The 136,354-nt window shown below is 49.5% G+C and overlaps 10 protein-coding genes across 16 annotated transcripts in view; 1 reads left to right on the top strand and 9 right to left on the bottom strand.

Annotated features, from left to right (window-relative positions):
• LOC116235228 (keratin, type II cytoskeletal cochleal) overlaps nt 1-20,210 on the top strand; it is a 36,186-nt gene extending 15,976 nt beyond the window's left edge. For 2 of the 3 annotated variants that reach the window (XM_031603244.2, XM_031603245.2), the window contains 11 exons: nt 1,465-1,632; nt 10,101-10,279; nt 10,479-10,915; nt 11,618-11,826; nt 14,215-14,275; nt 14,878-14,973; nt 15,686-15,850; nt 15,984-16,109; nt 17,312-17,532; nt 18,061-18,095; nt 18,930-20,210. In XM_031603244.2, coding sequence (XP_031459104.2) covers nt 10,532-10,915; nt 11,618-11,826; nt 14,215-14,275; nt 14,878-14,973; nt 15,686-15,850; nt 15,984-16,109; nt 17,312-17,532; nt 18,061-18,095; nt 18,930-19,102 — 1,470 coding nt within the window. In that variant the 5' untranslated portion in view covers nt 1,465-1,632; nt 10,101-10,279; nt 10,479-10,531 and the 3' untranslated portion in view covers nt 19,103-20,210. The other variant, XM_090128528.1, reaches the window with a different exon arrangement.
• Nucleotides 20,211-24,439: 4,229 nt separating this feature from the next.
• LOC116235230 (keratin, type II cytoskeletal cochleal-like) lies at nt 24,440-27,724 on the bottom strand. Its single transcript, XM_090128306.1, has 9 exons — nt 27,296-27,724; nt 26,758-26,966; nt 26,299-26,359; nt 25,921-26,016; nt 25,531-25,695; nt 25,280-25,405; nt 24,943-25,163; nt 24,669-24,703; nt 24,440-24,573 (listed from the first exon to the last, which is right to left on the bottom strand). Exons 1-9 carry the CDS (start codon nt 27,722-27,724, stop codon nt 24,440-24,442), a joined length of 1,476 nt encoding a protein of 491 aa, XP_089984432.1.
• Nucleotides 27,725-37,435: 9,711 nt separating this feature from the next.
• LOC116235254 (keratin, type II cytoskeletal 6A-like) lies at nt 37,436-41,280 on the bottom strand. Its single transcript, XM_031603277.2, has 9 exons — nt 40,798-41,280; nt 40,310-40,524; nt 39,946-40,006; nt 39,743-39,838; nt 39,311-39,475; nt 38,453-38,578; nt 38,052-38,272; nt 37,877-37,911; nt 37,436-37,772 (listed from the first exon to the last, which is right to left on the bottom strand). Exons 1-9 carry the CDS (start codon nt 41,278-41,280, stop codon nt 37,564-37,566), a joined length of 1,611 nt encoding a protein of 536 aa, XP_031459137.2. The 3' UTR covers nt 37,436-37,563.
• A 3,846-nt stretch (nt 41,281-45,126) lies between these two features.
• Nucleotides 45,127-50,009, bottom strand: LOC149913921 (keratin, type II cytoskeletal 75-like). Its single transcript, XM_090128327.1, has 9 exons — nt 49,465-50,009; nt 48,320-48,534; nt 47,694-47,754; nt 47,415-47,510; nt 47,071-47,235; nt 46,440-46,565; nt 45,991-46,211; nt 45,608-45,639; nt 45,127-45,511 (listed from the first exon to the last, which is right to left on the bottom strand). The coding sequence occupies exons 1-9, from the start codon at nt 49,924-49,926 to the stop codon at nt 45,324-45,326; spliced, it is 1,566 nt and encodes a 521-aa protein (XP_089984453.1). The 5' UTR covers nt 49,927-50,009; the 3' UTR covers nt 45,127-45,323.
• A 6,278-nt stretch (nt 50,010-56,287) lies between these two features.
• Nucleotides 56,288-62,463, bottom strand: LOC116235226 (keratin, type II cytoskeletal 6A-like). 3 transcript variants are annotated; one of them, XM_090128534.1, is made up of 10 exons: nt 61,891-62,463; nt 61,189-61,403; nt 59,519-59,579; nt 59,133-59,228; nt 58,550-58,714; nt 57,979-58,104; nt 57,391-57,611; nt 56,784-56,818; nt 56,614-56,685; nt 56,288-56,526 (listed from the first exon to the last, which is right to left on the bottom strand). In XM_090128534.1, exons 1-10 carry the CDS (start codon nt 62,461-62,463, stop codon nt 56,342-56,344), a joined length of 1,749 nt encoding a protein of 582 aa, XP_089984660.1. In that variant the 3' UTR covers nt 56,288-56,341. The 3 variants fall into 3 exon arrangements, with proteins under 3 accessions (XP_089984660.1, XP_089984659.1, XP_031459100.2); XM_090128533.1 differs by having other exon boundaries at nt 56,288-56,580; nt 56,644-56,685; XM_031603240.2 differs by having other exon boundaries at nt 56,288-56,685.
• A 4,659-nt stretch (nt 62,464-67,122) lies between these two features.
• Nucleotides 67,123-72,075, bottom strand: LOC116235253 (keratin, type II cytoskeletal cochleal-like). 3 transcript variants are annotated; one of them, XM_090128532.1, is made up of 11 exons: nt 71,344-72,075; nt 70,335-70,555; nt 69,795-69,855; nt 69,225-69,320; nt 68,946-69,110; nt 68,716-68,841; nt 67,988-68,208; nt 67,833-67,867; nt 67,443-67,604; nt 67,289-67,385; nt 67,123-67,255 (listed from the first exon to the last, which is right to left on the bottom strand). In XM_090128532.1, the coding sequence occupies exons 1-11, from the start codon at nt 72,073-72,075 to the stop codon at nt 67,123-67,125; spliced, it is 2,049 nt and encodes a 682-aa protein (XP_089984658.1). The 3 variants fall into 3 exon arrangements, with proteins under 3 accessions (XP_089984658.1, XP_089984657.1, XP_089984656.1); XM_090128531.1 differs by having other exon boundaries at nt 67,123-67,604; nt 71,344-71,618; nt 71,658-72,075; XM_090128530.1 differs by having other exon boundaries at nt 67,123-67,604.
• Nucleotides 72,076-76,399: 4,324 nt separating this feature from the next.
• On the bottom strand, nt 76,400-82,929 carry LOC116235223 (keratin, type II cytoskeletal 4-like). Its single transcript, XM_031603238.2, has 9 exons — nt 82,378-82,929; nt 80,774-80,988; nt 79,753-79,813; nt 79,422-79,517; nt 78,503-78,667; nt 78,004-78,129; nt 77,487-77,707; nt 76,903-76,931; nt 76,400-76,785 (listed from the first exon to the last, which is right to left on the bottom strand). Exons 1-9 carry the CDS (start codon nt 82,927-82,929, stop codon nt 76,400-76,402), a joined length of 1,851 nt encoding a protein of 616 aa, XP_031459098.2.
• Nucleotides 82,930-95,638: 12,709 nt separating this feature from the next.
• LOC116235224 (keratin, type II cytoskeletal 4-like) lies at nt 95,639-101,358 on the bottom strand. The gene is made up of 9 exons (XM_031603239.2): nt 100,900-101,358; nt 99,547-99,761; nt 99,197-99,257; nt 98,465-98,560; nt 97,724-97,888; nt 97,523-97,648; nt 96,956-97,176; nt 96,603-96,631; nt 95,639-96,117 (listed from the first exon to the last, which is right to left on the bottom strand). Exons 1-9 carry the CDS (start codon nt 101,356-101,358, stop codon nt 95,639-95,641), a joined length of 1,851 nt encoding a protein of 616 aa, XP_031459099.2.
• A 3,074-nt stretch (nt 101,359-104,432) lies between these two features.
• LOC149913920 (keratin, type II cytoskeletal 7-like) lies at nt 104,433-111,419 on the bottom strand. The gene is made up of 10 exons (XM_090128305.1): nt 111,024-111,419; nt 110,203-110,414; nt 109,963-110,023; nt 109,656-109,751; nt 109,213-109,377; nt 108,701-108,826; nt 107,820-108,040; nt 107,280-107,308; nt 106,898-107,088; nt 104,433-104,483 (listed from the first exon to the last, which is right to left on the bottom strand). The coding sequence occupies exons 1-10, from the start codon at nt 111,417-111,419 to the stop codon at nt 104,433-104,435; spliced, it is 1,548 nt and encodes a 515-aa protein (XP_089984431.1).
• Nucleotides 111,420-117,926: 6,507 nt separating this feature from the next.
• Nucleotides 117,927-132,038, bottom strand: LOC116235251 (uncharacterized). The gene is made up of 18 exons (XM_090128316.1): nt 131,466-132,038; nt 130,358-130,575; nt 130,022-130,082; nt 129,540-129,635; nt 129,050-129,214; nt 128,837-128,962; nt 128,312-128,532; nt 128,104-128,132; nt 127,018-127,642; nt 126,743-126,777; nt 126,218-126,538; nt 124,400-124,849; nt 122,978-124,363; nt 122,093-122,941; nt 120,509-121,912; nt 120,251-120,328; nt 118,658-120,208; nt 117,927-118,405 (listed from the first exon to the last, which is right to left on the bottom strand). The coding sequence occupies exons 1-18, from the start codon at nt 132,036-132,038 to the stop codon at nt 117,927-117,929; spliced, it is 8,667 nt and encodes a 2,888-aa protein (XP_089984442.1).
• Between the last annotated feature and the right edge of the window lie 4,316 nt (nt 132,039-136,354).

Here is a 136,354-nt window from a genome sequence, read left to right as displayed (position 1 = left end):
TGAGATTAGGCGCCAGCCTTCTTGTCTGCATGGCAAAACAAGCTGAAAAAGGATGGGAGAAGAGAGGAGAGTGGAGAAGGCTCTGGAGGATGTGATGAAAGTTTCAGCCACCTCCAGGCAAACTGCTGTGTCCTCCTGCTCCTATAGTGGTATTCCTCGTCCTGCTCATCTCCTGATCCATTGGCATGCAGGAGTTACCATCCAGAGATGCCGAGCAGTCTGAGGATCTCCCATTGTGGGAACATCCGGAGCAAGGCAATGAATTCCTGGAGTTTGTAGTGTGGTTGTTTGGTAGGTTGAGGTTTGGGGGTGGAATGGGGTGACTTAAACCACAGAAAAGTCACTTGGGGATGCTTAAACCTCTGTGCAGACAAACCTGGAGTTCCCTTGGTGGATGGAGATTTATCCCAGCTGTTTGAAAAAGCACCTTGTAGGGTTACTGGCTCAATAAGTATATGCACAGAAGAATAATTCATTTATCAAAGCTCCCTAAGTAATTGCTGTTCATTAAGCGTGGGTAATGTATGAAGATTAAGCAGCGAATCAGCGCTTGCCTTGAGGAATCAGAGTGATTAGGGTTAAGCAAGGCAGGGACAGGGCTTTGGGGCTCAGGAGGTAATGAGTGGGTCAGCAGGACGCGTTTGGGCCACGCCGGGCACGCGAGGAGCGTCTGCAGTGGGAGCTGTGTGTGTTCAGCCCAATGACACATTGCAGGGGAATGGCTGATACTGCGGCCATGGGGCAGAGCAGCTGCGGTTCCTGGTTGAGGAGCTGGGGTTGGTCCACCAAGATAGGAAAAAAAAAAAAGAAGGAAAAAGAGAAAGAAGAGAGACCCCAATTGCCTGTGTTACGTTTGGCTGCTGGGTCCCATCTGAGCTGCTTGGAGCCTGCAGAAGGCTCTGGACGTAGATTTGGGGCTGCAGGAGGCTCTGGAGGTAGATGTGGGGCTGCGGGAGGCTCTGGAGGTAGATGTGGGGCTGCGGGAGGCTCTCGGGGTACATATGGGGCTGCAGTAGGCTCTTGGGGTACATGTGGGGCTGCAGGAGGCTCTGGAGGTAGATGTGGGGCTGCAGCAGGCTCTGGGGTTAAATGTTGGGCTGCAGGAGGCTCTGGATGTGGGGCTGCAGGCCAACAGTGGAGCTGGGTTGGTGGTGGGGGGTTTTGATTCCCCTGGGAGATGGAGGTGAGGGGAAGTGCTGCAGCTGTGTCACACACACTGGGATGAGGCACTGAGTCTGGGGAGAGAATTACACCCCATAATGGGGCTTGGTAATGGCTGGGGCTGCTCTCCAGCCTTACCCAGCTCCTATCCTTCCCCCTCTATCCACCTGTCCAGTGTTACATTTCTATTCTCACCATCTCCTTTCACTCCTTTCTGTGCCTGCCCAGAGCTGTCCACATCCCCTTCCTCCTTCCAGCCCACTTCCCCCTTCATCTCCTCTCTGATTTCTGACTTTGTTGCAGGAGCAGAAGCTCTTGATGCCATCTAAATCGCTTCCCCCAGAAGAGACGTCACCTGCAAAGAATTTACAGAAGGGTTTGGAAGGCAGGATGGGACGTGCCCCAGTTTGCTTCGCGCTCAGGAAGATTTCCAGCCCATCTGCTGCTCACGTAGCTTCCAGGAAATTTCAGGTATTGAAAAAAAAAAAAAAAGGACTAATTAAGTGGTGGTGACATCATTCATTTCTGCTCCGGTGCAGCAGCCTCTTCCCTTCCCACAGTGGTTGGGTGAAACTGTCTGTGCCTGGGGCTCTCCCCCAAGCAGCTGCATCCTGTCATCTCCAGCATAAAGGGGTTTGGTTTAATCTTAGAAACCGCTGCTTTTGCTATCAGGTGAAGTCTGTGAACCTGCTTGTCTCCTTGGCTCTGCACCCCAGCTTGTCCCAGTGTCTTTCAGCCCACTCAGAAGCTGCACTGGGAGCTTGAAGGTTGCCTGGCTCTATGTAACCCCATCCTGTTATTTGCCAAATGTTTCTCTTTTCATTGTCCCTGCTTGTAAAAAGAACGTGAACGAGACACACAGTGCAAGGATTTACTGCTTAGTGTTTCTCAATCCACACTTGGGCAAGTGAGTTTGTTCCTTTTAAGCAGCACCCAGCATCCACCACTCTGATTACGATCTGGCTCTGTGCTCTTGTGTCACTTTTAATTAGGCATTTTGTTTTTGCATTGTGTGTCATTCTCACATGGTTTGCAGCATGAATGATGATGTATTGTGTTTCAGTTGGTACTGCGAGCCTTCAGCTGGTAATGAGGTCGTGAGGATATTTATGAGGCTGTGTACCTGTTCTGCAACATTTAGGTTCTGAGGCTAAAATACGCAGGAATCTTTATTGGGAGGCAGAAGGCACCTAAGGCATCAGGGTGATAGCTGGTTAGGTGGGCATCTGCATTGGGAATTGCAGAAACCTGCTGTTTTGCCCCAAAATGGGGATCAGTGGCTGTGATCAGAACAATCCCAGCCTGCTGCAGCTTCTCCCTTAAAATCAGCATTGCAGAAGTGAGCTCAGAAATTCAAAGCAAGCCAAAATACCCTGATGGCACTGAGGCAGGATGGCTTTGGGGACACCTTGTTTCTCTGCAGGGGCTGTGGCTCCTGCTCCTTGTGTTGTCAGGTGGGAGCCTCAAGCTGGGATCAGAGCATGGCAGAAGGAGGGGATGGTGTCATGGCTGTTAGCATAGTCTGGGGCCACTCAGCTGTCAGGTCCCCAAAAGATCAGAGTGGGAGCTCCTTATTTCCCTCCCCAGTGCCTCTTTGCCCCCTCACTTGCAGCTGCTTTGGCAGAGGCCCCATCAGGAAAAAGACCCCATTTTACTTTTTGCCAGCCAAACTTGGTCTCTCACTTCCCACCTCACGCCACCAACACCTTTCTGGAAGCAGTGCACAGCAGGTGTTCAGCCTCACCACAGCTTTCCTCGAGGCACTTTGTCCTGCTGCACACTCCCTGCATGATGCAACCCTGCACTGCACGAGAGCTGCACAGCACAGCATGCTCAGCTGCAGCTCAGCGCTGCATTGCTGCAAGGGGCAGTCGCTGCAAGGCATGGCTTTGGTGCTGGGTTACCCCTTGGGCTTTCCTCTTAGCACTTCAGCATGCTGTCAGGAGCTGCCCGCTATCCTCAAACTCAGCAGGTTTGTAGCATGTGTGCTGCACAGACCCAAGTGAGCATGGCCTCATCTTCAGGAAGACGCATTCTTTAGGATGCACGTGCAGCAGCCTCGTGTTTCTGCACGTGTTTGCATTTGTCAGGACTGGGCTGGTGCTAAGCCCAGGAGGAAGCCTGTAATCCTGGTGAAATCTGGTACCCGATCTGATTCACCCCAAGTTTAATTCCTGAGGTTAAATTCTACCTGGCTGATTCATGCCTGGTGAACGCAGGAAGCTGGGAGCCTGGCTCTGCCTTGCACGGCCCCTAAGGTGTCTTTATATTGGCTGAAATTCTGCTCAACCCCTTTGCTGCAGCCGAGGGACCATGCAGCCCATGTGTCTGCAGGAGCAAAGCATCTTCAGCATCACTCCTAGGACATGCAGAATAATTCTTCCTTTTGCCCCATTTCAGCTCAGCAGCTCTCCTCCCTCATGGCAATCGTGTGCTGATGGTTGGGGATGGTTTGGGGTTTGCCAGGGGGTGTAGAGAGGAGGCCAGGTGGGTTTGGGTCTGGAGGAGCTCATTCTGAGCAGCAGCTCTGGATCTGTACAGTGCTGCTGGTCCTGATCTTCCCTCCCCTCCTACAGACCTCGTGTGAGACAGCGTGGGCACACAGGAGGTAATTCTGATCCTAATTACTATTGTCACCGCTGAATGCATTGATTACGGCGGCGCTGCGCAACGCCCTGCCCCACCCTCTGCTGCCATCAGCACCAGGGCTGGGCTCTGTTGGGCCCAAGGCTGCTGGTCTTGCACTTTGCTCTTACTGGAAAACATCAGACCCGGCCACCAGCTGCAAAAGAACCAGAGGAAGGGAGGTTGGGGGGGTGCACCTTCCTTTTGGAGTTCATTGGGAAGCTGCCACGTGGGAGTGTTGGGTTAAAAGTGGAGGCTGGAGTGCCATTATGCAGGGGTTTTGATGTATGGGGGATAAACAGCAGGATAAATATATATAAATACCTCCCCAGCATGGCAGGTGGGAAGCACTGAGCCTAAATCCTAGGAATTTCTGTGCGTGCAATACTAGGAAAAAGCACTTAAAAGCACTCTGAGAGCTGAACTGGCTCCTCTGTAGGCAAAGGTTATCGTCTCATCTCCGCGATTACAGCCGTAATAAAACACTCATAACCAATTAATCATTTGAATGTTATTTACCTTTGTCTTTCAGCTTTGACTCATCCGTGGGGAGATCCTACCCCTCCCTTTCACCCAACTCCCTCCCCACCTTTGCCCACTGCTTTCTGCTTCTCTGCCTGCCTTTTACAAAACTGCTCTGATGTTCCAAAAATTGGGCTGCAAGCTCCTGCTATGCGCAGTGCTGCAGCTCCACATGGGAGATGTCCCCAGCACTCCTCCAGGAGCAGCTCCCTCCAGAAACCCGACTGCTGCAAACTGCCCTCTGTAGCAGCACGGTTGTCCCCGGATCTGATGGAGTTTTTGCAGTCTTGTGTCCCAGAGATTTAAGCAAGTGCTGATATGATAAGTGATGTGCTTAGGGAGCGGAGGGAGGTGGTGCAGCTCTGCCTCTCCCATGGACTTCCTGCCTGCAGGACGGCTTATCTGGAAAATACTGCACGCAGATTTGTGTTGCTCTTCGTTATTTTTCTTCCGTAGGAGAGTTCGTTAGGCAACAGGTCTGTTTGGACAGCTTTGATTTTTGCGAAAGGTTTCGGAATTCATAACTGGGGCCAGAGGCTGCCGAGCCGCTTTGTTCCCTGCAGCCACGGGGGTGCAGATGGTTGTTTGTCTTGCGGCAGCTATTAAGACACCCAGTCGTTGTTCTTAATTATGTTGTGCCAAGGGCTGTACAAACAAGGGTTCATGAGGATGGCTGTCATGTTGGGTGCTCCGTGCTTTGGGAGTCCTTAATCCTTCCTGAACCCGGAGGTGGAGGATCGGTTGGTGTCAGCTGGCGTTGTGCCACTGGCTCTGCCCAAGCTGTGTCTGAAGCAGAATTTTGATATGGGCATTTCTTCTTGATGACTGTGCGTGATCACTCCTCTCCATCCCCGCTCCATTCACTTGGCTCCAGTTATGATGGCATTATCCTTTAACCTAGACATGAATCAGGCCCACAATTCCCGTAGTAATGCAGAGTGCCATTGCACTGCATCGCCTGCTGTGAATGGCGTGCTTTGCTTTGCAATTGAGTCAATTCAAAGAGGAATACAGGGAGATCTCACACCACGTGCAATCTCATTGCCACAGGCTGTGGTGGCAGGAATGGATTGACCCGAGGAACGGACCAACAGTGGGGAGAGAGGTCATAAGCAGCAGATAAATGTGCTGGGCAAGATGCAATTTGGGAAGGGCTAAGTGCTGATAGCTATAGGAGTATGGCTGGGAGGATGGCTGTAATTGCCCTGGGTTTGTGTGCAGCCCAGCCTGCGTTACTGGCTGAGATAGATGGACTCTAGTCTGCCCCAGCCCCGCTCTGTGCTGTGGGTGTATGCACAGAGCTCAGCTCAGTTCTACCATTGGGAAATGGAACAGACCCAGAGATGCAATGGGCCAGGCTTGTAGCTCACATGTGATTTTCTGGGGACAAAATGTGGGTTTTCCATTCTCTCCTGAGGCATGCCACCTCCAGAAAGGCTGAGCCTGGCACTGCCAGGATGGAGAACTGCAGTGGTTTTGTTTGTTTGTTTTCCTTCAGGCTTCAGCTGCGTGAGAAGCTCTCAACTTTCATGTACAAAATTATCTGTGTAATTACGATTATACATAATTATAGCTATATTTATACTTATTCCTTCATGATTTCTTGTAATCATAAGATGTCATAATTTGGGGGAGAGGGGAAAAAAACAGCTTTAAGTGCATGTTAAGGAGGCTGGAGAGAGAAGAAAGTCCATAGCTCAAATGCTTGCATCATGTGTCAGGCACGGGGAGCTGGAGCTGCACTGCACTGTGTCCCCAGGACGGATCCCATGGGCTGGGTTTGCTTGTTTGTCCTGGAGCTCATGGCAACGCAGCTCCCATAGCAGCAGCTGCAGTGCTCCGGGTGCAATTGGGGCAGGAGGTAAATAGGGCTGCATCGTGTGGAGCTGTGTCACTATGCTGAATGGATGAGAAATATCTGGGGGGAGGACTGCAGGGGTAACAGCTGTTTATGGTGGTCTGAGGTGATCCTGGAGATGGCGGTGGTGGGTTTGTGCTGTTATCATGCTGAGACCCCAGCATGAGAAAGAAATAGAGCTGTTGGAGTGGGGCCAGAGGAGGACATGAGGGATGCTCAGAGGCTACGGTGCCTCTGCGATAGGGACAGGCTGAGAGCTGGGGGTGACCCAGCCCTTGGGCTGCTGAGGGCCATGGAGGAGACCCTGGATAGCTGATGGAGGAGTGGGACCAGCCCAGGGCAGGAGGGGGAGCTGGAAGATCTTTGACATTCCTCTTGCTCCAGCCATGCTGTGGTTCTGTGTTTCTGTGATCTTGAAGGACCCTTCCAACTCAACCATCCTTTGTTTCTGTGATCTTGAAGCACCCTTCCAACCCAACCATCCTCTGGTTCTCTGATCCTGAAGGACTCTTCCAACCCAACCATCCTGTGTTTCTATGATCTTGAAGGGCCCTTCCAACCCAACATCCTCTGATTCTCTGATCTTTACGGACCCTTCCAACCCAACCATCCTATGTTTCTGTGATCCTGAAGGAACCTTCCAACCCAACCATCCTCTGGTTCTCTGATCTTTATGGACTCTTCCAGCCCTACCATTCCATCAGTCTGTGATTCTGTGATCTAGAAGCCTCTGTCTTTGAGTCACTGTGTTTCAGATAAAAGGAGGAACAGGGAAGTGTAACTCCTGCAGTGAAGGCAACAGCTTTTGGAAGCTGTGCTGTTAATGTGACGTTGGCTCTGCTCTGTGGCAGCTGGCTGTCACTGTGGGCAAGCAGGTGATCTTTCTGTTCCTGCTGGTCTTAAGATGACCCTGTCAACACTAAGTCTGCTCAGCTTTGTTTCAAGAAGGAGAGGCATAGCTGGGAGATGCAGTGTAGCAGAGGTGAGCCCCATTGTAGCAGCTTCCATTGCTGATGGAGACATGAAGCTTTTAGAGCCACTGGCTGTAAGAATGGTGAGCAAAATTTCCATGTGTAAAAACTGCATGAGTTCGTACTGCATCTGCACCTCACCATGAGCATTGGAACAGAGAGGCCACAGCAGGAATTCAAGGTTTCCAAAAAAGCCTCTGGATTCTGAGAGGTGTGATGGTTCAGGTTATCAACAGGAGACCAAATGAGTGTGAGTAAACATAACAGGAAGATCGTATGAAGCTCAAGGGAACCGCTTCAGTTCTTCAGAAATGGGCAGTGGCAGAATATTAAAGACATGATTTCAGCAGCCTCAAGGTAGGCGTGGGGCCCTGAGTTACAGCAGAAGGGTGATGAGCTGTACAGAGGTACCAACCTCTGGAACGTTGAATCCTTTGAACCAGCAGCCTTCTGGAAAAGCTGCTTTCCTGTCATTGAGATTCTGTGCTGCTGAGCTGTGTCATTGCTTTGAGCTTTATTGCCCCAGTGACAAGGAAAGTACAACTCAATAATCCTTCATGTGAATTAACCACTTTGTCTTGACGTGGCTGGTGTCTGTGTGTTCATACATCACACTGTAGATGTTCTCTTACTGCCCCCAAACCACAGGTGCTGCACGGGTTTCCTTTGGAGGTCTCTCAGTATTCATAGCAATAGCTGAGGAGCTGCAAATGTTTATTGCAGGAGCTCATCTAGGAGCCAGATTTTGGGAGGAGAGTGAGCAGTGATCGCAGCATGGGGATATCACCACCAGCATGGCAGCTCTATGGCTGCAAGCACCAGCATTGGCATTGCATTTGGGCATTGGTATAATGAATAACAGCCTGACAGTGTCATTCTCTGATGGTCCCATGAGTGCTGTGTCGTGCTCTTGCACAACTGCCCCCGCTTATCAGACCACCAAAACACTGCTCGTCGTCCGGATGCAAGCTGACTTATAAATGACTCACTGCTGAAGCACTTTGGAGCAGTAATTGCAAACTAGGACTGTGCTGTGCAAACACAAAATCTAAGGGCACTCCCAGCTCCAGAAAGCTTTCAAAGCAAACATTGCAGTCTAAACACACAGCAAGAGATAGCCCACGGATACCAACTGAGCGCGAGGAAACAGCAGACCCACGTTCTTAAAGTGGTTTTTCTCATCTGCAAAGATTTCTTCCTCTTCCATCAGGATGTGGCCATATTTGATGGGGCTCTCCTGTGCTTTCAGGGCTGGAGTTGAAAACTCGGCATATTTGATGTAGGATTTGTGGAAGGGTTTATCACCTGTGGCTCTTGTTGGCTCTGTGAGCGTCAGTGATAGAGTTGGTTGAGGTGGGTAGGGTTGGCTTGTTGTGACCCTGAGCAGAATGGTCACAGTGTCCAAGCACTCAGTTCCCTAAAGGGTGCTTAACCACTCCATATGGTGTCTTCTGTATCACCAGACCCCAATCCCATGGGGGTCATTCGTGTGGGTCGGAAATGATACAGAACAGTGTGTGGGAACTTGGGAAAGCCAACTCAACAGACTCATCTTCACCTACAATCAGTCGTGTTGCATGGTGGTAATTAATTACAATTAGAAAAATGGCTTTTTGTGGGTCTGGCCCTCAGTAGTACAAAGCAGGTGAAGTTCAGTTTTCTGGCTGCCTACCAGTTGTTTCCTATGAGGTTGCTAGGAAGAAGTTTGCCTTTATGACAGTTTATCTGGCAGAGGAGTTGTATTTTACCTGTCTGGATTGCTTTCTGGTTTGCATGCTGCCTTGTGCAAAAATCCCATCTGCTGATGCAGGGCGGTTGAGGCTGGAAAGCAACCTGATAAAATGCACAGTTAGAGCTTGCTTTGTTGCAGGTTATTCCTGCCAAAGCAGGGCTCTTAAGTGGCACTTTCAGCTCCAATTCCCTTCCTCTTACAGCAGCCCAGAGGAGTTGCAGGAAAGCGGCCTCTCTGTGTGCTTGGAAGGACCTGAAGCCAAGTAACACAGCTGGAGACTTCTGCCTTGCAGGTGGCTGCATAGAGATGCAATGAACCCTGTCCTGTCTGCATCAGCCATCAGGTCAAGGCAGAGCTGGCTGTGTGGAACGTGGAAGTTTGCTTTGCACTCAGTGAATCTTATTTTTTGCTGCTGAAAGCTGAAGCAGATCTCATGGCACAGGGAGGGATCTCACCTCATCTGTCTCTGTCAGGCTCCGTTTCTCATTTTGAAAAGAGAATTTCCTTTTGGTAGCTGGGATATGCAGCCAGCTTGCATTCTTCCCATGAAGAAGGAAGCACATACTTGGAGAAGGCTGTGGCCAGAAATGGAGCCAGCACTATCTCAGTGCCCTGATGGGAGGAAGATCTGAGGGGTGACACATTCTGGCCCGACTGGAGGATTTATGACCTGGTAGTAAAGATGTGTATCCCTTTAAGGCGATTAAAAAAATGCAGAAAGCCCGTAAAACCATTTCTTGTGTCTCTGCCACTTCTGCGTGGGAGCCCTGGAGTTTAAGCAGGAATCTGTCCTGTTTCCTCCAGTCAGGCTGGACCAGGCTCTGAGCAGCCTGATGGAGCTGTAGGTTCCCTGTTCATTGCAGAGGAGTTGGAATAGATGACCTTTAAGGATCCCTTCCAAACGATCCTATGATTCCTTTTCAGTCTGCACTGACATGTTGAGTATATAAACCTGCAAGGTGCAACCTACCAAAAACACCTTTGTTTCAGAGCTAGCAGGGGAAGAATGGCAAAAATGCTGTGTCCAGGGACAGCTATGGCATCTCACATTCTTCTGCACAGAGCAGGTTGGCTGGGCAGTGTATGGTGTGAGCTGGCTTTGGTTCTTATCAAACTTGGCTGGACTGAAACTGAGTTGAGGCCCCTTATCTCCTCTCTGCTGCTGCACAGGGGGCTGCCTGCAATGCAGTGAGTTAGAAATCAATGCATATTCCCCCTCTTCTCATTTCAGCGTCCCCTCATGCAAGCAGGGAGGAACAGAGAAGCTTCGAGGAAATGGGGACCAGCCCTGTCCTTCTGCATCTCTGCTCTGCTCGGAGGAGCCCAGTGCTTCACATCCCTCAGCTGTGCTGGTGGCAGGGACACGGGGAGCTGAGGAACAAAAGCTGTGAGCACGGCACTGGGCGCCAGGTGTGTCCTGTCCCCCTTCCCCGGCCCTTCCCTTCAGGTTCAGCAGGTTGACGGAGGGTGGGAGGGCTGCCAGGCACACCCAGATCTGCAGGCAGTAAAACGATCCCTCTTTTGCCCTCGAGCCAAGCCCAGCTCTCCTAATGGATAAAAGGGGAAGCGAGGTAGGAGAGCTCACTTGCTCCCTGCCCTGGTTTCCCAGCACAGCTGCCCTCACGTTTAAGGACAGGAGATACCGCAGGACCCGCAGCAGCCATGTCCCGCTCCGTCAGCTTCAGCTCTCGCTCCGTGGCCGTCCCAGGGGTCAGCCAGGTGCGGGTCAGCTCCGTCTCCTCTGTCCGTGGAGGCAGTGGCCTTGGCAAGGCAGGGGGCTTTGGCAGCTCCAGCCTCTACAACCTGGGCTCTGCCAACAAGCGGATCTCCCTCGGAGGCAGCAGCTCCTACAGTGTTCGCTCTGGATACGGCATGGGGTTCGGTGGGGCCATCGCCCCCGGGGTGGGCATCCAGGAGGTCACTGTCAACCAGAGCCTCCTGACCCCCCTCAACCTGGAGATCGACCCCAACATCCAGCGGGTGCGCAAGGAGGAGAAGGAGCAGATCAAGACCCTCAACAACCGCTTTGCCTCCTTCATTGACAAGGTGAGGCTGGCTGCGCTGGGCTTGAATGCAGCCCTGACCTAAAGCTCACTTAATGGGGTGGGGGTCCGTGAATGGGAAAATCACCTACCTGATGTGATTTTCCTGCAGTCTAATAACTGTCATTAAATCTCTGCTGTCAGCAGAGGTTTTTGCTTTGCTTAGGACAGCTTTGCACCCCCTTTACTTAGCTAGCATTGCAGCCCCACACGCACCAGCAATTCAGGGGCAGGGGGCTCTTTGGAAAGGAGCTGACCCGGTAGAACAGACCTTTGATGTAAGTCAGGGCTTGCTGTGTTTGTTTGCACTACCCTGTACCTCTGCAGCTCTGTTATCTCCCACCAATGCACTGGGGACCCTGTGTTGTAAACCAGCTCCGGCATCCTCAAAATGTTAGGAATCCAGCTGTGGAGTTGGGTTTAATTGGCTGACACTGTGATCTCTGAATGGTTTCTCTTATGCGTCAGGCAAGCAGAATCTCCTTATCTTTAATTCAAACAAAGCCTCAATACTGCAAGGCAAACCCCAGAGCAGCCATGCTCCCTCTGGTCTTTATCACCCTTTAGAATGTAGGTGCTTTTCATCGACGCAGTGAATCCTTCAGATACCATCCACAGCCCACGCATCACCCAGCATCCAAGCTCTGCAGTGTCAGCTACCCCCCTTCCCCATCCTTTCACAAATGACCCTTTGGTTTCTCGGCAGGTCCGGTTCCTGGAGCAACAAAACAAAATGCTGGAGACCAAATGGAGTCTGCTCCAGGACCAGAAGACCACCCGGAGTAACATCGTCCCCATGTTTGAGGCATACATCACCAACCTGAGGAGGCAGCTGGATGGGTTGTTAAATGACAAAGGGCGTTTGGAGGGTGAACTGAGGAACATGCAGGATCTTGTTGAGGATTTCAAAGCCAAGTAATGTATAATCCAAGCATCTAACGGTATAGCTGAAGTTAGATTGGTAGAGGCGTACCCAGCTTTTCTGCTAGGGAGGGTGATTTGTTTTCTGCTAGGTGTCTGCCCCAGGAAGTTGCCTGGGTTACGTGGTGCTCCTGGCACCTTGCTCCCACATGCTCCATCCCCATGGCTTTGCTTTGCAGCCTCCCCAGGGATCGATTCCTACTTTGGGTTGGACTGGGTCTGGGTCTGTAGGAGCCCCATAGGAGCTCTGCAGGTTGCAGGCAGTGTGTGAACTGTCTCTTGTTCCATGGGGAGGCAATGGAACAGATGAGTTGCATTATCTTATAGCAGTTTTTCTATCCAAATCACGTTACTTGTGAGGAGTGCCATCAAAGTAGCCTTTGTGCGCAGTGCAGCCCTACAGGGAAATGCCTGAAAGGAAAGAAAAGAGGAAACTGGCAAACTGGATCAAGCAGGGACTGAAAGCAAACATCTGATAATCCCCAAGGTGTGTTTAGGGAAAGTCAATAGCCAGCACTTCCCAACGAGGAGCATGGGAGTGATGTTCTCCCAGCCCTGCTCAGTTACTCTGTGCTCATCCACAGTTGCACTTTGTTTCTCTGCACGGCAGCAGCAGGGAACTGGTTTGCACCCAGAGGAGCTGTAGCCCTAATTTTAGCTGCATATTATATGAATACAAGGTGCACAGGTGCTTATTTATTCCTCCCACTGAGGGGTCCATGCTGGGGAGCAAAACCCTATATGGGGGGAATTAGGAGCCTGAGATGCTGGCTTTGGTAACTGGAATTCAGAACCTGTTTCTCCCCTTTCGTATGAAGAAAATCTCATTTCCTGAGTCAAATACCTAGAACACGAGTAGCCCCTTATGTGCCTGTTGCCTCATTTTCATACACAGCCATTCCCCACCAATATCTCAGGTAGGGGAGGAGATTGATATGCACGAGGCTCCAGGAGATGCAATTCAGTCCCTTATTTGGTCACTGCCTTGACTCAGGGTGTGGTTCAAAATAAGCAAGGGTAGGAATGCTCTGGGTAGTGCTGCCCACGTGGCTCTGCGTGGGCTGTGCTGGGCTTTTCGTGAGAGTTATGGAGAGCACTGAATGATTTGTTGGTGCTGCACTGAGCAGCTCGGCAGAGCTTCCTCCTGCAAATAGAGCTCAACAAACCATTCTATAAAAAATGCAATCGGTGCTGGGTTTTATTTTGTTTGTACACCTCTCTGATTACCTCTGCTAGAGACCAGGCTCTGATTCCCTTTTATTATGCATATGGAGTACAGGTGCAGCATCCGTGTTGTGCAGAGCTCTGCAATAGCAACGGATGCAGTTCATTGACCTCCAGAAGGACAACACCTGCTTATATCAGCATGGATGGGCAAGCTTCCAGTAAAAAGCACTAGGCGTATTACGTGAAGGCTTAAAACTGAACTAGCTCAAACTTTGGAAGGCAGATTGCAGTGCTAGCTGTGCAAGGACAGTGTCAATAGAACAGAGCTCTAACTTTGCCAGCAGCCATTCCAAAGCAGCTGGTTAAAGTGGTTCCTGCTCTATTTTTTAGATAAGAATTACAGGATCCACACAGCAGTTTCTTGCTGTTTGGGATCAGCAGGTTGGCTGTACACAGCTTTGAAAAGCAGACTCTGAGAGCCAGGTTTGCAGGTGGTAGAAAATCTGTGAGGCCAACCCATAAAGCCAACGCAGCATGATTTATGTCTGCTGAGAATTGAAGTCATTGCACCTCAAGTCAGACACTTAAAGGAAGGATGTGACCAATTTTAGAAGTCTGTGGGGCTTTAGAGCAGAGCCACTGTGTGCAGAATAGTTGCACTCAGGTGTGATTGGCACCTGCACAGTGTGCTCGGATGCCTGGAGAAAGGAAGTGCAGAGTGAGCAGAGCTTTAACAGCCCCTTGATCAGTGCTGATGAATGTTTGCATCTCTTCTGCATTTTTATTTATTTGTTCTCTCAGTGGCTGAGGGAAGGAGCTGAGAGCCTCAGGACACAGAGCACAGCCCTGCAGGCCAGCACTGGGCTGTGCATGAATGGGGATAAGGAGCAGAAAACTCCCTAAGTGCAATGGGAAAAAAGTGGGTGAGAAGTGCTTCCCAGCTCGGTGGTGGTGGCAGTGTGGACCAGAGCAGCTTTCAGGCATCAGTTTGTCTAAACAATAGCTTTCAAACGTGGCACCTTCAATGCAAAAAATGCAGATTCCTCAGTGGTGCAGCAAACCTCTGCCTGTGACTGGCTTGCTTGGATAATCACAGGCTGGCAAAATGCTTCAGAAAGGGAGAAACGGGGAGAGAGAGGGCAGAATTGAGTAACTTTTCACTGAGACATTGCCTTCTTTTACCCAGGCTTTAACTGCTCCCTTCTCTCCTTGCAGATATGAAGATGAGATCAACAAGCGCACGACAGCAGAGAATGAGTTTGTGGTGCTCAAGAAGGTGCGAGCCTTGAATATTAGCTGGGTCTGATCAAACCTGGGTGCAGCTCTTCTCCCCCTTCTGCTCCTCCAATCCCTTTGCTGCTGTTCTGCTTGGATACCCAACTTCAGCTCTCATTTCTGCTTCTGTGTGAGCACCAGGATTGTTGTAGGAGCAAGAAAGGAGGAGCAGCCCCTGTGCATCTCAAACATTATGGCTGTATATTTCTTTAAGTTATCTTTTTTTGATTTTCCTGCCTTGACTCTTAAAACCTAAAAAGTCAGAGAGACCACAAGGCCCAGTTTCCATGGTTTGTGTGGTCCAAACTGTCATTGGCCGTGCAAACATAGGTGCAGGCACAGTCCTGGGATCACTGAGTTGAAATGGATGATCCTTATGGATCCCTTCCAATTCAAGGTATGCTATGAACCCTGCAGAACGTACAGGGACCAGCAGTTCAGTGCACCAGTGGATAACTTTTAGGGCTTGCTAGGGGGGGTTGAGGGTTTGAGCAGGTGATGTGGGGAACTTGCTGGGTGCACGGCTGCTTTTGAAGCCAGCAAAGTCTGGGTGGACTTGGTCACCAAAACTCCATCAACCTCACTGGATTGTTGCTCTTTTAGGATGTGGATGCTGCCTACATGAACAAAGTGGAGCTGGAGACCAAGGTGGATGCGCTGACGGATGAGATTAACTTCCTGAGATCTCTCTACGAAGCGGTAAGGCCCTTCTGCTTCCTGTGGGTGCTGCAGTGCAGTACCACTATTGGTGCCTGAGAGCATCGCTATGCTGTTGCCAGAGATAAGAAAGGTAGTGGAGAGATCAAGTAAGCAAAACTGAGCTGCAAGTGAAGTACAAGTTCTGTGAGCTCTCACAGTAGTTTTTCCCTGTCTGGGACATGAGTTTGTTTTGTTGCAAACACAGCTAGGGCATGCTTTAGTCATTTTAGTGTGAAAACAAGAAAAGCAATGCATTATACTCAGTGCTGAAGCACTGATGTGTTTTCGTGCTGTCTGAGAAAGAAAGAAAGGAAAGCTCCTTGCCCCAGAGTCATTTATCTTCAGCATCATTTACAAGATAAGAGACTGATGCAAGCATGCACATTGCACCCTTGTGTAAGATGGTGGAATTTGGCCCTTTGCTGAGGAGCTGATGCTCAAGCTTCTTAGACCAGCACTTCATGCCGAGGTCTTATCTCAGGAGAGGAGTCAGCTAACCTTGCTCTTAACCTGGGAGTGATAAGAAATGGCTCCCTTTCTGCTGCTGCACTTTGCATGATCGATGTGACTCAGTTGGTTTCCTTTTAATTACTGATGCTTTCAAGGAACTTTTATCTGCTTCCCTTTTCTTCTCAGATTCTCTCTGTAATTGGCTTCTAAAAGAGAGGCCGTTATCAATGACTAATAGTATTGTATTTAATGCAACTGGCAGGAGCTTCGTGAGCTGCAGGCCCAGATCTCTGACACCTCTGTGGTGCTGTCCATGGATAACAGCAGAAACCTGGACCTGGACAGCATCATTGCGGAGGTCAAAGCACAGTATGAGGATATTGCCAACAGGAGCCGGGCAGAGGCTGAGTCCTGGTACCAGAGCAAGGTGAGTTATGGGAGAGAGAAGGGCAGTAATAACAGCTTCTATTATTCCATCTCTCCTACATATGAGGAGTGTGGAGAGGTTTCAGCCTGTGGTGGGGGCTGCTGGTCTGACTCCATCCTTCCTTGTGTCGCAGTTCGAAGCGCTGCAGGTCACTGCTGGGAAGCACGGGGATGATCTGCGCAACACCAAGAATGAAATCACAGAGATAAACCGTGTGATCCAGCGGCTGCAGGGCGAGATTGAAAACGCAAAGGCCCAGGTGAGGAGCTGCCCTTGTTCTCTTGCTGCAGAGCGGTGGGTTTAGCAGCAGCAGGTGGACCAGGGGACAAAGCTTAAGGCAGCATCTGTTAGAAGCAGTTTGGGATAGCTGCAGCCATCATCCTGGAAGACATCAGTTGTGCAGGAGGAGAAAAAAAGCACAGGTATGAGCAACATGGTGCTGAAAAGGAGCTGAGCTATAGAGTCCTGGGAGTGCAGAAGTGAGGAGATGCAGAGCCCTTTCCAAAGAGCAGCGCTGAATGCGGCAGCCTGCTCAGCTGCACACTTCCTTGTGCCCTTTTGCTGCTGGGATCTTTGTCCACTCCCTTTTGTGCAGAAGGGAACACCGTGTTTGGGCACACAAAAGGATTTTTTAGCTGTACAGGAGTTCTGTTTGCTTTCTCCAGAGGCGGTTATCGCTTTATCAGTAGAGCTGGTGAGAGCCAGAACAGTGCATGGCTCAGACCATTTTGGGGCTGAAGGTTGGCTGTGAACAACCAGCAGTTCACAGGCTGGAGATAAGCCATTGTGATTCATCCATTCATGTTTATTTGGTTTCAGGGCAGGGATGTTTCCACATACATTTACGAGCAAAAAAGCTGACCCAGTGCAGCTCCCTGAATAATGAATGAGAGTATAAAACATATGTTCATTGTGAGACCTTCCTGCCAAAGATGAAGCTCTCTGGGTGTGCAAGGGACACTGGTGGGTGTGCATTAGGCTGCCAGCTTGATGTACCCCCATAGAGATGCTTTTTGGGGTATGTGTATGATTTGTTAACTGCAGGTCTGCTCCAGCCCATGCTTGCCTCACATCAAAGCTTGCTGGAGATCAACTGGCTGTGAATGAGCTCTGGGGCATAAAGAGAGAAACCCAGAGCTTGCATTAACCCTAAGTGTAGTGTTGTGTGCAGTGTGGGTGGGCTGAGAAACTGAGGGTCAACTGAAAGTCCTCTGAAAGTGTAATTGGTGCAGAGAAATAGGGTCTGATGAATTGCATTTCAGAATAACATGTCCTGGAATGAGGTGAGCTTCCTTTACAGGTGATCTCCTCTGGTGACCCAAAAAATGTGTAGGCATGAGTTTGTATGGCTTTGGAAGGAACTTTTTGAGCTCTGCAGAACCACAGATGGACTGGCCTGTAGATGCCAGAAGTCCATGGGTGGTGAGATGCCCTCTAACATGCTCTGCTTTGTCACTGCAGAATGCCAAGCTGGAAGCTGCCATTGCTGAAGCTGAGGAACGTGGTGAGCTGGCTATCAAAGATGCCAGGACAAAGCTGGAGGAGCTGGAGGCTGCTCTGCAAAAGGCAAAGCAGGACATGGCCCGGCAGCTGCGTGAGTACCAGGAGCTGATGAATGTCAAGCTGGCCCTGGACATTGAGATTGCAACCTACAGGAAGCTGCTGGAGGGCGAGGAGAGCAGGTGGGTGCTGCCTGGGGAGTTTATATGATGAAGGATCTAATCCTTTGTATCGTGGTGACATCATGAGGGCCCAGTTCCAATTTCTGGAAGGGAACATGGAAGAGAAAACTTTGCGTTTTAAACTGATTTTTGGTTCTGAATATGCTTTGGTCATAGAGCCAAACTGTCAAGCTCTGGGGAAGAGTGGATAGTTTGATGAAAACATACAAGGAGATAAGTGCTGGTTTCCGTTGTACATTTGAGGATGTGGAAGAAGATTTCCAAGTGACTTAAATCCTCATAGAATTAAGCCTCAGTTCCTTGTACTCTTTCAGCACCTCCCCTCCAGGTGATAACAGTGCTTGTAAATGTAGGGCCGGAACAAAGCGCTGGATGGCACACTTATCTTGTCTGAATTATTTACAGCAGCAGTAATAACTCTCTGCCATTGTCTTCATCCCCAGCACCGAGGCCCTGGGGGAACACTGAGTAATGCAGAGTCTAACCCATTCTCTTCCCTTTTGCCTTTGTGTTTTTCTGCTCCAACAGGTTGGCTGGCGATGGGGTTGGCAGCGTCAACATCTGTGAGTTGATTTTATTATTTATAATAGTTACTCTTATAGTTTCCATGGGAAATGCAGATGGGATCAACTGGGTCTGCATGCAGAAACCTTGTAGTGCCTTGCCTTAATTAACCCCTTCTTAAATGAGAGCCCCCCAGGACAAAAGTTGATAGTGCTGTTGGCTCCATGGCAGATTTCAATTCTAACTCATCTGTACAAATGGGGGAATGAATGAATGAATCTGTGTGAGTGTTAAAATGGGGGAATATTGACTCCGCTTTGCCCTGTCCCCTTCCTCCCATTTTTATATGGAGAAAAGTGCACTAAAAAGAAAAGTTGAGAGAAAGATAAGTGCCTGCATTAGAAGCCAGCTCAAAGGTGATGTTAGAGGGTGTCTTTCCACCTTGGGAAGCACTGGTCACTTGCCTTACCTGGGTGTTGGACATAAGCAGGTGTCTTGGAGACACTGCTCTTAACCAGTGACTCTGCTTTTCATCCATTCATCTACTTATCATTGCTGCTGATGGCTGTGGGCATGTCTGGTGCACCACGAGATGAGCAGAATGTATTTCTGATACTGTGTTTATGGTACTGGGTTCCCCATTCTGCAGGAGGCCCTGAGCCACATTGAGTGATGGATGGGGGGTGTGTGCAGCACACAGTACACATCTGGTACATGCTCTGTGCCAAACTGGAGCGAGATATTTGTGTCCTGGGTGTTGTGTTTAGCAGGTGGTCTTAGGAAGCTCTCACCTGCTTGCTGAGATTTAAAAATGCCCTTTCTGAGAAGGGTGCCAGGCTGGGTTTTGCTGTTCCCCAATGCTTACGGTTGTTTTCCTTCTCTCTGCGCCGCAGCCATGGTCACCTCCAGCGGTGGTGGATCCAGTGGATTCCTGGGAGGAGGGGTCCGTGGAGGCCTTGCCCTGGGAGCAGGGATGGGCAGCGGAGCACTTGGCTTCTCCTCGGGGGGCTCCAGCAAATCCTACACCGTCACCACGACCTCATCCACCAGAAGCTTCAGGAAGTAAAGGCAGGAACGGAACCCAGCGGTACCCACGACACGGGAGGAGGGAAAACACAGAAAGAGAAGTTTGGTTGCCTTTCGTAGGACAAATTGGCTGCAAAATTTCTGCAGTGATGAATGAATTGGAATAAGATATACCAGAGTATATACTTGACCCTGCTGCGTCACACCTAAGGCTTGATCCTGTACTGTTGAACTCAGTGGGAGCCATCCCACTGAGAGCAGGGTCAAGCCTGTAGGGTGAAATTCCTCCGGGGAAGCAGGCAGGTTAATGCTTTTGTTACTTGTATGCTTGGTACCCCTGCTCAGGGCTGGCTTTCACCCTTTGAAGGGCAAAGCAATCATTGTGGCAAGCTTTTCCACATTTCTGCTGTGGTTTTACAAAAGAGACCAGAAGATTATCTCCCTCTGAATATGATTTGGAAGACTTCATTCCCTTGGGCTGCTCAGAAAGTGCCAGCCCTGATTGAGATTTCAGTCAGGGGTTGTTTTCTTAAAATATACCAGGAAGAAAATGGTGAAACTGCTTTGGGTTTCTCCTTATGTTCTTTAGAAATTGGCTCAGAAATTGAATTGGACAATTCTGGTCTGATGGAAGCTAATTTCTTACCGAAGGCAATGCAGACAGATCTCCTTTATAGGCTCTGTATAACAAAATAACTCACAAATTCACCCATTCTGTCTTCTTAACAGAAGCCCAAAGCCTAAAGGGTATGGAAATTGCTTAAAATTACAAGCAGCACACTGAAATGGGAGATAACACTCCCCATCCTTGGGTGCCTCTGTTTACTACCCTATATTCTAGAGCATTACTAGTGATATCCAGGGTCTCTCCTACCATTGGGGAAAAAGCGTGTTTTGTTGATGCTTCATTACAATAACTCCTTGTTCCTGCCAAAATGAGTCTTCAACCTAAACACGTCGGGGAAATAGTTTGTTACTGCGGTAGGAAGAATTTTTAAATAAACAAGTCAAAGAAACTGCATGGAATTGTTGCATTGCATGCTCTGCCGTGTCCTAGCAGCGTATCTCTGGTTGATGTTTTATACCTTTGTGGTCTGGGAGTTTGCCATGAGGCCGTTAATAAAGTTGCCCTGCTGTGTGCTTCTTCAGTCCCAGCTGAGTTCCTCGTGTGTTGCTGCTCAGGAGCCTGGAGAATCATCCCAGTCCTCACCTCCCTCCAGGCTGTGTCCCTTGGAGCAGTGCCACGCTGTGGTCAGGATGAGGATTTGGGGTTTGCTGCCTGCAGTCTCACCTGTGGGTGAATTTATTCCCATGCTTTGCATTGGGTTTGGGTGATGAGACTGGTTTTGTTCCCTCAGCTTGGCTCAGCCCAGCCCTCAGCTCAACTGGAACCACTTGGGACTGACCCCTCTCTGAGCACCATATGCTGAGCAGAGAGGAGCCAAACTTTGGGAGAAACACTTCGCTTGCAAGCACCCAAAGCTCAGCAAAATGAATCTGCACAAGGACAGCTCCTTGCTGCTCCTTTTGGGGCAGCACAGGTGAGCAGTGTGTGCAGATGTAGGATGAGCCCCCAGTGCTAAAGGTGTCATTCCATGGGATGGAAATGGGGCCAGGCAGAAATTCCATAGTTAGTAAGAAAAGCTGTTTCCTGCAGCACCACGGTGGCTATGAGACCATTAAACCCTGGGAGATGCTGTGCCTGTGGCAAACCCCACCCTGTCATCCCAGCACCCTGCATGAGTGCAGTGCTCAGGCTGGGTGTGTGGTTTTACAGCACACGTGGCACTAATGCAGGGAGGGGAGCTCCACGTGTGCCCAGCAGAGCTGTGCTATCAGCCTGGCACACCCAGCTCATCTCTTTCATGTCACAGCGGAGGGAGTGAAATGCAAAAAGAAATCCCCTGGAGTGAATGGAAACAAAGGGCTCAAAGAAAGGCCTTGCCCAGATGGTTTTTGGGCAGGGGAGGCCGCTGCTTGCTGTCATTTGCATGGCTCTGTGATGCCTAATTGGGAATGGAGGCTCTGTCTCTGATGATGAATTGTGTGCAGTGATGATCTGGGAACAGGGATGTGGAAGGTGTGGCTGCAGCTCTCCCACACTGCAGAACAATGCTCACTGCTGGGGAGATGGGGATCTGCACCCTTCAGGTGCTTCGTGTCTCTGTGAAGCCGTGGGGATGGATGCATCTCGTTCCTTAGGTCTGGTCTGGGGCTGGTTGGAATTTAACCTCTACTTATTAAATTAGTGCAAAGCCAGGTGTGTCCTGAGCCTTCTGTTGCATTCAGGAGCTGTAATTCAGGAACAGCTTTGCAGTGGGTGAGGTGTTTGCATTTCCAGAAGGAGACAGGTGTGACCCAGCGCCCACCGCAGCACCAAGAAAGAATTTTTTTTGGCCTCTTGTTTTGCAGCAGTGATTAAGATGGATAATGAGCATCTGAAATGTGCATCAGTCCTGAGCTAAGGGTGTTCCTGGGAGCTGAGAGCTGGGAACATGCTTAGTGCAAGTGCTGGAGTGGCCCCAGCAGCTGCTATGGGTCCTGGAGGAGCTGTGAACTGGGACTCAGAGGACACAGAGCACTGCAGGCTGTTGAGTTCTGCAAACAGAGGAGTCAAGGGGAAGATGGAGCCCAACAGGGAGCAAAAGAATTGCAGAGGGAATCCCTCCTGGATGGGTGAGTCCTCTGATCCACGGAGGGGCACTTCTTTGTTCACCCCCTGGAGAAGGGTGATACCAAGTTTCCCCTCCCAGCCTGCTGTCCCTGCCATTGTGATTAGGGCAGGGATACAACACAGGAGCACATCCATCTCTGCACACACCTGTGTGATTAATTACAGCTTCCCACAGTACAGCTCAAAGTTCTTTGCTGCTCTTAAAATCAGACATCAATGCCTCTGCCCCCATGCCAGCACATTAATGGCTGGACAGGATGCTCCATGCAAATGCCTTGCACATCTTAAAGACTTCCAGCTGATTTCGTGGTCAGTAGGGTTTGCTTTTTCCCTACCAACTGGAATACAATAAAACCTGGCTGCCTTCTGAACATAAAAGCAGTGAAATGGTTTTTTTTTCCTTCTTCCAGCATTGCTGGTGTCTGTGTAAGTGTATATCCAGGAATTTGCTGCAGCTCAGAGCACTTCAGCCTCTTCTTCCTGCTTTCTGTGGGATAAAATGCATAACATTTATGTGTATTTATAATATTTAGGTATACTTTACAATGTAATTTATCTGATTCTCTAAGCCAGTGCTACTTTGAGTGTTTCTGCTGCTCTGCTTGCTCTCAGCCCTTCTGTTTCTCCCCTCCTCTGGTGCTCTCTCTCCAGCAGCAGACACCAGGATGTGGCTGTGGATGTGTGTTGCAACAACAGGACTGAGAGCTCTGGAGATGCATGCTGTCCACAGGCAGCAGAGGGTTTTACAAAGGAGGTAAGTTCTGTTATTCTCTATAGGGAAACTGAAGCAGAAGAGCAGTGAGGACTTGGAGACAACAACGACTGGGAGGAAAGCTTTGGATGCTGGGGCTTTCTGCAGATCCCCTGCATTCAAGTTGCATTTGTTTTGTGTTTTCCATCAGTTTTTCAGCAGCTACAAAGGCCAAAATCCTGCTCTGGGCTTGACTGAGGTTGTCACCTTGTGTTTATTATGGGTTGGGCTGGGTCTGAGCTCTACCAGGCACAGAAGAATGAGGTGGAAGCACATCTCTTGGGAAGATGGGGTGCACCAGGGGAGCCTAATTGGCTTGATGAGGTTTGAAAGCCAACGTTGCATCTTGTGAAGAGGAAAAGAGGTTCTCCAGACTCTACTGGGGGAAGATGATGCTCTGTGCTCTGGTGCTGGAGTATAGTGTGGACTGAGAGCTGGTACCGGAGCAAAGAGAGGACAAATTGGCCCCAAACCACCCAGCAGCTCCTGCCATCAGGATGCAAATAGATCCTGGGCAAGCTGGGGCAGTCAGTGCTGTTCTCAGGGGATTTAGGCATTGATGGTGGTAATGAGAAGTTTCAGTTAGCTTTATGCAAACTGCGAGAGCATCTTTGCTTAGTCAGTGCCCTCTAAATGGTGTTTTGTTTTGGTTTCTTTTTTTTCCTGGGAGGAAAATTATTTGGAGCTCCACCCTGCCTTAATAAAGATGTGTAACCCCATGAGTTGGCTCCTGCTCCATGCATGCAAGAAGAGAGCTGTGCCTTGGAGAGAGGTTTGGTGCTTTGGAGGGAGGCTTGTAAGCTCCTTGCACGCAGAATGTTGGTAGATTGAGGGATATGGGAGACCACTGATGGGAGGGCTTTGTCAGGGGATATGGGGCTTGGACCTGCCTGTCAGACCCCTCTAAGTGTTGACATTTGAGATCCTGGAGCAAAGACAAAACCAACCCTTCTTCTCCCCAAAAAGAAGCCACAGGGTAACTGAATTGCTATGTAGATTTATTGGAGATGCAAGACTATAACTGGGATAGAAGCCACTGACAAGCATTGCAGACAAAATATGAAGTCATTAGAAATAAATCACTGCATCCTCTCCCCTTCCCAGACCTCAAATAGTATAAATGCATTTACACCAGCAGCTCAGCTTAATAGGTACTGGCAAATTGAAAAGGTGATTGATGCCGATGCCAGGTGTTTAAGGCTGGGTCTGGATCCCTTGAACACGACAGCAGAGGAGTTTTGTGACCTGTGGCCAGGCTTATTGGTGGATCAGCCCCTGTCACTTTTGACAGTGGGCTTAGACCCCAAGATCCTTTATTTAAGATGGTATTTATGGCATCAGATGAGCCGGACCATTACAAACCCTGAAGAAAAAGGGAAAGTTGAGGATTGGTTTCCAAACATGTAATGCAAATAAAAAGCAAACTGCCTCCAAACAGCAACAGCCGTTGAAATCCACCCCTTGGGATGTGAAGTTGGTATGTGTAGGGAAAGTAGGCAATTTTGGGTGTATCTGTAAATCAGGACAGCTGATATAACTAGGTTATAGTAATAGGTAATATATGGGAGCTGCTAACACAAGAGGGCTGAATGAAGCCCTAATTAGAAGCTCATGGGTGACAGCTGTTCTGTCCTACACCTCATCCTGATTCTTCAGTCTGTAGGAGCAGAAAAAGCAAGGAATTACACCAAGGGCCTCTTATGTGAATTGCATATAAGAAGGGGATTGTGAAGGAGACTTGGGGTTTGCTCCTAGAATTCCCTAGCAGAAACAGCAAATCTCTTTGACAGAAATACCCCTCTTTGCCTTTTGTATCCCTTTGCGTGGAAAATAGGTGTGCAATGTAGGGGAGCTGGGTGCTTGTGCTCCTGCACAGCCAGGCTCTTGCTGTGTGTAGGCAGAAGGGTGTGCATTGTGCTTCGTTTCCAGCCTTGCCATTCATCTGCAGCTCTTTACACAGTTGACTTGCCCATGGACACAACCTTCGTGTGGGTGCTCCCACTCCTAATGCATGAGCTTCCGTTGGCCAACCCAGCAAAACTGGGTTCTGGGCTGTAGGTGAGACCTCCTTGGGAATGGCAGGCAGCTGTGGAAGGCAAAGCTGAGTTTCAGCTTAGGGAATTGCTGGGAGAAAAGGCAGGAGATGCCCAAGCTTGGAAGAAGTTTTATGCTCCAACTTACAGATGTTGACAGGGATGCTTCCTTCTGCACAGAGCCTGTAGAGGGAAGGTTGCACTTGGTTATGCGTGATCACATGCAGAGCCCTGTGAGCCTCAAAAGTTTGCAGGCAGCAGGACAGCCTTTGTTTGCACTAGTGGAGGTGTGGTGGGACTGATAGAAGAGCTGATCTCTGAGGTGGATTTACCACAGGGCAGCTCTGAAAAGCACCGCCCAGTTGGTTTTCCCATTCTGGCACATGGATCTGAATGGTCTTGTGTTGGTATCTGCCACCCACCTGCTCTCCTCACCCTCCAGCAGCTTTCTGTAGGTCGTGATCTCGATGTCCAGGGCCAGCTTGACGTTCATCAGCTCCTGGAACTCCCACAGCTGCCGGGCCAGGTCCTGCTTCCCCTTCTGCAGAGCCGCCTCCAGCTTGGTGAGTTTGCTCTTTGCATCCTTGATGGATGTTTCCTTGTGCTGCTCAGCATCAGCCATGGCCGTTTCCAGTTTGCAGCACTATAAAGATGTGGTCGGCCTTAAATATCTCTCGGTGTTTGTAAACATAACATGTTTGGAACAACAATTCAGCATCGCTCTGCCCTGATGGTTCCAGCAGACCTGGTGGTACTCACCTGCTCCTTGGCACTCCTGACTTCTCCACTCAGTTTCTTGACCACCCGTGTCAGCTCAGCCGCCTCTCTTTTCTTCTCTTGCAAACTATCAGCATTTCTGCCTGCAGTAACTCGCAGCTCCTCAAACTGCAAAAGCCCCAAAGACATGGGTTGTGCGTCCCCAAAAGCACGTGCTTTGAGTTGGATCAGAGCAACTCTGGGTTTTCAGAGGAAAGATGTACCCACACCCTCCTTCTGGCTGCTTTTCTCACCTTGCCTTTACACCAGGCTTCAGTTTCTGCCCTGCTCCTGCAGGCAGTGTCCTCGTAGTGAGCCTTGACGTTGGCAACAATGCCATCCAGATCAGGATCCCGGCTGTTGTCCATCTGCACAACCACTGCCGTGTCTGAGATGTGAACCTGCAGCTGGTGGCTCTCCTGGAGGTGACAATGAGATGCTGGCACTGCTGTGATCCCATCCAACACCACTCGTACACTTGCTCCCCCCTTTGCAGTGAACACACGGGGCTGGATTGTTGGTCCCCCCATTCACCATAAGGGTTTACCACTGCCCCACATTACCCGTTCTTCCCCTGTCCTTCAAGATAGACCTTCCAGATCTGCCTGAGAAATGCAGAGCTGAAGCAACAGGGAGCTGCTTACCTCCTCATAGAGCACCCTGAGGAAGTCAAACTCTCCTTCCATCCTTCCCACCTTGGCCCCCAGCTCTGCTTTGTTTAAGAAAAAGCAGTCCACGTCCTGAAGTGACAGGGGGGAGAGAAGGAGGAAGCTGATTAGTGGAAGCTGATTAGTGAGAGCAGACTCGGGGCTGCCCTTGGGGTGGGGGACTTTGGGTGCAGGTAGCATGGCTGCAAGCCAGCTCCCGCTTGCACAACTGCTGCTGGTCTGAGTTCAAGCACACCTGAGTACCAGCTCCTGCTGGTACTTGTTCTGTGCAATGCTTTGGGGGAAAGAAATCACTGCCTGCACGCACCCCAAAGTCCTGGACACAACAGGAAGGTTCAAATGGCCTTTGCTCACCTTCTTCAGGGCAATCAACTCCTTCTCAGTGCAGCTCCGTTGGCTGCATTCATCCTCATACCTGCATGGGAAAATGGGAGACTTCAAGCTCAGCACAATTATGTCTTTGTTTGGGATTCTGCAGGCTTACTTCAAGAAATGGAACCTCTCCTATTTTTCCCCCCCCCCCCCTTTTACCCAGATGATATTTAGGGATGTTTTGTTCTGTTTCATAGCCCATGGGAAAACACACTTGCTTTGAGAGAGGTTTTGGTGCTCTTACAAATTTGCAGCAGAACTGTTCTGATTTGACTTCTGCACCAGAGAACAGAGGAACACTGTTAATTCCTTGAGTTAGGAAAGAGTGAGAGAATCTAGAAGAGATGTGTCCTCTGTTTAGTCCACTTCCATAAACTGGGACATGGTTTTATGATCCTGTTCTCTGGGGACAATTTATTATATCAAAATGTTCTCACTTACATTTTCTTGTTGGTTTCCAAAGCCTCTTGGGCTGCTTTCAGGCGTGTTTCTAACTGGCCTCTGTTGCACCCCAGCGCTTCCAGCTGCTGCTTCAAGTTCCTGATACAAGCCTCCAACATGGGCACGATGGTGTTTCTGCAATGTTTCTGACCCTGCAGAAATCTCCATTTGGTCTCCAGCACCTCGTTCTGCTGCTCCAGTAGTCGCACCTGAATCCCAGAGAGCAAAATAGGAAATGAGATGAGGGTTAAGTGGTTGTGAGAGGTGATGTCCATGCAACAGCCATAAAATGCAGCTCTTGGTACGCCTGAATGAAATATTTCCTACTCCACTGTTCTTTTGTGCATATGGTTTTTGTGGGTAAGCCTTGTGGAAATGCATCAAACTCATAACACTTCTAGAAAAGAACACTTTGGTGCTCAACTGACCTTCTAAAGTTGTCCTCAGTGTCTAAAACAGAGCTGTATTACCCAGATTCCTTGCCCTTTCCATGCTAGACCTCCCTGAGACTGGAGCTGGGGAGGGTTTCTCTGCTCACCTTCTCAATGAAAGAAGCAAATTTGTTGTTGAGGGTCTTGATCTGTTCCTTCTCTTGGTACTTCACGGTCTGCACGTTGGGGTCAAGCTCCAGTTGAAGTGGTTGTAGCAGTTTCTCATTGACGGTGATGGGTACGATGGTGCACAGCCCGGGGGATGCACCAACCCTGTAACCAAAGCCAGCACCTCTGCAGCCAAATCCAGCACCAGCAGCACCAAAACCATATCCACATCTTGTAGGAGGGCACCTTCCTACAGCTATTCTGGGCCTGGAGGATGCTACACCGCTGAGGCTCCTGGTGCTGAAGGAACCCAACCCACGTTGGCAACACAAGACTCTACCAAAGCTTTGCCCATTCCTGGGAAGAGCAAGAGAGGATGAGCTGAAATTGCCAACGCGAACAACATTGGTGCCATAGGAGCAGGACATGGCTGCTGGTGAGGAGGGCTGGGTGCAGGTGGTGTGCTGGGCCCCAGTGCAGTTCCCTCTGCCTCCAGTGCAGCACCTTCTTCCTTTTATTTGCGTGGAAAACGGGGCGAGGCTGCATGAAACTTCCACAAGATGTTTACGATGCAGAGTAGGAGCTGCTTAGCATACATTGCTCTCACCAATGGAGAAAGCAGATTTGTCCCATAACGCAATTGAAGACTGCTGTTAAGTCAGTGGGGTCATACTGAAGTCTTGTGTAATCACAGTGAAAATCGTGGCTTGTGCTGGTGCTCCTTGTTTTCAGGAATGTAAAAGATCTTGCCTTGCTATAGGTTGGATGAAGATGTCAAGTTTTCACTCATTGAAGTGCTTCCCTAGCTGATTCCCTTTGCTGCTACCTCAGCTTGTGAGTAAGAGCTCTGAGGGAGAATGTGGCTGGATATTAGGAATTATTTCTTCTCTGGAAGAGTGGTGATACATTGGCACAGGCTGCCCGGGGAGATGATGGGGTCACCATCCCTGGAAGGGGTTCAAGAACCATGGAGATGTGGCACTTGGGGACACGGTCAGTGGGCATGGTGTATGGGTTGGAGTTGGGCTGGGAGATCTGGGAGGTCTTTTCCAACCTGAATGAGTCTGTGATACAACCAGATGTTCAATAAATAGCATCAGTAATGAAAGTGAATTCATTGAGAGTTAGCAAATAAAGCCTTGTGTGCAGGTTGGTGATAGATGACAGCTTTTTGTTGGCTTTGCCTATGGAAAGGCACCATCTTTTTGAATGCCTGGCAAACGTCATTGGGAACAGGTCTATTTGTCAAGGGTTTTTTTCTGTATATTACTGGCGAGAGTGTTTTCCATTATAACTTATTTTGTGGGATATTAGTTGAAACAGAGACCTACATTTGGACCATGGTGGCAGTTGTGGGTGTTCCAAATTGGCCAAATCCTCAGAAAAAAAATGATGTCTCCTTGTCCCTCAGCTCTAAGGCTCCTTCCTTGCCTGGGGCTCACTCCTTTGTCTCCCATGTTGGGTGAGTGCCATCACTGAGGCATCGGGGCTCCATTCCTCCCATCTTTGCTATTCACATGTGTGTGTGTCCTTGGCTTGGAGAGATGGGAACGGCGTTGGAGCCCGCGTCGCCGTGTGGGAGGGCAGCATGCTTTCTAGGGGCAGGGTGGAAGTTCCAAGCTAATGGCTGGGTTTTGTTTATTGCGTTTTCCCCCTTCCTTGTTCAGTGGTTGATTGCAAGCCCAAATTAGTAGCCTCACTGGACTCCTCGGCTCCAGGGCCCTCAAAGACTTTCCAGGGATGGTGCATAAGAGGATGGAGCAAATTTGGTGATTCCACAGTGTCCTTCATCCTCCTGTGCCAGGTCACCTTGCTCCAGTTTGAGCTCTGGCTGCATTTCATGGCTCTGTGAGTGCATCTCTTCCTTCCACATCCTCTAAATGCCATTTTTTCCCTTCATTTTGGGAAACACTTTCTCATGTTATTGAGGAAAGTAACACTGAATGCGACTGTACAGCACTTTTGGACAGAAATTTGAGGGGAAGGATTGTAAGAGGTGGGTGGCCATGCAGGGTGCCTGTCCCAAAAGGAGAGGGGTCCCTGAATGAAGCTTCAGGTCTTCTGGTTCAATGAGGCAAAGCAGCAGAGCATGATGTTGGACACCAAGAAAACCCACCAAGATCTTTTGAGCTAGCTCAGTTAATCCAAATAGTGCCAATTGGCTTGAGCAGGATTGGAGTAGTATGCTTGGGTGAGTGGTGAAAATGGAAGAAGTGCGTGTGGGGGGTCAGACATGCAATGGACCTCCCTCCTTTTTTTTTTTTTTTTTGGAGTATTTTGAGCTGCAGGAGGTTATAGAGGATGTACCTTTGATGTTGGAGTCCTTTCCTACTCACAGCACTGTGCAGTGGTACAAGCAGCATCTGGAGCAATGATGCTCTTGTCCCTCGGTGCCTCCTGTGGTTACACTTACAGAGGTGGTGGCTGTAAAAGGAGCTGATGGGCTTGGATACATTGCTGATTCCCCCATGTAAACCTCTTGCAGGCTGGACCAGCACCCACAGAGCATTTTGCTCTCTACTCTGGATTATCAGCAAGTGCAAGAGTCGAGCAGCTGATGTGTATTTCATCAGTCTGTGGATGTCCCTGTTCATTGCGGGGGAGTTGGGCTGGATGGCCTTTAAAGGTCCCTTCCAGCTCAAATGGTTCTATGATTCTATGATCAAAACGACCTTAATTGCTCCCTTTCTCTCATGGAGGAGTTGGAAATCCACAGCCTGGGAATTACCATTGGCACATTACTGTCCTTGAGTCATCCTTCCCTGGGCTTTGGTGTTTTCATGTTCTCCAGTTGTCTCTGAATCACCCAATTCAGCTCCCTAATTTTGGTTTTTTATGTTACGCAAGCTGTGTTTGCCAGCAGCTTCTCTCAGTTCCTCATACTCTGGAGAGAGAAAACGCAATGAAAATAAATACCAGATGTCAGTGATGAGAACTGCTGTGGGGTGCTGGGGTTGCAGCCCCCAGTCTCAAGCTATAAGGCTGAGATCTTTAACACTGGTGTCACAGCTGACTCATTTACACCATAGCAGCTACGTGTGTGAAGGTGTTAGCAGAGAATGTACCAAACAGCACGTGGCTGAGACAACACACCTTTAAAGAGCATCTTCAGCCTAACTTGGGAAATCTGAAGAAGCAAAAGTGGGGCATAAATCCCTCTGTGAATGTCCCTTCTTGTTGGAGGACTCTGTCAGCCCAGCAGCGTCCAGAAGCTTTGGACATCCAAAAGCTTTGGATGACAGCAGTGCTGCCACCCATGTCCAGGCTTTGGTTTCATACATTATTTGAAAAATCATACAGATTTGCCCACAGTGGGTGCCTGGATCCAAGTGATTCCCTGGGGGCAGCAGCAAGGTGAGCTATTGTCCATTTCTATGGCACTCTACCATCAAGTAGAAACAGATTCTTTAGGATCTTGCCCATGCAATGCAACAGTAGTGCCTTTGAAATGTGGAGGACTGGTCTGATGTATGCACAGAACATCAAAAATCTTCCTGACCTTAAGTGATGGGCTGTAAGAGCTGAACTCTGTGGGCCTCCCTGAGAGGCATGGGTTGGAGGAAAAGTAAAAGAAGTCATTATTCTGCTTATGGGCTCCTCTGGAGGCTGACTATGGGTGAGGGACTCCACCTTGGCTTCCAGCTCAGCTTTGCTCATGGAGACACTATCCATGTCCCCAAGCACATCAGAAGGGTTTATGCAATGAAGGAGCATTCTGCTTAATGCCACATGCAATGGGATTACAGCTCCCAGCGCTGCTCCTTTCAAGGACATGAGTTTTACTGTGTTATTAAATGGATTTCCTCTCTCATCCTCTTAGGCACAAGAGGAACGTTGCTGGGCAGAGCAGAGAAGGGTTTGACCAGCCTGGGTACACAAATGTCCCAAAGGGCCACATTGAGCTGCAACCGACTGACTGAAGGTGGGATTCAACTCCTTTAATTAAATCTTCCCTAAAGTTGGCCTGTAGGTCCCTCTAGAGTCTCTGGAGAGCGAGATGCATTCTCACCGCTGTCTCTCCAGCAATGTTCACTGTTGTTCCTACCAAGCACCAAAGAAGTGTTTGAGTAGGTCTGAAATGCCCTCAGCTCTTGGAGCAGAACACACTCTTTCCCTGCATGCCTTTCCTCTCCTTGCCTTTGAGGAGAAGAAAAAAACGTAATTTTGCTCCTCTTTATTCAACCTAGGCAAGAATTTGATCTCTTCCTCTTGCCTCGTCTCCAAATGCCCAATGCCAGCATGGACACAGCTGCCAACACAAATCGTACAGATGGACATCGCTGGTGGCGTTGCATCTTATGCAGCTCTGCCAATTTAAAATGAACCAGATCCATTCCAGCTCTAGCTTTGGAGCTTTTATTTTCAAACAAACTTCTTTTTTCTTGTATTTATCATGATACCTTGCATATTGCTCAGTTCTGTTGCCAGCTTGGCTCTTTCCTTTCCCAGAACATCCTGATGCCTCTTCCAGTTGGCAATAGAAGTTCCCAATGTTAGCTCAGCATTGCTGTTGTAACACTTCTGCTCCCACAGAAATCCCCATGTGGTCTCCAGCCCTTCCAGCAATTGGGCCTGAAATTCAAAGTGTAAAGATTTGTTACCAGTGATACAGAAGGGAACAGTTATAGCAAACTGAGAGATGAAATCAGTATTGTTCAGGGTAGTAGTGGGTGAATGGAGAAAGCAGACAGCCAAAATCTGTCAAGTGACATCTCCTCATGAGAAGGCTGTTCTGAAAAATGTCTCTGCTGTTATTATATGAAAAAGCCCTAAGTCACTCATTACTGAGATGGGATAAAGCAGGGGTAATTCTGCTTCAGTTTAGGATTCAAGGGATGTAAAAATGAGGCTTAAAGAACCAACTTGTCTGCAGCAAAACTGGTTCCATCTCCATCCTGAGCTTCTTGGGGCTTGATGGAGAGCTTGAGCTTGATGGGGATCTGGGCAATGGATATGCAGACCCCCTGGTGTCCATTGACCCCATAGCCAAAGCCAGTGCTTCCATAGCCCAACCCCATGCTGGAGGAGCCATGGCCATATCTCTGTATTGCCACCCATGCTCATGCTGCTGACAAACCCCAGCCCTGGGCACCCTCTGCCATGGCACAAGAATCAATGGTGGATCTCCTCCTGCTCTTAAGGATCCCAGCAGAGCAGGAGCTGAAACTCCTCCTGCTTCAGGTTGGCAAAGCCATCATGGCTGCCTTGAAGGGGAACGAAGGTGGAGGGAGGAGTAGGCAATGCATGTAAGATGGCCTTGTTGGAAACTCTGGAATGAGAAGCAGAGCTTTCACCCTTCTTTCTCCCAGAAAAAAAGGGCTTTTGCTACACAACCATCCCCAAATGATCATTTTAAACCACATCCATGAGCTTGGGGTATATGGTAATATCCCACTCATCTCCTTTCCTGAAGAGCAACTTGAGCTGCTTTTAAGCACGTATCTGACATTGGGTTCTGGGCTGTGTTTCTAATTTGAATGGGAGGGAATCCTTGGCCCCATAACAACTGCATTTGCAAACCTCCCTTTTTTATAGTGACCATGAAAGAGAGAAGCACAACCAATCATTTGATGTTTGCGGGGCACCGGGCTGTAGAAAGAAGCATTGTTTAATGTGTGCAAATAGAAGAATCCAAATTGAGCTCTTTTTTGCCTCTCTCCCTCTTCCATACAAAGGCTGGGGGGAGCTAAGAACAAAGGCACTGAACCAGGGATGATTTCCTTGTGTTTTTAACCCTGCTGATTTTACTGCCTCCAGTTTGACTGGTGGAGTTAGTTGTGCTTACAGCCAGGATTCACCCCCATCCATCTCCCTGGAAACAGAGGATTTGGGGCTTCCTGCTGAAGCTAATGGAGAAAGAGATGTATCCTGTCCTAAAATGTCTTCATCCATCCTGCTGCTGAAGGTGGCAGAGGTGTCAGACCATGAACTCCCTCCCCAGAAGGGCAGAGCAGAGGGTGCTGTGCCCTTCTTTTCAGTTGCTCCTCACTCTCCTCTCTTGTTTTTCTGGTTCCACACCAACGATTTAAGCTCCTTACTTACTCAAATCCATTACGCAGTGCATCCCCTGGGGGTATGGTAGCAGACTCTGAGGCTTGACAGAAGTTTTTCCAAAGTGCATAGAGTGGATGAGAAGGAGCAGCTCCTCCTAAAGAGTTAATGAGCTGAGCTGAAACCTTCAGAGAGTTTCCACGGGGTGGAAATTACCTTCTGGCTTCCAGCAGTGCTGGAACCCAACCATCAGGAGCAAGGGTTGCTATTATTTTAGAGAGAGAAAGGAGCACTTAAGATCGCACTTAAAATTAATCCTTGTTTTTTTGGCAAATTTTTTCTCCTGGAAAGGAACCCACATCAGTAAGAAGTGATCAATGTGCTCCTAGTTTAAAAAAAAAGCAGTAGAAATAATAATAATGATAATAATAATAAAATGAAAGGCAGATGTCATGCAGAGCGCTGCTATTTATACAGCAGCTGAAGAATGCCAGGCCAGGTTAGTCCTTGCTGAGGTCTCACAGTTCTGGGTTGCCTTGTGTCTTAACCTCTTCCAGAAAGAAGACAGAATGGAGAAAATACTGGATGGGGTTCTTTCCTTCTGTTGTGTGTTGTTGCTTACGTGATCTTGACGTGTTTGCCTTGTGCATGGTCTGCACCATCCCACGTGGCCCTCAGCGTCAGTGATGGCTCATTGGTAGGGAAGTTTGGATAGGAGGAGCAGTGTGCAGTTGCAAAGAAATCTGGAGAAATAGTGCGTTCCTTATCCAGCCCTACTTACTAAGCTCCTGAACTCTTTATCAGGGATTCGGAAGTGAATGTCTGACATGGAGAGCATGTCCTGGTCCTGCTCTGCAGATAATGACAACTATGCCAGGATGGATGAGTGAAATGAGCCTCACCTTGCTAATGAAGGAGGCAAATCTGCTAGTGAGGGCTTTGATCTGATCCTTCTTCTCCTAACACACTCACTGCACTGGGGCTGATCTGCAAGTTGATATTGACCAGGAGGTTTGGGTTGACCACGATCCCTTGAATACCACCGGGGCCACATCTTCTTCCAAACCCAAACCCTCCATCACTCACATCATGACTGCATCTTGACCTGTCAGAGCAGTGTCCTCTGCTCTTGGAAATCCTCTTGCTTGCTTCCCCTTGGGTGGGAAGGTTCCTGCTGCCAAATGCACTGCAGATGCATCCCACGCTTCCCCCATTGCTATGGGACATAGAGATGAAGCTGAAGATGCTTTGAGCAATGCTCACAGTGATGGAAACAGCATCAAACCCCTCAGTGGTCCTGACCTTTGGCTGGCCGACTTCAGTGTGGCTGCAGAGGGATGAGATGGCAGAGGGACAAAGATCTCCAGGTTTGGCTCTGGAGTCATCCCTGCCTTAAATCCTTCTGTGTTCTGGTCTTGTGCAAAGGACTGGGTGGTGAAATCATAGAATCATTAAGGCTGGAAAAGACCACTAAGATAATCAAGTCCAACCATCAAGCCATCACCACTATGCCCACTAACCCATGCAGCTCAGTGCCACATGAAGTGTATCAGCTCTCAGTGCTGCACCTGGCCACATTTCCAGCCCATTAATCACCCAACTCTCTGGTGTACCATGTTGGCAACCTCCAGGCTCATAAAACTACCCAAACTTTCCAGCCTGTATTTTTCAGGCTACTGATATCTGCTGGGAAAATATATATCTGTACCTCTGATCGTTCCCTTTAAGCTTGCTTTTAGCTTGGTGTCAGTGCCTGTTTAGTTCAAAGCAGATGGAACTGAAGCTGCCACAAAGGGGAGTGGTGAAGATGTTGAAAACACCGATTTGATGGCTTTGCTAAGGGAAACCTGGCGTTGCTCCCAGGAGTAACATGTGGACGAGGCAAGGGGCAGCTGGAGGAGCACACCATGGTGTGCTCCTGTACTTTGCAAGCATGACCTCTTGTGATAAAGGGGATAGTTTGGGAGGCACTTCTGCCTTTCTGCTTGCTACAGGAGAAGCCTGGCTACTTTGCTTGGCCATAATGCTGGATACTGAGGTATCTACATTTAAAAAGCATGCTGGCTGTAGAAATGCAGCTATCAGGTGCCTTTTTGCTGCTGGATCGTGTTTGCATGGCCTCCAGCAAGCCAAAATCTCTTCTGTGAGTGTCAGTGAAAATCATGTCCAGAGATGCGAAAGATGGAATGGCAGGCATTAGAGAATTAGCCATTTCCTTATGGTAAAGCACTGTTGTGCTCTGATCTGGAGGATTAATGAGAAACTGGGTTTTTATCACTTTCTCTAGGCCTGGAGTTGATCAGTGAGTCACGTTTGCCTCCAGCACTTTGCTTACCCAGCATAGCTGGGTCACGTTGGACATGGCTCTTCCCTAAAAGGATGTTTGGGGCTTTTGAGTTTTTGCAGTTTCTAATTATGGTGGTACCAATGACAGCATTTTATTAATCCCTGCAGCTATCGCATGTACAGAACACATGGGCTGAACTTCTTGGGAAAACTGAATTATGTCCCTGTGTGAATCATCACATAAAAACCTGAAAAATTACAGGGGCTTGGGGGTGATCAAGCTGGCATGACACTGCTGAGATGCCACAACAGAAATTAGGATAGAAGGATGACATAAATTGGGATAGAGGGATGTTTTCTCTGGTGTATGGAGGCAAGAGTTAGAAATTTCCCTTTCCCTTGGAGGCTGATGCCAAAAAATCTTGCTGCAAAAATGGGAATGGGGCATCCCCACTCCTTGTTCCTTTTGAATGTAAGTGATGGCCACGGAAGGAGAGGTCTCAAATGTTATGTGTGTGACTTGGTCATGCTTGACCAATCTGGTGGCCTTTTATGATGGAGTGACAGCATCGGTGGATAAGGGAAAGGCAACTGATGTCATTTACCTGCACTTGAGCCAGGCCTTTGACATGTTTCCCAACAGGTCCTTATCTCCAAGTTGGAGGGATGTGGATTTAATGGGTGGACCAGTCGCAGACAGAGGGTGGTCATCAATGGCTCTACGTCCAGGTGGAGGCTGGTAACGGGTGGCATCCCCCAGGGGTCAGTCTTGGGACTGGTGCTCTTTAACATCTTTCTCAGTGACATCGATGGTAGAATCGAGTGCACCCTCAGCAAGTTTGCTGACGACACCAAGCTGAGCAGTGCAGTCAACACGGTTGAAGGAAGAGATGCCATTCAGAGGGACCTCGAGAGGCTGGAAAGGTGGGCCTGGGTGAACCTGATGAGGTTCAACACGGCCAAGTGCAAGGTTTGGCACTGGGGCCGGAGGAGTGACAGGCATCCATACGGACTGGGAGCAGCGGGCCTTGAGAGCAGCCCTGCAGAAAAGGACCTGGGGGTCTTGATAGATGAAAAACTTCATATGAGCCAGCAGTGTGCCCTTGCGGCTTGGAAAGCAAATGGGATCCTGGGGTGGCCAGCAGGGACAGGGAGGTGATTGTCCCCCTCTGCTCTGCTCTCGTGAGGCCCCATCTGCAGCACTGCGTCCAGGGCTGGAGCCCCCAGGACAAGAAAGACAGGGAGCTGCTGGAGAGGGTCCAGAAGAGCCATGAAGATGAGCAGGGGGCTGTAGCACCTCCCTATGAAGACAGGCTGAGGGAGCTGGGCTTGTTCAGCCTGGAGAAAAGAAGGCTGCGAGGTGAATCACTGCAGCATTTCAATACCTAAAGGGAGCCTACAGAGGTGAAGGGAATCAACTCTTTGAAAGGGTAGATAACTACAGGATGAGGGGAGATGGTTTGAAGTTGAGGGAAGGGAGATTTAGGTTGAACATCAGGGGGAAATTCTTTACAGAGAGAGTGGTGATGTACTGGAACAGCTGCCCAGAGAGGTTGTGGATGCTCCGTCCCTGGAAGTGTTCAAGGCCAGATTGGATGGGGCCCTGGGCAGCCTGGTCTAGCATTAAATGAGGAGGTTGGTGGCCCTGCATGTGGCAGGGGGTTGGAGATTCATGATCCTTGAGGTCCCTTCCAACCCCGGCCATTCTGTGATTCTGTGACTTGTATTCCCCTTCTGCTAAAGAGATGATAGTGCCACCATGGCTGTGTAAAGTCATTGAAATTAAAAGGAGAATGCAACGGAATGAATTTCATATGCCTTTTATTAGACAAACACTGGGAGGTGAGGCTTTGGGAGCATCTAAGAACAAACAGGAGCAAGGCATTTGCATAAATAAGGGCAGACAGCTTGGAATTCCAAACTTTTTGCAAGTAACGGGGTGAGGACTGCACACAACATGAGGGACAGAGTGGCACGTGGCTGTTGGACCTCAGTAGCACCTCTTGGTCGAAGAGCTGCTGATGTACTGCATGCTGGAGCTGCTTCCACCGACCACACATGACCCAGCCATGCCTTGTCCGCTCCCAGAGCTGAAGCCCATTCCTCCAGCACAGAGCCCAGCTCCAGCCCCACTGCTGCCTCTGAAGCTCTGGCAGCTCCCACTTCCATATCCCGATCCTACACTGGTTCTGGTCACAGCTGCAAGAAAAGAACACACTCATCAGAGGCACCCACAAACAGATGGACAGAGTGGCTGGCAGACAGATGGAAAAGTCACAAAACTGTCTTTGGAAGGTACTTACAGATGTTCACTGCACCAGCACCTTCTCCAGAGAGCCTGGAATTGAGCAAAAGAAGACAGTAAGCATTTAAGGGGAGACCATGAACAAGCTGTGCGTGAAAAGCCAACAGAACACCAGTAAAATATTTCTGGGTGAAGATGCAGATCTTGCAGCTGCACTGCTTGGCTTCACTCACCTGCACTCCTCGCCCTCCAGCAGCTTCCTGTAGGTTGCAATCTCAATGTCCAGGGCCAGCTTGACGTTCATCAGCTCCTGGTACTCGCGCAGCTGCCGGGCCAGGTCTGCCTTTGCTTGCTGCAGGGCTGCCTCCAGCTCGGCCAGTTTGTCCCTGGCATCCTTCAGGGCCAGCTCCCCGCGCTGCTCAGCGTCTGCAATGGCTGTCTGCAAGCTGGCACACTGGGAAGGAAAAACAGAGGCTGAATTCCCCATCTAGAGCATAGAGCAGTTTGTTTCGCCCTACAGTCATGATGTGTGGCCATAGGTGCAGAAAGATTTGAATTAAAGAATTCACGATCCAGCAGAACATTGAGGTGCATTTATAGTTATTGGACTTGATTCTTTGCATTAGAATTGTACCTGTTTCTTCACGCTGTCAATCTCAGCCCGCAGCCGCTGGACGTGTCGGTTGAGCTCAGAAATCTCCTGCTTGGTGCTGCGGAGGTCATCCCCGTGCCTGCCTGCGGTAGCCTGCAGCTCTTCGTACTGCCAGGGAGAGGGACAGAGGTCAGGGCAGAATCCAGCATTGTAGAGTGAAGCAGCATGTGAGTATCATATCATGGAACCATGGGATGTTTGAGTTGGAAGGGACCTTCATGATTATGGAACCATAGGATGGTTGGATTGGACAGGATAGTCCTAAAAGATCATAGAACCATAGGATGGTCGGGTTGGAAGAGTACATCAAGGTCATCAAACCATAGGATGGTTGAGTTGGAGGGGTCCTAAAAGATCATAGAACCATTGAATGGTTGGGTTGGAAGGCTCCTTGAAGATCATACAGAACCATCATGTCTTGGGTTGGAAGGGTCCTTAGATCTCCCCAAACCCCACCCCTACCCTGGGCTGCTCCCTCCCCTCCATCAGACCAGCCCCATCCATGGACTTGAGCACCTCCAGTCATGGGGCACCCACACATCTCAGGGCAGCAGTGCTAGGGTCTCACCATCTTTTGAGCAAAGAATTTCCTCCCCACATCTCACCTCACTTTCCCTCTTTTATCTTATACCCAATTCCCCTTGTCCTATCACTATCAGATATAGTATTTCAGCTCGGAGGTGTGTGTCTCTTTTCAATCCCAAACCAGCACTTAGAGCTTTATGGGTTTATTAAATCTAAAGGCATCCTCTGCTGTAAAAGTACCAGTAGAACCTACCCTTGGGGAGCTGGGGAAGGGAACATGGTTTACCCTTTGCAGAACCCATCCTGGGCACTCACCCTGGACTGGTACCAGGACTCAGCTTCCTCCCGGCTGCGCTTGGCAATGTCCTCATACTGTGCCTTCACCTCAGCAATGATGCTGTCCATGTCCAGCCTGCGGTTGTTGTCCATGGTCAGGATGACGGAGGTGTCAGAGATCTGGCTCTGCAGCTGAGACAGCTCCTGCCAAAGCAGTGGGGGTTGGGTGAGTCACTACAGGGCACATCTCTTGTTCCAGGCCCCAATGGAGGACAGAGTTGTGTTTGCAAAGTGATTTTTTTTTCCATGAATTTTCCAGGAAGGGTTACTACAGCAGGTGAAATGGAATAAGTGTGGAGGTACGTAGTGCAACAGAGTGGAAAATAATCCATCCCGAGCTACTGAGGTGGCAAAAGGAAGCAAAGGTGTTAGAAAATGGGCAGGACATGAAGGTCCTGGGAAGGTGCTTACAGCTTCATAGAGGGCTCTGAGGAAGTCTATCTCCTCCAGGAGGGCATCTCGCCTGGCTTGCAGCTCTGTCTTGGTCATATGGGTAGAATCCACCTCCTAGGGGGAAGAAGCACAGCACAGAAATGGAGCTGTTTCCAGAGGAGAAGCTGCAGTGTTTCTTGCAGCAGCTGTGCAGCATTGGGTTGCAGCATGCATGCACCCACCTTCTTCAGAATCACAAACTCATTCTCAGCAGCTGTGCGCTTGTTGATCTCCTCTTCATATCTGTGGGATGGAAATGGAGGGTTGCTATTGGTTTATGCAGAAGTTTTGTAAGTGTTTGTAGGACCTGGCTCAACTTTCTTTAGAGAAACAGCTTGGTACTTTGGTCTCCTATAGCCCTATAGCTTTCTGCCTCTGAGTTTCAGCCATGGGGTTGTGTGTGTCACATATGCAAACCTAACCCTGGGCATTTCTATCAGAAAAATGAGAATAATTTAAAAAGGCCTTTCTTCCTTGTCGGACTGCACAGGTGCAATGGTGCACTGCCCAGCCTACTCACCAAGCAGACCCCAAACAAAGACTTACTTGTTCTTGAAGTCCTCAGCCAGACTCTGCACCTTATTCAGCTCCCCACCCAGGTTCTCCTTGTCAGCCAGCAAGTTGCTCAGCTGCCTCCTGAGGTTGTTGATGTAAGCCTCAAAGAGGGGCTCAATGTTGTTTCTGACTGTTTTGTGTCCCTGTTCTTGTAGAAGGGCCCACTTGGTCTCCAAGACTTTGTTTTCTTGCTCAAGGAACCGGACCTGGAAGGAGAAAGCAGCTATTTCAGAAGTAGTGACTTTAGGATGGTTTTCCATATCTCTGCTTCCCTACATCCCAAAGCACCATTTCCCCTCTGCTGTCCTCATCATGTGAGATGAAACCCTCAAACCAAACAACCCTCGGGTTTTATTCCCTGGCTGCTGCTGATAGAAATGGCTTTGCATCAAAAGCAGCACGGCTGGTACAGCTTGCCCTGATTTGTGCTTCTCCACTGAAGAATCAGCATGGCACAACCAAGAAATCTCATGGCTCACCTTGTCGATGAAGGAGGCAAATTTGTTGTTGAGGGTTTGGATCTGCTCCTTCTCCTCCTTGCGGATGCTCTGGATGCTGGGGTCGATCTCCAGGTTGAGGGGCTTCAGAAGGCTCTGGTTGACGGAGACCTCCTGGATGCCCCCAGTGGGGACAGCGGGGAATCCAGGGCCACCCATGCCCCCACCAAACCCAAAAGCACCACCAAACCCACAGGAGATCCCAGTGCCAGCACCAAACCCTGCAGGTCCATAGAATCCACTGCCCCTTCCAGCCATAGAGATCCTCTTGCATCCACCAACGCTGTAGAGGCTTCTGCTCCCAAAACCTCCTCCAAATCCTCCGTACCCCACAGCAGTGCCACAGCTTCCACCTTGAGCCATGGAGCGTGAGACGAACCCGGTGCTGCAGGCACTTGGGATGAAGGCAGATGCAGCACTGAAGCCAGTCCGGCCCTGGTTCCTCACGGTGCACTGCCGAGACATCGCAGCCAACGGGAGAGATTGGAGGAGCAAAGCAGTGAGGATGAGGAGGAGTGCAGCGAGATGAGGTTGTGCTCCCTGGGCTGGGGTTGGCCCTTTTATTCCCTTACGAGCTGGGGGTGGGTTTGGTGTGCTGCTCACCAGACTGATTAATCAGGCTCGACACGCCTCGCCGCGATGCCGATCACCAGCAAAGTTGCAGCTGTTGCATTTTTTGGGACAGTCATGGTCTGGCTGTTGAAATATCTGTGAAAACACCAAAGGCTGCTCACAGCCACCCCTTCCCCACTCCTTTCTGCAGTGCATTGTCCGTGTTGGGAAAGCGCTCGCTCATCTCTATTTCATGGGTGAATCAGTCCCTCCCTTGCGTCAAAGCGCATTTTTTCACTTTACAGCTCTCTGCAAAGGGTGGGAAATCCTTGATTGTGGATCTGTGTTTTCCTGCTGCTGAGGTTCTGAGTAAAGCCATCAGCATCAGCACCTCGGGCCTCAACTTGTTGGGTGTTCTGGGCTTTTCTTCTCATGCCCGAATGTGGCATTTAACGTGAGATGATAGGAAAAAGGAAGAAAGAGGTGGTGGACAAAGCAACGTGGCAGTGGGCACTGATGGAAGTCTTGGACCATCAGCTATGGAAAACCATTTGGGGAATGGCAGGACATGGAAGTTGCTTAGTGAACAATACCTTCAGACCTTTTCTTTCCATGAAATGAGTCTGCAAATCATCCTGATTCAGACTGACAACAAATGATGAAATATTACGGCGTGAGCTGGGAGGGAGCTCCTGCTGGCAGTGACGGCACAGCCTGAGCTGGCGATTCCGCACGGCTTCACCTCACAGATGTTGAGCCGTTCCCTAAATGATGGGTGACCCTGCCCTTACCCAGCCTGTTCCCAGACTCTCCTCCCCACATCTCTTCTCTTCCCCTTTCGATAAGTCTTAGTCACCAGGAAATTCAGTGCCGGGGATCTGCTTTTGTGGCATTGTTCTCAGCCAACTCCTTCCACTCCAATTCTTCAGAGTTCCCAGGAAATGCCAATAATGCACTTTTTCAACGCTGTCCTGACTAGCCCTCTGTGCCCTGCACTGTAGGACTGTGTGCGTGGAAACCTGTCCCGGAGGTGCTCCAAGGCCACTCCTGGTGTCTGCTCTCTGTGCCCAGCAATTTCCAGGGCCAGAAATAAGCCAAGTGCTTTTGGCCAGAATGTCCCCAGGGATGATTTGCAAATGCCCATTATCTCTGTTTTTCAGCCATACTCTTCCCTTCTGCTCTTCTTCTTCCCCCATTTCACCTTTTTCTCCCCTTTCCACTTCTTTTTTTCCCCTTTTCCTCTTATTTTTCCCCATTTTCTCTTTCTTTTTCTACCACTTCCCCTTCTTTCTTCTCTCTTTTACCTTTCTTCTTCCCTCTTCTCTCCTTCTTTCTCCCTTCCTTTCCCCATCTTTTTTCCTCTTTTTCCTCTTTTCTCTCCTTTTCCTCTTCTTTTCAACCTTTTCAACCTTCTTTCCCCTCTCTTCCCCTTCTTTTTCCTCCTTTTCATCTCGTTTCTCTTCTTTTCCCCTTCTTCCCCCCCCCCCCACTCCTTCTTTCCCCTGCTTTTTCCCTTCTCTTTTCCCCCTTCCTCTCCTCCCCTTTATCCCCCTCTGTTCTCTCCTTTCTCTCCTAGTATTTCCATCACACACCCTGCAAGAAAGATAAAATAACTGTCCTGGCAGTGTTTTGTCACCTGTGAGCTACAGCATGCAGCAGATTTCATGGCAGCTCATCACTCAAAGAAGAGCTTCAGTACCCAATCCTAAGGCACTGGTCTCGACTGTCTGCAGAACTCCATCACAGGCAACACTCGGTGATGGGTGTTTGGAGTCACAGTTTCCTCCACACATTGCAAATTCGAGTCTCTGGGCTGTGCCAGTGTTAATGATGTGCCAGTGTTAATCTCCTGTCTTGCAGGAGAGCATCCCCAGTTCATCTCTACACCCGTGTTTGTGCATGGAGAGCAGACCATGCTCTGCAGCAGGACAGCTGCACGTTGTGTGATGAGAAACTTTGCTTCATTCTTGCTATCTTTTTAAAAAGCAATGCCCGGGGAGAAGGAATTCTGACCTCAGCCTTTCCCATGCTCGTTGAAGAGCTTTGTAATCTCACTGCTATGATCCAGGTGTGATGCAACCGCTGCTGTGCCTGTGGCTACGTGCGCTGCTGCGTCCTGGTGGCTGGGGGTTGCAACCCACAGCACTGGCTGGGATGCTGGAAGGGGGATCTCAGGAGCCCTCAGCAGCGAGAGATGGGGGAGGAGGAGCAGAGATGCAGCAGAGCTGTAACCCTGCTGGCAACTCACTGCAGAGAGATTCCCTGTGGGATGTGGAGAGGAGCAGAAGGAGTTCAGAGCATCCCAGAAAAGCATGGGAAACTGCTAATTTTGAAGAAAAACCAAAATATATTCTGCCACTCAGGGGCCTTTTCTCCTCTGTGAACCCAACTCTTTTATTTTTTTATTTTCTCAAGAGTGTGGCTCTACCCATTTCCTGACCTTACGTACAAAGGCAATGGAGACTTTTTTGAAAATCCTGTATCTTTCCCACTTGTCTTCCAGCAACTGTCACTACTTTGGAGCTTTCAGCCAGATAATGCCCTGCTTTCACTTCTCAATTAATTTCTCCTGATTAGTCACAGAACCACATCTAAAACTGCTGCACCTCCCCTGATTCTCCTCCAGCTCCTCAAAACAAGATCTTGCATTCTAGGAACAAGAAGAAACAGTGGATGTTGGAGACTTGCTATTTCTGACAGGTTCTTGGATAACTTTTTATAGCTGTTGGATGGGAGACAGCTCCCTTCAACACAGCACATGGATGTGTGTGAATGGGTCTCTCCACCTCTTACAGTCTTCTAGAAAGGGAATACCCCAAGTACAGCTCTGAGCAGAAGGGGAGTGCTTCCAGGTGTCTGCTCTTACACTCACAGAATCATAATCAGTAAGGTTGGAAAAGACCTCTAGGTTCATCAAGTCCAACCATCAGTCCTTCCCCACCATGCACACTCACAGAATCAATGAGACAGGACAGGACCTCTGAGACCATCCAGTCCAACCCCAACCCATCCCACCATGCCCTCTAATATACCCTCAGTGCCACATCTCCATGGTTTTTGAACACCTCCATGGACAGTGACTCCAACAGCCTGTTCCTGTGCCTGACAGCTCTTCTAGAAGAGAAATTTCTCCTAAATCCAAGAACTGAGTTGAGACAGCAGGCAGTAAATTGAGTTTCAAGATGGGCTTATATCCTTGGACAGGTCGGGTGGTTGTGCTGACTCCCCTGCTAATTAGTTCCCTATTGTTCTAAGTTCATGCAGGTACATCACACGCCTGGCACAGCCCTTTGTGCCCCCTGGGAACTGTTGTGCTGGCTGCAGGCTGCACGCTAAATGAATCCCAGACCTTTTCCCCTATGCTTTACTCTTGCCTTGGCGTGCCCTACATTTTGCTTCCAGGGGTTTTCCTTGCTCAGTGGGGAGAAACAACGCATTGCAACCCATGGCACCCTCCCCTTGCTGCTGCACCATGCCTTTATTTGGCTGCTCATGGGGAGATTCAGGAGACATGAACAGGGAGCAAAGAACTGCACCTTGAACTGGGCAGGGCCCCATGAAAAGTGCTCGTTATCCGCATTTGCATTTGTTGTTCCATGCGTTTAATTAAAAGCTCCACGCAATAGAATAAATTACATATGCATTTTTATTAGACAAACACCAGAAAGTGAAGAGAGACAGTCATGGGACACATTTTATATACAAAATCTGGCTGGAAAAAAAATAACAAAACAACAAAAAACCAAAAAGCTGAGCGGTACTAAGCGAGCTGCAGATTTAAAACAGAGGGATTCCCGTTCCACGGCAGAGCCCTGCATGTGTGCAAGAGAGGAGGTTTCCAATGAGGCTCCTGCGCCACAGGACATCGGGTTCAGGTGGCTTCTGTTCTGCTTCCCCTGATTATGCTGTGGTGAAGGACCCGTGTCGTGGTGTTCTCTGGCAAGGGAGGGAGAGCTTTAGCTCCTGTAACTTCTCCGGGAGGAGGAGGAGAAGAACTTCATGCTGGAGCTGCTGCCCCCACCCATGGCACTGCTCCCCCCAGGCCCACTGCAGCTGTAGTTGTTCCCCATGCTGCACATGCCACCCCCCATGCTGAGGTTGCTTCCTCCTCCGTATCCCGATCCCACAGTGGTTCTGGTCACGGCTGCAAAGAGATAGAAAAGTAATAAGGCATTGGCTTCTCAGTGCAGGGGCATAAAAATGCTCAAGTGAGGTAATTTTATAGATTTTAGAGACTTACAGATATTCACTGGGACACCGTCTCCAGCCAGCCTGTATGGGGAGAGAACAGCAATGTCAGAGGACAAGGATACAGAAGACAGCAGGGGAAAATACATGGGCCATTTTATAAGACTCCTGTAAATATTTGGTATTGCCCATGGATGTTCCTCACAACATCAATCCATCCCCCGACCTCCCCCTGCCCCGGGGTACCCCAGTCGATGTGTGTACTTCATAAGGGAGCATCCCACCCGTGTTTTAAAATACCCTCCACCTCTTCCCTCGTTTTATACTGGTTCGTGCTCCAGCTCTATGAACCCAATGGAATGTGTTCATCTCCAGGGATGATCACACAGGGAAAAGTGATATTTGCTGATATTTCTGCAGGGATTCTGCACCCACCTGCACTCCTCGCCCTCCAGCAGCTTCCTGTAGGTTGCAATCTCAATGTCCAGGGCCAGCTTGACGTTCATCAGCTCCTGGTACTCGCGCAGCTGCCGGGCCAGGTCTGCCTTTGCCTGCTGCAGGGCATCCTCCAGCTCGGCCAGTTTTGCTTTGGCATCCTTCAGGGCAATCTCCCCGCGCTCCTCAGCATCCGCAATGGCTGCTTTCAGATTTGCACACTAGGGGAGAGAAAATTTCGGTCACATTCCCCCACTTGGCTTGTTCCTTTTCTATCCTATAATCACAAGGTCTTATTCCAGCATCACCAATTTAACCAATTTTAGTGACTTTTCTGTTTTTGACAGAAGGAATGTCTAGCTAAGCAGAACTTGTCTCTGATATTTTCTCTCCTTTCTTCCAATCTGGGGGGTAAATTGGTTAAAAGCATGGATTTTCCTGCCCTGTACCTGTTTCTTCACGCTGTCAATCTCAGCCCGCAGCCGCTGGACGTGTCGGTTGAGCTCAGAAATCTCCTGCTTGGTGCTGCGGAGGTCATCCCCGTGCCTGCCTGCAGTAGCCTGCAGCTCTTCGTACTGCCAGGGAGAGGGACAGAGGTCAGGGCAGAATCCAGCATTGTAGAGTGAAGCAGCATGTGAGTATCATATCATGGAGCCATGAGATGTTTGGGTTGGAAGGGACCTTCATGATCATGGAACCATGGGATGGTTGGGTCAGTAGGGTCCTTCAAGGTCACAGAACCATGGGATGGTTGGGTTGGAAGGGTCCTTACAGCCCCCCCAGCCCCACTCCCTGCCCTGGGCTGGTCCCACTCCTCCATCAACTGCCCAGGGCCTCATCCAGCCTGGACCTGTTCACCTCCAGGGACAGGGCACCCACTGGTCTCTCTCCTGTTTCTAAGCTCCCTTTATGCATGCGAAGACTGCAGTGAGGTCTCTCTGAAGCCTTCCCATCTCCAGCTGAATTTCCCCACCTCCCTCATCCTTTCTCCATAGGAGAAGATTTTCCTGGAAGAGTCAGCCCTTCTCTATTCAAGACAAGACATGAAGACAGCAGCACGGAAAGCCCCATCTCCTTTACCTTGGTTTGGTACCAGGACTCAGCTTCAGCCCGGCTGCGGTTGGCGATGTCCTCGTACTGCGCCTTCACCTCTGCAATGATGCTGTCCAGGTCCAGGTTGCGGTTGTTGTCCATGGTCAGCACCACAGAGGTGTCGGAGATCTGGGTCTGCATCTGGGACAGCTCCTGCAATGGGAATGGGGTGAGCTTGCACTCGGTGGTGCCTCCTCATCCCTAAGGATGAGCGCGCCAAACTGGGAGAGGCTGCAGATCATTATCTGCACGGTTCTAAAGAGTGAAGATTTCAGCATCTCCCGAGGGGAGGAATTAAGGGCTGTTGGAGGGAGGTGGGTGATAGTACTCACAGCTTCGTAGAGGGCTCTCAGGAAATTGATTTCTTCGGTCAACGCATCTGCCTTGGCTTGTAGCTCAACCTTGTTCATGTAGGAAGCATCCACGTCCTGGAGGATGAGAGAAATGGGCAGTGAGTTTTAAAGTCTTGTTCACGGGGATGTGTGTATCTCTGCGGTACAGAGCAGGGAAGAAGTCATAAGGGCATCAAGAAGTACGGATGGGTTTGTCGATGGAGAGTGGATGGAGATCTGTAAAGAGCCATGAGCTGATGAGCCGCAATGCGCTCTCACCTTCTTAAGTGTCACAAACTCATTCTCTGCAATGGTGCGCCTGTTGATTTCATCTTCGTACCTAATGGAGGAGGAAGAGGGAGCACTGTTTAGGCAGGTAGCAGACGGAGGTGATTTTATTTTGCTGGAATGAACTTCCTTAATAGCAGTTTGCATACAATGTTCTTTTCTCCTACGTTGCATCTGAATAAGAGACCATGAGCGATTTCCTAGGCTGAACTAGTTAAAACAAGTACATTAAGAAAAAAAAGAAGTGAAAGCATCTCTGCTATTCCTTTTCTCCTCTTTCTGGCCGTTACTCATTCCCCTTCAGCCTCTCTTAAGCAAATTAAGCATGCTGCCTCAAAACTTTCAAACCTACCGTGTAATTTTTTCTCAGTGCTAGGTAATTTAGTTAATAAGCCTTTGATCACATTCTAAATTATTCCCTGAATATTTGTGCATTTGGATCTGTTGCTCCGTTACCATTTATCTTGAGAAAGTGGCACAGCCTTCGCTGTCAGGAATTCCTTCACTGTTGGGATTCCCATGTCCCAGTGCTGGAGGACTCACCTGGACCCCCAGATGGCAGTAGGATGGAGGGAGCTGCACCCATCAGGTGGGCAGAGTAACTCCCATGAACTTACTTCTTCTTGAAGTCCTCAACCAGGTACTGTGTGTTGACGAGCTCTCCCTCCAGCCTCCCCTTGTCGCTCAGCAGGCTGTTCAGCTGCATCCTCAGGTTGTTGATGTACGTCTCAAAAAGTGGCTCCAGGTTGTTCCGGACTGTTTTCATCCCCTGCTCCTGCAGCAGGCTCCACTTTGTTTCCAGCACTTTGTTTTGTTGCTCGAGGAATCGGACCTGCAAGAAGAAATATACTGAAGATGTTTGGAAAGGGCAGAGATTGGGGTGAACTTCCTTTGCACTTGTGGGGTCCTAGGACTAGAGAGGAGGTGCAGTACCCTTTCCAGCTGGTTTTCACAGATAAATTTACCTCTGATAGAAGCAGGAATTTGCTATTTGATTGCCATTTCCCTGCTCAGTGTTGCAAACAAACTAATTTCCTTTCCTCTTCTTTCCTTTGAATAAGTGTGCAAGATGCAAACAGTATGTTGAAAATCAAATGAGTAAGGATTGGAACTCCTATTAAGAAAAGTGCTAGTTACCCCCCTCTCAGCATTGCTCCTCCACTTTGAAAAACCTCTGAAATAATGCAGAATAATGCAGCGTTCTGCTTGGAAGCAAGAGGAGCTGCTCAACCAGGAGAGAAATCAAGCAGGTGCTCTTGTGCATCTAATATGCTTAACGAGGAAATGAAGTGGACAGAAAGTGTCAGATCAGATTTTGCTATTTTGAGCAGTCCCAACTTGCTGGTACTGTTTCATTTTGAGCTTTAAATGCCTTTGAGGAAAATTCAAGCACTGAGAGGCTTATATCTTCCTTTGTGCACTTCTTTTTCTAGTCATTTCAGGATTGCTCGCATCTCACTTTAACCACCCAACACCTGTTATCCTGCAGTGCTCAATGGAGAGACCCCAACACCTGCAGAGGGGTGGAATTGCCTCTGAGAGTTTTCTCTCTCCATTTGCCTAGCAGCAAATGAGAACCTCAGATGCTGGGTGATGCACTCATAGCAACCACTGTGCAGCAGGTACCGCTGCCTGGAGTTCCAGGGACAGAGGCATCTTCCAGTCCCATTCCTGATCACCGTTCCTTCTTGCTCAGCTCATGTGCTCATCATGCAATAAGAATCCCCATCAAAACATGAGGGCAGGGAAGCTCATGGCTCACCTTATCGATGAAGGAGGCAAATTTGTTGTTGAGGGTTTTGATCTGCTCCTTCTCCTCCTTTCGGATCCTCTGGATGCTGGGGTCGATCTCCAGGTTGAGGGGCTTCAGAAGGCTCTGATTGATGGAGACCTCCTGGATGCCACCAGCAGGGAACCCAGGGCCTCCAAATGCCCCATATCCATAGCCCAGCATGCTCCCAGCACCTCCACCAAACCCTGCGGGGCCGTAGAAGCCCCCACCCCTTCCAGCTGCAGAGATCCTCTTGCATCCACCGAAATTGTAGAGGCTTCTGCTTCCAAAGCCACCTCCAACCCTTGCAAAGCCACTGCCAGCATTGCAGCCCCCAACACGGGTGACGGAGCGTGAGCTGAAGCTGGTGCGGCACGTGCCGGGCACGATGGCCGACGCAGCGCTGAAGCCACTTCTCCCCCTCTGGATCCTGACGGTGGATTGGCGAGACATGGCTGGTTTGGGATGGGGTGGATGCTAAGGCACGAGGGAAGCAGTAGAGGTGCTGGCCTGGAGCAAGGAGTGGGAGGGAAAGTAGAAAGATGAACCTGTGCTCCGCACGGGCTCAGGAGAGCCCTTTTATGCATTTATGAGACTGGGATGGGTTTGATGAGGTGGATCGTCTTTCTGATTAATTAGGCTTGGCATGTCCAACAGCATTCTGGAGAGAGAACTCACTCCGCACACACGCCCTTCTGAAATAATACAGCCAAGTTCTGAGCAACAGTGGTATTGTTTGGGAATAACTGTCGCCTTCTGCTGCCTTTGTAGACGGGCAGACTCCGCACCATATCAAAGAGTTTGGGAGCTGCAATGAATCAGCCTGGTCACGGGAGGGAAACACCGTTTAGAACGGCTGTCACTCAGCTCTTGGGACCTTCAGTCCATGGGACTGCTCTGCTCAGCCCATCTCTGTGAATGGAGCTTTAAGAAGTTGCAGTCCCTGGTGTTTTAGGGAATGTGTTGGCAGGGCAGTGTTGTGCAGTGCTGTAGAACATTGCACGTTGCTTTATCCTGGGATTTTGTGGTATCACGGAATTGCAAAACCCTTGGGTGGCTTGGGTTGGAAGAGTCCTTCAAGATCACAGAATCATGGAATCACAGTGTGGCTGGGGTAAGAAGGGAACTTCAAAGCCCCCCCATCCCCACTGCTTGCCTTTGGGCTGATCCCATTCCTCCATCAGCTTCCCAGGGTCCATTTATGGCCTCGAGCACACATAAATGCCCCATTTCTCTGGGCAGTAATGTTAGGGCCTCACCACCCTCTGGGTGAAGAATCTCCCTCTCACATCTGACCCAGATCTCCCCTCTTTTAGTTTGAAATAAGTCATGCGGTCCCCTTCTGCAGTACATCTACACAAATATTTCCACTTTATCTCTATATAGGCTCAGTTTCTTGAGCTGGTGTCTTCTGAAAATCCTGCTGCAGTGGACATACCTTTCTGTGACTCTTAAAAATAATATATATATATTTAGAGAGAGAGAGAGAGAGAGAGAGGAAGGAATGAAAATGGAACATTCTGTCAGTTCACACCTGGACTTTACAGCCCTATTCACAGCTGCCATTGAGTTCTGTCTCTGCTTTGCTGTTCCCCCAGCTTCCAGGCTTTCAAATTTGGCATTTAGGAGGATGGAAACTAAAACAATGAAAAAAAAAAAGACAAAAAAAAAAAAAACAAAACCCAAGGAGGAGGAAGGACTGTGGGAATGGAGCTGCTCTGAATCCACTGGCTCTATGGAAATAGAGTGCTCCAGGGCTGCTCCCAGCTCCCTGTCTATAAACATGATGTCATTTCCCAAAGATTTAATCAGCTCTCTCTGCTCATCTGAAAGAGGGATCCCATCAACCTGAATCCATGAGAAAAGTTCTCCACAGGATCTCTTGCCCAAATCCTCAGCAATCTGGGCACAAAGATACCTGGTCCTGTCCTTTCCCATCCATGTGTGCCAGTGCAAACGTTTGCTTTGCATGAGCATCACAAGCAGTTCAAGTAACGAGTCAAACAGAAAACGTGAAAAAGCCTCAATTTTGAGGGGTGGGAAGAGCATCTGGCCCTCTCTGTTTCAGGTAGGTCTGGAAAAGATGACTCATATGTAATTACACAAGAGGGTGACTTTGCAAAAGCATCCCCCCTAACAGCTTCATCTCGTGTTTCTGGAGCAGCAATCCTTTGTTTATTTTGGTAGCTGTTCCTTCAGCTCCTTCAATGAAAGGCTGAGCCCTCATTGTGATGCTGCAGCTTCCACACTACAGCAGTCCCAGTGGGGCTATTCACCAGGTGTGCACATTTGCACACCCAAAGCCCCGTGATGCTTTGGGCATTGCTCCCTGGGGTGCCCTCCATCCCTTGTGGCTTCACCTGAAAGCTTTTCCCCGTTGCTGTGCAGCTCAGGAGGGCATCAGCACCAAAGGGATTCCCCATCCTTTGCACTGCTGCAGCACCACAGAGCTGACTCAGGGTGTGCAGAGCCTGAATCCCACCCTTGGTTACCAACAAGTGTGATGAGTCAGTGCTTTCCTTTCCCCCCTCAGGCTCCATTTTACATATGAAACTCGTCTTTTTTAGCCAAAGAATACGCCAACCGCGTTGGAGTCCATTGTTAATAATAGTAATAATACAGCTCCTCCAACCAAATAAAAAGAAATTAATTTCTTTCCATTTCACATTTGCACTAGGGTGGAGGTGATGTGGTTGTCACTCATCTGGAAGGAATTTGAGAGGTAATTACAAAAGGCAGAACTGGGAGCACCAGGAGCTGCAGCTACAGGTCTGGGGTATGGGTGATGGCAGAGGGCCCCCACCCTGCCCTGTTGATGAAACACTGGGTTTCCAGGTAGCTCCTGGGGGAGTGTCTCCCCTGTGCCCTGCAGCTCCAGGCATGTGGTAGAATTTGCTGCTCCAATGCAGATAGCTCACCCTGATACAGACTTCTCCTCTGGCAGAGTGTAACACTGGAGCTGCTCTGCTTTTTCCTCCTGATCAGACCACGGAGCTGTGCTGGAGCTGAGAGCCCTGTGATGCAGCTCTGGAGCCTTTTACACCCCCCTCCCTTCCTCCTTTTCTCCTCCAGGGATAGGTGGGAGATATCTGGGGTGCAGCCTGGTATCACCCTAAGATTGAGGTAATACAGTCCTTTGAGGGTAGAAAAGTGAATTCTGACTGCATCAGGGCAATAACTACAACTCGGGTCCCTGTAGTGGGAAATTTGAGCTGTTTCCCAGCCAGAGAGAAAGAAGACAGCTTCAACAACTTGCCACCAACACCTGCCCTTCTCCAGCATCCACCATGAGACGCTTCCACGGATGCATCCACCATGGGAGCCTTCGTTTCGTGATGGATGTCTGTTCTCAGGCAAGGTTGTAACCTTTTAGCTGTGGCTTCGTGTGATTTCTTTGCAAAAACAGACATTTATAAAATAAGAGCGTGTCCTATTGACTCGTGTTGGTTCACTACCTAATCTCAGTTTAATTATCAGTAAAGTCAAGGCTATAATTTACGTTAATTGCTTAAATTAAAGCCTTTGGGTTAAACTTGGGCTGCTAACCTAAATTCAAACCCTGCTCATTTTGGCTGTAATTTACCATATCATCACAAGTCAACACAGTCCCAATGGTCACCCTGAGCTTTTTCCACACTGCACCCCATGGTCACTGCATGGCATGGCAGAGACCTCCAGGAGCAGAGGGGGAGCTGGGATTCACATCCCTGAATCTTATTTCCCCAAGGAATGAATTGGGATGAGCTGCTCCGGAGCGTTCCCATAGGTGTTGCCCCGTGCTGGGTGTTGCAGTCCTTTGAGCCTGTTCCCAGCAGTATCTGGAGGCCAGTCAGCTGGAAGTAGTGCAGGACTTTGAAGTGTAGGTGTGACCAGCTTTCTCCAGATAATTGGTTTTTGTGTTAGTGCAGAGACACTGGTTCAGCTCAGGGTTTTAGAGTAACTTTGCTTTTATTATTGCTGTTGTTGCAGATTGGGGAAGTCTCGTTTCAGCCCATGGCTTGTTGCATCCCAAAAGAACCTGTAACTTTGGTGGGTATATATTCTTATCCTGCTCTGCATTCAGCACAGCTGCTTACATGGAGGTACCCAAATAATATATAATAAATAATACCCAAATAAATAATCCTAAATACCCCAAAAATGTTCTGTAGCACCTTCCAAGCACCTTTAATCCCTGGATAGGGCTCTGTGACCCTTCTAACCCAAGCCATGCTGCAATTCCATGGTTCTATGATCCCTTCCAACCCAACCATCCTATGGTTCTATGGTCTGTAAGGACCCTTCCACCCCAACCATCCTATGGTTCTACGGTCTGTAAATACAAATACCCTTTCAACCCAACCATCCTATGATTATGATTCTGTAATCTCCTTTCTCACGGCCCTAGGGTGAATCTTCTCTCATTGTAAAGCTGCAGTGAAAGTGAAGTTGCTGGATACCTCATGATTTCAGGTTAGCATCCTGCACCAGCACCGCTTCCAGCTCAGGGTTTCTTGCAGACAGACCTAGCGCTTGTGCAAAATTTAATTTCTCCCAATTAAAACAAAGAACACCATTCTTTGAGCAGGTAAAATCAACAAGTATTATTCACATATTCTAGGAGGTGTCTCCGAGCGGGGTTTTGCTCTCCAAACAATTGAGTGATCCTCGTGAATTGTAGCAGGGGTGTTGTTCCTCTGTTGGATTTACTCAATCCTCTGTCACCTTCCCTGAAGCCATTTTGTGTCTTGCTTCATGTCCAGGCTGCATGCATTTGCAAATTTTAAAAAAATAAAAATTTTATTGGGTGAAAACCTTGTCTGGAGGGGACCCTGCATGGTAGGACCAACGCTTCCAGCCTGGCAGCCAGCTCTGTGCCTTTCCCTTGCTCTGGGTCCCCACCTACTGGAGACAGCAGGCTGGGGTGTTGGGTGCCTGCACACCTCTGGCTTTTTGACAGTGGGGCTGGTCCTTCTCCTGTCCCTCCTTTTGGGTACCCATGGTTGGAGCTGGTAGGGAATGTGGGATGGTGGGTGGATACTGGGAAGGAGTGGGATGTTCACCTTTAGGACATCTCCCCAAAGGGCTGTGGGCATTCTCTGCTCCCCTCTTTCATGCTGCAGCTCTCAGAGCTTTGTGCTGGGTTTCCAGTTCACACCCATCACTGCTGTTACCTGGATTGCCACCCATTGAGTGGTGGGATCCCATCCCAAACCTGCTCCCAGGGGTCACTGAAACCTCCCGGGGAAATGGGTGGAAATGGGGCTGCCAGGTCCCACAGGTTTGCTCAGAATGAAGCTGAGGTCCCAGAACAGCCCTTCCAGAGCAGCATTTAGCGAGATATCACAGTGCAAGGGAAAACTCCACATGCAAGCATGCAGTGAGATATTGGACGCTTCGCCCTGGTCCTGCCCCAATTTGCTCTTTGCTGGTACTGCCCTCCTCCCTCAGGGGGTGACATTTCCCTTCCTGGGGGCTCGGTGCAGAGCTCCCCCTCCTCAGTGCAGTTCTTGATGTCCTGGCTGTGGTCCTCATGCCAGCACTGGGCTCCTTTGCTGTAAGATTTGCTCCATGCTATACCTACACTAACTCAAGGATCTTGGCCAAGCCTTTGGCAATCACATTTCTTTCCACATTTCCTGTGTTTTCTCACTCCTGCAGGGAGGAGAAGAAAAGACAACCCCATGGTGGAGCTCCTCCAGCTTTTGTCTTGCCCCAAAGCAGCTTGTCCTCTCTGTGCCTTGGTTCTCTGCTCAGCCCACTCTCCCCAGGGCCACACTGGAGGCTGATTCCTAGCCCTGAGCTAGGTAGTGGTCTTAGAATTGCAGAATCACAGAATGGTTGGGTTGGAATAGACTTCAAAGACCACAGAACCATAGAATGGATGAGTTGGAAGGAACCCCAAAGTCCTCCCTTTATGGGCTGCTCCCACCCCCATCAGCTATCCCTCATCCCATCCACGGCCATGAGCACCTCTGGGAATGGGGTGCCCACACTTCTCCAGGCAGCAGTGCCACGGCCTCACCACCACCTCTGGGTAAAGAATATCCTCCCCACACCTCACCCAAATCACCTATCTTTTAATTTAAAGCCATTCCCCCTTGTCCTATCACTGTCTGCCATTGCATAAAGCTGCTCTTCTCCTGTTTACAAGCTTCATGTAAGTACTGGAAGGCTGCAACTATATCTGCCTCCACGGAGCCTTCTTGTCTCCAAACCAGTTCCCATCAGAGAATGAAACCAAGAAGCAGCAGTTTTTAAAAATGACAGATGCTCTTTATTGGACAACACAGTATGGTAGGAAATGAAGAGGCTATAGCCATGGGGACAAGAAGTTGGAGATCAGTGGCAATTCTTGTATGCAGAAAGCAGTAACCTTTCCCCTGGGTTCCTGAGAGAATAGAAGGGGCTGGAAAAATCTTTTAATTGCAGCTGAAAGGTTTGGAGGTTGTAACATGTGATGTGACTAGGGGCTTGCAGAGCCTCTTAGGGCTCCTGTCCTTGCCGAGGACCTGGGGCTGAGGTTTCACAGGGCTGTCCCCTTGCTGTGGGGCGAATGAAAAAAATGCACGTGGCCTCCCCCCATTCAGCAAATTGCTTTAAATGCTTTGCATTAAATACATGATCTCGTGGGGAGGAATGGAGGAGGGCTGGCATCGGGTACCGTGCCAGCTCCCAAAGCCCCATTGGTGACCTGCTACAACCTGTGCTTTGGCCAAAGGTGCTCCAGATTCTCACAGCAGGGTCCTGGTCTCCCCCCAGTACCCCGAGAGACGCTGGCAAAGGACGGAGGGAGGAGAAGGCGCAGCACAGCTATGTACAGCACTGATTGGTAAGGCAGCACGTTGCTTTTGGAAGGCAGGAAACACACCGTTGGCTGGAACCATCCTTATCTGATGGTCTTTTTGCTGGTAGTGGTCTTGGAAACGATCCGCACACTGCCTCCCGTGCTGGAGCTGACCCCTCGGCTGCTGCTGGAGCTGAAGTTGCTGCCTCCGCCATAGCTGTAGCTTCCACTCCCGCCTCCGAATCCTCCACCGCCGCCGCTGCTGCTCATGGTGTAGCTGCCACCACCTCCCATGCTGAGACCACTGCTCATGCCAAGACCACTTCCCATGCCGAGACCTCCTCCCATGCCAAGACCACTGCTCATGCCGAGACCTCCTCCCATGCCGAGACCTCCTCCCATGCCGCCGCCGCCGTAGCCCATCCCGCTGGAGCTGCTCACTACAGCTGTGAGGGAACAAGAATGGGTGAGCCCACCTCAGCATGTCCCCGGGGTGGGGGGACCAACCCCAGCAAACAAGGGTGGAAGATGGGGAGATACTTACAAACACTCACGGCTCCAACGCCCTCTCCAGCGAGCCTGGTGGGGAAGGGGAAAGAAGGAGGTAATGCAGGCAAGACGCAGTGGTACTTAGGAGCATCTCACTGCAGGAGCATCCAGTTGGGGAACTATCCAATGGGGGGACCATCTAAATGGGGGACTATCCAACTGAGGGGCCATCCAACTGGAAGGCCTCCAAACTGGGAGACCATCTAATTGGGAGAACATGCAATTGGGGAATCATTCATCTAGGGGACCACTCAATTGGAGGACCATCTAAATGGGGAATCATCTAATTTGGGGACTTTCTGTTTGGAGGCCCATCTATTTAGACTTTCATGGCCTTCAATAGGGTCCGTCCACTGCTGGGCTATGTCTGCAGCACATGTGGAAGTGGCAGTTTTTCTTAGTGCATCAGATGCCAACAAATGGGGAACCCAGCTTTTCCTAGAAACCTCACATTTCAAAACACCCATCTCCTCCCTTTTTTTTTAATGCTCCTTTATGCTCCAGATCCTTGGGGTGAGCTGAGGCTTTGGACTCAAAGAATGGTGCAGCATGTAGGGAAAAGTGATATTTGCTATTTATTTCTGCAGGGATTCTGCACCCACCTGCTCTCCTCGCCCTCCAGCAGCTTCCTGTAGGTTGCAATCTCAATGTCCAGGGCCAGCTTGACGTTCATCAGCTCCTGGTACTCACGCAGCTGCCGGGCCAGGTCTGCCTTGGCTTTCTGCAGGGCATCCTCCAGCTCGGCCAGTTTTGATTTGGCATCTTTCAGGGCCATCTCCCCACGCTCCTCTGCCTCAGCAATGGCTGCTTGGAGGCTGGCACACTAAAACAGAGGGAAACAAATAGCTGTTTAACTTGAGCTACCCAAATCTGCAGTCCTATGGTACTGTAGGCGCAATTGGGTGGCTCCAGCATAACTCTGGGATGTGTGGAGCTATCAGAGAGGTGTCACAGGGTGGGTGACTGAAGAGCCACAGTCCTGTTCCACATGAGAATGAGCAAAATCTGCATCTTTTTGCTTTGCTGGCATGATGCAATAGCTCGCAGCTTGTTTCCCCAGCAAGTAAGCAGCAATCACAGCACATCCTTACATCCAGGGACCTTCTCCAGTAGGGAAAAGAGATGGCCATGCCTGCCAATGCAGGACATGGGCTTCCATCCCTGTCCAAAGCTAGGAGCATCCCCCCTACCTGTTTCTTCACACTCTCAATCTCGTTGCGCAGCCGCTGCACCATCCGGTTGATCTCTGAGATCTCCATCTTGGTGTTCCTGAGGTCATCCCCGTGGCGCCCAGCTGAGACCTGCAGCTCTTCATACTGGTGAGCAGAAAGGAGGAAAGCAGTGGTGAGGGACCATGGGGCTGGGAATGGTGTGTACCGAGTCTGGGTCTGCAGAGAGGGGGACCTCTGAGCACCTTGCTTAGCCCAGTGTTGGCGAACTATGCTTTGCATAGAGAGCCTGTGTGTTGTCACTTGCTTTAGGAACCTGGGAGGGAAAGAGCAGTGCGCTGTGTTTAAGGCCAGGTCTACCAGCAGCTCTGTGAGCCCAGAATCAAGGTGTTTAATCTTGGGTTCACAGCAGGGAAAGTCTGCTGCCTTGTGCAGTGGTCCACCAGCAAGCAATGGCAATCTGTATGCAAGAGCTCATTGCAACGTGCACAGAACGTTAATTAATTTCTTGTGCAGCGCTGAGATCCTTCCATGGTGAGTCCTGCTTCCCTTCAGCTAATATGATGCAGCATCTGTGGTCCCAGTCACCCACCTTGTTCTGGTACCAAGCCTCTGCCTCAGCCCGGCTGCGGTTGGCGATGTCCTCATACTGTGCCTTCACCTCTGCAATGATGCTGTTGAGGTCCAGGCTGCGGTTGTTATCCATGGACAGCACCACGGAGGTGTCAGATACTTGCTGCTGCATCTGGGACAATTCCTGCAGAAGATAGAAAAAAATGAGTTGTCTGCTTTCTGCAGTGGAAATCATAAGATGGCTTCTGAGCTCTGTCTTCCAAGAGATGCAATTTCTTGTATTTCTCTGTATCTCTCTTGGCACAGGTCATCATCCTGGAGGTGTTCAAGAAACGTGGAGATGTGGCACTTGGGGACAAGGATAGTGGGCATGGTGAGATGGATTGGGGTTGGATTGGATGATCTTAGAGGTCTTTCCCAACCATAATGATCCTATGAGTCTACAATTCTCTGATTCTACTTATCCACAATTTTCTATCTTATGGCTGCATTGCGATTTCTAACAGGCAGTGATGCTTCCTCCTTCACTGCCGTGCAGCACTGAGTGTGGAGTCGAGGGCACAGAACTGCAGGGGACATCGTGCAGGGAACCAACTACTCACCGCTTCATACAGAGCCCTCAGGAAGTTGATCTCATCTGCCAGCCCGTCTGCTTTGGCCTGCAGTTCCACCTTGTTCATGTAAGCACCATCCACATCCTAAAGAAAAGCAAAGCAAAGCTTCAGGTGCAAACCCACAGCAAAGGGATGTCCATTTTTTGGGCAGAGGGCAAAGCTCAGATTCATGGGGATCTGACTGGGATCAGAATTGCTCCCTTGCTGTGGGTATCTGGAGCAGTACTCAGCCCATTACGCACTCCTGGTTGTGGTAACGCTGTATTCCACTGCCTGACCCTGCTGTGATGCTGCAGGACCTCATTTCCCAGCAGCTCTGCTTGGGCTCAGCCCTTTTATTCCATTCCTCCTTCCCTCGCTCCCTCTTTGCTCACCTTCTTGAGCACCACGAACTCGTTCTCTGCGCCCGTGCGCCGGTTGATCTCATCCTCATACCTGCAGAGATAGGAGAGGGTTTGAGTAGCAGCAAAAAACCCCACGGAGGACAGGCAACAGAGATGGGTCCCACATCACTCATTGTGGCTCGCGGATTCATCCTGCACTCTCACTTCTTTACAGAGCAGATGCAGAGCAAATTGTCACTGGGGCTTCAAGGACTTCATGTGTGAGAAGTCCTGGCTGAAATCTAAAGAATCCAATTGCTGCCCTTAGATCCAAGCTTATGCAGGGTTGCATAAGGCAGCAGACGCTCGTGGAGACCTTTGGTCAAAGCAAAGATGTGCAAAGGCTTTCAGTGAAGCTGGACTGCAATACCCAGCAATGCAACCATTTGATATTATAATAATGCTGATGGCTCTGAATAATCCACCACAGCATTTAATTTACTAAAAAAAAGGGGAAAAAAAAGGAGAAGTCTGTGATTCTTTAACCACAGTTGTGCAAGGGCAGATCGTTAAGTAAGCCTCAGAGGAACTTTTTATGGCTCTGAGCAACATCCTCTCATCAGATAATCAGGGCAGGGCTGAGCTAGAAAGCCGACAAAGCATGTGGGCTGTTGTGGCAAAGAGCTGGCTTTGAAAGGCAGGTTTGTGCCAGTCCTCCAGCTAATGCTGGTGAGCATCTCCCTGCAGCTGGAGCTTGGGTGGACAGCAGGCAAGGTCGAAATGAGCCAGAGGGTGAGGAACCAGCTCCAGACTTGAAATAAAACATGTTCTCTTGCCCAGGCAGTAGCTCAAAGATCCAGACAATGCCCTCTGTGGTATTAGCTGATGCTCGCAAAAGGCTCTAACTCATACCAAGACCTGAAATGCACCCAAGAACAACATACCAGGAGCTGGTTTGCGTCAGCCCATCCTCTCAGATCTAACTAGCTCCCACCCCCAAAATCACACGCTATTCACACACTTAGCTCTCTAATATTACCATGTCCCCGTACTTCAGGGTGTTTTATTCAAACTCACAGTTGACCAGATCTGGTTGCATGAGAGAGAGACTGTTCTCACCGATGGAAAACAAATTGCCGCGCCTGAAAAAAACACCTAAATGTCCTCAGAGCCAGTGGGCACCCACCAACATGTCCCAAAAATGATTCACCCTCCTCTGCTGGATGATGGGGCTGATAGCCTTTCCCAGAGGTTTACTTTAAGGGGAGCTGAGGCAATGGGCAAAGAAAACAGCTGAGCATCTTTCACATGATTGGAGCTGAGCAAGGCTGAGCACATGCGGGTTGCCTGGGCCCCTTTGGAAAGATTTGCTACAACAGAAAGTTAGGGATTTTGGGAGCTGGCTACATTTTATCCCTGTTTTCATGTCTAATGCGGTCATGAGCTATACTTTTTGCTCTTTATAGGTTATATTTTGGGAAGCCCAAGGGTTCAGACCATGGCTTCATGGCAATGCATGAGCGAGTCCTGTGCTAAATGCCAGTCCTGTGTGCAAGAAACTCAACGTGAACAGAGGTAACCAAGATCAAAATGTTGCTGCTCTGTATTCATTCTGCAAACTGCAAGAGGAGCCCAGTGCAAGCACAATGCATGCACCACAGAACCCAGCTCCTCTGAGATCAATTTTCGTGTCTGTTGACCTACAGAGCGCAATCTCTTACTTGTTCTTGAAGTCCTCCACCATGTCCTGCATGCTCCGCAGCTCCGAGTCCAGTCGTCCCCTCTCCCCCATCAGGCTGTCCAGCTGCCGCCTCAGGTTGTTGATGTAGGACTCGAAGAGGGGCTCCAGGGACTTCCTGGTGATCGTGTGGCCCTGCTCTTGCAGGAGGCTCCATTTGGTCTCCAGCACTTTGTTCTGCTGCTCCAGGAACCGCACCTGGGGAAACAAAAAATGGCTGTAACCCAACAGAAAGAGAAGAGGGAGAGCATGGAATGAGGATCTTCCCACAGGAATTCAGGGCACTGAGTTCTCCAAAGCGGCACAAGCAGCTTAGGGAGAATTTTCAAGAATTATCAAGCTGCCAAGCACCTGTTTTTGCAATTCTATGTGTTTCTCCCTGCACTGGATGCTCTGCCCTCCTTAATGGTTTAAACTGGTGGTGTCTTGTGGAGGAACTTTGGCCCTTTACAATCCATGGAGGATCCATGCAGTGCCTGGGCAGTTTTTTAGGCAAAAGGGGGGATTTGCTATGTCAGCAAAACAAGGCTCTGGAAATCTTGTCCTTGCAAAAAGCGTAGGACAATTCTTAATGTTCAGCCAAGCACGGATTAGTTCAGGCAAGCCCTGAATCCAAAGAAAGCTCTTCCTGCTGTTCTTTCCTGAGGCAAAAGAGAATGTGCCCGGGCTGAGACCCAGCTCTCACCTTGTCGATGAAGGAGGCGAATTTGTTGTTGAGGGTCTTGATCTGCTCCCGCTCATGTGTCCGCACCTTCTGGATCTCAGGGTCGATGTCCAGCTTGAGGGGTGCCAGCAGGCTTTGGTTGACGGTCACTTCGTGGATGCCACCGGGTGGGCAAACAGGGAACCCGGGGCCACCACGACCACCAAATCCGGGACCTCCCATCCCAAACCCACCCAGCCCATAGCCACCACCGCCACCAGCTCCTCCTAAGCCCAAAGCAGCGCCTGCTCCTCCACCATAGCCCAGACCAAAGCCAGCTCCTCCACCAAAGCCGTATCCAGCGCCGGCTCCGCTCCGCAGCCCTCCGCCAAGGGAGATTCTCTTGCTTCCACCCAGGTTATAGAGACTTCTGCTGCCAAAGCCGCCACCGGCTCCGAAGCCTCCTCCGCCTCCAGCTCTTCCTCCTCCAACTCTGGAGACAGAGACGGAGCTGAAGCTGCTCCGTGTGCCACTGCCACCTCCCACGATAGCAGAGCCTGAGCTAAAGCCCCTCATGCCCCCTCCGGTGGAAGATCTGTATGAGATCCGGCTCATGGCTTGTGCAGTTGGAAACGCAAAGAGCAGGAACGAGGGAAAGAGCTGGTGATAGAAGCTGAGCAGCAGGGAAGCAGCAGAGGGCAATGGAGACAGAAACCCCTGTGATGGGAGAGCCTGGGAGCCTCCTCTTTTATCTGCTTGGAAAACTTGGCACGGGGATTCAGAACTTGACGTGCCTTGCAGCAACTTGCCTTGTCAAACACACCTAGGCTACCGCGAGGCGCTGAAAAATGCATTGTTTGCAGGCAAGAAAGTAACGGAGCAAGGGAGCTCCCCCCACCCCCAGAGCCCTGAGTCACCGAAGGAGAACTGGACGGGATCAGCACGAGCAGGACGTGGCACGAAGCTCCCAGAGCCCCAGGAGATCCTGTTCCCTATGCCAAGCTCACCCGTTGGAGCAAGCTTCCCTGCTCTGAGGCGAGGGGAAATTGGGGGTTGAGCACACTGAATGCAAAAAAATAAAAAATAAGATAAAATAATAGGGGCTGATGTCCCCAGGACCACCTGGTATGGAGTTGTGTTATGTTACATGGTGACCAAATGGGGGCTGATGTCCCACGGACCACCCGATTTAGGGTTGTGTTGGGTTACATAGTGAAAAACACGTGGGCTGATGTTTCCAGGACCACCTGGTATGGGGTTGTGTTGTGTTACATGGTGACCAAATGGGGGCTGATGTCCCCAAGACTGCCTTGATTTGGAGTTTTGTGCCCTGGGGAGTGCTGAGGGGGGAAGTGGGTCTCCTTCCCAGTTCTGTACTTTTGGTCCCTTTTGGAAAAGAGCTCTGAGGGATCAGGGGCTGAGTGGGAGATGTCTCCTGGTTGTTTTAGCAAAAACTTGTCTCTCTCCATTGCAGGAGGAACAGAGAAATCAATTATCGTTGCTTTCAAAGACAGCAAGGGACTCACCTTTCTGAAATAACATGAAACTGCATTAAATAGTGTGCTGACCCTTCCAAAGGAGATATTACAGAGCTGCTGGGAAGTTGTTCTTGTTTCGAGCCTTCCAGCCAACTGAAGGCTCAGAAGTTCCCAAGGAAGCTGTTTTCTATTGCTCCCCCCATTTTGGCCCTCAAACCCGCAGTTTCCACGTCACTGTGCTCAGCAGGGGGGAACTTACCACCTACTCCCCCATCTCCCTCCCACCCCTCCCTCGCTCTGCTGAGATCATCTTGGATGGTTTTCTCCTTGATCCTGAGCTCAGGTGAACCCGCCCTGCAGTGGGGCTTTGGGATGGTGCAGGAGCAGTGGATGGCATCTCTTCTTGTGCCCCCAAAGGGATGAGTTGCCCACCCACCCAACCCATCTGCAGCGCAGACCCAGCCCAGCTGCCATCCGTGTGCCAGATAAACCAACAGCACACGGCAGAGAGATAAAGCTGAATCAAAGAGATTTTAAAAAATTGGCTACGTGAGCAATAAGTACAGAACATAATCCAGGATGAGTCGCTCCGGGGTATCTGCGGCATCTCATGGCTTGTTTCTGTTGATGTGTTTCCAGCTGCCGTTTGCTCTGTCTGGGAACTTGAAAGAACCTGAGCAGAAGGGATTTTTGATTTATTTATTTTATTTTGTTTTATTTATTTCCTTACTGCAATCATAAAAGCACTCCCAACCCTCATCCGTGCCATCCACTGCGTGATGCCAAAGATGTGAGTCATGGGCATGGAGCGCACTGGGGTGAGCAGAAGGAGTGGGGCCAGGCTGTAGCGAGGGGGTGCTCTCAGCTCAGGAATGGAGGCATTGAAAACACCAAATTTTTGCAGGAAAACCTAACCCACACCCACCTATCCCGAAGTTGAGGGAGCTCTGGTTTCACAGTGATGCACAACGACTGTAGAACCCAATCCTAACGCCAATTCCAGGAATGCTGCTGGGGCTATTGACATGAAATAAATCGTGCTGGGAGAACAGCATATGTGCAGAGGTTGAGTTCCTTGGGGATGGATCCATTGCTGCAGATGGAGCCATGGACAGGGGCCAAGCAGCAGTGCGGGGAGCATGCCTTTGGCTCCTAGAGCTATGCAAAGTCACACCTGGGAACCAAGCACAGTGTTGTAATTAACACAAAGAGAAAAAGGCTTCATGGCAAGGCACTCATTACCTCCCAGCTCTTCTAGGAAAGCCTGTTGCTGCAGACAGTGGTAATTAAGTGGAATATTACAAAGGGCTCAGTGAGCTGGTTAGGCATAGAACCCGAGGAGAATTCTTGCAGCGTCTCACTCCTTGCTCTCTCTGTATCTGCCCAGGGCTGCTGTGTTTGCCCCCTTTGGGTATCCCCACCTCCCTTTTAGGTCCTATCTATTTTTTCTTCCTTTTTTTTTTTTTTTCTTTTTTTTTTATTCTCCATGGCATAAAAGACACTCCCAATGTAAGGTGAGATGAGTTTAGGTCATCCTTAGCTGCATTAACTCCTACCACGCTCTGCAGGTCAGCCTTAGCACAGGGCGCACAACCCGAGATGACTCACCATTTATTTTTAACCTTCATTCATTTTTGGCCTCTTTACCCCAAACACCATCCTCTGTGGGGTCCAAGGAGAGGGGATTTTCCTCCAGATTTTGGTCTCTTTCACTGCAGCTCCTTTGATTTTTGGGTGATGTTTCCGTACTCGCTGCTGCCGGATCCCGGCGAGGTTTCGCGTGCATGCACCTGCCCTGGGGATGGTGAGGGCAGAGCAAAGCGTCTGGCCCTTTGAAATGCAATAAGGCATGAGGGTTTGTCTGAGGATTCTTCTTTTCTTTTCTCTTTTTATTTTTTTCTCCTTCCCCTTTTACAATCACCAAACCTGCAGGCCTCATAGGCTGCTCTGCTCCATCACCAAAACCACCCTCAGCACAGATTGTCCTGATGACGTCCTCCCCCAGAGCCCTGCACTCTGTGTCCCTTGAGAAAGCCAAAATTAAACACTGTGTGACCTTTATTTCTCCTATTTTTCACTTTTGCCTGAGCTTTTAGAGCTGTCCCAAACCCTCTTTTCTGGAAGAAAGGCTTTTGAGTTAATCCTAATGATCCAAGAAACAAACAATGCCTGATTTCTTTTTGTCCCCCTTCCTCCTCTTTTCCCACATGCCTCGATTCACTTTCAGACAGCACACACCTGATTTCAAGCATTGAATTTTTTTTTCCTTTTCAGTTTTGAAACTTTTTCCCTAAAGTGAAACAAAATCCTCACCCTGCTCATTTTTCTGCTGGTTCATTCTGCTGGTTCTGCTTTGGAAGAAAAGCACTCAGGAACAAATACATTACAGTTGTTTTATTGGACACGTTCCCAAAAGAGAGAGGAAGGAAAACACAGCATTGGAATGGTTTTGCTACTGTTGAAGTATAAAAAGCTGCAAATTTCTTTGGTATTTTCACCAAAATAAAGGCAGAGTGGAGCACTACAGGGGCAGATCCCATCAGAAAGGGGCACCTTTGGCACCTGCTCCTGATCGCCACATTTTCCACGTGTTGGGCTGAGATTTGAATGAATTTTTTACCCAAATGCATCTCTTTTGGCCCAGAAATGCATACCCCATGGAGCGGATGAGGTCCCCCTGGAGCAGCATGGACATGATGCATAGCCCTCTGTGTGGGTTTTTGCAGGGAACTTTTGTCTCAGCAGACTTTTACCTTGATTGCTGCTGCCGACACCATGGGGGAAGTCAGTGAGGTTTGGGTGTTGGGGTGATTTCAGCACTTTTTAAGCCATTCCCACAAAACCTAGCATGAAGCAAGACAACAACCCAATGCAACTGCAAACACTGATCTACTGAAAACCTCTGTGCTCTGGTTATTTTTTAAAACAATCCCAAAAATCTGGTAATTTAGGGAACAAGGCCTTTCCCACCTGCTTGGGATCCATCAGAGGCGACCAAATGCATCTGCAAGGTTACATGCAAGGTGCTGCTATGAGGCAAACATTCATTTGGGAAGAGAAAGGACAGAGGTGAGAGTGGTTCATGGTTCTGTGGACATCTCAGGGAGCTTTCCAGATGCTGTGTGGTTGCTCAGCACATCTGGAAGCAATGCACTTTTCGAAGCTCAGCCACAGGTGGGGAAAAGAGGGATATTTTCCATCAAACTCACTGACTGAGAAGTGTCTCCTCATGGTTCTGTGTTGCCATTGGAAGCAGTGTCTTAAGAGGAGCACTGAGCTTGCAAACCACTACCTGGGATCTTTCAGGAGCCTCCCATAGTGTTTCTACATAGCAGAAAAAGCCCCCACAGATGTATGGAGAAGTGTGAAGATGAGTTACTTGACTTGAAGGGATGAGTTTGATTTGTCCCAGCAGCGAGGGAGAAGCAGCCTGGATGGAAGCCATGTTCCCAGCCCGTCCCTGGGCTTCTGCAGGCCAGAACAGTGAATGCAAAACCCAGTTATTGCGTCTGAGCTGCTATTTGATCTGTGCTGCTGAGGGCCATCAGCTAGCCGCAATTACAGGCTGCTCACCCTCATTAAAAAAAAAATAATAATAAAAAAATTCCCCATTCCAAAAATCTTGTAGACCTGTGTTTTCCTTTGAAACCTGTTCTGGTGCTTCGAGTTAGCTCGTGCTCACTGCTTTCCTGAGGTGGAACCCAAATGCTTAAGAACTACAGCAGAGAGGTGGTGGGTGCGGGAGCGGTACAGAGCAGTGCAGCAGCTTTGGGGGAAAGGGTCTGGCAGCATCATTTTACTCGGGTTGCGAGGCATTCTTCAGGCTTTGGCTCTTTATGCTCTTTTTGCTGGAGGAGGTTTTGGAGACGATTTTCACACCTGGATTGGTGCCTTTTGCGCTCCCAGAGCTGAAATTCCCTCCTGCAGAACTCAGCCCACTTCCGCTGCTGCCTCCTCCAAACCCGAGCCCGCTGCCACCTCCATACCCACCTCCGAGACCACCCCCACCTCCAAGTCCAAGTCCTCCTCCACTTCCAAAGCTGTAGCCTCCACCACCTCCTCCAAGACTGTATCCACTTCCACCACCTCCTCCAAGACCGTATCCGCTTCCACCACCTCCTCCAAGACCGTATCCGCTTCCACCACCTCCTCCAAGACCGTATCCACTTCCACCACCTCCTCCAAGACCAAATCCACTTCCACCGCCGCCTCCACTTAGGCTCAGTCCACCAAATCCTCCTCCTCCACCAGCTGTGCCAGAGCTGGAGCTGATCACCGCTGCAAGGAAAAAACAGCCAGAATGTTGGACATCTATTCTGGTGGTCAGCCAGTTCCAGAAAGCACCACCATCAAGGCCCATAGGGCCTGAACCCAACTTCTGTCCCCAAGTCACTAGGGGTTCTGGTAGGTTCTGAATGTCTTATATGGAGTAGTTGGGTAAAATCTCTCTTTTCCCAAAGCTTTACTTTCAATGGGCCCCTGGAAGATGTGCTCTGTGGTACTTACAGTAGCCGATGGGGTTGAGTCCTTCTCCGCTCAGCCTGTTGGAGGGCAAATAAAGGGGATATTAGAGCAAAATGCAGATGCAGGCAAGGGGACCAACGTGCTCAGAGTGGAAAAGTGACATTTGCTATTTATTTCTGCAGGAATTCTGCTCCCACCTGCTCTCCTCGCCTTCCAGCAGTTTTCTGTAGGTCGCAATCTCGATGTCCAGGGCTAGCTTGACATTCATCAGCTCCTGGTACTCACGCAGCTGCCGGGCCATATCGGCTTTGGCTTTCTGCAGGGCATCCTCCAGCTCCATCATCTTTGCCTTTGCATCCTTGAGAGCCAGCTCCCCACGCTCCTCAGAGTCTCCGATGGCCGTTTGCAGGGTGGCACACTGCAAGAGGACAACAGGGAATCCTGACTGCTGCTTTTCTCTTTGGGTAAGAGTCAGACAACACAATTCCTGGAGAAGCTGTGGTTGTTCCTGTGGTGCTTAAGACCATATATGGGTCCCTGGGCCACTGATGGAGGGAGCAGTGGCACCAGTCCATGGCTGGGGGTGGGACTGGAGATTTTGAGGTCCCTTCCAACCCAACCATTCTACTGGTCTGTGATCTTTAAGGTCCCTTCCAACCCAAAACATTCTGTGATTCTATGATTCAGTGAAGGAAGAAAACCATTCTGGCTGGGATCTTTATGAACAATGGTTATGACTGAGGTCATTCAGCCATATCTGACAGTCCTGGAGTTGCAAAGCCAGTCTGGTTTGATGCATGACACAGTGATACCCCTTCCAGGTACATTGCGCTCTGTGGCTGCTGTCTCTGTTCAGCAAATGGTAGCAGAGAGCAGAGCTGTAATGCCTAGGGACCCCAGAATGGGGCTCTTTTGCCGTACCTACCTGGTTCCTTGTGTTCTCTATCTCTGCTCGGATCCTCTGGATGAGCCGGTTGAGCTCAGAGATCTCCCCCTTTGTGTTGCGGAGGTCATCCCCATGCTTCCCAGCGGTGGCCTGCAGTTCTTCATACTTGGGTTCAGAAGGAAGAGGAAACATTCAGAGATGTCTAGGTGGCTTAGACAACCTGGGACAGCAGTATTTTTTCCCACAAATACACCTACAAGAGTGCTCACCTTGGTTTGGTACCAAGCCTCCGCCTCAGCCCGGCTGCGGTTGGCAATGTCCTCATACTGTGCTTTGACTTCAGCTATGATGCTGCTGAGATCCAGGTCCCGGTTGTTGTCCATGGACAGGATGACGGCAGTGTCGGATGCTTGTGCGCTGAGCTGAGCCAGCTCCTGTGGGGAAGCACGTGGGAACCCAGCTGACTTACCTCCAAAGTGCCATCAGTAGTGGCAGTCACTGCCTGGGGGTGATGGCAGGACAGAGTCAGGGGAGGAGGGTGTCTGTACCGCCTCGTAGAGGGCTCGGAGGAAGTTGAGCTCATCAGTCAGAGCATCCACCTTGGCCTCCAGCTCCACCTTATTCATGTAAGCAGCATCCACATCCTGGAAAAGAACAGCCGTGGGGACATCTGCAGCACTTGTTATCTCTTCTTTGGCTCTGCCAAGATTTTGTCAGTCTCAGGGACAGGCTGCTGCAGTGGTAATGCATGACTGGAGAAGCTGTGCTTGGCACATGCTCCTGGAAGGCCACCATGAGAACATCTCTTGACCAAGAGAAGTGCTGGGTGTAACCTTGCTAGAGGATAAGGACAGCATGCAGTCCATCTGGCCTTGGGACATGCATTTCCCAGCATTGCTCAGCGTCTTTATATCTACGTGGTCTATTCTGCTCAAGCAAGCATGAATGCATAGTTTGGTGTCAAGAGTTGACTTTCATCCTTCTTCAACTCCCTTCCTTCCTTTCTCCTAAAACCATAACACCACTTTAAAGGACGAGGATGCATCCCTATGAGATCTCCCATCTGTTAGCACACTTGTTGAGCATGGCTCAGCATCCACACAACTCATCTCACCCACCTTCTTCAGCACCACAAATTCATTCTCTGCTGCTGTGCGTCGGTTGATTTCCTCTTCATACCTACAGGGATAAAGTAAAGGGAAAGCTGTGCCGGGTCACACCTTGGTAAGCACAGCAGCTGTACAGGTGGGACTGCAAGATAATTTGGGTTGAGTGTGACATTTTACATAAAGCAGGTTTAGATGATTTTCCTTTGCAAGTTTCATCACACGTTGCCATGTCCTGGCTGAACCTGCATTTTCTGCTTGGAGAAATGTTGCTGGAGCATTCTTCTGCCATACCAGGTGGCAGGGGCTTTGCAGGCAGAGGCACTGTGTGAGAGCCATGCTTTACAGAGAGGTTCATCCGGTCTCATGTTATGGACTAAAGCACTTTTTTCCCCTTTCTCATAGAAAGTTTGATGAATATCTCAGGCTAGATGTTTGTCCTTGAGAAAACTAGTTCTAAGTGAGACTAATCCTACTGCCTAATGCTAAGCTGAACCATTTGCATCACATTTCACCCCAGGCTGCTGGATGTGCCACCAAACAGGCACTCACTTGTTCTTGAAATCCTCAACAAGGTCTTGCATGCTCTTCAGCTCCCCGTCCATGCGTCCTCTCTCGCTCAGCAGGTTGGCCAGCTGCCGCTTCAGGTTATTGATGTAAGCCTCAAAGAGTGGGTCCAGGTTGTTCTTGCCTGTGCTGTTTTTCTGACCCTGGTCCTGCAGGAGGGTCCATTTGGTCTCGAGCACTTTGTTCTGCTGCTCCAGGAAGCGAACCTGGGCATTGGGAAGCAGAAGGGGTTAGCAGAAGATAAACGCTGATGGCCAAGAGTCAGTAACTGAGACTGATGCACAGCACAGATACAGTAAATCCCAAACCAGGAGCATTAAGTCCAGTTGTCAGTATCACCTGGACTATCTAGGGCTATGTTAGCCTATCCAGCAGCTAAGCAAATTTTCCATTAGTGGACAGTTCTAATGAGAGATAATGTAATTCAGCAAGCTGGTGAGCAATCGTCACAAAATGTGGGCTCAGCTCCTTCACTACTTGCTTTCTTTAAAATCATTTTTTCCTTCTTTGTAGGTGATATTTATCTTCCTTCATTAAGGCTAAGATCTGAGCACTACAGGTTACAAGACAGGTGAAAGGCAGTTAAGTTGCCTTGTCTCTTGCTCATTTATACTATATATAAGGTATTTATCCAAGGAAAAGCTGAGAAAGGACTATATAAAGTCTATACAAAAAGGGCTTTAGCTTGCAGGCAATAAAACTGGACATAAGGACCAACACTTCTGCTATGATACCCCACAGAGACAGTTTGTTTAAGCAACTGGCTTACTAACATTTGAACTAGCATGTCTTATTTTCAAGGAACAAAACCTGAATCTAAGCCTCTAGTTTTCAATATCTCATTTTCTGCCTTGTAGCTGTTGAGAAGTATATTAGTTTTTGACATATATTTAGGAAACATACAGGAGACTGAAGATTCCTGAAGCCGTATTTTTGTAGATATAGCTCTGTCTTGCTCCCTCTCACAGTTCCACAGCACTTGATGACATCTCACCTTGTCAATGAAGGAAGCAAACTTGTTGTTGAGGGTCTTGATCTGCTCCTTCTCCTCCTTGCGCACCTGCTGGATGTTGGGGTCGATCTCCAGATTAAGGGGTGCCAGCAGGCTCTGGTTGACTGTCACTTCTTGGATGGTGCCCATGCCAGGAGGGCCACCAAATCCCACGGGACCCCTGCCACCACCCAACCCTCCAAATCCCCCCATGCCTCCTGGTCCACCAAAGCCAAGCCCACCAGGACCTCCACTAAAGCCATAGCCACCACCGCCACCTCCACCACCACCAAGACCAAGTCCAAGGCCACTGCCACCTCCACCACCACCAAGACCAAGTCCAAGGCCACCGCCACCTCCGCCACCACCAAGACCAAGTCCAAGGCCACCACCCCCTCCACCACCACCAAGACCAAAACCACCACCACTGCCACCTCCCAAGCCAGATCCACCACCCCCAAAAGCACTCCGGAAGCTGCTTCCAACACCAAAGGAAATCCTCTTGGAACCACCGAGGCTGTAGAGGCTCCTGCTGCCAAAACCTCCACCACCACTGCCACCTCCTCCTCCTCCTCCTCCTCCAAGGAGCCTTCCAAAGCCACCACCACCTCCTCCAGATCGTGCCACTGACACCGAGCTAAAGCCAGCCCTGCTGCCCCCAGGAATGATGGCTGAAGCAGCGCTGTACGACCGCCCTCCACCCCCAGCTCTGGTGCTGTACGTCTGCCGGCTCATGGCAGCAGGAGGTCACAAGAAGGAGCAGCAATCTGGGAGCGGGCAGCTCTGTGCGAGGAGCAAGCACAGGAAGGCCCTTTTTATCCCCCTGAGGATCTGGGCTTGGTTGCATGGAAGTCCAGAGATCAACTCAGAGCCTTCATGGTTTTGACGTGCCAGGCAGCCAGCTGTCTGATTGAAACTTGTTAAACTGATTGCAGCCAAACACACCTCTTGGAGACAGCGTGAAGCTGCTCAGCTAGAAGCGTTACCTAACTGATTTCTGGCAAGAATCACTCAACCTTTGTGCAAAGCATGCTTGCACAGATGCCTTGTTTTATTTCATCCCTACGAAGCAAAAGAAAATAAACAAAAAAAGATGAAGAAGAGAAATATCTACCCAGATACCCCTGCCTTATTTAAGTGCAGTAGATCATCAAAGAGCTTAGTGGAGATTCCTCCAAAGTAACTCAAGTGAAAGGCAGTGAAATTAAAATGAGTAAAGCTGAAGGGAAATATTGCATGGGACTTTGCTGCATGAAGGCCCACTGAAAGAGTGATGTTCATGAGGGCTGACACCTCCTCAGGACTCTCTCCTGTCATTTTTGTTCACACTCATCAGGCAGAGACCCAATCTGAGCTGATTCAGACCCAAGCACAGTGAGATCCAATCCATCATTTGCCTCTGAGTTGCTGCATTTCGGTGTCATCTCACATTTTGGCCATTTAATGTCAGGTATTTCATCTGTGGCAGATTTTCTGGGATGCATTTCTGGAGATACCAGTAAATCCATCAGACAGCTCCATCCACCCAGAGGTGTTCATTGCACTGCTCCCAGCCTACAGGTGATGTTGTTGTGATGCATTTCCACCTCAACCTAAAAACATGTCAACGAAAGAGGCAAATTTTCCGAAACAATGTTTTGCCCAAATTTGTGGAACTGCGTGATTTGCATGCTTAGCACTCGGAGCAATCAGTCTTGAGTTTCTAGCTCTCTTACAGCTGCAATTGCTTTGAAAGATCTTTGAACCTTTCGAAATGTTGCCAAAAGCAAAGATTTAACCGGCATGAAAAAAATCCTCCCACAACTTCTGGTTATTTTACTTTCTGAAGTCCTTGGGAAAAAGAGCAAAGCCGGTGGGGTGTGGTGGCACTTTCTGGCCTCTCAGTTTTTAGGGAACTGCAATGTTTACAATATTTTGTTCTTCATATTTAAGTTTTCAGCTCGTTGTTCTGGTGGATATCCCATGCTGTGTGCATGACTGGCGCTTAAACATCTGCCTCTGCATTTGCAGGACAGGATTCCACATGCCCTCTGCAATATGCTCATGTGCCCCAGCACTGAAGAGCTGTTAAGCATGAGCTAAGGTCTCACTGGAAGAGAAATTAAGCAGGTGCTTGGTGTTCTTCTGCGTACACGAGACCACATCTGCAATTATCCCTGGATAAATGCTGCCAGTTTGGCTCGGACCAAGGGAGTTGGTTGCTCACGCTGAATTTCCCATTGAAATTGCTGGGCTGGAGTGCATTGGGTTGCTCATTGAGCTGAAGCTACCTGAGATACTACTGAAATCCACAAACACCCATTGCCTTCATTATTTGCATAAAATTCAAAGCCTTGGTGTGATGGGAAAATTAGATTGTCTTCATACTGGCTTGACCCCAGTGAAGGCTGATTGTCCTGAAGCTGACAAACGGGTTCGGATCAGACATTATAGCTGAATGAATATAATGGCATTAAGGGTGCGGCTGACAGAAGAAAGAGGGAATTGTCAGCTGGGGCTCCCACACTCTTCTCCCTTCAGCCCACTGTCTTCAAGGCATGCGAGCGATGCAAGGGCTGGAGGAAAGGCCCCATTTCTTGTCGGTCGTGGGCTCCACACCCAGATGTGGCTTTTCACATCTGTCCCTTCAGATCAGCTCCAACAAAGGTTCACATCTAGAGTGATGTCCAGCAAGATTTAGCCCCAAAATAGCCCCAAAAATCCTACGCCTGGACTCCTGACCTTTATTTCTCCTTCAGGAAAGCAGCAAGAGTCATGGGTTTTGCAGTAGATGGAGTTGAGAAGGGCAGGGCAGATGAAAGGTTTTTACCCAGAAACGTGAGAGATGCCAGGCTGCTTTGGTACCGTGGGGAGCAACTGGTTGCTGCTGTGCAGTTTTTCTTTGCAGGGAAATGATCAACATAAATTATGAGCTGCTGGGGCACCGGCAGCTTGTTTGGATGTTTTACATACAAATGAGATGGAGTCCGAGTTGTGAACACTGAGTCAGAAAAGCCATAGATAACCATTTGGGAAGATACTGCCTTTAGCTGGGTGGGTTTTGCCTTTTCTGCAAGGGTTGATCATTTTGGATTCCACCACTCCACAGCCCAGATTGCTGCTAAGTCGTGCTGTTCACTAAAAATTAATCAGCCATCAGTTCCAAGGTGAGCACATCCCATAGTACCTCCTTACTTCCCAGCAGAAAATCTCTGCAAGTCACAACGAGCCCAAATGCAGCATGAGGGCAGCAGAGGTGATTGCCCCTGTTGGAAACTATGGGCAGACCAAGCCTGGATGGTTTTGTTTCCCCATCTGTGGCGCGAGATGCAGGAAGGATGGGGCAGACATGCCATGAGTCAGCAGTGAAGCCAAGGAAGTGGAGTGGGAAATAAATTGCAATACTCACTCCTCTTCAGTTTGCATTACAGAGGTAAATTAACCTGCCTGCACCCTGAGATGCTTCCAAATGGGTTTCTCCAAAAGGAAACTCATAGCAGAGATGTCCTGGGGGGGGAACGGGAGGGAGGGAGTGTGGGAGCCATGGTGATGACTGATTTGTCCACATCCAGGTGTGCATGCAGCTGTGCCAAGCACACACACAGCAAACTATTCCAGCTGTGCTGTGAGATTTTCCAGGGGGCACCATGCGTTTGGGAATGGGGAGATGGGAAGAAACAATGTTTCCTCCGCACCTTTGGGAGATGGGAAGGAACAATGCCCCTCTGTGCGCCCATGGGAGATAGCAAGAAGCAATGCTCCTCTATTAACTGATGGGAAGATGGGAAGGAGCAATGCAATCCCTCTGCACCCGTGGGGATGGAGGCTTTCCTGGCATCCAGCTGTGCATCCAGCTGTGCTGTGGGGACCTTCCAGGGGTGCAGTGCCTTGGGAACAGGAGCCCAGCACAGAGCAAAGGGACAGGGAGCCTGACCTCACCCAAACTCAAGTGCCTAAAAGGGCACTGAGGGCTCATCCCTCCCTGTGCATCCTGCAGACCCTGGTGCAGACTGTGTGCTTTAAAGGCGTGGTGCTTGAGGACACCACTGTGCTATGTTTTGCAAAGACAGACATCTGTTTCATTTAGAAATTAACTTGCTCTTGCGAGAGGGTTTCAGGGGTGGGGTGTGGGATTCTTTCTTTTTTTTTTTTGCTGATTGCTTTAAACAAGGGCCTGCCTGCTTTGCGTTCTGCCTGCAGCGTGTGAGATCCCAATGTCCTGAGTGATGCTGTGTATTCACTCACCTCTGATGGAACAGAGCTATGCAAAAGTGCATGGGGAAGGAGAGCAGACAGCCTAAGGACTTAGTTAAAACTTTGCAAACTACAAACTCCACCCATTTGGAGGTTCATGTCTGAGAAGACATCGCTGCTTTGGTAATGTTGGGAGGGAAATGAAACCTGTGGAGCGCGGCTTGAATAATGCATGTAGTTTATTGAAGGTACAGCTGAAAGTCTGGAGTAAGCGAAGGGTAATCAACTGTTCACTTACACATTAAAAGCGTTAAATCCGTTTATCTGGTACACACACAGGAAAAACAATGCATGCATTTAACTACAGAAATATAAGGTGCTCGTCGGCGTGTAATTAAAATCTGCTCTGCCAAACCTGGTGTAGCAACTTGGGCCCATTTACATAACCATTACCAGCCTTCTCGTAAACAGGAAAAATTGGATTTTCAGGTGTCATTAAAGGAGCTAAATAATAGATGCAGCTTCATCTGGGGCAGTGTAAGATGTGGCTGCTCTTTCTGATGAGCAAATTTTTTGTTCTTTTGCAATTGCTGTGTGAGGGACAAGAAATCCCTCGGAAAAGGGGCTGAGCAGAAAGAGCCATGAAGGCAGCAGACTGAAATGCAAATCTCGCCTGCCTGAGACCTGGGGGTCCGCTGACCCCCAGAGCACCACGTGAGAGAAGGTGAGTGGTGACCATTCAAAAAACCACCATGTTTTTGTCAGAGCTGCCGACCTTACTGCGTGTGCAATGCATGCTTGTGTGATTCAGCTGTTAGAAGGAAGGGGAATACTGTTTTACTGCAGAAATGCTGATTCTTTCTCAATACAACGCGGTGCTGCCCACCTACCGGCTTGTTCTGACCACGCGCACGGCCGTGCTGTACCGGCTGCCCCCTCCACACACCCCCGCCCCTGGGATGATAACAGCCCCGGGGCTGCACTGCTCCACTCCAGCACACACCAGGTTGCCCACACCGGCTGCACACTGCAGCCCATCAGCACCGGGCAGCACCTCGCGCCCCACGCAGCTGGCTGCACTCCGGGCTCCAAAGCCACCCCCCACCCTGGGGACGCAGTCCACGCTGCGAGCACTGAATCCAGCACCGCTGACCCCAAAGGATGAGACCACCCCACCCAGCCCCGAGCTGGCTCCAGTCTTCACAGAGCATTTGCCACCGATTCCTGATAGGGATCGGCACTCACCGACCGTGCCGCCGCCGCTGACCACGGCTGCAGGAAAAGAAGGGTCTGGTCACTGCTGAGCAGCACCCAGGTAGGTTGTGTGAGGTGTAAAAGGGAAGGAAAGGGCTTTATGGGCTTATTAAGGGGGGTGCTTGGTGGGCTTACCTACGCTCACAGGGTTGCCAGTGCATATCCTGTAAAAAAAAGTAACGTCTCAGAGATGTGCTTAAGGGAATGCTCCCCAGACATGCACGCACATGGAGATGCTGCCCAGTCTTAGAAATCCTGGAGGTCCTTCAGCTCATCTGTGTGCCTGGGGGAGGTCTGTATTGGCCACTGAACTGCTGCAGGTTGGACCCGAAACCCCACAGGTGGCCAAATGTCACATCCCTGTCTGTCTGTCCTGCAGCACTGCGATGCAGCTGCATTGAGTGGGTGAGAGGGGGATGGGAGCAATGCTCCTCTCTACACCCATGGGGGGATGGGAAGGAGCAGTGCCCATCTTTGGACCCATGGGGAGATGGGAAGGAGCTGTGCTCCTCTTTGTACCCACAGGGAGATGGGAAAGAGCTTTTCTCCTCTTACATCCATGGGGAGATGAGAAGGAGCAATGCTTCTCTTTGTACCCACAGGGAGATGGGAAGGAACTGTGATCCTCTTTGCACTCATGGGGAACCACAGCCACCCAACATTCCCCACTCCCTCTCCTGTTGGGTTTTGCTGCAAGCTGCAACTGGGCATTTTCCCACCTGCTCTCTTCTCCTTCCAGCAGAGTCCTGTAGGTCGCAATCTCGATGTCCAGGGCCAGCTTGACGTTCAGCAGCTCCTGGTAGTCCCTCAGCAGACATGCCATCTTGTCCTTGGCCTGCTGCAGAGCTGTCTGCAGGTCCACCAGCTTCTGCCGTGCATCTTTGAGGGCGCAGTCACCGCGCTGCTCGGCGTCACAGATGGCTGTCTGCAGAGCTGCGATCTGTGAATGGCAACAAGTGGCTGAGATAGCAACACGGAGTTTGGCAGGGCTGCAAGTTTCCCCCCTTGTTTCTCAGCTAGAAACTTCTGGAGAAACCTAGATTTTGATCAGGCACCTGCAGTGGCCATGCATTGGGGGATGAAGGGAAGGGATGTGCTGACTGCGCTGTAGCAAACATGCAGCCACCATTATTTCTGCTAGAGACAAACCAACTCTGATGACACACCCAGGCTGGAGTTGGGGCTGGGGGTTCCTTTGCACACTGCCTCCCGTGCAGTGCTCAGCTCTTCACCTACCTGTTTCTTCACATTATCTGATTCACACTGCAACTTCTGGATCATCCGGTTCAGTTCAGCTATCTCACTCTGGTTGTTCCGTAGGTCATCACAGAACTTGCCCCGGCTGCTGTGGAGCTCTTCCAGCTGTGCATGGGAAGGGGACAACATTACACTGGGAATCACTCCTTGCAGGGAAGGGGACAACGCTCTGGAGCTGCAGCAATGCTCAAGGTAGCACTGAGATGGGACCTTATGTGGGCCCTGAGCACTTTGGGAAGGGGGTGGTGCTCCTGATGGGTGTGCAAGAAGAGATCATGATGTTATGTTTTTATGGGAAATTCTTCAGATGCAATAGTTACGGTGTTGTGTTGATTGGGTTTCTTTTTGGCACAGTTTTCTTTATCAAACTACAGTGCCTGAACACCAAGGAATGGGTTTGGGCTGTGTCACGAAGGACAGAAGTGCTCCTCAGTGTTTTGTTGGTGGAGGGTTTCATTGCTACTTGTGCAGTACTCACTCTGGTCTGGTAGAAAGCCTCCACTTCAGCCTTGCTCTTCTGGGCAATCTCCTCATAGCAGCACTCCACGCTTTTGATGATGCCCTCCATGTCCAGGTCACGGCTGTTGTCCATTTGCACGACGACCGAAGTGTCACACAGCTGGCAGTCCATCTGTGCTCTCTCCTGCAAGATCCATCACAGGTCATTCCCCTTTCCATGCCAGTCCCACGGCTGCACCTCAGCTAAAGGGTCTGGAGGGAAAAAGGAGCCTTGGGGACAACTAGGGACAGTTGTCCTAGGATGCCCAACTGGGACATGGGATCCTTCAGGCAGCTGACTGGTTCCCAACAGCTAGGACTTGCTGTGGTGGCATGACATGGGATTGGAAGGAGCCTGAAGGAGCAAAGTAATCCGGCTGGAGTGACTCGTGGGGTTGCAGCTCAGCATTGTGACTGTGCCAGCAGATTTTTGGGCTGGGCATCCCTTGGGGTAAGTGCTTTGGGCCCAATGCCTGCAGGCTGCTGGGAAGTGTTGGTTAGAAAAGGGGGAGAGCAAGCATCAAGCATCCCCTGTGTTTTTTGGTAGGAACTTGCTACATTTTAGGTGAAAGCATTATTTTCATTATGACTAAAAGATGTCAACATATGAAGCTAGAAAAGTAAAATGCTAAAAATAATCTCTGTTTTCAAGATCAAGGTTTTTCAGTGGCTCCCAGTCATGGATTGGATGCAAATTTGAGGGGCTTTTTTCATGCAAAAGATCCCTCCCTTTGCAGCCAGCTGAGTGGCAGACAACCAAAGCATCTAAGTGTCAGTACCAGATACATATATAGAGATAGGGATTTTTTTGGCTGTGGTTGTAGGATTTTAGGAGAAGACACCTTTCCCTGTGTTGGTTTTGCTCTCAGAGCGTGGGGCAGTGGGTGAGCAGCTCTTACCTCAGCATAGATGCACTTGAGGAATTCCAGCTGCTGCCGCAGGAGGCCCACCCGCACCTCCAGCTCTTCCTTGGTCAGGTAGAGGCAGTCCACATCCTGAAGAGAAAACGTGTTGGGTGAAAAGAGAGAAAAGAACCAAGGGCTGTGCCCAAGCTCATTTTCTGTTAGCTTTGCAGGACTCTCGCTGTGGCCAACCCCTGACTCTACCTGGATTTGCATTATCCGTGCTTAAAACCTGAGGTTCTGCACATTCCTTGGGTCACCTCTATGTTGGGCTTCCCCTGCTCAGGCAGTGCTGTGGCTTTGCATTTCTCCCCCAGGTTTTGCTCACCTTCTTCAGCACCACGAACTCATTCTCCGCTGCCGTGCGCTTGTTGATCTCATCTTCATACCTGTGTTGGAAAGCAGAGGGAGGGGGCTGCTGAGTGCTGGGGGTCCTGTCCTCACAGCCCAGCATGGTTAAAGCTGGGACCTCTCCCTTTTTACTTGGCATCTCAATTTTGGTTTTTGCTTTGTTGTTATTTTTCCTCCCTGCTTGGCTGTGTTCAGCACTTCTAAATAGCCCACGCCAGCAGTATCGGTGGCTGGTGTGAGGTGGCAGCAAGACAGGCGAAACTATGAGAAGTGCATAACTGTGCACCGAGCTGAAGGCTGGGTGTGCTCCTCCTAGACCTGTGAGGTTTTTTGGAAGCATCCAGGACTCTTCTCTGAGAGTTTATGGGCAGAATGTGACCAAAATGCTGCAGGGGAGGTCAGGAGCTTGAGCAAGCCATGCAACTCCCATTTGCAATGAGAGCAGAGGCAGTGCGTAATGGCCGAGTAATTGGGGCTGAGAAGAACTTTCACAGGTTGAGTCTGACCTCACTGAGTGAGAGAAAACTTCTGAGAGCTTGGCTGTAAGTTCTTTGGAGAAGACTCTTTCATCCTGACTGTGCATAACCAGCCACCAAGCGTCCTGGTTATGGCTGAGCATAGCACACAGGGAGCAATTAAGGAATATCTGCATCGTAGATCAAAAAGCTGTTCCCACATTGCCTCTGAGAAGAGTGAATGAACCCAGTGGGGATGATGTGGATGAAGGGTTCTGGGGGAAGGGGCAGCACCAGGGGCACAGAGTTTGGTGAAGTAGGAAGATTGATATGGCAAACCGCTGTGTACAGGAGCATCAGGGTGAGGGAAGGAGCTTCCTGTCCCCTCCTATGGGTATATTGCAAGTCTTGGGTGTGAGGCAATGGGACCCCAGCACAGAGACCTGCTCCGTGCCCAAGTTTTTAGACTCATGGACCAATGCATTAGCTTAGTGCTCTGAAAAGCAACCAGCACCCTCCACCTCCCCTTTGCACCCTGCTTACTTGCACTTGTATTCCTGCACCAGGTCCCGTAGGCAACGCTCCTCGTTCTCCAGCCTCTCTCGCTCCCCCAGCACGCACTCCAGCTGCTTCCTCAGATTGCAGATGAAATTCTCGAAGACGGGCTCCAGGTTGCGCCGGGATGCCGGCAGGACATACTGCTGCAGCAGCTCCCACTTGGTGGTCAGCACCTTGTTCTGCTGCTCCAGCAGCCGGACCTGCAAAAGGAAGAGATGAGAAAGTCACCCGGCCTCTCTTATCTTGGACAAAGGCACTTTGGTTCCTCTGCTTGCAGGACGTAAGAACAAAACTAAAAGGCAAGTGGTTAAGGGCTGATTTCTCAACAGCCTGACTGCTTACTGCATCATCTCCCAGCCCAGGGCTGAACAACACCCGTGTGCTTGCTCCATGTGGAACCCAATGATCTGTTTGAGCAAAGCACACTTCTGCTGAGGAAGGATCCCTTCCTGCTCTGACGAGCTGATTCCAGGAACGAGCTCTCCCAGTGATGAAAGCTCCATCCAAGAGCTCATTTGAATACATCTGATTGAAGCTCTAACCACGGGTACTTATCATGCCTTTCACTTCTAGATTAAAGAGCTCTCTAAGTACTTGGGAACCTTTGTGGATCATGAATAAATCATTTTTCAGCGGGAGGAAGTAGGGTGGCTCCTTTACGTGGGTTTGTTTTTCTCAGCTGTGGAACAGCTCACAGGGAAATCTGAGCTTGGATGGAGCAAAGAATCCTCTGTCATTTGAAAAATCATCTTCCATAACACACTCCTAAACAGCAACGAAAGTCCCTTAGGCTTAGCTAAGATAGTAATGATAAATGACATTTGTTTAGGAAATCACCAAATCCTCTCATTGACAGAGTGGACAGAGAAATTAAAGTTGATCTCATTTTAGCTAGACCTGCATCTTTCTTCCTCTGCAGGGTGAAATGAACAAACAGCTTTAAGAATACACATGTCATAGAACTGTAGAATAGTTTGGGTTGGATGGGACCTTAATAATCCAACCTTATCACAGAATCACAGAATCACAGAATCACAGAATCATAGATCCAGAGGATAGTTGGATTGGAAGGGACTAAAGATCATAGAACCATCGGATGGTTGGGTTGGAAGGGTCCTGAAAAGTCACAGAACCATAGGATGGTTGGGTTGGAAGGGTCCCTAAAGACAAAAAATCATAGGATTGTTGTGTTGAAAGGGTCCTGAAAGATCATAAACCACAGTATGGTTGGGTTGGAAGGGTCCTCAAAAACCCCCCATCCCCATCCCTTGCCCTGGGCTGGTCCCACCTCTCCATCAGTTGCCCAGGCCCCATCCACAGTCTTGAACACCTCCAAGGTGTTTCTTTGGTGTTTGTAGAGGTAGGAGAGCAATTGCCAATCACATATGGCATAGAACCATCTAGGCAGGAGAAGACCTCCAAGGTCATCTCAGCATTTCCCTTCTTTGTCCCACAAGCTTTGGCTTGCTGCTGACCCCAGCTGAGCCATTTTGCAGGCTGGTGGCCACCAAGAGGCACAGCAGAAGGGCTGGGATCCAAGCAGTGCCTGCACTGAGAGCCACTGGTGTCACGTTATCTGCGGGGCTCACCTTGTCGATGAAGCAGGCAAACTGGTTGTTGAGGTTCTTGATCTGCTCCTTCTCATGGGTCCGCACCTGGCACTCCTCAGGGTCCACCCCCACACACAGGGGCTTGAGGAGCTCCGGGTGGATGCTGACACCGCGGATCCCTTCTGATCGACCTCCTCCAAGCCCGATGCTGATGCCTCCGCCATAGCCGCCCATCGCCACGCCATCCCCCAGGCCTCTGTAGCTGCCCAGGCCCCCATAGCCTCCGCAGTTACCGAACCCCACCACCATGCCCACACCAAAGCGACCTCCGCCGTAGGCAGTGCCGCATCGTCCCACGCTGCCCGCTCCATACGCCGCGCTACGGCAGCTTCCTCCGAAGGAAATCCTCTGCCCACGGCCCAGGTCGCAGACACTCCGGCTGCTGAAGCCACCCAACCCGCAGCGCCGTGCCGCCGGTTGGCACACCGAGGCTGAGCTGCTGCCTGCCCTGCCCAGACCGCAGACAGCGGAGGCTGAGGAGAAGCCACGTCGGCCCAGCAGCGAGCTGGAGGTGTAGCACTGCCGGCTCATGCTGCGACACACGGGGATGGGAGCAACGGTGGTGGAAGAAAGTGGAGGAGCGAGAGAGGAGCGTGAGGAGATCTCCTGTGGCTGCTCCCAGGTGCAGCCCGGCTCCTTATATACGTTCCAGGAGGTGCCTGAGATGCAAAAATTTAATTTATCCACTGGGTTTGGTCTGCCTGGCAGCAAGGAATGGCTTCCAACATTTCCAACCCACAGCAAACACTTCCATCTCATATGAAATAATGTGGAAATTAAAATAAACTGCTTTGCTTGCAAGCTTCAGTTTCAGGACTTATATTTTACTTAATTAATCTGCTTCCTTATTGTGTAATTATAGTTTAGCAAAATAATTCAAGGGGTTTTTATTCATGGCTTGTTTACGGTTCGGTTTCACCACGGCGTTTAATTACATTCCAGGACCTCCTGCAGAACGCCCCGCCAGGGTCCCTGGGCAGCTCTTGAGCAATGGACAATGGAGCAAGGAGGCGGTTCCATCAGCACACGCATTTCTGCACCTCAGTGCACGGCCATGGCTCTCCAAAATGGATGCTTGCCGCTGTATCAGGTCAAACGTGGATGGAATAAGAGAGAGCACAGGGTTGGTGGTGGAGTCAGTGGAGCGTTGTGTGGTTGTGTTAAGTTTGGTCATGGGGAGATGCTCTGGAGATAGGGTTCATGGGCAAGAAGTCAAAGTGCCCATTGGAAAAGTGTTTTGTGCTGAATGATGTGCTTAGGGAAGGGGCGGCTGCGCTTGGTGTCTGGGTGTGATGAGACCAGAGAATACCTGGAGATGCAACAAAGACATGAAGAGGGATGTTTCAGACAGGTTGAGCGATGTTGGACAGAGTGAACATTTTTCCTCTTATTCCTGCGACATGCCTATTGGACGTTAAATTATTCGAGTGATATCTGTTAATGAGAAAGCACCTTGTCTTCTTAATTAAAATTCTTTAAAAGAGTTTTGAATTTGCTTGGAAACAAATAAAGTGTTCTTTTTTTTTTTTTTTTTTTTTTTTTGCCTTAACAAAGGAGTCTAATCACAGAAGCACAAGTGGTTGCATAGCGTGCCCGAAGAAGGTTTTGCATCTTTGCTAGGGCAAAATTTCCTGGTTCTGGGAGGATTCCTAGACAATGGGATTGTATACTTAAAATGGATTGTCTCAAATGAGAAAATAATGCAAAGGAATTATGGTAATTTAGAATATTTGTGGTGTCTCCCCAGTTAAAAATCTTCCTATTCTTTTTTACAGATCTCAGAGTGGGTTGAAATGAGGCATGAAATATTCCCTGCAATTTTAATCACATTGTAGCTCTGTTGTAGTCACATTGGTCTGAGAAATGAGGTTTAGTGATGAGATGTAATTCCATGCATGAGGTCGTGATAGCTGGAGGAAGGAGATGGGCTTTTGGGCTCTGCAGTCTCATCTCATCCTGCCCACAGTCACCCAGGCAGATGAACCTCTTGCTGGTAAGCAAAAGGGGGAATTATTTCAGAAATGTATATTGTGCCCAAGTTTTGGTGCAGGAAAACAGGTGTGTTGTCTAAAGTCCAACCTGGAGTGCTGTCTGTGCACAGAGCACTCATGGCCCCGTTGCACCACATGTGCAATGCTTGCACAATTTTAGGGTTGTAAAGCAAGGAAAATGGGACCATCACCTGTGTTCCTCCCATAGCTACCATCCCTGCAACCCCTCCCTGCTCTTTCCCCATGCACTCAGAGCACCAAGCCCATACTCCAGCCCTGAGAGGTGGCTGCTTGCAGGTGCCCAGCCCCGCACATCAGAGGGTTCAGGGTAGTGCTTGTGGTTTGCAGCTGCTGAGCTGTCACAAAGCCAGTTCTGGTTACATAAACTTCAAAGCAAAGAGCATGCCGATGCCATTTCACCTTCTGCATGGAAGGATTGCAGTCACACATCTTCCCTTCTCTCCAAGCTTTGTCCTGTCTGATGCAGGTCTGGTGGTGGCTGGGGAGCTGTGGAGAGGCACTGACCTGCTGCTTTAAAGGAAAAAGTTGAAACTGTTGTTTTCAGGCTGATGGGACTCAGCAAAGCTTTAAAGCAACAGATGATACTTGAATTTGCCAGGAAACCTAGAGGTTCTCAGCCTTAAATATGCCTCGGGCCCTGGTGGCTACCCTGGGACCCAAGGCCTTGAGATTTACATCCGTCCTGCATTAGGGCAAATTAGTCCTATTTAAGCACCCTGCTACATTCGGTCTGTTGGGTCATCTGTGAAAACAGAGAGAGCCCCAGGGGTTTTCCAGCCTCCTGCTGTGATGACCAGCCACCCAAGATTGCTTTATCCCAATGAGAAAACCACTTTTTAAAGACCCTTTGCTGATGAAATGGGGCCAGCAGAGCTTGGCTGTGCTCCCAGCGCTGTCAGTGCCCTCCTTCCCTTCCCTGGGCTTTTTTTGTGGCTCCTTGCAAAGGGACCCTGCAGTCACCATTAAAAGCATTAATGAGGCCCCTGGATCATCACCCTCTGATTGCAGAGGTCCATGAGGGCTCTTCCTGCTCTTAACTGCAGCTGGATGTTCCCACATCAAAGCAGGTGGTGGATTTGTTAGGACAATAGTCTCAGCTCCTTCCATTGCTATGGGCACCATGCCCCCCATCTGCCCACCCTCAACCTTGCTTTCCACTGGACAGCACACGGCTTTCATGCTGCTTTTGGACAAAAAAATGATCAGGATAGTTGCAACCTTCCAGGTTAGATATCAGGAAAAAAAATCTCCTCTGAAAGAGTGGTGATGCATTGGAACTGGCTGCCCAGGAAGGTGGTGGAGTCACCATCTCTGGGTATGTTCAAGAATCACAGAGATGTGGCACTGAGGGTCATGGTTAGTGGGCATGGTGGGGTGGGTTGGGGTTGGACTGGATGGTCTTGGAGGTCTTTTCCAGACTTAATGATTCTTTGCTTCCATGAGTAGGCATGCTGGTGTTGGGTCAATGGTTGGACTCGGTGATCTTAGTGGTCTTTTCCAACCTTAATGACCATGATTCCATGATTCTGTGATTCCAGGCCAACATTGGCAACTGCCCACATGCACCGTATTTATTTGCCATGCTGCTATGTAGGATTTCACCTAAATCTTTCCCTTCATTTGCAGCCTTTCTACTGGAAAGAGGATCTGCACAGTGATGAACAGAGGGTCACCAACATCAGTCACACCACCAGCACCCATGCTGGGCGTTGTGATGGTAAGGAAAGCAGAAGTGAGCATTACTCCCAAGGGCAATGTGTCACGCCATGGAGAGCTTCCTACTGTCCTGTTTCCTTTGTCAAGCAGTTGCAAACCCTGGCACCCTGAAAGCAAATCCAGGTGTTTCATTTGGTGTGCCTTTGCCATATTCAGTGCTTCTTTTTTACTATTTTCATGGTGGGGAAGCTGGGTGCAGAGTGCTGCTTTGGCCACTGCTGGGTGATTGCTGGAAATGTTGAGTGAATCCAATAGTAGCACACAGCATCCTGTTTGGGTTTAGAAAATCCCCTCGTTGATGGTGCTGACAGTGACCTAAGCAGAGAAACTCTCCATTATAGCCCTTGTTTACTGCCTTATTTTGCAAGAGACAAATAGGTTTCGTACCAAACACTGTGGGTGTCCACTGTCTTCCTTTGTAAAGTTCCTCTTTTGCATAGGAATTTGTAAGGCCCTTTTGCATCACCTGGCCAGCCGTGTGGCCCGATGGGTTATTAGGGCTCTGAGTAATGGGGTGGAATGGGCAAGGCAGGGTCACGATGAAAGCGCGTGGAGCAGCACTGGGAATGGTCACTGCAAAGGGAGTGCAACCACACGCTGGGAGCAGGGCGTGAGGTTTGCACCTAAAGTGTTTTTCTGCAGAAAGGTGGCAAACAGCAGCCAGGTGCTGAGGCTGGAAGTATTGCTGTGCTGTGTCATGGGACAGCTGCCTCTGCCTCTCCTCTGGTGAGATATGAACAATTCCAACCAAAGCGTGTTCCTTCATGCATAGGGACTCCAGAGATGCCTCGCAGCAGTGGAGGTGTGGGAGGAGGGAAATGCAGCCCAGAATTTCAGCCTGTTCCCATTGGTGGGTCTGGAAATTTGTTTGTGTGTGTGCACCGTAATGGCCATAGAAAGGAGCTGTGCAGCAGCGTGTGTGACTGATGTGTAATAGCATTAATGTTTCAGACTTACATTTAGATTTTCCTAGAATAAAAATGCAGTACCAGTGGTACACATGCACAGAGCAGAAAATTCAGAGCTTTTATCAGCAATGCAACCTCTGCATGCTTGTGGAGCCAAGACATCACTGTATGGAGAGGGACATGGGGAAATGTTAGAGAGCAAATCTCATTAAAGGCCAGGTCTAAATGGCTTGGCAGGTAGGATAAGGAGAGAAAAAGCACTCTTCTTGCACTGGTTTCCTCCACCACCAAGCTGAAGCTGGAGGCCCCACACATACTCAAGGAGAGTGACAGGCAGATTCAGGAGCAGAGGTGGGGCTCTTTGTCAAAGCCAAACAAAAAAGGACAAATGGGAACCAGGAGAAGCAACAATGCTGTGCTGGTAAGCACCCAGCAATTCATAATGCCTTCCAGATGGACACTCAGATTAAGGAGATTATAGAAGGTATGGCTTGTAGAATATGTACCTATTATCTTAATGAATGGTTAGAATCGTGTTTTGTGGCTCATTTTGCCACTAGCATGAAAAAAATGACTGTGTGTCATGGCAGAGGCGGTGGCTGGGTGTGTAAGCTCTGTGTAATGGTTGGCCTCACTGGGCTGAGCGTGATAAAGAGAAGCATTTGTCCTGGAGGAAGATGCAGCCAGCTTCCATTCCTTGCAGTGCAATGCTCAGCACCCAGAGGTGCTCAGATCTGCCCCGGGGGGCACTGCAGCCTCTATCTTCCCTTCTGAGCAGCTCACAGGCTCATAGCTTCCAACCCCAGACATGGGCTCTCTGAGTTGCCAGAAAAACACATAGCCAGGGAGATAAAGCCAAGCAACAGTGACAATTATAGCTGCTTCCTCCAGGAGCTGAGCTCCCCTCTGCAGCAGCCACATCCTGTGGGGAGCAAGATCAGAGGCAAAACCACGCTTCTATTTGTTGGAATGTCTTTCTGCAGGGGATTCCTGAGCTTTCTGACCTCCATCTCCTGCTTTAGGAAGCTGTTTTTTCCACATGTCCATGGTGGGCTTGAAATCCAGCTGGGCACCTTTCCTTGACCACTGCCATGGATTGGGAACTGCAATGCAAGAAAACACAGCGCTCAGTAAATGGGGAGAAAAAAAAAACAAGCTGGGATGGCAGAGAAACACGGAAAGGAGAAAGTCTGGCTGTGAACCACAAGCTGCACAGGACTCCCTGGCCATCCTCTGTTGAAAGACACAGGGAAGTGTGTTATTAGGGATACCTACTGCTTTCAGAAGGATGAGCAGGGTCTCAGAAACCCAGGGTTTGGTTTAACAGCCGGACTGCCTGCACACTGGCAAAGGTTTGTTTGGGGAATTCCAGCGTCGTTTCTTGCTCCATGCATCAGTGTTGCCTCATTATTCTCTTTGTTCTTGTTATTATGTGGTTGCATATTCTCACTGAAATCCCTATGGGGTAACCACCTGCGTGTGACACTGGGCAGTGCTCAGCACCTGGCTCTCTTGTTCTCCATCCAGGAATGGCTTGCATGGGGAAATGACAATGACCAGAAGCCAGCTGGGTGCCCTGGACATCCCAATAATTGCACACCTGCCCTCACAGCTTCTCAGCTTCCTGCAGAGAGCAGCTACTATTTTTCCCCAGGGCAATTTTGCAAAGGCAGTCACCACGCTGCTCAGCATCGCAAATCCCCGTCTGTCCAAGGTGCAACTTTCCCTTTAATTACCAAGAGTGACAGCTGTGGCTTCTCTGTCCTCGTTTCCATTAAGGATTGACAAACACCAGAGTCTCACTGTCCCGGAAGCATCCCCACCCCTCTCCAGTGACTTTCTTTCAAGTTATTCCAAGAGCATGCGATAGAGAGAAGCAGTTGCTTGTGAGATCGCTCCTGGGCTTGGTGTGATTGCTGCTTTGGCACCACACCCCTCATCACCAACACTGGAGCTGGGTGCTCAGACCCTGTTCCTTAGGAACACCCAATTCCCTTTCCTTGACCCCAGAACTGAAGAAGTATCTTCCAATGGGAAATGCTTCTATACTTCGCCCTTCTGCCTCCCTGCTTTCTGCAAGGTGATGCTGCCCAGGAATGATAACAGCATCAATTTAACAGCTGTTGTACAAAATAGCTTGTTTCAAGATATCTGGCATTAGCCCTTTTTTAAGGATCCATCCTAGGTCAGTGTGTGGGTGTTGCAGCTGTGCAGTTGGGTTAAGGGGTTGGTGTGTTGTGCATCTGCTCAGAGCTGTGCTCGGTGCTGGGTTCCCAACAGTGCCCATCGCCCATCATTTGTCCATTTCCACCCTGACAGAGGTGATGCAAAGTTTGTGCCTAAAGGTTGAGAAAAGCTGCAGTTCGGAGTGATTCCCCCTCATTTGCATCACTTTTGGGGAAATGCAGAACTAATTGCATAATGTGAATCCTCGTCCTGCAGCAGGGATCAGGCCAGGGTGACTCATCCTCAAGAAACAGTTCCTTTAGTCCAAGAAAGGATGAAGCCAACCTGCTGAGCTGGTCCATGGCCAATGGGTGCTGGGTGGGGGTGGAGGGTTCTGCACTGCGGATGTGATGGCTATGCCAACCCACCCAACCCATGGAGAACATCTGTGTGACTCAGGGTTCCATATGTGAAGGGTTTGAGTCAGCAGAAATTCCAGCTCCAGAACCCAATTCTGTCTGCACTAAAGCTGCAGCTAAAGATGAGGGTGTTTCTGGAAAAAAGAAAAAAAAATCATAGAATCATAGTTAGGAAAAGACCTTAAGATCACCAGATCCAACCCCATCCCACCCCACCATGCCCACTGACTGTGTCCCCAAGTGTCACATCTCCATGGTTCTTGAACACCTCCAGGGATGGTAACTCCACCACCTCTCTGGGCAGCAGTTCCAAGGCCTGTCCACTCTTTCAGAGGATAAATTTTTTGCTAATATCCAACCTGAACATCCCATGAAAGGAGGAATCACTGCCTCTTGGAGCCCAGCTCAGCCCTTAAATCCAGGCAGCAAAAAATGCATGGGTGCACTCAGGTCAGAATGTACCCAGATGTTTGGCCCAGCCACCAGGTCCAAAATTCATTTTGCTCCGATGCTGCTGAAATACAGTGAAAGAAAAAGATTAATTTTCCATTAAGATAATCTTATACGGAAATACAGTTCATTAAGCAGAGGCAAGGAAATCTAGCACAACCCCGTGAGGCTCATACCTAGAGGCTGGGGATTCCTCCAGCCTTGGGCTAAGCCTGGACCACAATCCTAGAGCATCTCCTTTTCCAGGTGAGATCTCTGCCTAAAGCCTCTCCCCTCCCTCCTGGTGCCATTGACCACACCACAAGAAACAACTTGCTTCTGGATATAATGCGGATTGTGGAGCTGTCTGGCTGCAAGGAATGAGCATTCACGGGAGGAACTAATTACTGGCACATTTCTTACCTGCATTTATCCATGATCTGCTTTGTGGCAGGCTCCTTGGGTATCATTTGCTCCCACCTGCTGTGCAAAGAACCTATCTGCTTCTTGGGGCTGGAAGCACCGCCTCCAATTTCCCATGCATGTTCCCCACTTGGCTGCCAGCAATAATAATAACGTGGTGATAATTATAGGCAGTGGTGTGTTCATTAAAGAATAGAAAGCAGTGCATCAGGAGGACACCGAGGCCATTCCGACTGGTGCAGGGGTCAGAAAGGGGAAATTAAACCTCTAGTGCTTCCTGGGAGCAGGCTGTGTGGCTTGGAAATTGGGTATCTGAAGCAAGGGAAATGCAAATGATCCCTGATAATGATTCCCTGAGTAATGGTAAAAAGCGCAATAAATCTGCATCCATTTTGTCAGACCACAAAAATGCAGCTTTGGTCCCCCAGGAAATCCTGAGGTATTTAAATTTATTTCTTTTTTTTTCACCTCAGGTGAAATTACATGAATGATTTTTTTAAAATCTTTTATACTTACTTTTTTAATTATTTTTTTTAAAGTGGGATATTCCAAATCATTTCCTTCTGATGCAGGTGGGGACTTCCTGCTTCAGCTGCATAAGGAATTCAGCATGGAACAAAGCAAAATTCCCACTCCTGCCTTATCCGTGAAGTGGGCAGGTTTGCTGCTGAGTTTTTGTATGTGTTTCATGCTCCTCTCCTTCAGCCCCAAAGGTGCATTGGTGTTTCCACAGTTAGCAGAATGAGTGGGACCTCCAGGATCAGCATCACCAGGACTCTCCCTGTGTCCCCTCCATAAGAACCAAACCTTCTGTGCTATCTGAGGCCCTCACAGCCTCTGGGAACTTCATTCCAGATGTGACACTCCACATCTCATGCCACCCCACCTGCAGCTCCATGTTGTCCATCACCAAGATCTCTGTAGTACTGCAGAGACCAAAGGTGAGTTTTCGTTTTGGCAAAGCTGCTCAATTTCTTTGCTGTTGATCATGAATTTGAAACCTCTTTATCACAAAGTCAGAGAATCTATTGGAAAAGGTCACTAATATCATCTAGCTCCACCATCAACCCAGCTTCCAACCATCAACCCATCGTCTTCCAACCATCAACCCAGTTATCCCCCAGCCAACAGAAAAAGGAGAAGAAAAGACCCATTTTCCAGTGCTGGGCCTCAGGGGTTGCATCTTCATCTTGATCCAGGTAAAAAGAGATGGAAAAGGACTTTGCCCATAGGCAAAGTGCAGAGCAGGAAGAGAAGGAGCCCATCTAGCGGCACGCTTTGAAAACAGCCCTCACGTTGGGCATGGTTGGATGAAATTAATGGTTTTGAACCTGTGCCATTTGGTTTGGCTCATGGCAACCAATGGTTGGATTTGAGATGAAAAAAACATTCTAGCGGCTATCACACAAAAGCATGAAAAATAGTGAATAAGTGAAAAAGATTAATTGACAAATGTGGCCTGAAGAATTTTTCCTTCTTTAATGTCACGCTCAAGGTACTTGCTCAAATACTTGCTGCAAAGTGTGCACTTCAGGCTGATGCTGCGGTTGTGCCATCTCTTCCATATCATGCTGCAGGGACATGGGGCACCCCAGGGACAACTTCCCCTCTGTTTCTATTACTGCCCCTCTTCCTCCTCTCCTAAAATTCTTATCTGGCTGTGTTTAGCACAGAGAACTGCCATGGGGGATGACAAGTCATCCTTCCTTCCTTATAAAGTCAGTTCTTCATCTCCTTGGCTGTGATAGGTTTTAGAGTGCTTGTGTTGGTCAAGCAAAACACCAAACCCCAAACATTTCCTACGATAAAATCTCTGGAATGGTATTTCCATATTCGTATCATAAATAGTTTTGCTAAAAAGACTGGAGAGAATCTTTTCTCAGTTATCAAAATGCTTTCTCTGGGTATTTGAAGAGGCAGAAACATCCAGATCTTTGGCCTGAAACAGCAGTTTGTTTAAGAAAACCAAAATAAGAAAGAAGAGAAAAAAAAAAAAGAATTCTTTTTAAAAGTCAAAACTGCCCTTTGAAATGTTTGCACTGGAATTCCAGAGCTGGCAGGATTTCGCAAATACGATAATGTGTGTTTTGCTATTTTGCCATCATTCAGAATGGGGGCATTGTTTCAGTACTTAAAACAAACAGCTACAGAACAAGACTAGGAAGAAAAAATAATAATCACTTATCTGGAACTGTTCCCAGCATCTCAAAGCTTGTAATACACTTCTTAATGAATAGCTTGAAAACCATCTGAGATAAACGTTTCCCCTTTGTTGCAGTGACAGAATCTTTACAGCTGTAGCCATAGAGAAAAAGTAAATGCTGTCTTCATTTTCCTCGTTGGTTTGCTAAAATTATAGCTGAGAATGTTTGGGTGTTGGCTCAAACACGAGGAGGAAAGGTGCTCCCCGTGTTTTGGAAGAAGTGGTATCATCTTCCTTTCTTCTCTCTATTATTCAGGCCACTACATGGTAATTATTCTTCCATTGCAATTAGGCAGTTGTCTGCTGCTTCCTGGGATGGGAGAAGTCACCTTACTGGCAGATTCCTCTCTGCAGGAGGAATGTGAATTGTTGGGCTGAGTTACCCTTCACACCTCAACATTCCAGGGGATGTCTTCTTTGGTGGTGCTGTTGGGGAAGGCAAGTTTTACAGTCTCTAAGGGTCGGAGGGGAAAGATCTGGAAAGGCCACAACTGGGCTCAGCCCTTGGAGCTTGGGAGTGTCATGCAAAACAAGTTCCTGCTCTACCAGGCTGCATATAAGGGCCAGACCGACTGGCCAACAAGTCAACCTGCAGCAGGTTGGGCAATAACTCAGGTCCAAATCTTTCTCAAACAACCGTCTTCTTTAGCAACGCTGAGACCCAACCAAAGCAGCCTCCACTCAGCCTCTGAAGGAAAGTTAAGCAGAGTTGCTCTGGCTATGGATTGCAAGAGGATGGCCATGCCTCTCCACACCCCAAGGAGAACCCAAACTTGGAGCCACAACAGTTCCATGCCACGGACCAGAGTGTGGAGACGATGACATGCAGGCGGTCAGTGGAGCTGCCTGTGTCCCAGCAGTGCTCCAGGCTCTGCACTGCTCTTCTTCCCAACTCACGTCTGTGAGCAAACAATGGGGAACGCACTAAACTCAGATGCAAAATCAGCTGCTTAAGTGGACTCCATTCCACCCAGTTTTAGCTGCTCGGATGAGCCACCAAACTGGATTTCCTCGATCAAGTGGAGCTCAGCCAGAGGACTGCCCATCTCCCTTACCCTGGGTCTGACATTCTAATGACCAAATTCAGATGAAACAATTTCTTCTTCTAGCACTGAAGTGACACTCCTGCCCATCCCCAAGGTGCTTATCTTCTTTGCATCAGCCTTTAATATTCACTTTTTTTTTTTTAAGGTTGCCATTAGAATTTTGCCTCATGAGAGCACAGAGATTAATAGCTCCGTGTGACCTGTAATTCTTTGTGTGCTGGAGACAGGAAGAAATTCATGGTGATAATAGTGTCTGCAAACCCTGTGGATGACAGGCAGGCTGTATTTATCTGAGTGTATGCAGGCGTCTTGCATGGTGATGTCTCCATTTGCACTAATGCCCCTGCCCTGGGCTGCCTGTAGAGCCAAGATGGATCTAATTGATGCATCCAGTAGAGTCTTGCACTTGATGCACTTCATGCTAAACTAGGCTTCTGTCAGGTGAATGGTCAGGTGAATCATCTCATGGAAATGTTGGTTTCTTTCCATGAAATGAGCCCCCAGCTACCAGCTCTCACTTTGAGCTCTGCATGGGAGGTTTCAAAACTAGACAAATTTTATTTCCACCACATTATGGCCAAGAGATCTTCCAACTCATCCCTTTTAAGTCATATGGGGGAACGTCACCCTTTCTCAGCCTTAATGCCACTTGAAGCAAAGGTATTAGTATCTGGAGTACATACAAATATGGCAGAGCCCATCAAGCCCATAGAGGTCAGCACTGGCACTGTCCTCATCCAATTGCTGGGATGTGGAAGGACCATATGAATGTGTTGTTCAGATATCACAGTGGTGAGCAAAGCTACAGGTGGCACACTAGAGGTGTTATGACACTCTGGAACATTTTGGGGATTCCTAGCAAGCTTTGATATCAGCTGTAACTTAAGCAAATGGCACCTTGGACTTTAAAATACCTAAAAGCTCATGTCACATGAGGAGGTAAATAGAATAAACATCATAGGACTCTCCTTGTGTCTGAGCCCCAACATGTCCCAAATTGTCTACAGAGACAATGGGTCCTTTCTCTACCTGTGGACATACAGACAGCAAAAGAGCACTTCTCCCCCTGTCATATAATTACATTAGCCAGCATCTATGGAAAAATCCAGGGACAAAGCAAATACTTTCAATGCAGTTTATTGAAGGCACAGTGGAAAGCTGGGAAGTTTGAGCAGTCAGTGGAAGAAGCTCTGTTTGTGTGAGCACAAGATGTCAGAGTCAGAAGCCTTAACACTTCCTCAGCGTTTTGGGGTGGGGATGGGGGTGAGCGCTTCTAAGACTCAGCACGCTTTGAACCAGCCACCCCTAACATGCACAAGCAAACAAAAGTACTACGTATTCATCTGTAAGCAAATTCCACAAAAAGCCTATGGTTGCGGTGCAAACAGCAGGTGCTTTGAACGCTGAAGTTGCCTTGCTTAAAATTTAAGCTCAAATTCTCAGCTTGGGGTTTCTCTTTGGATAAGAAGAGGAACATGCTCCGTGCAGCGCCTCCTGGGGAAGTTAAATCATCACGCTCTTTTCTGAAATGCTCTGGGAGGTGCAGTAAGAAAAAGAGGTGTCTTGTAAGGAAGAACACCCCTAATGCACCTGCTTGTTACGGGAAAGCTGGGGGGAATGCGATGGAACAAACAAAACCTAAAAGCTGCAGTCAACTAAGCAGTATAAACTCAAAGAAGTAAGATGACGTGGAGCACCTGCTGGAGAAGCTTGCTAGATATGACTGTAAGGTTGGGGACTCTGAAAACAAAGTTTTCAGAGCATGTGTGTGATGTCAACGACTTTGGGAATGGACTGGGTGACAAATGTTGCTATTTGAGGGCAGAAAAACCCTTCTGCCTCATCTCATGGTAGGAACTGCGCATCTACACGCTGCGCTCTGCTGCTCCTATCTGTGCCACCTCTGTGGCTGCTGTCCCTATGGGACCACACAAGGGTCTCTGACCACCCCGAAATTCCCCACCACGCCGTTGTTGCACGCCACAACCTCAGGGCTGTTGGCCACCACCACTGGTGGGCCCGCCAGCTGCCGGATGACACAGCCTTGGTTCCCAAAGCTGACCACACCGCCAGGTTGGCAAGCCCCCATCCTAGCATTCAAGCCCCCACTGGCTGTGCTGATGACGGTGCGGGCTGGGTACCCTCCGCTACGGGAGCTGAACCCCCCGGTTTTACAGTTGACTCCTCCAGCTTGACAGAACACCTCTGGGACACATGGCTTGGCCACCGAGCTGATGACCCTCTTGGGGTGGATCCCGGCGCTGCGGGAGCTGAATCCTCCATTCTGGGAGCTGTGACGTCCGGACCGTCTCCCCAAGGAGCCGTAGCCACACGCTGCTGCGTTGGCAGCCAACATCCCACAGTCATCGGGGAGGTTGTAGCCACTGCTGACCACCGCTGCAAGACAGCCCATGGGATGCATTACTTAGAGCTTGGGGAGTCTTGCATGCATGTCATTCCACAAATGGCAGAACCAACCAAGCCTGATTACCCCTGGGTTGGTCCAACACTACTCCTCCCGTCTCCTCCTCATGCCCCAGTGCATCCCCTCCATGTCCTCCCACTTCCCATTCTGCTCTTCAGACTGGTGCAATGCTGTCTCCCATGCACAATGCATGTTCTGGTGGCCAGGATAGATTGCTGTTGCCCACAAAAGTAGAAAAGGGGTATGAATTTGACTTTTTCTCCTACATTGAATTGATGGTTTTCTTGAAATTCAGGGCCATTTGGGATTTCTGGGACAAACGTTTCTCACTGTGGGCCTAGGCTGAAATGAAGCAGGGAGCCAAAGGCAGAGGGGGCTGGGACAGGTTGTGCTGCCCAATAAGCTGCCCTTCCTACAAGGAGAAACCCTCCAGGTTGTAAAACTTCAGGTTACTTACACACGCTCACCGGGTTCCCCACACATATCCTGTTAGTGGAAAGAAGAGAAATGTGCGTTATCCCATTAACCAGTGGCATGTATATCAAGAAATTTGACGTCACTCATCACTTGCAGCCACATATCCAGCCCACTTGTCTCTTAATCCCATGTTGCAACACATCTGACTATTCCTAGGACAGTAACTGTTTTTGCTGGCAGAAAGTGAATGGGATGGCCTTCATCCATCTCTCCATCCCCAGCTTCTGTGAGCCTGGGAGGATCCCAGAGCTGTAGAGTTCACTTAAGAGCTGGACTCATTCTGGCCTTAGCTCTGATATTCAGGAAGAAAGAGACAAACCTTCTGCCACCCACCTGCTCTCTTCACCCTCCAGCAAAGTCTTATAAGTGGCGATCTCAATGTCCAGGGCCAGCTTGACATTCAGCAGCTCCTGGTAATCCCGCAGCATGCAGGCCAGCTCATCCTTGGCCTTCTGGAGGGCATTCTGCAGCTCAACATGCTTCTCCCGTGCATCCTTCAGGGCACAGTCCCCACGCTGCTCAACATCACAGATGGAGGTTTGCAGGCAGGAGACCTGTCAGAGGAGAGGACAACAGTGCAGGTGTCTTTGGTTTCCTAGTGCTTGGGTGTTCTGCATGCAGCTCTTCTGATTGCAAACAGGGAGAGATACCAGCTTCCCTGGAGTGCTTTCTTATCTCTATCCACTTTTCTACCACTTTGTACAATGCATGACTAAAGCAACAACTTTTAAAATAAAAGGAATATTTGGCTCTCAGCTTTCTCACTGTTTAAATTCACCACTGGTCACCGTGGTAGGCTGGATTTGGGTCATACATTAACTGAAGGCCAGTGCAAATGCATTACCTTCCCCCATGCCTGAGCTGTCCTCCAGACACACATGGCCTCTGGGTCCCACCTACCTGCTTCTTCACATTCTCCAGTTCACACTGCAATTTCTGTATCATCCGGGTCAGCTCTGAAATCTCACACTTGTTGCTCTGCAGGTCATCGCAGTACTTGCCCCTTTTATCCTGAAGCTCCTGAAACTGGAAGGCAGAAACATGATGGTTGCCACATCTGAGCTGTAGCCCATGAGCTGGCATAGGTTGCTTCATACTCACCCTGGTTTGGTAGAAGGCATCCACTTCTTCTTTGCTTTTCTGAGCAATTTCTTGGTACCAGCACTCAACGTTCTTGATGATGCTCTCCATGTCCAGGTCCCGGTTGTTGTCCATCTTCACGATGACCGAAGTGTCGCACAGCTGGCGATCGACCTGAGCCCGTTCCTGAACATTGGGGAATGGCTTGGTCAGCTGTAAGGAATTCTCAGGCTTTGTAGCAAAGAGAGGGCTGGAACAAAGAGCCACTCTGCTCGGCTGATGGATGCAAGTCAAGAGCTCTCCCTCAGGTTGGCTCAGCAGAAAATCCTCCCTGCTGGATGAGTTGCCGCGCACCAGCTGCTGACTTGCAGCAATTCTGTCCACATCAAGGGCAAGGAATGCAAGTGACTTAACCCTTGGTATCCTGTCATCTTCAGCTGCTTTGCTGATGTTAATGACAGGATTAAGCTGGGAGCTCTAATCAGACAACTGCAATCTGGAGTGACGAGACAGGTTCACCTCTGTTCTCAGGGGTAGAGTTAGGACACGACCAATTCATACGCAGGGATGCATTAAGAGAGGGGGAACCACCCAATTCTCAACATAATCATGCTAATATCAACCCTGTTGTCCCATCAGCCTTGCAGTTCCGTGGTTCCAAATGTTCAGGGTTTGGGATAAGACAGGTCCAAGAGGGATTGGGTACTGGAGCACCCAAGGATGAGGCAGCGCCCAGTGTTGGGACAGAGCCAAGGAACTCACCTCTTCAAATACACACTTGAGCAGCTCCAGCTGCCTTCTAAGCAGGTCCACCTTCACCTCCAGCTCTTCCTTGTTCAAAAAGATGCAGTCTGCATCCTGAAAGAGAGGAGGTGTGCTCTGAACACTTTGGGGAAGCATAGGGAAGGCAGAGGCGGCCCCAGTGGAGCAGAGACATGTTCCAACAGAGTTCCAGGAGCAGAAAGGTGTAAAGGGATGAGTCAGGTGCCCCACTGTCTCCTCAAGGAAAACAAAGCCACTCCAACGTGACTGACAGGAATTAGTTTATTTATTTGGACTTAGCTACAAACTCAGAATGGACTAATGAGGGCTTTAAAATGATTTTTTAATATTGTTCAAATGATTTCTCCTTTTCTGATGTGCAAATATAAAGGATATGAAGAGACTGTCAGGAAATAACCTGTGTCTCATACACCACTTTGTGGCCTCACACTCTGCCCCCATTCCATGAATGCACCACAAAACACACAATCTAAGGGTGTGTTTGGTCCAACAAAACTATTGCTGCAGCGCTGATCATGTGGGCTTTGAGTATTTTCACATTCTCCTCCTATTTGCCTCTTTTTCTGGCTGTGCTTCTTCACAGGCCTCCCTCTTATCTGCTCACTGTAATACTTACGCTGAGTGTTTGCTAGCCATGCTCTATTGCAGCCATGTTTCACACCAGATAAACCCATGAAAGGTCTAACAACCCATTTACTTTGAGCTTCTCACCTTTTTGAGTGCCACAAACTCATTCTCTACAGTCGTACGTCTGTTGATTTCCTCCTCATATCTGTTGGGAAAGGAGAAGAAAAGGGCTGAGCTGAGCAGCACCACCAAGCACACAACCAGCACGACAAAGAGCAGCCTCCCCTTGCTCAGACTGCCATCAGGCACTGAGGGCACTGCATGCAAGCCAACATTAGACCATCCAAAGATCACAAGCTTCTTCACCAACACCAGCATTAACAATGCAAAGAGTCTGTGAGTGAGACAGAGGAATGGGACATCCCCGAAGGGGACACACCGTGTGTCTGAGACAAACTAAAAAGAAGTCTCAAAAGAGACCCAGCGGCCCATACTTGCACTTGAACTCCTCCACCAGCTGGCTTGTGGCACACTCCTCATTGCCCAGCTTCTGCTTCTCACACAGCAAGCAGTCCAGGCGCTTCCGCAGGTCGCAGATGTAGTTCTCAAAGTAGAGCTCCAGGTTCTTCCCCTTCTTTGGCAGGACATACTGCTGCAGGAGGCCCCACTTGGTCTCCAGCACCTTGTTCTGCTGCTCCAGGAACCGGACCTGCAGGCCAAAAAGGAGTGATTCTTCAAAGAAAGGTGGATGCAATAATTCTGCACCTGATTTAACTGTCTGCTCTCACTTTGAAACCAGTGAGAGTCTTGCAGGCATAAGAACAGGATTTTAGGAAAGTGAGGGGTGATATGCCATGAGGACTGTGAAATTATCTGCTGGCATATAGAAATCTTAAATGCACACAGGCCTGTGCTAACTCCACTTCTCCCCAGTGGTTGCAAATGAGCTCTTCCAGAAGCTCGAATGGACTCCAATGGAGCACCCAACTGGAGGGACCTGCTTGTCTCTTTTCTCTACAAAGGGATCCCAATGTAACAGCTCAGAATTAGACACCTAACATTTAAATGCTTGAATCAGGAACAACTTTCTCTGTCTTCAGGAATGTTTTTGGAACAGTCACTACATTTAATGGCAAAAGGAAAAAGGACTCTAATATAGGACAGAAAGATGAACCCATCTGAACTGGAGCTTTGGTCTGGATGACCAATAATGACTATTCCAACCTTAGCTGTTCTCTGATTCCCTGATTTTGTATTGCTATGACTCTATGATTCCATGATTCCATGACTCTATGATCCCATGATTCAATAATCCCATGATTCCATAATTCTGTGATTCTATGATTCCAAAATTCCATGGTTCCACAATTCTGTGATTACATGATTATATGTTTCTAAAGATTCAGTGACTCTATGATTCTATCATTCTATATCATATGATTCTGTGTTTCTATAATTCCACGATTCCATGATTCTGTGATTCTATAATTCTATAATTCCATGATTCTATGATTCTATAATTCTATGATTCTATGGTTCTTTTGATTTTGTGATGCTGGCTGGGCTACAAAAAGGCTGAAACAGGAACTCAGCTTTGATCTGGGGCCATCCAGACAGGAGACAACAGCAACAAGCTCCAGTGCTGCCACGGCCAGAACAGTCTCCATCAAATCCTATGTGCCCACACTGAGACATTCTCCTACACTGAAGACCTCATTCTGAAGAATGTGGGCCCTTGCATGTACCCAGCTCAGCAACGGATGGCCTGAGAAGCACTGGAGGTCTGGGGAGTGTTTATTTTTACTTTTTCCACCACCAGCTGCAAGCAGGAAGCAGTTTGCACTCACCTTGTCGATGAAGCAGGCAAACTGTGTGTTGAGTGTCTTGATCTGTTCCTTCTCCTGACAGCGTATTTCATGTTCCAGAGGGTCAACCCCAACGCAGAGGGGCTTCAGGAGCCTCTCATCGATGCAGATGCCCTGGATACCTTCCCCCTTGCGATCGGGGTACCCCCTCACAATGCTGAATCCCCTGGGACCGCAAAGGCCGACCCTTCCTCCGGTGTTACTGTAGCCAACAACCCCTCCAAAGCCGAAATCTCCAAAACACCCATTGCCACAGACCCCATTCACATAGGAAATTCTTCTGCTCCCACCCAGATTGCAGACGCTGCGGCTGCTGTAGGCTCCGGCCGCGCACCGGGCAGGCTGGCATGCAGCAGCATAGCTCCGACCACAGATCTCCGACGCCGAGCTGAAGCCTCGCCGTCCCAGCATGGACCTCACCGTCGGTGCCTGTCTGCTCATCGTGGGTGAGGGCGGATCACGGGAGTCAAGGGGAAGCTCTTCTGCAGGAGAGGAACAGAGATCCCGCTGGGGTGACACCGCGATGCCACTCCTTATATACGTTTGGGAAGCTGGCCTTGATAGGATCAGGACATTAATTTAAAGCGCTTAAGGGTTTGGTTTGCCTGGCAGCAATAAATGCTCCTCAAAATGCAAAGCAGCCCAGCAAATACCAACTACTGAGGAAATAAAAAGGAATCTAAAAGTGCTCTGTTTGCAAGTTGGCTTAGAATATATTACGGTTTGAAGTGCTCCCCTAACTTAGGCTAATTATAGTTTAGTGAACGTTTTTTCTGAAGAAACTCTTTGTGATTTGTTTGCTGTGTGTCGTTTGGGGTTTTGTGTCTCATGGTTTCTGTGAATGATGGCATATTTTGCAGGCTTGCCTTTGTGAGGTTAATTTCACAATCTCTTCTTTTTTTTCTCACCAGGTTTGTTTTGGGCATGGAAAAGTTACCAAAATCAACCACGGAAAAACATTGGCAGTCACGTTGTGATGTATGTGTTGTTTCCTTGCCTGTGCCACGGGTAAATCTACTGAGTTATGGGTCTGTATTCATATGCGAGAACTCAAAGTGCTCCGCAAAAGCATTCCCTTGCATTTCACTGACCTTCTACCATCATGAAACCCCACCAAAACAGAGCAGGTTCCCTCAGGAATTGAGGCATCTTCCAGTCTGCCCACTGGATTTACATTCCGTGGCATTTCAGTGATGTTCTCACTCGAGCGATGCTGCAAATTCTTAACCATGGACCCAATGGGGTCCATTTGACATTGTTAAATCTTCATCTATTGCTGTTTTGGAGCTTCTACCCATCTGAACACGAGACCTTTTGTTTCATTGTCCAGTGGTCTCTACAGCTAACAAAAAGGGAAGAGCTGCACCTTCCAGCCTGGTGAGTATTCAAGAAGTGAGTGCTGAAGGTTGGGTGACATTGCCAGGCACGTCCTTGACCCAATGGAAATGCATTAGGGAGAGACAACAGCCCCCGGCTCGGTGTCCAGGGAGCTGGGGTGATTCACACCCACAGGCATTGGTCTTCTTCATCAACAGAGGAAGTCTTAATGAGTAGATTAAACTGAACACCTGGGATGGCTTTGACTCACGTTGACAAGACAAATCTCTCGCTCCTAATCACCAGCCCAAGGAGGTGAGGCTGAGCCAACGCTCCCTGGGCCTTTCTGAATGACAATTGCAAAGTCAAAACAATAGGGCTTTTTCAGCTCTTTCAGAGTAAAGATTTCGGGATAGAAAGACACATTACCATGCACTCAGAAATTGCCTTCAGCCCTTCCAAAGGGGGAACTACACTTGGAGAAATCTTCATGTTCTCTCTATACCAATCTGGAGACAGCCAGTAGTGATGTTCCTACATCCTCCTTAGTCTTGCTGAAGACATTTTCATTGCAAGTCACAAAATGAAGGCTAAACCTCCTTATAACATCAAACTTTCTTATATCAAGCTCTCTGAAAGGGACGTACACCTTGAACCTTAGCGAACCATAGGACGTGACTGCAGCACCGAGATTCACCAGGCTACTAATTGAATGTGTAATTGCAACTTGCATGAGTCTGAGGGGCTGGTGGTATAAATTAGTTGCGTAAACTGATACTCTTGCCCTATACAGGTGGAATAATTTGACATATTTATAGCATGACTTTTTTGTTTGTAACATCTTAGGCTCACAGTTCATGTTGTGTTGCCAGCGCAACCGGCAATATCAGTTAAAATATTCTGCTGGCAAATATTAGAGTCTTCAAGCTAAAGCTTGCAACTTCTCAGATCCTTTAAGTTCTGAACAAAGGTTTATCAAAAGCAAAATGCATATTTGAATCCAAAGAGCAGAACAAAAGTCAATTGTTCCAGCTCTTTCACTCAGCTGGAGCTAATGCATGCTCTAGATAGGAAGACTGCATCCCAAATCAGAAGTTGGACTGAGAGCTGTGTGCTCCTTCCTGCACCCCATTATATGTTCAGGCTGTGTGGGAGACGCCTGGAACACATCACAGACTGCAATTAAACGTCTGCCAACTAACTGCACTGAATTGGCCCCACTTCCAAAATGTCTCACCACAGCTCTGTGAGAGGAGCAAGATTTTGGGCATGGGTTGTCCAGTGTTGGGTGACACTTCTCTTGGCCAACCTTGTGCTCATGATCTCAGTTATCAGGCAGCTATGTGGAAGGTTCACTCAATGTCATTCAGATCTTTCCAAAGGACACTGAGTGTTTCTTCTGCTGGGACATCAAGCCTCAGGAATCACCAATTTGTTGTGAGTACAAACACGGGAGATGGGAGAGCACTTTGAAGCAAAAAAAAAAAAGACATTTTTGACTGAAAAAAAAAAACAACGGGAGGGATTCATCCTACTTTCATCTTATAGAGAAGAAGGACAAAGGAAGGAAAGAAGGAAAATATTTTGATGGGTTGAATGAATCATTTTAATGACTTGCAATCTCTCCCTTTGTCAGCGTTCTCCTGTATGTGCTGCTGAGAATGGAATTCATTATGAGAATATGAGAAGTTCACTAATTTGCTTGTTGCCTCTGGAGGTGAATCTGAACTAGCTCTTAAAATGCATTTTATGCGATAGTCTCAAAGAGCTGTGCTCCATCTCTGTAATTACAGACAGCCATAAAGAACTCATTGCATTCAGACAAGACAATGGCAATAACCTACCTGTGCTAACAGCATTTGATAGACATAAGATTGGGTCACAATATGTATTTTCACACGCACACACAACTACAAGGACTATGTAGTCTCTCTTGTCTGTGACATTCATGAGATGTTCAAGACTTGATTTGATTGGTGCATCCCTGTTCTCATGCATCCTAAAGCCAAGAGAATTCAGTGTGGTAATGTGCTTTTTCCTCTCATACCCTCTATCTGCTCTATGTTTAGAAGTCAAGGCTGGGATTTTCAAAGAACGTTCCTCAAAAAACGCATCAAACACTGGGCCTGGATTCACCTCCCTCCCAGCTTCAGCCATCAAACTCGCTATGTATTCTAATTTCCTCTTCGAGACTCCCTCTACGGCTCATGGAGGGAGATAGGCATCTCCAGACGGTGACTCATCACTACCTAAAATAGGCAGCAAAGACAGGTGGGAGGAATCAGCCTCTGGAGGCACTTGCCTCGCTCCTTACTGACGACCAGAGGCAGTCTAGACAACCAGACAAGAGCCCCGGCGCCCAGCTGCTGGATGGGCACAGCTGGGCGAGATGAGTCCCACCCTTTGGGTGCCACATTTCTTCATCACCTTTGAAGTCTTAATGAGAGCACACAACATCACACGCTCTTCTGGATGTGCTCCGTTCCCCGTGGATGCATATGTCCTATCTCCGTGCTGTGATTAGCGCCTATAAAGCCAAGGCTTGCGACAAAGCAAAGGGTTGTTTTGATCTTCTTCACACTGATGCCTTCCCCCCACACAGCAGAAATAAAGGTGTGGTGTATGGGAATCCAGGCCCTCAAATGGGACAGTATCCAACTGCCTGTTGGAAGAGAAAAGGAAAAGAAAACATTGCAACTGTCACTGGGCAACAGCAACATCCCTATAAACATAGAGCTCTTCCCTCAAAGCTGTTTTCTTTGGGAGATGAGGTTCCATGAGCACCACAGGAGGAAGGAATTGCCTGTGGAAGATGGGTCAGGTCCTCCTGGGAAGCGTAACCAAGGGATAGGTTCTTCCCTTTGTAATGTGAAGGCACCAGTGCCCCAGCCCCTGTTTGGTTGGGTTTGCGGAGCTGTGTGATCTATGCCTTCTGAATTTCTGATGAGTGCTGGTTCATGAAGCATGGCCGGAGGAGAGAGTTGGGAGAATCTTAATTCTACTTCATCTCCCTGACTTCTCTTGTGACAGAATCATCTGTTTTCAGTGAGAACACTATAACCTTTATGAGACACTTAACCCCCTCTTAATGCATGCTTATGGTGCTCAATTGTTCCTTCCTTGTCAAAGCTTTCCCATGATTTTATTCCCTAACGATTGTGACTGTTCTGTGCTCCTGATTTTCTGCTCATATTTGATTGGGAAGGAGGAATGGTAGAGAGAGAGAAGGGTCTTCCAGTCCCAAATCCCAACAATTGCTTCAGATAGAAAAGGACCACCCTCTGGATTTTGTAAAACACCTCTCTGTCGACTTGTGCCTGTATGGTTCGTTTCTTTGCTCTGCCAGCTCGCTTTAATTGCTTTAATCACAAAACAATTCAGTCCTCTGTAGTTGGTTTAACACATTAATTTGTTGGCTTCTTTTCAGAAGAACAGATTCAGGCACACAACAAATGTCATCCCCTGATCTGTTTTAAAACCAGTTTAAAACTTGCCATCACTAGATTTCCAAAATGATGCTGAAAACATCAACCAAGCACATTCCTGGTATTTTTCCAATAATGTCCCCATTGCAGAAGATTTGAGCAGTGATAAAATGTGCTTTATCATCATTCCTTGGTAGCATATGTGCTATAAAAATACAAAGCAGCTGAGATGACTTCTCCATGAGTCTTAAAACTCTCATTAAATGGAATGGGTAGGAGCCAAACTTGGTGCAAATTGGCATAAAAAAGCTGGCTTTAAAAGGCTTCAATAGTTTACAGTTAGCAATATTTGGATCTGCATGACAGTCTCTGTGAAGCCCACTTAGCTGTTGAAGCTTCTCAACAGCAGATCTGCCTCTTCCAATGAAGGAATTTCTGTATCTTTGTTTAACACAACAAATGAAGTGGCAACACATTCATTCTCCATGCACTTTATTGGAACAAGAACAAATATTGCAGAGCTCCAGTCATCCAGACACAAGCTAGGGTGTAGAAATGGATGCATATGTCAAAGTGCAGACTGCCTGTCAGGACATAAAGAAGGAAGCTAACAGAAATACAAGAAATATAATTAGTTTTTGCTGGCTACAGAAGGTGAAATGCCTTTTTTTTTTTTTTTTTTTTTTTAAATTGAGATTTCTTTTATGACTTTCCTGCCTGCATGGGGATGACAAAGATGCTCCAAGACAATGCACAAAGAGCATACGGGAGTCTGGCCCCTCCTCTCTTGCTGAAGCACTCCAGGGAAAGGCTTTCACATTAAATGTCATAACTTGTTTCATAGAAAGCGAAGCTTTAATTGGGAAAAAAGAAAAGGCTGGTGGGAAGCTGAGATTGAGTGATAAGTGCTTTTAGAAAAGCAGCATGTTCTAAGCATCCCTTTTTTGATGTGATCCTGGTAGAGCTGCTCTGATGTGATTTCCTGATGTCTGTCCCCCTCATGCAAGGTGGAGCTGAGGTGGAGCAGAGCTTTCATTTTCTACTTTGGATCTTGCATCCTCTCAGATCTGGAGCTCAGACACGGGTGGTGTTCCTGGAGCACGGCATCCCAGCTGAGATCCTCGCTCCTATCCAGCACGGTGCTGATGGCTGAGCTGAGCTCTCTGAGCTCCCTGCAGTCCCACAGCAGAGCTCAGCATTGCTCACGTGGGCTGAGCTCTGGCACGCATGGGACCCACCTCCACAGCTCTTTTGGTGGCCCCTTGGGAAGCAGCCACATCTGGGAGCACTGGGGAGACATTTCTTGCCTGCAGAGCTGGTGGACCCTCTGTGGCAGGCACCATCATCCCCAGGTTGGGATGCTCTGCTGGCACCAGGGGAGGACCCACGTCTTCTGCTCGCTGCACGAGGTCCACGTCCCAGGCTGGTGCTGCAGCCAGAGGAGGTGTTGCACGGTGTTGTGATCACTGCCATAGGGAAACACAAACTGAGTGAACCACTGAACCACTGAGTGGGAATTATTTCCATGTGAATAATGCAAATCCTGCTCTATGTCCCTGCAAATCACCCCCTGGCTTTTGTAGTGTTGTAAGGAAAATGGAAAACCTGGAGCTTACTTACACATTCTCACAGGGCACCCAGTGCGTAACCTGAATGGCAAGAAAATCATAGAATCATTAAAGGTTGAAAAGACCTCTAAGACCATCCAGGCCACCCCCAACCCATCTGACCATGTCCCTCAGTGCCACATCTCCATGGTTCTTGAACCACTCCAGGTACAGTGACTACACCACCTCCCTGAGCAGCCTGTGCTGGTGCATAACCATTCGTTCTTTCAGAGGAGAAATTGTTCCTAATAGCCAACCTGACTCTCCCCTGGTGCAACTTGAGGCCTATCTCTCATCCTACCTCTGCTACTTGGGAGAAGGGAGCAACCTCCACCCCACCACAACCTCCTTTCAGGGAGTTGAAAGGAGCAATAAAGTCTCCCCTGAGCCTCCTCTTTTCCAAACTGAACAATGCTAGTTTCCTTTCCTCTCATCAAACATTATCAGAACGTTATTCATCACATAACTAGCATCTCTAGTGTTTTCCAACCTTCTTGTCTCTGCTAAGAGCCCCAGGAGCTGAGGACTACTCGCACATTGTAGAGGAACCCACCTGCTCTCTTCACCCTCCAGCAAAGTCTTATAGGTGGCAATCTCAATGTCCAGGGCCACCTTGACATTCAGCAGCTCCTGGTAATCCCGCAGCATGCAGGCCAGCTCATCCTTGGCCTTCTGGAGGGCATTCTGCAGCTCGTTGTGCTTCTCCTGTGCATCCTTCAGGGCACGGTCCCCACGCTGCTCAGTGTCACTAACTGATGTCTGCAGAGAGGACACCTGTGTGGGCAATAAATGAATCCTTATTTTCCATAATCATCTGCAAAACCTAAATTCTCTCCTCTTTCAGGAGTCCCAAATTGGGAATTATTGGTGTCGCTTTTCCAAAAGCCAAACATTTCCAAAACCAAGTATCGATTCTGAAATACTAGAGAACGGCTGAGCACGTCTCCTCACTGTGCTAAGCTTTGTTTCGAGGATACTAACACTTTGTTCTAATTGGAACTAATAATTAAGGTTTTCCTTTACTTCCCGTTATAAAATATTTAATGAATCAGATGGTCTGAAAATTGCACGGGTTACTATGGGTGCTGAATTACTGGTGACTCATAATTCTACCCAACCTATTGGATGCTTTGAACCTGTGTTAGAAGCATTGCCTCCCGCTGGAATTCTCACTGAAGCAATTGTCTGAGTGCTGCAGCAATTCCAAACATCTAATATGGCACAATTTTTTTTTTGCAATAATCAATCCAACAGAGAATTGGCCAGCAGATAACCCTTCTTCCCTGCTTGGCAATGGTAAGTTCTTTATAGCAATGAGACCATGCTCTTAGGAGAAGACAGAAGAAATGCAAGAGATGCAGAAAACAAGACTTGGGATCCCACACTTAGGATAAAAAAAAGGTAAATTTTCAGGGTAAATGCAGCCCATCGTACCTGGTTCTTCACGTTCTCAAGGTCACACTGCCATCTCTGCATCACAAAACTCAGCTCCTCAATCTCTTGCTGGTGGGACTTCAGTTCACTGCATTGCTTCCTCTTTGCCTCCTCAAGCTCTTGGTACTGACAGAAAAGACAGAGCTGGCAGAAAGCACTGGTGGTGTTTGCAACATAGGAGCCTTTCCTCTGTTTCCAAACTTGAGGAAAGTTCTCATGCATAGCAACTCCTGAGGCTGTCAGCAGCAGCAAACAGAGCATTCCTCCTGCAGCCCTCAGAGCCCAACTTACCCACCACCTCCCCATTCCCTGCATGGCTGAGTGCTGTCCTACTGCACTGTGTGCGTTTTGGGGATGTTCTCCTGACTTGGAGATTCCATCAGGTTTAGCAGAATGGAAAGCTAAGTCTGGAAGTCACATACTCAAGACACAGTGAATGAAGTCATTGCCTCTGAGCTACTACATTTGGCACCTACAGAGCTAATGATGTGTTCCTGGTTGTTACAACTTACCCTAGCTCTGTACAGTGCTTCCAACTCCGCCTTGCTTTTCTGTGCTGCATCTTCATACCAGAGCTCAATGCCTTTGAGGATGCCTTCTGTGCCCAGGCTTTGGCTGTTGTCCATTTTCACCACAACAGAGGTGTCACAGAGACTTTTCTCCAGCTCAGCAGATCCCTAGGAGCCATAAGAAGAAGCTGTCAGCACTTCTTATCTCACATTCCAGTGGAAGAGCCACCATCACTGAGAATTCATCTGGAGCCACAGCCCATGAGCTGTGGCTTGATTTGGTGATGCATGCAGCTAGAAGGAATTCTTTTAAGGTCTCGAAGCCTTCCTTGTTCCCATTGCCTCTCAAAGAGAACCTGCTGGGTTGGTTTAATCAGGCCTACATCAGTGTAGACAAGGAGAGGTTTATAGGAACATCTGCAAGAATGGGAGAGGAACATCCATACCTGAGCAGACACACACTTCAGGAGCTCTCTCTGCTGCTTGAGGGTTTCCAGCTTCGCTTCCAGCTCTGCTTTGGTGAGGTAGACACAGTCCACATCCTAAAAGAGTTCCAGCATTGAGGGTAACTTCATTATGTTTTTAGCCTAAGAGATTTTGTTTAGGTGATATAATGGGGAATTTTTTCTGAATTCACACTTGTCCAATGACTTTCAGCATTCTCAAAACCTGATCCATGTCTTGCAAGCACCAGGTCTGAGGAAACTCCTTGGATACCTCAACCCGTCCTTTCTGTCCACCCAAATTCCTTACCTTCTTCAGCAGCACAAGCTCATTCTCAGCAGCTGTGCACCTGTTCACCTCCTGCTCATATCTGTTGGGGAAGAGATGGGACCAGTTGCTGGGTCACCCTGAGGCTGCAGCCTCGTCTGCGTACTGGGGGAGTTTGGGGTGCTTTGGGATCTCAGCCTTTATCAGACATAAGTTAGTTGGTACTGACAAAAAGAAGTCCAGCTGGATAAGCTGTTTGAGCTCTCTGCCCTGGGAACTCACTTGCATTTGAGCTCTTCAATGAGCTTCTCGGTGTTGTTCAGCTCCAGCTCCATCTGTTCCTGCTCATGCAGCAGTGAGTCCAGCCTCCTCTGCAGGGTGCAGATGAAAGTGTTGAAGACATGCTTGAAGTTCTTCTGGGATGGCAGGAGGTGCTTTTGGAGGAGGGCCCATTTGGTGGCCAGTAGCCTGTTCTGCTGCTCCAGATGCTGCACCTGAGTTCAGAATGCAAAGCACGTGTGAAGACATATCATATGGGGACCAGATGAATGTGAGGGAACACACATTCTCTTCTGAGTTTATGCTCCAGGGACAAATTATGGTTTGAAGGCAACAAGAGGACAAAAGGGGAGTGCTGGAGCCTTTGCAACCCAAGAATGCTAAAGCAAGCTGGGCGTGATGCTCTGCCATTCTCCAAGGAAGCCCCACAGCCTTTGTGGCTGCTACAGGATCCATGGGCTCTTTAAGGAGATCAGCAGACTGATAAAGGAAACCATCACTTGTGGGTAGGAGGCAATGCAGCTTCACAAGGGCTACCTGCAAGAGAGAGGGCAGCAGCGCAGGAGTTCAGGCAGATCCCTTAGAGAAACAGCTCCCTTCTGCCATTAATGGTAGCTTGTCAAAGCATAATAGCAATCACATTAAAATTACATTATCAGCTAGATCTGCACTTACAGCTCATGGTACTGGAGCCAGATGTGTTAAAACAGCGTGTGATGCAAAGAATGGGACAGAAGAAGGAGAGGAATGAAAGACCCAAGCACGAAATAGCTTTCCTCTATTCTTAAACCTCGTCACCCCTTTAATCTTGGCCCATCTCTCACCTTGTCAATCAAACAGGCAAACTGGTTATTGAGGCTCCTCATCTGCTCTCTCTCCTGCCTTCGGATGCGCTGGATTTCGGGGTCGATCTTCACATCAAGTGGCCGCAGCAGGTTCTCATTGACACGCACTGCACGAATGCCTTCCCTTCCACAGCCACGGAAGCCCAGCATGCTCCCATGCCTCCCGCCTTCACCATTGGCACGAACACCAGAACAAATCCATTTACACCCATCCACGTTTTGCAAGCTTCGGCTGCTCCAGGTTCCATAACCTCTTCCAAATGGAGCAGTGGAGGGGAAGGCACTGCTCCGGCAGCAGCTCATACCACCACCAGCAGAAGATGCTGAGAACTTCCTTCCATGAAGAGCCCTTCCAGCTGCAAGCTGCTGGCTCATATTGACTGATGTGACCCAAGAGAGGACAAGGACACGGGGCTGCTGGAAGAGAGTGGAGCAGGCAGCTCCAAAAGGGCCCCTATGCTCTGCCACCCCCGAGCACCACCTTTATACACATCTCAGGAGCAGGGCTTGGTTGAGGCAGATAAATAATTTGGGGTTTTTGCGAGGTTTGCCTCACCTGGCAGCAATTCATAGGTTTAAATATGCAAAACAATGCATAACACTGAACATTTGTGAAATCCTATGGAATTTTGCTGTTTTTAAATTGCTTTGCTTGCCTTCCCAGCCTTGAGGACACCGTGGGCTGAGTTTTGCAAGGATTCTTCTTTTTCTCAGCTTGTCTTCCTTCCTTCCATTAATCACCCTTGAGAGAATCTCCCACTCTGCGAAGGAAAGTTTGTAGGGCAATTTTCTGTTGGACAGCAAATTAAAACTGAGTTTTGCATTATCTGCTCCTTTTGTAGCCACTCCCTTAGGATTCTCTGAATCTTAAGCTGGTTATTAGGGAAATTTATTCTCAGAAAGAGTGGTCGGGCACTGGGACAGACAGCCCAGGAAGGTGGTGGGGGTCACCATTGCTGGAGGTGTTCTAGAGCCATGGAGATGTGGCACTGAGGGACCTGACTCAGCAGGCATGGTGGGTTGGGTCAACCATTGGACTGGATGATCTTGCAGGTCTTTTTGAACTTGAATGATCACTTGAGTGAGTGGGCATGGTGGGGATGGGCTGGCAGTTGGACTTGGTGATCTTAGAGGTCTTTTCCAACCCTAATGATTCTAAGATTCTATAATTCCAAGTCTTCTCACAGAGTAGCAAAGACAGGATGTGTCCACCAAGCACAACACCTCGAAGCTGGGACATGGGGTGGACTGGGCACACCGATTTCCTCACACAGGAGTGTGAATACTTCTTTTTACATAGCCTTCTGTGCACCATCCCTTGTTCAAGAAAATCACTGATTGGGCAGGAGTCACCTCCTCTAACTTTTGATGCTAAGCTGTGCTGAGATAGCTCTCCAGAGAGCCTTTCTCTTCTTCATTGACTACAGTGAAAGCCTAAAATGATGAGCTCAGACTTAGATGCCCAACTTTATAAGTACAGATGAGTGCAGCTGTATCTTCTCACTAGGTTTTTAACCCTGATTTTATAGAATACACCAAAACAAACAAACAAAAAAACAAAAAGCAAGATTCCTTGAAGATAATAAATACTCTAGAAAGTAGGAGGCTTAGCCACAAAGCTGTTAGCTGGATGCTTGCTAACCATTTAATTAGGAGCAGTGGTAGGCTTGGCCTTGGTGGGAAGGCTACAAATGGAGCAGCAACCATGCAAAAACACGCAGTTTATTAATACAGCTGCTCTATGGCTATTCCCTGTCACTATTCTTTATATTTGAGCTTGTAATTAAAACTCAGGATACCTCAAGGCAAATAAAAATGATTTATTAGGGTTGCTTGACAGGTGGGGAAGAAAAGGCTGATAATTTTAATACCTTTGCTGAGATCCTCACAATGCCTCAGAGTGAAGCCAAGATTACATCTCTGTCCTGGTGGCATCTTTCCAAAGCCTCTTTCAAAACAGAATGGCAAAGGGTTTCATTTCAGAGGATTTGGAAAAAAAGGTTTTCCCCTTCTATTATGCCATCTTAAGCTGTAACTTCTCAATAGGCTCAAAACTTGATCAATATTTTTGGCAATGAAACATCCAAATGTTTCAAGTTTTGGAAAAAAAGGAAGGAAGGAAGGAAGGAAGGAAGGAAGGAAGGAAGGAAGGAAGGAAGGAAGGAAGGAAGGAAGGAAGGAAGGAAGGAAGGAAGGAAGGAAGGAAGGAAGGAAGGAAGGAAGGAAGGAAGGAAGGAAGGGAGGGAGGGAGGGAGGGAGGGAGGGAGGAAAGGAGGGAGGGAAGGAGGAAGGGAGGGAAGGAGGAAGGGAGGAAGAAAAGCATACTATTTCATCTGCTTATTTCTTTCCTGGCTTTGGCAAGGATATTTTATTTTATTTTCTCATTTCCTGGTTTCATTGGAAGCCTTTCTCGCTACCTTTCACAAGAAGACTGACGAAAAGCAAAACTGGTTACCAGAAACCTTGCTGGTATTCTGTCTGAGGAGCGGCTGATGTCAAAGGTTTTCTTGTACCTCATTATTTGCAAATGTTCTTCACTGGAACAGTTTGCCCTTAGCCCAGCAAGAGAGATAATTGATGGTATGCAGTAGCTGGAAAGACAACCAGCTTAATTGCAGGTTCTTGACAGCACTATCAATTACACCTACGCACAGAAGAGGAGGAATGATTGAAGCCCTGGGTGTCTCACTTGCCTGCTTAAATACTGGCAGAGTATATGACAGTCCCAGCTGGAAGAGCAAGATCAGAGCCCAGGAGGAGGACTTGCCCTGGAGCTGCTCCAACTCCATGCTCGTCTTGTGCTTCCAGGCTGTCTCTCCTTGGTCTCCCACAGAACTCCTTGCTGCATCCTGTGGCTGTTGTGATGCTTGGTGACTCTCCTGCACCTTAGGAGAAGAGATCTCATGGTGCTCTGCCTGGCAATGAGTGTTTGCACCTCTCAGGGTTAGCTCCAAGCTTTTATTCTCTTGTTGGTGTAGAGCCCACAGGGTTACAGCTCCTGCTTTCAAAAGTTTTATTTCCCTAGACACACTTTGATGAGCAAAACTCCTGAACTCTGGTTTTTGCTCCCCTAGACACAGCAAAAGGTTCATCTGTCTGGAGCAGCCTGCCTCACCTCTGACTCCAAGTCCTGATGTCCCCCCATGACTTTGAGTCCCCAGAAGGCAACAATATCACACGAGCCTTTGGGTTGTTTTCTGCTGCTCAGCGGCGGTTTAATGGGACATACAGTCAGCTCTGCCCTCCTCTCCAAACTTCAACTCGTTCCACCCAACTTGCTTCAGGAACTAGAATTTGTGTGTGGTCACTGGCTTGGGGAGATGACCTAGGTTTAGCATTCAACAACTCTTCTCCTCTTGCATCCTGTTGATGGGACTCCATGTCATTGTCACAGCAATCCCAGTTACTGCAGCTCCCTTGCAGGAGATAGGAGTTGTACGTGTTTGTGAGCACCTAGCAGAAAGGGGAATGGCTATTAAGGTGATCACAGCTCACTAATTTTCTTCTAATCGCCAGGAATTTTGGAAAGAGGCCCAGCAGTAAATATAGAAGACCCACAATTCTGACGTTGCCGTGAATAATTTCACGGCTTTCTGCCAAAGTAAATCAGGAGGGAACTTTTTGTTCTGGCAAACTGGGCACAAGCCTCAAACTCCATCAGTCGGGCTGGGAGAGAGCTCCTGACCAGCTCTGTGGCACGACTTTTCTCTCCCACTAGGTGGTGGCATCTATTGCATCTTCAGCAGCCCTGCCCAGACAGGTTCCTGGTTAAGTTCCTGATGGTGACATGATCTTGTTTCACACCTTCTCCAACACTCTGCAATGATACAGCTAGCAAGGGCTGGCTCCCACCTGCAGAGGGCAACGTTTGGGAGGAAGGACGGCATGGGGACAAGGTCCTCAGTCTTGCAAGAAGGTGAAATTCCTTATGGATTTGTACCCTGGGGTTGGCTGTGAGCCTGGGATGTTTTCTAAATGCAGAGTTACCACCACTGACCTACTGTCATCTTCACCATCCTGATGTCCTCCCCTCCTACTTTGCTTCTACTGTCAGAGTTCCTGGATGCTCACACCATGCTGAGGCCCAGGCTGTCCATGGGTCCTTCCTGCAGTGTTACATGCCAGCCATGTTCACAGCTGACTGCTTCTACCCACCTCAAGACTTTAACGATACGGATCTGAAGGTCTCAATTTCTGCTCATTCTCATGATTTTGACTCAGCCTCTGAAATTCAAATGACTCAAAATGTCTCTGGGTGCAACCTTAGCCAACCCATCTGGTGGCATCTGAGAGCAGAAATGGCCCTACAACCCCTCATGGCCCTACAGACCCTCATGGCCCTACAGCCCCTCGTGGCCCTACAGCCCCTCATGGCCCTACAGCTCCTCCTGGCCCTACAACCCCTCATGGCCCTACAGCCCCTCATGACCCTACAGCTCCTTATGGCCTACAGCCCCTCATGACCCTACAGCTCCTCATGGCCTACAGTTTCTCATGGTCCTACAGATCCTCATGACCCTACAACCCCTTATGGCCCAACAATCCCTCATGACCCTACAGCCTCTCATGGCCTACAACTCCCTCTGACGGAGGGCAGAGGGGTAGGCACTGGTCTCTGCTCTCTGCTCTTTTTTTTTTTTTTTTTTTTAAATATTATATTATTAGATATGTTAAATTCTAGGCCAGATTTTTGACTCCTATATACACAGGTAATTTGGTGTAGAAAGAGGTGCCAGAACACTCATCTCCAGAAACTGGAGATATCATTATAGCTCAGCTGACAAGCAGAACAGGTTTTGATGTACCCTTCCAAACCTGTATTCCTTCACAAAATTAGCCCAGCACTCAAGGCTATGCACTACCAGTGTGTAAACAGTACTTAAAGCAACGTGGTGGAAATGCTGATCCAGCCATCGTATAAGGTCAGGGTTAGCAATCTCTCTTCCACATTGGTCTCCCAGGCTCCTGCAAAGTCAACTGGAGCAGATGGTTTGTCTGATCTCCAGCAGTGATTCATCCTGCACTAAGGTAGATGCACAAATTAGACCTTTTGAACTGCCTCCAGAAATGCTTGTTTCTCTCTGTTGACTCTACCTTCTTCCTTTTCTCCCTTTCACTCTGCAAAATGCATCAGAAAAAAAGAAACCCGCAGACCTGACCACAGTGTTCATATTAATGCTTTATTTCTTCTGATGGCACGGATTAGCGATGAAAAGCTCCAGGCATCCTGTCTACATAATTTAAGTGTGAAACAAAAGCCCAGCAACACTTTGTAAGGTGCACTTAAAATAGAAGGGGCTTTCAGTTTTTGTTGTGAGAGAGGAGCATTGTCTTAGCTCCTCTGTTAGGTAAAAATGGATTATGATGATGCAGCTTGTCCCTTGGGTCCTTGAATTGAGCTGTTTCAGTGGCTGGCATTGCAGCAGCCATTAACAAGGTGAGCAAAGTGTCCCAGCTATCCGAGCACAGCTCTGCAGGGCATTGTGCAAGCTGAGGTGCACTCACACCACCCACACACTGAACCTGTGGGGTGTGAGCCAGTGTGGATGAAAACACGAGCTTATCTTATCAGGGTTTGCTAACACAACCTCCAGCACAGCCCCACAACAGCTGGCAGGTTCCACATGTGTGGGGCTTTCTGCTTTGGGTGAGAGCAGTGATAACTCAGTTTTGCCTGAAATTTTCTTAGCCCTCCCTTTTCGAAGGACATTTCAAGCTGCTTCCAGACCACATCATTAAGGTTTGATTTAGCCCTTTGTGTCTGCAAATCATCTCTAATTGCTTTCATGTTTTGATGGACATTTGTAAATGGATCTCCACAGTGGATTTCCTGCCTAAAGAGCACCTCATTCCCCAGAAAAGAGCTGCCACTGGCTGCCCTTCCCACTACTATTCATAATCTGGGAAAACAGTTTAGAGGTTCCAACTTTCCCTCTGAATGGGAATAGACAAGCAATATTCCTGGTGTGGATTATGATACTCCGGTTATCTAAGTGTAGTGTTGTTAAATTAAGATGACACCATTGCATTGAGCTTCTTGAGAAAACCTTCCTGGTAACCTCATCTGCTCTGTCCATCATCAGGAGATGCAAATAGGACAGAGCCAGGGCTCCTTGCAGTGGTGCCCATTGCCAGGAGAAGAGGAAATGGGCACAAACTGCAAGACAAGAGCTTCCAGATGAATAGTAGGAAATACTTAATTATAAGTAACTGAACACTGGAATAGGTTGCTCAAAAATAATCAAAAACAACCTGGGTATTGTCTTGGGCCCATGATCTGTGACCTGAGTGGCCCTGTTTGAGCAGAGGGGAGGGACTAGATGGGCCCAGAGATGCCTTCCAAACCCAACCTCATAGAGAGCTTCCATGTATTGAGATGGATCCATGTGTCCTGGTTGACTGTGTGGATTTGGCCAATGGGCGTATACCCTGAAACCATTCTTCACAGCAGATGGTCAGCCACAACCAACCACAAGTCATCCTGTTTCTAATAAATTTGCCCTGACTTTGGATCAGGTCTCCATAAGATGTATTTTGTATTTCACTCAGTTGGTTTGAAAGTCTTGTACATGTCGGAGCTGCACTCATGAATGGACACACAGACACGGGACAGGGTGTCAAGCTTTTAGTTGGCAAAGAAAAGGCAACAGACAGAATGAGCTGAAGTGCTCAGGCCATTACAGAAAAAGACTAAGGAAACAAGAAAAATCATCAAAACACAATCACAAGAGAGAGGTGCAGCAGTGACAGATTGGAGAATTCAACAAATGGCTGTATATGGAGAAAAATGGTCAGTGTCACAAGTGACCCAGTGATGGACAGAAAAGCCATACTTGCAATAAAAGCAAGGGGAAAGCATTTCTCCCATTCCAGCAGCAAAAACTACTTCTGGTAAGGATCACCAGAAAAATCAGAAGTCTCTGAGCCAAAAGCTGAACCAGATGAGTATGCACATCTTGGAGAAGATGGCCCAACTTCAGAGCTGCATTCTCCAGTTTCAACCCTACGACCGTAATAATCAATTCCACCACACTCACCACCACCCTGGTAACAGCCATCCCCTCCAGAAAAATGCCCACTCCCAATCCCATACCCTTCACTGCCAGAACCACAGATATCCCCAGAGCACGAACCACGATACCCATAACCTTCACCAAAAGAACTAGAACCCCAATCACTACAGCTGTGACCAACAGGAGAAATGCATGACCCTCCACTGAATGTTCCAGCATCATGGGATACAGACCCACCACTTCCAAAGCAACCACTGGATCCTGAGCCAGAGCCAGAGCCTCCTCCTCCACAGATGGAGCCTCCACTTCCACTGCCATAGCTCGATCCCCCATGACCTGAGCTCCCTCCTTCCCCTGAAATGGACCCTCTCCTGCCAGAGCCACTGCTCCCTCCAGAGCTCAGCCCTCCACCGTGAGGACTGCATCGGCCACTGCCAGACCTGGAACCAAAGCCTCCAGAGCTGTGGCCACCTCCAGGTGACGAACCACCACTTCCAAAGCTACCACCAGATCCTGAGCCAGAGCCAGAGCTTCCTCCTCTACAGATAGAGCCCCCACTTCCACTGCCATAGCTGGAACCGCCGTGAACTGAGCTCCCACTTCCTCCAGAAATAGACCCTCTCCTGCCAGATCCACTGCCAGAGCTGGACCCAAAGTGTCCGGAGCTGTGGCCTCCTCCAGACGAGGACCCACCACTGCCAAAGCTTCCTCCAGAACCTGACCCAGAGCCAGAGCCAGAGCCAGAGCCAGAGCCAGAGCATCCTCCTCCACAGATGGAGCCTCCACTTCCACTGCCATAGCTCGATCCCCCATGACCTGAGCTTCCTCCTTCCCCTGAAATGGACCCTCTCCTGCCAGAGCCACTGCTCCCTCCAGAGCTCAGCCCTCCACCGTGAGGACTGCATCGGCCACTGCCAGAGCTGGAACCAAAGCCTCCAGAGCTGTGGCCACCTCCAGGTGACGAACCACCACTTCCAAAGCTACCACCGGATCCTGAGCCAGAGCCAGAGCTTCCTCCTCTACAGATAGAGCCCCCACTTCCACTACCATAGCTGGAACCACCGTGACCTGAGCTCCCACTTCCTCCCGAAATAGACCCTCTCCTGCCAGATCCACTGCCAGAGCTCGACCCAAAGTGTCCGGAGCTGTGGCCACCTCCAGACGAGGACCCACCACTGCCAAAGCTTCCTCCAGAACCTGACCCAGACCCAGAGCCAGAGCCAGAGCCAGAGCCTCCTCCTCCACAGATGGAGCCTCCACTTCCACTGCCATAGCTCGATCCCCCATGACCTGAGCTTCCTCCCTCCCCTGAAATGGACCCTCTCCTGCCAGAGCCACTGCTCCCTCCAGAGCTCAGCCCTCCACCGTGAGGACTGCATCGGCCACTGCCAGAGCTGGAACCAAAGCCTCCAGAGCTGTGGCCACCTCCAGGTGACGAACCACCACTTCCAAAGCTACCACCAGATCCTGAGCCAGAGCCAGAGCTTCCTCCTCTACAGATAGAGCCCCCACTTCCACTGCCATAGCTGGAACCGCCGTGACCTGAGCTGCCACTTCCTCCAGAAATAGACCCTCTCCTGCCAGATCCACTGCCAGAGCTCGACCCAAAGTGTCCGGAGCTGTGGCCACCTCCAGACGAGGACCCACCACTGCCAAAGCTTCCTCCAGAACCTGACCCAGAGCCAGAGCCAGAGCCAGAGCCAGAGCCAGAGCCTCCTCCTCCACAGATGGAGCCTCCACTTCCACTGCCATAGCTCGATCCCCCATGACCAGAGCTTCCTCCCTCCCCTGAAATGGACCCTCTCCTGCCAGAACCACTGCTCCCTCCAGAGCTCAGCCCTCCACCGTGAGGACTGCATCGGCCACTGCCAGAGCTGGAACCAAAGCCTCCAGAGCTGTGGCCACCTCCAGGTGACGAACCACCACTTCCAAAGCTACCACCAGATCCTGAGCCAGAGCCAGAGCTTCCTCCTCTACAGATAGAGCCCCCACTTCCACTGCCATAGCTGGAACCGCCGTGACCTGAGCTGCCACTTCCTCCAGAAATAGACCCTCTCCTGCCAGATCCACTGCCAGAGCTGGACCCAAAGTGTCCGGAGCTGTGGCCACCTCCAGACGAGGACGCACCACTGCCAAAGCTTCCGCCAGAACCTGACCCAGAGCCAGAGCCAGAGCCAGAGCCAGAGCCAGAGCCAGAGCCAGAGCCTCCTCCTCCACAGATAGAGCCTCCACTTCCACTGCCATAGCTCGATCCCCCATGACCAGAGCTTCCTCCCTCTTCTGAAATGGACCCTCTCCTGCCAGATCCACTGCCAGAGCTCGACCCAAAGTGTCCGGAGCTGTGGCCACCTCCAGACGAGGACCCACCACTGCCAAAGCTACCTCCAGAACCTGACCCAGAGCCAGAGCCAGAGCCAGAGCCTCCACTGCCATAGCTCGATCCCCCATGACCTGAGCTCCCTCCTTCCCCTGAAATGGACCCTCTCCTGCCAGAGCCACTGCTCCCTCCAGAGCTCAGCCCTCCACCGTGAGGACTGCATCGGCCACTGCCAGAGCTCGAACCAAAGCCTCCAGAGCTGTGGCCACCTCCAGGTGACGAACCACCACTTCCAAAGCTACCACCAGATCCTGAGCCAGAGCCAGAGCTTCCTCCTCTACAGATAGAGCCCCCACTTCCACTGCCATAGCTGGAACCGCCGTGACCTGAGCTGCCACTTCCTCCCGAAATAGACCCTCTCCTGCCAGATCCACTGCCAGAGCTGGACCCAAAGTGTCCGGAGCTGTGGCCACCTCCAGACGAGGACCCACCACTGCCAAAGCTTCCTCCAGAACCTGACCCAGACCCAGAGCCAGAGCCAGAGCCTCCACTGCCATAGCTCGATCCCCCATGACCTGAGCTCCCTCCTTCCCCTGAAATGGACCCTCTCCTGCCAGAGCCACTGCTCCCTCCAGAGCTCAGCCCTCCACCGTGAGGACTGCATCGGCCACTGCCAGAGCTCGAACCAAAGCCTCCAGAGCTGTGGCCACCTCCAGGTGACGAACCACCACTTCCAAAGCTACCACCGGATCCTGAGCCAGAGCCAGAGCTTCCTCCTCTACAGATAGAGCCCCCACTTCCACTACCATAGCTGGAACCACCGTGACCTGAGCTCCCACTTCCTCCAGAAATAGACCCTCTCCTGCCAGATCCACTGCCAGAGCTGGACCCAAAGTGTCCGGAGCTGTGGCCTCCTCCAGACGAGGACCCACCACTGCCAAAGCTTCCTCCAGAACCTGACCCAGACCGAGAGCCAGAGCCAGAGCCAGAGCCTCCTCCTCCACAGATGGAGCCTCCACTTCCACTGCCATAGCTCGATCCCCCATGACCTGAGCTTCCTCCCTCCCCTGAAATGGACCCTCTCCTGCCAGAGCCACTGCTCCCTCCAGAGCTCAGCCCTCCACCGTGAGGACTGCATCGGCCACTGCCAGAGCTGGAACCAAAGCCTCCAGAGCTGTGGCCACCTCCAGGTGACGAACCACCACTTCCAAAGCTACCACCAGATCCTGAGCCAGAGCCAGAGCTTCCTCCTCTACAGATAGAGCCCCCACTTCCACTGCCATAGCTGGAACCGCCGTGACCTGAGCTGCCACTTCCTCCAGAAATAGACCCTCTCCTGCCAGATCCACTGCCAGAGCTGGACCCAAAGTGTCCGGAGCTGTGGCCACCTCCAGACGAGGACGCACCACTGCCAAAGCTTCCGCCAGAACCTGACCCAGAGCCAGAGCCAGAGCCAGAGCCAGAGCCAGAGCCGCCTCCTCCACAGATAGAGCCTCCACTTCCACTGCCATAGCTCGATCCCCCATGACCAGAGCTTCCTCCCTCTTCTGAAATGGACCCTCTCCTGCCAGATCCACTGCCAGAGCTGGACCCAAAGTGTCCTGAGCTGTGGCCACCTCCAGACGAGGACCCACCACTGCCAAAGCTACCTCCAGAACCTGACCCAGAGCCAGAGCCAGAGCCAGAGCCTCCACTGCCATAGCTCGATCCCCCATGACCTGAGCTCCCTCCTTCCCCTGAAATGGACCCTCTCCTGCCAGAGCCACTGCTCCCTCCAGAGCTCAGCCCTCCACCGTGAGGACTGCATCGGCCACTGCCAGAGCTGGAACCAAAGCCTCCAGAGCTGTGGCCACCTCCATGTGACGAACCACCACTTCCAAAGCTACCACTGGATCCTGAGCCAGAGCCAGAGCTTCCTCCTCTACAGATAGAGCCCCCACTTCCACTGCCATAGCTGGAACCGCCGTGACCTGAGCTCCCACTTCCTCCAGAAATAGACCCTCTCCTGCCAGATCCACTGCCTGAGCTCGACCCAAAGTGTCCGGAGCTGTGGCCTCCTCCAGACGAGGACCCACCACTGCCAAAGCTTCCTCCAGAACCTGACCCAGAGCCAGAGCCAGAGCCAGAGCCAGAGCCAGAGCCTCCTCCTCCACAGATGGAGCCTCCACTTCCACTGCCATAGCTCGATCCCCCATGACCTGAGCTTCCTCCTTCCCCTGAAATGGACCCTCTCCTGCCAGAGCCACTGCTCCCTCCAGAGCTCAGCCCTCCACCGTGAGGACTGCATCGGCCACTGCCAGAGCTGGAACCAAAGCCTCCAGAGCTGTGGCCACCTCCGTGTGACGAACCACCACTTCCAAAGCTACCACCGGATCCTGAGCTAGAGCCAGAGCTTCCTCCTCTACAGATAGAGCCCCCACTTCCACTGCCATAGCTGGAACCGCCATGACCTGAGCTCCCACTTCCTCCAGACCTGCCAGATCCACTGCCAGAGCTCGACCCAAAGTGTCCGGAGCTGTGGCCACCTCCAGACGAGGACCCACCACTGCCAAAGCTTCCTCCAGAACCTGACCCAGAGCCAGACCCAGAGCCAGAGCCAGAGCCAGAGCCAGAGCCTCCTCCTCCACAGATAGAGCCTCCACTTCCACTGCCATAGCTCGATCCCCCATGACCTGAGCTTCCTCCCTCCCCTGAAATGGACCCTCTCCTGCCAGAGCCACTGCTCCCTCCAGAGCTCAGCCCTCCACCGTGAGGACTGCATCGGCCACTGCCAGAGCTCGAACCAAAGCCTCCAGAGCTGTGGCCACCTCCGTGTGACGAACCACCACTTCCAAAGCTACCACTGGATCCTGAGCTAGAGCCAGAGCTTCCTCCTCTACAGATAGAGCCCCCACTTCCACTGCCATAGCTGGAACCGACATGACCTGAGCTGCCACTTCCTCCCGAAATAGACCCTCTCCTGCCAGATCCACTGCCAGAGCTCGACCCAAAGTGTCCGGAGCTGTGGCCACCTCCAGACGAGGACCCACCACTGCCAAAGCTTCCTCCAGAACCTGACCCAGAGCCAGAGCCAGAGCCAGAGCCAGAGCCAGAGCCTCCTCCTCCACAGATGGAGCCTCCACTTCCACTGCCATAGCTCGATCCCCCATGACCTGAGCTTCCTCCCTCCCCTGAAATGGACCCTCTCCTGCCAGAGCCACTGCTCCCTCCAGAGCTCAGCCCTCCACCGTGAGGACTGCATCGGCCACTGCCAGAGCTCGAACCAAAGCCTCCAGAGCTGTGGCCACCTCCGTGTGACGAACCACCACTTCCAAAGCTACCACCGGATCCTGAGCCAGAGCCAGAGCTTCCTCCTCTACAGATAGAGCCCCCACTTCCACTGCCATAGCTGGAACCGCCATGACCTGAGCTCCCACTTCCTCCAGACCTGCCAGATCCACTGCCAGAGCTCGACCCAAAGTGTCCGGAGCTGTGGCCACCTCCAGACGAGGACCCACCACTGCCAAAGCTTCCTCCAGAACCTGACCCAGAGCCAGAGCCAGAGCCAGAGCCTCCTCCTCCACAGATGGAGCCTCCACTTCCACTGCCATAGCTCGATCCCCCATGACCTGAGCTCCCTCCCTCCCCTGAAACGGATCCTCTCCTGCCAGAGCCACTGCTCCCTCCAGAGCTCAGCCCTCCACCGTGAGGACTGCATCGGCCACTGCCAGAGCTGGAACCAAAGCCTCCAGAGCTGTGGCCACCTCCAGGTGACGAACCACCACTTCCAAAGCTACCACTGGATCCTGAGCTAGAGCCAGAGCTTCCTCCTCTACAGATAGAGCCCCCACTTCCACTGCCATAGCTGGAACCGCCATGACCTGAGCTGCCACTTCCTCCCGAAATAGACCCTCTCCTGCCAGATCCACTGCCAGAGCTCGACCCAAAGTGTCCGGAGCTGTGGCCACCTCCAGACGAGGACCCACCACTGCCAAAGCTTCCTCCAGAACCTGACCCAGAGCCAGAGCCAGACCCAGAGCCAGAGCCAGAGCCAGAGCCTCCTCCTCCACAGGTGGAGCCTCCACTTCCACTGCCATAGCTCGATCCGCCATGACCAGAGCTTCCTCCCTCTTCTGAAATGGACCCTCTCCTGCCAGAGCCACTGCTCCCTCCAGAGCTCAGCCCTCCACCGTGAGGACTGCATCGGCCACTGCCAGAGCTGGAACCAAAGCCTCCAGAGCTGTGGCCACCTCCAGGTGACGAACCACCACTTCCAAAGCTACCACCGGATCCTGAGCCAGAGCCAGAGCTTCCTCCTCTACAGATAGAGCCCCCACTTCCACTGCCATAGCTGGAACCGCCGTGACCTGAGCTCCCACTTCCTCCAGAAATAGACCCTCTCCTGCCAGATCCACTGCCAGAGCTGGACCCAAAGTGTCCGGAGCTGTGGCCACCTCCAGACGAGGACCCACCACTGCCAAAGCTTCCTCCAGAACCTGACCCAGAGCCAGAGCCAGACCCAGAGCCAGAGCCTCCACTGCCATAGCTCGATCCCCCATGACCTGAGCTCCCTCCCTCCCCTGAAATGGACCCTCTCCTGCCAGAGCCACTGCTCCCTCCAGAGCTCAGCCCTCCACCGTGAGGACTGCATCGGCCACTGCCAGAGGTGGAACCAAAGCCTCCAGAGCTGTGGCCACCTCCATGTGACGAACCACCACTTCCAAAGCTAGCACCGGATCCTGAGCCAGAGCCAGAGCTTCCTCCTCTACAGATAGAGCCCCCACTTCCACTGCCATAGCTGGAACCGCCATGACCTGAGCTCCCACTTCCTCCAGACCTGCCAGATCCACTGCCAGAGCTCGACCCAAAGTGTCCGGAGCTGTGGCCACCTCCAGATGAGGACCCACCACTGCCAAAGCTTCCTCCAGAACCTGACCCAGAGCCAGAGCCAGAGCCAGAGCCTCCTCCTCCCCAGGTGGAGCCTCCACTTCCACTGCCATAGCTCGATCCCCCATGACCTGAGCTCCCTCCCTCCCCTGAAACGGACCCTCTCCTGCCAGAGCCACTGCTCCCTCCAGAGCTCAGCCCTCCACCGTGAGGACTGCATCGGCCACTGCCAGAGCTGGAACCAAAGCCTCCAGAGCTGTGGCCACCTCCGTGTGACGAACCACCACTTCCAAAGCTACCATCGGATCCTGAGCCAGAGCCAGAGCTTCCTCCTCTACAGATAGAGCCCCCACTTCCACTGCCATAGCTGGAACCGCCATGACCTGAGCTCCCACTTCCTCCAGACCTGCCAGATCCACTGCCAGAGCTCGACCCAAAGTGTCCGGAGCTGTGGCCACCTCCAGACGAGGACCCACCACTGCCAAAGCTTCCTCCAGAACCTGACCCAGAGCCAGAGCCAGAGCCAGAGCCAGAGCCAGAGCCTCCACTGCCATAGCTCGATCCCCCATGACCTGAGCTCCCTCCCTCTTCTGAAATGGACCCTCTCCTGCCAGAGCCACTGCTCCCTCCAGAGCTCAGCCCTCCACCGTGAGGACTGCATCGGCCACTGCCAGAGCTGGAACCAAAGCCTCCAGAGCTGTGGCCACCTCCAGGTGACGAACCACCACTTCCAAAGCTACCACCGGATCCTGAGCCAGAGCCAGAGCTTCCTCCTCTACAGATAGAGCCCCCACTTCCACTGCCATAGCTGGAACCGCCATGACCTGAGCTCCCACTTCCTCCAGACCTGCCAGATCCACTGCCAGAGCTCGACCCAAAGTGTCCGGAGCTGTGGCCACCTCCAGATGAGGACCCACCACTGCCAAAGCTTCCTCCAGAACCTGACCCAGAGCCAGACCCAGAGCCAGAGACAGAGCCAGAGCCAGAGCCTCCTCCTCCACAGATGGAGCCTCCACTTCCACTGCCATAGCTTGATCCGCCATGACCAGAGCTTCCTCCCTCCCCTGAAATGGACCCTCTCCTGCCAGAGCCACTGCTCCCTCCAGAGCTCAGCCCTCCACCGTGAGGACTGCATCGGCCACTGCCAGAGCTGGAACCAAAGCCTCCAGAGCTGTGGCCACCTCCAGGTGACGAACCACCACTTCCAAAGCTACCACTGGATCCTGAGCCAGAGCCAGAGCTTCCTCCTCTACAGATAGAGCCCCCACTTCCACTGCCATAGCTGGAACCGCCATGACCTGAGCTCCCACTTCCTCCAGACCTGCCAGATCCACTGCCAGAGCTCGACCCAAAGTGTCCGGAGCTGTGGCCACCTCCAGACGAGGACCCACCACTGCCAAAGCTTCCTCCAGAACCTGACCCAGAGCCAGAGCCAGAGCCAGAGCCTCCTCCTCCACAGATGGAGCCTCCACTTCCACTGCCATAGCTCGATCCCCCATGACCTGAGCTCCCTCCCTCCCCTGAAACGGACCCTCTCCTGCCAGAGCCACTGCTCCCTCCAGAGCTCAGCCCTCCACCGTGAGGACTGCATCGGCCACTGCCAGAGCTCGAACCAAAGCCTCCAGAGCTTTGGCCACCTCCGTGTGACGAACCACCACTTCCAAAGCTACCACCGGATCCTGAGCTAGAGCCAGAGCTTCCTCCTCTACAGATAGAGCCCCCACTTCCACTGCCAGAGCTGGAACCGCCATGACCTGAGCTCCCACTTCCTCCAGACCTGCCGGATCCACTGCCAGAGCTCGACCCAAAGTGTCCGGAGCTGTGGCCACCTCCAGACGAGGACCCACCACTGCCAAAGCTTCCTCCAGAACCTGACCCAGAGCCAGAGCCAGAGCCAGAGCCAGAGCCAGAGCCTCCTCCTCCACAGATGGAGCCTCCACTTCCACTGCCATAGCTCGATCCTCCATGACCTGAGCTCCCTCCCTCCCCTGAAATGGACCCTCTCCTGCCAGAGCCACTGCTCCCTCCAGAGCTCAGCCCTCCACTGTGAGGACTGCATCGGCCACTGCCAGAGCTGGAACCAAAGCCGCCAGAGCTGTGGCCACCTCCAGGTGATGACCCACCTCTGCTAATTCTCCCTTCTGATGCATACCCGGATGCAGAGCCCGAGCTTGAGCTCCTTCCGGTATGATATCTCCCTTCTTCTCCACCCCTTTGTCCTCTACTGCCATACGTTGATCCCCTATCACTTCGTCTTCCACCTTCACTTCCCCCTCCCGGTATTGTCTCTGTTCGTATTGTCCTCATGCTATCATCAGAGCTCATCTCTTCCTCTCCTCTGTTGAAGTCGCCATATTCTCTTCCAGTGCCACTGGCACCGCTCGCACTGTGTGTAACAACACCTGCAAGAAGTAAAGATATATCAACCTTATTCTTCCAGCAGTGACTTCTGTAGGATATAAGAGATACATATTAACTTTCGTTTGGCCATGTCTAGGTCTTCTGAAAAGAATATGAGTGAGCCCTGGCCTGTCTCTCCTTTAGTTCACTTTCTACTTACAGAAATATTAGGACTATTTCCTACATTCACCACATGGACATAGTGAGCTATCCTCCCTTTCCTTTGTATTTGGCTGAATTTGGTGGAATTTAACCAATGAATTTAAAATCGAGATTGACATATATTGACATATAAATGCACATATATATGCATATTTCCACTCGTGAAGGAGTGCCACTTGTTTCTTTTACCTAGGAAACTAATCTAGAAGCGCATGGCATTGTTCTGGTGGTCAGTGTTAAGCATACTGCAAGCAAAATAATAAGAGGGGCCTCAAGAACTGCGAAACCTGAAGATACTTACGGACAGTGGCTGGCACACCTTCCAGTATCCTGTGAACAAAAAGTGACATTAAGAGGATGGAACCAGCAAACATGAAAATAATCCTAGGTGCTATCAATAGGCAAACAAAGATCTCAACCCTTCCAGGGAGGAACTTATCTAAGATCCAAGTGATGGATCATAGGATGGGATAGGTTGCTGCTACTTGTGATGAGCAGTTTGTGCCTACCTGATCTCCTCCTCTTCAAGCAGTGACCTGTACATGGCAATTTCAACATCCAGGGCCAATTTAGCATTCAGAAGCTCCTGATGATCATGCAGAATTTGAGCCAGGTCTTCCCTGGCCTGCTGCAAAGCATTCTCCAGATCCTGAAGCTTTTTCTGTCCGTCTTTGACTGCAGAGCTCCCACGCTGCTCAGCATCTCTGATAGCCTCTTCGTGTCTGTCATTCTGCAGAGGGCATAAATAGAATTTGTCCCTTTTCTTCCAGTGGGACTGGGATTTTCAAGCCCTCCTTGTTTTTCTTGGAAATTAAAAGACCATAATGACAAAGCTTAGAAGATACAACATTAGACTGGGTAAATCAACTGAAATTAAATCCCAGTAGACACTCAAAATTCAAATTTTCTTCATTTTGAAGAGAAATTATCATCTTTAGCTTTGCCTCCAAAGGGCAGGCTACATTATTCTCCACTTTGTCTCCATGTAAGAGTGGCAAGAATAGTTCAGTCTTGTTGGGATGTATCAGCTTTACCTCTTTCCTGACTATTTCAATTTCCGGCTGCAGTCTTTGGATCTGCCTGGTAAGTTCTTGGATTTCCTGGTAACTGTTCCTCAGTTGCTCTCGTTGATTTACCCACATGTTCTGAAGGTCCTGGTACTGATGGGTAGAGAGAAGAGAATGGACATGTTGGTTTCTGGATCAACTAACCCTAAGCAAGGGAGACTCATTGATATGTCTACTCACCCTGCCTTGGTACATGGCATTGACTTCATCTTTGCCTTTCTGAGCAGTTCTCTCATACGCCTGCCTGACTTCTTCAATGATGCTATCCATGTCCACTTCTCTGCCGTTGTCCATGGACAGAATGACATTGGTGTTGTCAACTACTGTTTGCAGCTGGGACAGCTCCTGCAAGAAAAACAAGATTTTTGGATTTTCACAGTCCAGACAAGCAGTTTGGGTCCTGTTATGAGGACTGAAATTGAACCTTCTGGTCAGTTACCCACTGGAATATCCCAGCCTCCCTCAAGTCCTGCTGCTCCACCCCCAGTTTCAATTTTCCCATGTTTCTTCTAGCCCCTTTTTTCACTCACAGATTAAAAAAACCCACAACATTATTAAATCAAGGGTGATCCCATCTACAGCACCACCCTGCACACCAAATCCTGCTCAGGAGAATTTTCCTGCAGCTTCCAAAGGGTGTGTGTGCTCCTGACCCAAGAAACATACTCACCGCCTCATATAAGCATCTGAGGAACTCAAGCTCCTGCTTTAGTATTTCCACCCGAACTTCAAACTCCATTTTTCTCATGTAGGCACTGTCCAGTTCCTGTGAAAGAAACAAGCACTGATTTATGTTCCTTTGATGGCCAACTCCTTTCTGAATCGCAGTTCATACAAAGTTTGATTTCAGTCTTTCATTCCTGGAGCACACAGATCCTTGTGCTAGATTTATCTTCCTCAACTTCAGACCCTAACAACAGTCTCTCCTTTAGGCTTGAGTGAATGGAGACACACAGAGACTTTTAGATACACATCTTACACAGAACGAAGACATTCTCTGGAAGAAGTGATTTTTCTCCATTCTGTCAGTAAACAGCTCAGATTTTAGATGTCTCCAGACAAAGGGAGTTAATCCCTATTTCTGAAAACCTCAACAACCAACCGTTTTATTTCCAAGGCTTTGGTTTAACCCAGTGTCTTGAGTTACTTCACCTTTTTAAGCTCCACATATTCCTCTTCTTTAGATGCACGCTTGTTGATTTCGTCCTCAAATCTGTAGCAGAGAGAAGAAACAGGGATCTAATTGCCTATCTGACTTCTTCAGCCAAATGGATCATAAACAAAAGAGAATCATCCAAACAGTGGACATGTTGAACTTGCTTTCAACTTCAGCTCCAAAAGCCCCAAACAAGCCTACCATGGAGCAGTGGTCTCAAGTCTACAGCGTGTGTGAAGGCCAGAAAGCCATGCCATCCCAAAGCATGATACCACTGCCTGGGAAAACTCCAGCTCAACAATATGCCTTTTCCTGGTTTAGTGACTATTCACCTCTTTTTGTAATCTTCAACAAGCTGAAGTATTTCATAGGCTTCTGGATCCAGCTGCTCCTTCTGGCTCTGGAGTGTGTCCAGCTGCCTCTGCAGGTTATTGATGTAGGACTGGAAGAAAGAGGTGATGCTTCTCCTCTCCTCCGGCTGGGAGCTTTGCTGCTGCAACAGTTCCCATTTGGTCATCAGAGCCTGGTTCTGCCTCTCCAGGCACTGAACCTGGAAGGCAAAACACAGGAGCACCTCAGCCACTGGGAAGCACTGACAGCAGCGTAGGGACAACGAACAACACTGTACACTGGCAGCTCTCATGCAAAAGGTTTAAAATAAAGAAGATAGAGTCCAAGTGACCCCATTTTTTTAGGATTAAGCATGGTTAAAACAGCTGGGTGTAACCGACACCTTTTCTGTATGGTAATACAAGAGGCTCTTATGTCTTCATGTGTAACAAATGACACCAGCTTCCACCCTATGCAGACACACGTGAACACCCAAACAAAGGCACACGCCTTTGTCTGCGTGGGTGGAAGTGTTTTTCAGGCTGTTTTTCTCCTGTGCATTTGTGTAGGAATGACTGAGAAGGTAAAATCATACAAAGGTGAAAGTTCTGAATATAGACTACGGAAAGAGGTAAAGAATGGTGTGCAAAACATCTGGAAGATCTCCAAGCAAATAAGTCCATGTTTTATGGTTGGGAGAAATGAAACGTTTTGCTAGGCTTGAGAAAAAGAAACAGAAAACCTCCAGAATGCTCAAATCCGCCACTTGTTTCTCTTGCTAGCACAAACAGTTCTTAGCCCTGGAGTATCAGTAACCATGCACAAAGCCATTTCCTCAAAAGTCAAATGAGTTGATATGTTGGCAACAGTGCAGTAATTCATTATTGTCCTGCCACAAGACATGACACAGAGATTCCTATTCCACAGCTAAATATAATTCACACAACAGCGTTTGTAGCAAGCCATCAAGGCAGAAGGGAGTCCAGCCAGTGCAGAGATTTTGAGGCAGAGGATGAGATGCAGAGGAGGATCAGATGCATTGGTTGGACCTGTAAGAAGCACCCCTGGATTTTCCACTCCATGATAAGCAAAGAAAGAACAGGGACTCACCTTATCAATGAATGATGCAAATTTGTTGTTGAGTGTCTTAATCTGCTCTTTCTCATCTGACCGCGTTCTCTGGAACTCGGGGTCAACTTGCACTTGTATTGGCCTCAGCAGGTTGGTGTCGATATGGATCTCCTCGATGCCTCCACCAGCAGCAGTGTGCCTCAAGCCCTGCCCAGTCCCATGCTCACGAAGGCCTCCACTGAGCACTCCCCTGCTTGAGCCTCCTCCATACATCCTACCTTCCCCTCCTTGAAAATCCCCTACGGAATACCCTCTGCTCCCTAAGTCCCTGTCCAGGTATCTCCCACCATAGTACCCCCAGTGCCTTCCATACCCTCCTACATCTCCTCCGTAGATTCCACCAGTAGAAAAGTTCCTAAACCCACTGAGGTTGTGGAGGCTCCTGCTGCCATAGCCATACCCACAGCCATAGCCATAACCACCAAATCTTTGTCCTCTATCATCTTCCCAATGGCTCATGGCAGAGGAGCCTCTCCCGCTCCCCAGCGTGCCACAGTGAGCAGAAGAAGAACTGAAATTCCCATCGCCAAATCTGAAGAAATGGTAGCTCATAGCGACGCTTCAGAGAGTTAAGATGAGAGCAGATGGGGAAGGCTGTAAAACAGGAGGAGAAATGAGAGTGCAGGATCCTCAGCTCCTCTGCTGGGGGTAACAGAAGTTCTCCTTTATATGTTCGGAGAAGTTCATTTCCATTCCGTGGTAATTATCAGCTCTGTTAATGTTATTATTGGTTTGTATCATCAGGCAGCAATTATTGGGCACTTGAGCAGAAGATAGAGTAAACACCACACACCAATGAAGGAGTTGTGAAATTCCAACAAATCCTGCTTGACTCATCAGCTTTGCTCAGATGAGATTTCCTTATCTCATTAGCCCGCCCCTCCACCATTAATTACAGTTCGCACAGTTATCCATGCACCTCACCAAGGTTTGATCTCTCTTGAATTTCCCCACCTCCTTTGGCATCTTATTTTATGAGACACAAGGTCTTGATATTGTTCTCCTATTGAATTGGGCTGGGGGTGGCTCACCTTGCTTCACACATACCAAGAATGCACCACACAGAGCAAAGAATTTTCTGCCTTACTTTCCTTTTCTCCATTTTTTTCTTATTCCTGGAATTAAGCACTGCTTCCAAAGGGCTGCATGGACAGGGAGGGTGTCCAAGTTGTGCCTTCTTGCTAACAGTCTTTGGTTCACAAAGCTGAGACTGTGTCTTGAAAACAGAAAGAGGAAAAAAAATTCTGTATTGATCTTTGCTTTAATGAATGCAAAGTTGTAAATAGAAAAGGATAAGCACTGAGAGATGTAAACACCCGTCAGTTAAACCAAGATGTTCTGCCCAGATTCTCCCACCGAGCATCACTCTGATTCCCCCTCCATTCTCTCACCATCTCTGTGCAGGGCTTTCTTTACTTTTCCAGCCCCAGCACATACTGGTGCAGATGTAATGGCCATGGATGTGTCAAAAAGCATTTGGCAGCCAAGTCCTGCTGCTGAGAGCATCAAGTCTTCATCTTTGTCTTGTGTCTCCAGAATGATGCTCTTCCTTCCACAGATGCTGGAGGAAGCCACTCTGGGCACCCTTCAGTTGCACAGTGGTTGTGTGGTCAGAGCTTTGTGAACTTCCCCTGAGAAGATCCCCTAAATGAAGGGTTTGTAGGGAGAGCTAAGAGCTGCCATTAGACCAGTTGGTATGAATAGAAATGAGCAAGTTTTTGGGTGCTTAGTGACCAGATGAAGGCCTTTTCCCAGAAGTAGACACAGTGTTCTCCAGGCAGTCACAGAATCATAGAACCATGGAATGGTTGGGCTGGAAGGGTCCTTAAAGATCACATAACCATAGGATGGTTGGGTTGGAAGGGTCCTTATATATCACAGAACCATAGGGGATTGGTTTGGAAGGGTCCTTCAAGATCATAGAATGATAGAATGGTTGGGTTGAAGGGGTCCTCAAAGGTCATCTAGTTCCAACACTGAAAACAAATACCGTTGCTGTTGGGTTTTTTTCAAAACTTGGTCTCTTACAGTCTTACCCCAGGAATGGCCAATAGCAGCCCAGACAATCCATTTGTGCTACATTTTTGTAGTTAAACTTCAACAGTTACTTACAGTTACTTACAGTTACTTACAGTTACTTACAATTACTGAGAATTTTAACAAAGTTTCCAGCTGAATTTATCCTCTTTTAATATACCTAAATAAAAACATGGCTTGGGTTGAGAACTGTGTGTCCTGCTGGGAAGAATAATCATGGTAAACAGACAGCAACAAAAAAGTAGAAAAGATCATAATTTAAAATGGAGAAGTAGGAAACAGATCCATTACAATGCATCTGCTAAACAGCACTTCGGATTTTACACAAAATCCTTCCTCTTCTGCTTTGGCCCAGCTCAATATTTCCTAGATGCTGTTGCATCTCAAGGGAATACAATGCAAGTGCTCTTCTTCAACCCTATTTTGTCAAGTCCTGAGCTTTGTCTGCTCCCTTAAGAATTTTGTTGAGGAGTACTGTGCACTGCACTGCAGAGCCTGATGATCCCACATGACCTCGGGACCATTATCAGGCTCAGGTGAAGATTAAGACAATATCATATTTCCCGTCAGGAGGAGCTGATACTCAGTGGCCATGACTCATCTTTTTCCTTACCAGTTTTGAGCTAAAATACCCATTTTCCTTGCCTTAATTAACGTTTTCTTGGTGACATGCAGCAGTTGCTAAAGACATGCTGCCCCTCCACCTGTCTGCTGAATTTTAGGGCCTGCTCATCCTCATCCTTTCTTTTTTCCTGATGAGAGCAGCTCATCGACACACACCATGAACCAACAGCAGATGGATCACCCACACGGGTTGGGAAGGAAGTGCCACGAGCCAGGGGAGGGAACACCCATGGGCCAAGCAAGTCATTTCCATGTAGAACAAAGGCTGCAGGTGTCTGTACAAACCACTGCCCTAAATACATCAATTCATTGCTTGAAGCAAACCAGGTGCCCATTCAGATGTAGAGAATCGCTGCATCAACTCCCAGAGCAGCTCTGTCCTGCTTCCTGTAACCCCTGCGTGATGGAGCAGCCACCCTGCACCATGTGCCATGTACACATGGCACAGCATGTAGGCTGCTGTTGTGACCATCCTTGGCACAGCTCAGCCCTGGCACAGCAAACCTGGCCACACCTGGACCTGTTGGGCTGGATCTCGTCGACACATCCTGCGGATGGAGGGGGAGATGTCACGAGTTCCTCTCCCCTGCAAGGACCTGGCATTGCTCTCAGATGTGTCCAAGTGCCTTCAGATCATTCATGTGGAAGAGAGTTCCCAATGTGTGTAGACAAAAAGACTTTCAGTTCAACATATCCTTACTATGGACCAGCACCAGAGAGCAGAGTCCATTAGGGGTTTCACATGGCCATGAGCATCTGGGTCTTTGCTGGCAGTATTTTTTAATAAGCAAATTGAAGTAGTGTCCAGTAAGTAATTGAGGCACAGTCTACTGCCTGGGCTTCTTCTACAGAGAGCCCAGAACCTCCATGTGTTGTTTCTCCCACTCAGAGAAGTTTCCTACACAGATGACTTGCGTTTGCCTTTCTCATTTTCCTCCATGGACTGGAATGGGACTTGGAGAACACATCAGCTCCTGAGTTTGGGTGGTGAAAGTCGTGCAAATCGAGCCCTTCTCCAGCAGATCCATGTTACCAAGGGACTACACAAAATATTAGCATTTTCAAACCATTGATACAATTCACAAACAAAGCCACACATTGGTTTTCTTGGGAACAACTGATGGAGGAACCCACCAGCTCCCTCTCTCATTCCACTTCCAGTCAACCAAGTAACAAATGGGAAATCTCTCTCATTCCACCTCCAGTCAACATAAGCAATAAATGGGAAACATCATAACTGGTACTTAGGCTCATTTCAAGGAAATATCTTGACATTTTGGAAGGACTGTCTTAAGCCATTAATAACCATTAATAGAAAGCCAAAACATGACTAAAATAGGGCAGATTTGAGAGAAGATCTACTTCTATTCAACTTCGGACAGAAATTGATGTCTTTTACAAGTCGGATGAGATGAGGAAAAGGAAATTGGCAGTGCAATGGGCATCCAACAGTGTGGTACAGTAGGACATAAATGCAGTAAGACATAAATACGGTACTTAAACTTAAGAGCTGCTCAGATGGAAGAGATAGGCATGCACGTGGAAAATTGAAATAGTAGATCTTGATCAGCAGTTACCCAAATACCTGCGTAAGTAGGGCCTCAGTCACCTAGGAAATGGGACTGAGGTCATGCAGACACCCACAGATAAATGCTCTCTCCCCACAGACTTTCATTTTCCCCCATCGTCTTGTAGGAGAACCTACAATCCGGGGATGTCTCCCCAAGACAGAAGGGAAGGGATAATGCACATTGGTATTGACTGCTGTCTAGGAATGGTTTTGGGGGCAAATGTCCCTTTGTCTTTGGTAATGAGAAGGATTCTGTGGGAAAGCATTGGTGGCATTGTATAGAAGCAGGGTGCAGGCTGGTGTCAGTGCTGACCAGGTGGGTGTGTGAGCGTGTGCCATCACCCCTCCATTGGGAGCTGCCCCATAATGTGGATGTGTGGAGACAGATTTCAGTATTTTGGATGGTAAGAAGCAGTTCTGCTGGCATGTGAGTGGATGCTTTTTGGATGGAAGAAAGAATAAAGTGGAGGTCAAAGCATGAGGGGCAGAGCAGAACAGCCCATATGTGGTTGGAACCGAAAGCTCAGATACAGCATCAAGGGGGTGGAAGACCAACAGGAATCATAGAATCATTAGGGTTGGAAAACACAGTCAAGCTCATCCAGTCCCGCCCCAACACATCCCTCCGTGCCCACTG

Source organism: Phasianus colchicus, chromosome 33, assembly GCF_987193195.1.
Source record: "Phasianus colchicus chromosome 33, bPhaCol1.hap1.1, whole genome shotgun sequence".
Classification (NCBI taxonomy): Eukaryota; Metazoa; Chordata; class Aves; order Galliformes; family Phasianidae; genus Phasianus; species Phasianus colchicus.
This window is presented reverse-complemented; position numbering and strand designations above follow the sequence as displayed.

What these genes read in the sequence shown, in the direction of transcription:
- LOC116235230 (XM_090128306.1), bottom strand. Translation starts at nt 27,724, where the DNA reads ATGTCCTGCTCCTATGGCACCAATGTTGTTCGCGTTGGCAATTTCAGC. An exon ending in TCAGGAGTGCCAAGGAGCAG is followed by an intron (nt 25,164 to 25,279) that starts GTGAGTACCACC and finishes ACATCTTTATAG; the next exon opens with TGCTGCAAACTGGAAACGGC. An exon ending in AAGCATCCCTGTCAACATCT is followed by an intron (nt 24,574 to 24,668) that starts GTAAGTTGGAGC and finishes TGCCTTCCACAG; the next exon opens with CTGCCTGCCATTCCCAAGGA.
- LOC116235254 (XM_031603277.2), bottom strand. Translation starts at nt 41,280, where the DNA reads ATGTCTCGGCAGTGCACCGTGAGGAACCAGGGCCGGACTGGCTTCAGT. An exon ending in GCTGAGGACTTCAAGAACAA is followed by an intron (nt 40,007 to 40,309) that starts GTAAGTCTTTGT and finishes TCCATCCCACAG; the next exon opens with ATATGAAGAGGAGATCAACA. An exon ending in TTGACAGCGTGAAGAAACAG is followed by an intron (nt 38,273 to 38,452) that starts GTACAATTCTAA and finishes TTTCCTTCCCAG; the next exon opens with TGTGCCAGCTTGCAGACAGC.
- LOC149913921 (XM_090128327.1), bottom strand. Translation starts at nt 49,926, where the DNA reads ATGTCTCGCCAATCCACCGTCAGGATCCAGAGGGGGAGAAGTGGCTTC. An exon ending in GTTGAGGACTTCAAGAAGAA is followed by an intron (nt 47,755 to 48,319) that starts GTAAGTTCATGG and finishes CTCCTCCATTAG; the next exon opens with GTACGAAGATGAAATCAACA. An exon ending in AGTTTGTGACACTTAAGAAG is followed by an intron (nt 47,511 to 47,693) that starts GTGAGAGCGCAT and finishes CTCATCCTCCAG; the next exon opens with GACGTGGATGCTTCCTACAT.
- LOC116235226 (XM_031603240.2), bottom strand. Translation starts at nt 62,463, where the DNA reads ATGAGCCGGATCTCATACAGATCTTCCACCGGAGGGGGCATGAGGGGC. An exon ending in TCGCCTCCTTCATCGACAAG is followed by an intron (nt 61,404 to 61,890) that starts GTGAGAGCTGGG and finishes TTGTTTCCCCAG; the next exon opens with GTGCGGTTCCTGGAGCAGCA. An exon ending in CTGGAGGGCGAGGAGAGCAG is followed by an intron (nt 56,819 to 57,390) that starts GTGGGTGCAGAA and finishes CTTCCCCACCAG; the next exon opens with GCTCGCTGGAGAGGGCGTTG.
- LOC116235253 (XM_090128530.1), bottom strand. Translation starts at nt 72,075, where the DNA reads ATGAGCCGGCAGACGTACAGCACCAGAGCTGGGGGTGGAGGGCGGTCG. An exon ending in GTTGAGGATTTCAAGAACAA is followed by an intron (nt 69,856 to 70,334) that starts GTGAGTGCCTGT and finishes TTATCCCTGTAG; the next exon opens with GTATGAAGAGGAAATCAACC. An exon ending in AGGCTTGGTACCAAACCAAG is followed by an intron (nt 68,842 to 68,945) that starts GTGAGCACTCTT and finishes TCTGAACCCAAG; the next exon opens with TATGAAGAACTGCAGGCCAC.
- LOC116235223 (XM_031603238.2), bottom strand. Translation starts at nt 82,929, where the DNA reads ATGAGCCGGCAGTGCTACACCTCCAGCTCGCTGCTGGGCCGACGTGGC. An exon ending in GTGCAGGAATACAAGTGCAA is followed by an intron (nt 79,814 to 80,773) that starts GTAAGCAGGGTG and finishes TTTCCAACACAG; the next exon opens with GTATGAAGATGAGATCAACA. An exon ending in TGGCAACCCTGTGAGCGTAG is followed by an intron (nt 76,786 to 76,902) that starts GTAAGCCCACCA and finishes CTTTTCCTGCAG; the next exon opens with CCGTGGTCAGCGGCGGCGGC.
- LOC116235224 (XM_031603239.2), bottom strand. Translation starts at nt 101,358, where the DNA reads ATGAGCAGACAGGCACCGACGGTGAGGTCCATGCTGGGACGGCGAGGC. An exon ending in GTGGAGGAGTTCAAGTGCAA is followed by an intron (nt 99,258 to 99,546) that starts GTATGGGCCGCT and finishes CTTTCCCAACAG; the next exon opens with ATATGAGGAGGAAATCAACA. An exon ending in CTGGAGGGTGAAGAGAGCAG is followed by an intron (nt 96,632 to 96,955) that starts GTGGGTGGCAGA and finishes TTCCACTAACAG; the next exon opens with GATATGTGTGGGGAACCCGG.
- LOC149913920 (XM_090128305.1), bottom strand. Translation starts at nt 111,419, where the DNA reads ATGAGCCAGCAGCTTGCAGCTGGAAGGGCTCTTCATGGAAGGAAGTTC. An exon ending in TTGAGAACGTGAAGAACCAG is followed by an intron (nt 108,041 to 108,700) that starts GTACGATGGGCT and finishes TTGCCCACACAG; the next exon opens with GTGTCCTCTCTGCAGACATC. An exon ending in CCACCAAAAGAGCTGTGGAG is followed by an intron (nt 104,484 to 106,897) that starts GTGGGTCCCATG and finishes TGCCTATTTTAG; the next exon opens with GTAGTGATGAGTCACCGTCT.
- LOC116235251 (XM_090128316.1), bottom strand. Translation starts at nt 132,038, where the DNA reads ATGAGCTACCATTTCTTCAGATTTGGCGATGGGAATTTCAGTTCTTCT. An exon ending in ATGCCATGTACCAAGGCAGG is followed by an intron (nt 128,963 to 129,049) that starts GTGAGTAGACAT and finishes TCTACCCATCAG; the next exon opens with TACCAGGACCTTCAGAACAT. An exon ending in TTGAAATAGTCAGGAAAGAG is followed by an intron (nt 128,533 to 128,836) that starts GTAAAGCTGATA and finishes TGCCCTCTGCAG; the next exon opens with AATGACAGACACGAAGAGGC.